The following is a 142,713-nucleotide window of genomic DNA, read 5'->3' as shown; positions in this document are numbered from 1 at the left end:
TCACCATATCACACACAACATCCCCCCTCAGTCCTGCATCCTGTGTGTGTGTGTGTGTGTGTGGGTGTTTGTGTTCGAGCGCACGTGTGTGTGTGTGTGTGTGTGTGTGTGTGTGTGTGTGTGTGTGTGTGTGTGTGTGTGTGTGTTGAGTTTATGAGGAGGCGTTTATCGGTTGCCTTATATGTTATAGGTAGTAGCGTGCATGCGCACAGTCCATTTTGTTAGTTTTGGCCACTCTTATGGGCTGTGTGAGGGATGAGATGGAACGCCTCAAGGGATCCTGTGTGGTTTCTGTGTTTGTGTGTGTGGGCAAATGTGTGGCTGGCTGGGTGTGCACGCAAAAACACACTGTGTGGGTGTGTGTGTGTGTTATCCTTATCTCAGAGTTGGGCTCTGGCCAATTTCCGTGCTCTTGTAGCATAACATCTGGTGTCAGCTGGGGCGAGCTGAGGGAGGCACATGGGGTCACCTCTCAGTCAGAGGGAGAAGTGAATCATGTTTCTTATGTACTGTGTGTAAACTCAACTGCATTACATAATCTAATCTCCAACCTAAAAAAAAAAATGGGGATCTTGATCACAGATACTTGTGGACAAATTAGAGGATTCTTTCTGGAATAAGATAAAAAGCGAAAACTGAAAACCCATTTAAGTCTTTAAACGTTTGTACGCAAACAAGAAACACATGTTCTCAACCTTTACTGTGGGCTACCTTTAATAATAACCTCATAATCTGATTAAAATGATTGTATTCCCCAAATTAGCTTTTATCTTGTCAGCAATCCCACTAAAATGTCCTCAGAACTGGTTCAACAAGATTAGAAAATGATTTTCAATATTCCCATGGCAAGATAAAAAGACTGGAATAAACCTAAAGAAACTAGCTGTTCCAAGGAACAAAGGTTGGTTAGGGATACCAGATGTGTATTTATATTACTTGGCTTACAATGGTGTATATCCAATATCCTGGGACTACAAGACAAATCCTGAGGGGGCATGTAGCTGGAGATGGCTGGAGCAGAAGATTGTTTCTGAAAATAACATGTTTCCCTAGCTTCCTTCTTTTATCACCGTAAATATGATAAGCGCATCGAAAGCCCTCTAATTTGGTTTTCGTGCAAAGTGGTTAAAGAATAACATAAACGTCTTAAAATCAGTGGTTCATCTATACCCTCTTGTCCCATATGGAATAACCTATTATACACAGCTGGTGGTAAACCTCTTTTTATTAACATATCGTAAATATTGTTGAGCTGGGTCAGGTACTAAATGATGGAGATTCAATACATTTTGGTTTAAATAATTCAAACTTCTTCCAATATTTACAGCTGAAATCTATTATGCGGAATTACACACTTAAAACATACTCTTGGTAATATTGAAACTATTGATATTCAATTAAGAGATGCTGCCAATGGCAGAAGAACTGTCTCCAAAATGTATAGATTGTTATGCCATACCTTCTTTGACTGTAGTGCATCTATAAAAGCACAACCATACAGATGGTACAGTTTTCCTTTTGCTGTACAGTTTCTAAAGACAGTTGTGTTATGGGCTTCCAACACCTCTAAAGCTTATTAATTAACACGTTATATCTGGTTTGTTTTATCCATATGAAAACTAAAGTATAAAAACAATAAAATAGTAATAAAATGATAAAATAGTTGTGGAGGTCCTGGAGTTTGGTCGTCACTGCCGTGAAGATTTTCAGGCAAGCAGTGGAGACCTTAGGTAATTACTGTGCCTGGCCAAGACTGTTTCCTGTCTTAATGCTAAACTACGCTAAGCTAACCGGTTACTGGCTCTAGCCAGTGGGCAACTCCGGTGTCTGAAAAGTGAAGCCAATGCTGAAGTGCCTTAAACTTGCATTCTTTCTAATAGCCAGCAGGGGGCGACTCCTCTGGTTGCAAAAAGAAGTCTGATTGTATAGAAGTCTATGAGAAAATGAGCCTACTTCTCACTTGATTTATTACCTCAGTAAACATTGTAAACATGAGTTTATGGTCTTAATCGCTAGTTTCAAGTCTTCTTCAATACAGCATGATGTTCATTTAGCTTTATTATCATAAAGCGTGGCAGGATTTAGGGCGTGGCTACCTTGTGATTGACAGGTCGCTACTACAGCGTTCTTCGGTCTGGGAGTTTAACCCAACTTTAACCCTTTCACAGTGTGTTTTCAGTTCATGAAAATTAATTATAACTTTTTGGTCGCCTAAAATGGTCTTATTCAGTGTTCGGTTGTACTTAACTCCACTATCTCGTGTCACTTCTGGTTGCAAAAGACCAAGATGGCGATGGCCAAAATCCAGAACTCGAGGCTTCAAAACGGCAGTCCACAAACCAAATGGTGACGTCACGGTGACTATGTCCACTTCTTACAGTCTATGACTCTAGTTTCATGTTTATACAGTCATGAGAGTAGTATCTAACTCTGGACAAGAAAGCGTATAGGCATATATTCCAAAGTGTCCAACTATTCCCCAAAGCGACCCACACAATTCAAAGTGTACTGCAACATCTTATACCAGACTCATTCCTGTCTGTGTTATTCTAGACTCTTTAAGACTTCTGTACATAGTTTGCACCACCAAATGTCTTTTTTAAGGGAAATAACTTTTATAATATGAAATAAATCCTTATATAGAAGCCTCTTGTGGTTTGGGGAGTTGAAACAGTCTAAAAATATTATATGGATCAAAACCAAAATTCAATATGTTGGTCCCAGGTTGCTCTTGCCTTGATTGGAATTAAAAACAAGTCAAGCCATGTTTATTTGTGTAGCACTTAATCACTGTTATGTATAATCTCAGCGGGCCTGTCAGCACCCACATTATGAAAACAGTGATTGAAAAATGACTCCTCCAAACTAAGACCCTCGCTGAGAACAAGAAAAGAACTCCCACAAGGAGATCAGAAGGGAAAAATACACAAAACCCTGGGAGGTGCTGCTAGCTGTCTCACGGGTGCAGAAAGGGACAAAGTCTCTGGAGACGTGTGCAATGTTTATCTAAATGTTTACAACCAGGTGAGTTTACTGTTTGTTGTCCACTACATTCCAGGTCAATTAATGTATCACAGTTCTGAGGAACTTTTTTGTCCTGGTTGGGTTTTCTTCTGAAACGTAGCTTTATGTACAGTAGGCCAAAGACAAATTACGAAATAAATGAGATCATGTCCTCATGGGCTGGAGACCATCTGTGTCAGATGGGTGTTTTCACTAAAAAGCAACCTCATGATTCATGCACACGGTTGACTGAAATCCCCTCTACAATCTTACAAGAAACTCTACCGCTTTGTCTTTTTCATGTTTTTTATTTGTAGTATCAATGCAACCAATTTGCAGTTATATTGTAATTACTATGGTGAATGAGTAAGACATGTAATGACGGTGTGTTTACAGCTTCTCATGAGAACTTCAAACCAAGATTAAGCTACTTTTTGGTATCTAGCTGAGTAAGATTGAGAACAGAGTCTGTGATACTGAATATTTACTTAAAACAAAGAGGGCCTGCAAGACTTCCAGTAACACTGAAGCTTAAAATAAGCACATGATCTAGTGTGATCACTGATTCAAATCCCATTAATCTTTGAGAGCTTTCTTTTTAACTTTATCTAAATCTTAAAGTGTCTGCACTTGTTCTTTGTGGGAGTTTTTTATGCATTGTGAGTCATAAACTGTATGTAGAAATACTACTCCACCCACTCCCCCCTTTAAATCCCACTGCTTGCTGAAACAGGTTGAGTAAAAGCTGAAGATGAGATTCTCTCCATAAATAGACTTCAACCTTTTGCAAAGGAGACGGTGCAGTCTGTTGCCCGACACGTTTTGCATTGATTTTTCCTTTTATGGTGCAGCTTTGTTGTGGGATGTGTATCATGTCATTATGTTGTATATTAATTGCAGTGCACTCAGCTGTAATTAACAAGTTATGTAGCAAATTTAAAAAAGACAGAGAAAATGTCTAACTTTGAAAAACACTGATTACATATTTGGTACCGAATCCCCGGTTATTGTGGCACTGTAAAGTAGACTCACAATGAACTGTAACAGGGAGGTTACATCCGGAAATTACACTTAAATACTTCATCCATGATGTTCTGTTTTGAGTTTCCTTCTTTCAATAGTAGAGAATAGAGGGATGGTACCTATTCAATGCAAAAACAAAGAGAGTCTAGACTGAAGACATGAAGGGAAGTCCGCTTTTTGTTTTTTTAATTTAAGCTTATCTCAAAACAGTATCAAAATAGTCCAGGTGCAGTTGCAGCATAGCAACTACGAGGAGTGCATGTGTCAACTACTCATGCTTGAATTTCATCTATTGTGTTGATGTCTGGATGGTTTGGATTCCTGCACCTGAGCGCAGGGGAGCACAGTGTCCCTGCCATCAGTTTCGTCATGCAATGGGAATGAGAGTCGGTTGGCGTTCCCATGTCATTCACAAACTGGTCACTTCCGTTATGTCTTGTCAACATGGCACATCAGTGCACCTTTGTTCTTTGTTTTAGCATATTGAGGTTTGGAGCTCCTGCTTGCACATGTGGAGCTCCAACTCCCATCAACAATGAGCAGCTGTCGATGCCACATGTTGAATCGTCACCTAAAGGACACATTCTTATCAATAGAATATAATGTGAGTTATGCCTGTGCAACGCTTTTTTTTTATCTTCAGGTGATTATTACAACATAATGTGGACAAATAGCGCTGTTCATTGGAGGAAACAAGTTTGCTGCTCCTGCACTGAATGTGAGTCGGGTGCTCCACCTCCGAAAAGAACTACAGTGTGTTTGCTTTCCCCTAAACAAACTCAGGGGAAAACACAGCACTCAAGCAGTAGTAATAAAAAAAGGTTTAACAGTGAGCCCATGTCGTCACCATTTTGGTGATTTTAAATTTTCATCTAGCACCATCATCAAGATCAGAATTTGGACAATATGTTTTGGTTTATGACATAATACCTGCTGATGGAAATCCCATCAGTCTTAGCTACTTTGTGTTAAAGGCAGGGTTGGTAAAGATTTTAGAAACTTTTTTTGTTAAATTAGTTGAAATTTTCTTGACATCCCATCAGCAATCGATAAATCAAACGCTCTTACAAAAAAAGCAAAAAACAATCCGGTATCTATGGCTGTCACAGAACTGTAATAAACCCGTCCAACATTTAATTTGGCCTTTATGTAATGGTTGGACGGACTACCTGTCCGTGCACTCATTGCATGTCTTCCACAAGCTGCTAGTTTTACAGCTGTGAGTAGGCCTACTAACAATAGTCATGTTTGCCATTCACGTTCATTATCATAATGATAATTGTGGGGGAGTGGCTTTGGAGGGAGGCCTGAAGCAATGAACTGTCAATGTTGCCGACTTCGTGACTTTCTCGCTAGATTTATGGACTTTTGGAGCTAGTGCTGCTGGCTACTTTCATTGGAAAAGAGTTGACAACACTGGGCTGGGTTTTTTGGTTGGATCATTTTTTTAAATCTAGTGTACTCCTGCTAGTGTCTGAAGATCACCCACCCTGCCTTTAAGTACTAATTAGCACATTTTAGCATGCTAACACATAAAACTGAAAATTATGAATACGGTAAACAGCACGTTAGCATTGTTGTTGTAGGTATGTTAGCATGCTGACATTAGCATTTAGCTCAGAGCACCGCTGTGCCTAATTACAAAATATAATGATAAAATCAAAAAATAATATACAAGTAAAGAAATAAGTAAAGAAATCAATGAATAGATTATTTTCAATTTCCCCGTGGAGAGCCATGTTTTTCCTTGAATGACAAACAGCACTGTATTTGTGCAGTAACCACTGAGCTGCCCATTCAATTCAATTCAATTCAATTTATTTTTATATAGCGTCAAATCATAACAGAAGTTATCTCGAAGTTATCTCCCCATCGCACCACATTCTGGGAAAACTGGCACGGCAGTTAACTAGGACTGACCTCTGTGACCTTGTGTGTTTGCCTAGGCCAATAAGGGTTTGTCTGTCGGTGTGCTCTGTGAATCAGTTCCAAAGTTATACGACTTTTAGCAAGAAGCCATTTCCACCCTGTGTGAAATATTAATCAGTCCTTTCTTGCTCAAGCACCAACCATTCTACAAAGTTAGTAAGAAAATCTATCCTGAATCTTTTGAAATGTCCTGCTCCTCACAGAGACACAAACAGATATAGTGGTGCCCAAACAGCAGCCCTGTGCAGAGTTAGCAACTATGAATCACAGATGTGAGCCTGTAATGGAGCAACACGGTCCTTGAAGCCTCCTCTCGATGTACCACACCCCTCCACACCGCATTATCAAATCCTGCTCAACCATTCAGCAGGCACTGTGCAATCACATCCCAGCATGCAACATTTCTCACAAAGGTCCTGGACTGAATCATTGACTGAACATTCACAGTGTGAATGTGCTGAGAGGTCAAATTATATCTGTATGTGTGTGTGTGTGTGTGTGTGTGTGTGTGTGTGTGTGTGTGTGTGTGTGTGACCTGTTACAGTGAAAGTTGGTGTGTTGGTCCTATCTATGTAGGAACAGTTTCTGCAGGCAAAGTTAAACATTCACCTGCACATTGTACATTGAATTATCAGCTGTGCATATAGACTCTTTCATTCATCCACTGTAGTTTGGGTAAACACAAGTCTGTTGAGTCAACAGACCTACCTTTGCTCATTCCAAGAGTACATATAATAGTAAAGATGTTTAAGAAGGAAGCTTGTCTTGTCTACTTAGGATGATGATGATGAAAGGTATCCATAGCATGGTGTAAGAAACTGCAAGATATGATAAAAATGAAACCCACACAAAGTTCAGACTAGAGAAAAAGGTGATGTAATAATGTCTTCAGGGGTTGAGACATCTCTCAGTTGACTGTCTGCAACGGATTATCACACAGCCACACCCTTCCTGTAGAACAGCTGTGGAGGTGAGAATCACAGCTAAAGTGCACCATCTAGTGATAGTCACTGCAAAAAAAAAAAAAAAAAATGCTTACCGTGGACATCAAGCACGTATTCTGTGCAGGAGTCACCAGTAAATCACCACGCCGCCACGCCCAACGGAGTTGTTGAAGAGTTGAAACTGCTGGCGTATCAAACTTTCTTTCCCTGAAAGAGAGAGACAGAGAATTTGTTGTCATCAGATCCTCAAAGTAAAGAGAAATATGAGACTCAAACCGCAAAAGTGTTGTGTATAATGACTACTATATGACTTATTGATGCAATAACATTGAAAGAATGTGTTTAATTGTCAGTAAGACGTTTATGTTCCCACACGAAGTATGTGGCAACCACACCTGCATGCACACACATGACAGGTAAACAGCTGCAGGATGTGTCTGTGTGAGTGGCTGAAGGAATCTGGACTGATGGAGCGAGCAGAAAAAGACAGAGACAAAGCATTCTTGGTAGCTCATCATCTCGTGTCCATGTTGATCTCTCTGCCCACCGTTCACGGTTGAAAAGTGAAAGACAGTAGGCGTGGGGAGCTGACGGGAGGTGGTGAGTTGTCGCTTCAGGATTGGTCCGTGTTTTGTTGGATATTTTTTAGCTCACTTGCATCTCTAAACACTGGACGGTCATTTTAACCACTGAAGGATAAATTGAAGCCAATTTGTGAGATAAATATGGCAGCGACACACTTATGACCCCTCTCTGACAACACAACCTGCAGTGTTTTGATTTCATAATAGAACTAAACACAAATGTATCACTCAGAGACTGTGTATCAGGACTACTACTTTATTTCATTGGATGTCTCTGTCCTGGGATTTATCTGTGATTATTTTAAATCAGAACTGATTACAGTGTGAATAAGACCGAGGCTGGACCGAGTGCTGGGAGGAGGGGTTAAAGGAAACGCTACTGCGCCTGCTCTATGGGCCCAATGGATGCGGAAGATCGCCGGAAGATCCGAGTACTTTATCTCTCGGCATTCGAGCCATTCTGGCTTCATGCGCCACTGAGCAACTCTCATAAGAATGAACGGTAGCTGCCTCCAGCGCTGTATCCAGTTCTCTTTGTACATCCATACTTTACCCACTGAGCTATAGTCGCCATCATTAATTTTATGCATCACATTATTTTCACTTTAGAATAAATCTCATTCTACACTGGACCAGTGCATCAGTGAGTAAACAGAGGCAATCACACAGAGGGTCCATGCGCCTCTTATAGTGCTATACTATATAGTACTTATTCACTGTCTATATATATTATATAGTCCTTTGTCTTGCATAGACAGTGAAAACTTATGTGATTAATTATTTATTTTTCACATATTATCCATTTAGGTCCAAAAATTGTTTTCAGATTGAAATTAAAGCATACATTTTCATGTTTATCAGTGTAAAAACTGTTTGTATCCACTATAGTTCAATGTTAAAAACTAACAACACCAAGAGCAGAGTGAATACTTCTTGTAGGCTAATTATTGAGTGTAACGCCCTCATTTAATGTACTAGTACTGCAACTATGTCACTTAGTGTTTCCGTCCTGATTTATAGGATCTGTCATCTGTGATTTAATGATCCAATCAGCCACTTAAAACTGTCAACAAATAATGCTGTCACATAAAAACACTGCTTGCACAAGCATGCATACATAAAGGAATGTTGCTGTACCTGAAATGCCTCTTACCAATGTAAACGCACCATCAACGTTGATTATCTTCAAGAAAGGATCTGTAGTAAGAGTAGTGTTGGCACAGACAAGGCCTGCAGAGCAGCATTTTTGTCTCCCGTGTCTGAGAGAACAAAGGATATTTTCTACAGAGAGCAGACGGAAATGTTTAAAAGGATTAAGGTGGTATTGAGAGAGTTGTTTTACAAGCCAACCGTGCAGTGCTGGAGGGCTGTTAATCCTGCAAGGCTTCGCATGTTGAAGCTGTAAATCATCTTATAAGTCAAAAGAATTAACATGAAGAATAGATCCTATAGTAAAAACTAGGGCTGTCAAAGTTAACGCGATAATAACGACACCACTAATTACCTCCGCCAAGGTCGAAGGACTAGGAAGGAGGTCATGTTTTCACCGGCGTTGGTTTGTTGGTTTGGTTTGTTTGTTAGCAGGATTACTCCAAAAGTCTGCAATGGATTTGAATGAAAGTTTTTTGTGGGGTGGGGTGTGGCACAATCTGTGATCCGCAGAACTGTAGATTCTGCGTTTTTTCACATTAAATTCTGTGAAAAGACAGTTGAGTTCGCCCAAGCACACTTGATGATTGTTGGAAAGAGTAACGATGACGGTTTAGGTGAGTTTTATTTTGTTTCTGTCCAGTTTGAATGAAGTGTTTTACGATGCTCCGCTACATAGAGCTGATCTCAACATAAACACAAATACACATGGATGATGGTGCAAGCTGAACGAAGAGGGGGTGCCATCCTAGTTTCTTTAATGCATTCACGCAATCAATCTTTCGGAGGTTGTAGCAGGCTCGGTTTTAAAGCTAGAAAACCTAACGAATCCGTTGGTACCAACCATGACACACTGACTTGTCATGAAGGAGGCTAAATAACGCTCCAGACTTTCCATGGGTACCCACGAGTCTCCCCTTTACAGACATGCCCACTTTATGATAATCACATGCAGTTTGGGGCAAGTCATAGTCAAGTCAGCACACTGACACACTGACAGCTGTTGTTGCCTGTTGGGCTGCAGTTTGCCATGTTATGATTTGAGCATATTTTCTATACTAAATGCAGTACCTGTGAGGGTTTCTGGACAATATTTGTCATTGTTTTGTGTTGTTAATTGATTTCCAGTAATAAATATATACAAACATTTGCATAAAGCAGCATATTTGTCCACTCCCATGTTGATAAGAATATTAAATACTTGACAAATCTCAATTTAAGGTACATTTTGAACACACATTGCTTAAATGTGCAATAGTTTTAAAAATGAAACCTGATTTAGTCTTGGGGGATCTAAACTTTCTAAAAGAAGGAAAGAACTTGTGTTGACGTGAGCCAATGCATAGTATTACAACACAAGATTATTGTGATCAATAGTGCATAGTTTGACATGTCATAGCAGGAAAAGCAGAGGCATAACTAATAACAGTATTCCCTGGTATTATGCACACTGTCTCACCTGGACACTTAAATGGAACGGAGCCATCGTTGATTAATTACACCCGTCTTTCATCTTCTGTGACAGGTCAAAATGTCTGCAGGCTGATATATGTACCAAATACCTGGAACAAACTCCCAGAAAACTGCAGGTCAGCTGCAACACTTCTTTTAAATCAAAGCTGAAGACTTTGCTGTTTGCTGCTGCTTTTAGATAGATGGGTGGATGGATAGACTTTATTGTCCACCTCAGTGGAACTTTGTCTTAGGCTTCTCCAAATAAAACAAAGTTTCATAACACACATAACACAACCCACCATTAAAAGACAAGAATATACAACGTACAACATACAATAGTGTAATGGGCAGGTAGCAGCAGGTTATATAAATATTAAAAGAGAGCACATCTTGTGAAATAACAAATGTTCCCTCGTGCAGTCATGCTGAGTTCAATTCCTGTATGTCGGCTCCAGCCCTTTTGGTGCCCTAGACGAAATTTGGATTTGGTTTTGTTTGTATTATAAGTTATTTTGTTTTGGCCACATTTTATTATTTTATTAAATCAAATAATTATTAATTTCTTACGCAGCACTGTAACTTTTATTTTTGTATTTTGTACCTGTCTTATTCTATTATAGCTTGTTTTTATTTAATGATGAGCAGTGAGAACCCACAGTTTGCTGTTTAGGTCACTACTTTTATCTTTTATAATGTGTTCCTCGATGCCTTTAATGTTTTATGTAAAGCGCTTTGAATTTCCTTGTTGCTGGAATGTGCTATATAAATAAACCTGCCTCACTTTGCTGTGAGAAAGATCTATTAGATGAGATGCCATCTTGTTACCATTATCATGTTACTGAGTATCTGACTGTCAGATTTGACTCTTTTCAGCTAATCAAAAGAATTGATATATAAATAATGATAATAATTATTAAATTTTTTTGTCTTTGCTATAATGATTTGAGAGTAAAGGCTAACCCAAAGGCTTCAAAGCTTTGACCGTTGCCATGGTAATTGACCTCCAAATCACTATTTGAATGCTTCAGGGTTTGTTTTTGTGGGGTTTTTTTTGGGGGGGGGCAGTTATATTTTTATATATAAGTATGTAATAATAATGCATAAATCCCCAAATAGTCCATGAAATAAGGAATAATCCCACAACATTATTCATTATTCATATTCAGCATTAATTATTATTACTTATTCTCAGATGGATATCGCTGTTTGTTGTGTGTAGAGGTGCGTTTGTTTACTGTAGTGCGGCAGCGGCACTGAAACAGGGGAGACAGACAGAAGAACGTGTCAGCCTGCTGCACCGCGCTGCTCTGCGAAGCTTCGAATACCTTCGAATATTTCTCATCGAATCTTCAAAGCCCAAAAAATGGTATTCGGGTCAGCCCTATTTATGATCACCACACAGTATTTAAATCTTTTATCTTAAGATACAACACAGTCTAAAATGAAAAACCTACAACTTCAAGTCAAGAACTTCAAACAGGCATCATCCCACATTAATCATTTTATTAGCTGATAGCTGTCGCTGGAGTAAAATGTGCCTCTAATACTATTTCCCACATCGTACGATGTTTAAAGAAACAGACCGACATTCTTCAGATGCAGTCAAACCATCAGTCATCCCCTTTTTCGGCCTCACCCTGCTTATCAGTGTGACTGCTGACTGAAGCGGTGTGCGGTGACAATAGATGGAGGCAGTCAGGCAGAGATAACCGGAAAGAACAACAGCAAGGTGCTAATTTTCTACTGGCATGGGGGTGTGCTTCTGTTATGTGTAGGCTGCGATGATAATTACAAAACCAGTCAAACTAGCTGGTACTTTTCTTGAAGTTAGACTTTTAGAAGTTGGTCGTGAGTTTGCTACCAGCATTTCCAAATTTTACAACAGAGTTAATGAAGGCCTGCGACTGGTGAGTGCAGTTTCACTAGTGAAACAAGTTTAGTTTATCAGTAACTTGTCAGGCTCGTTCTACAATATTCAGAGGGGAAACAATCTAAACAAAACTATATTGTCTGTGTATTTATTCAACCTCAGTGTTTCAACCGCTATGATTCAATCCTATAGAATCAGATAATCAGATAACTGCAGGGGTGCAAGAAGTACTCAGATCTTTTACTGAAGTTAAAGTAGCAATACTACAGAGTAAAAACACTCTGTTGCAAGTAAAATTCATCAAAACATACTTAGAGTACAAAAAGTAAATGTACTTATTATGCATATGCCCATATCAGAATCATACATATTATATTACTGGATTATAATTATTGATGCATTAATGTTTACATCGGTTTAATGTTTCAGCTGGTAAAGGTGGAGCTAATTCAAACAACGTTATATACTGCTGGGTATCTTTATCTATAATAATACATCATCATTTATTAGTTGATTTATATTTTGTATTATTAATCTGAATCTGCAAAGTAATTTACATTATTATGTTAGGGATAATGTACTGCAAGCCGGTCGTTGTGAAATAAACCCAATAGGGTGATGAGGCACTGCCCTGAAGGGGTTTATTTCACAACAATGACCTGCTAGCTGTACATTATCACGCTTTTTACACAGCTACTTACTTAAGAAATCAATAATTGATACAGAAACGTCTGCCAGAGAGAAATAACAGACCGAATCATGTGCCTCGGTGTCCTCCGGTGTCCACCGCTGCTCCTAATGGGATCTACAAGATTTCACAGACCGGAGGAAAACGACCAATCAGAGCCGAGCTGGAGCCTTGCCATCTCTGAGCAGCTGTCAATCACTCATGAACTCCGAGACTTTGGCCAATCACATGTCATTTCAGAGAGAGAGCGTTCCTGCTTGGTAATTCCTCAACTGATCTCAACATGGCTGAGGGTCACAAACTTTCTCATTTTACAGCTAAACAGTACACTACAAGATGTTTCTGAAAACATTTGAGGTGAGAAATAAGAATTACAGTAACAGAATATTGATTCATATTTGATTGAGTGATGCAATATATGGTACGGTATATATATATATAATCTAAGTTTATATTGGATATGTTTCAACACAGATGGAGTACCATGTGTCCGGCTTACTTTCCTTTTTCTTTTCTCTTGCCTAACGTAAGTGGCTTCTTGTAAGTCCATGCAGGCTTTATAACACTCATAACAGGTATAACACCTGAATAAAAATATATATATTCCTTCATTAATACATTTATATTGTATACAATTATCACAGTCTTGAAAACCTTAACTAGACGCTTATGAAGACACACAAATAGCGTTGGCTATCTTATAACTGCCTTGCCCTCAACCTTTGGCCCCAAGTTTCACTGAGGTGGAATTGTCGCTGGTATGTGCCATTTCTGTCACTGCTATGAGTTTCTTCCTTAAGAAGGCCTTATTTGAAAGTATATGTGTCTGTGCCTCTAAACCTGCTTTCAAGCAAACAAACAAGGAAGGCTGCAATTACAAACTGCCAAAGAATTGAACCGAGGAGAATTCAAGGCATGCCCTCTCATTAAGAAACGATAAAATGTGGTTCGACCTGAAAAAGGCGGATGAACCCCTACCCACCAGTCACCACACCTGCGCTGATGAAGAGATTGCATAGAGGAGTAGGGGGGTAGCATTCTTCCCTTTCAACTACCCCTCCTAGCCCTTCCCACTTTGCTCTGTGAGCCAGCTATATAACCAAGGAGACCAAAGTTATGCTTTCAACTGCAGATCAACTCCAGTGATTCTACCTGATTCAGATCCATATCCAAACCTCCCAGCATGTCTTTGAGCAGCAGATCCTACGGTCAGAGGACCATGAGTGTCTACGGTGGAGCAGGCGGCCGTGGCACCCGCATCTCCTCAGCCCAGCAGAGCTACGGAGCATCCTCCGGAGGCTTCAACCTGGCCGATGGCCTTGACCTCCACGTCGGGGCCAACGAGAAGGCCACCATGCAGAACCTGAACGACCGTCTGTCCACCTACCTGGAGAAGGTGCATGCCCTGGAGCAGGAGAACAGCCGCCTGGACAAGCAGATCAGAGATTGGTACCAGACCAGAACTGTCATCTGCCACGACCACACCAGCTACTACGCCATCATCGACGACCTGAAGGACAAGGTAAGAGGAAGTAAACAGATGTGTGTGTGTGCGTTTCTGTGTTTTCTGTTCTCTTCTCATCTTTCACTGCGAGTGTGTGGAGAGAGGTAGGCGTAGAAGGAGGCCATCTTATCAGGAAGCACAGAAAGCAGCACTGTGGTGATTGTCATACCAGATTCCTTCCAACAGTGCATCACATCCTGCCTACAGTGTTCAGTGTCACAGTGATAATTACAGAGGGATGCAGTGTAGGTTGACTGCAGAGCTCAACTGATGTATCAGAAAGTTGATATTACAAGCCAATATTTTACAGTACATCAATTTTGCATAGACTGCAAACATATTTTTCTTAATTTAAGCTTATTTAAATAATTATACATATATATGATTTTGTTTATATACATGTTTCACATGTGCTGTTGCTCTTTAAGAGACACATTTTGAAGGGATCCTCTCCATAAAAAGTGTAGAAATAGAATATCAACCAACGGATAAATCATCATTGTGTAAAAGTACAACTGTATGAAACATGAGCTTGCTTGTACTTTTTCTGACGTGTTTTTGTTCTCCTCCTCAGATTCGCATCGCCTCTAGGCTTAATGCCAAGACAATCCTGGACATTGACAACGCAAAGCTGGCTGCTGATGACTTCAAAATGAAGTGAGTGGACTCGCCTGCCTCTCCCTGTGATGCCACATAAGTGAAACATCACATGAGCATCGAAGCGTGAACTCATGTCTCACTGACAACTTCTTCGTCTTAATGACCCACTAAAACCTCTCTGACCTTTCCTCCGCTCAGGTATGAGAACGAGCTGGCCATGAGGATGGCTGTGGAGGCGGACATCGCTGGACTGAAGAGGGTGCTGGATGAGATGAACCTGGCCAGAATGGACCTGGAGAGTCAGTATGAGGCCCTGAAGGACGAGCTCATCATGCTCAAGAGGAATCACGAAGAGGTGAGAGAGTCTATAGATGAGGGAGTTGTGGTGCGTTCATTTTTAAGCAATCCAAGGGCTTGTTGATGGAAGTCAAAAAAGCAACGAAACTGATAGCTTGCATCTGTCGACACCCTTGATGCATTCCTGCACACAGGCCAACACCCACGCTGTGTTTGCATGCATGCACGTAACCTGAAAGTGTGTTACTACACACTTGGAACTAAACACACAGCAGCTATTCACTGTAAGACTTACTTGTCACCATTTATCACAGCCATCTATTGTGGTCTAAGCTGGCCAGAGTTTGCACACGTGACCTCTGCCTTACCTCTGATAACACTGAAGAAACTCCTTGTTAGCTTATTGTTTTTATAAACAGGTCTGCCGCCTTCTCCCTTTTCCCAGCGCTGCCCCTCTTCCTTCTGCACACTTCCTTGTATTCTTCTCTCCCTCCATTAGGTCATGTTTGTCTCTCACACAAACACACACACACAGATCAAAGAACCAAAAGCATACATGCAATGCAGTACAAAAAGAGAATCCATCGGATGCTCTAATAAAAAGATAATGAATTATTTTAAGTTATTTCAACAGCTCACTGAGGAATTGTCCTTTGACCCCTACAGGAGCTGATTCTGATGAGGAGTCAGATGGGCGGCCAGGTCAATGTGGCCGTGGATGCTTCTCCCTCTACAGACCTGAACCAGACTATGTCAGAGATCAGGGAACACTATGAGACCGTGATCGGCAAGAACCGCAAGGACCTCGAGGCGTGGTACCAGAACAAGGTATGAAGTTACTACTGCTCAGAATACAGCCACTTCCATAGTTCAGTTGAGCTTATTTATCTCGATAGTATGCCAGTACTCTACTATACTTGTTGGGTAAAACGACGAATGTTGTTTTCTCTGATCTGGTCAGATCGCGGCGGTGGAGCAGGAAGTGATCACACACACAGAGATTCTGGTGACGACCCGATCAGAGATTAAGGACCTGAAGAGCACCGTCCAGAGGCTTCAGATTGAACTGCAGTCCAACCTGAGCATGGTATGTCAACATGTATTAACAATAAAGATCATCCATTGGATGTGACGCTGTGATGCTCCTACACATAATTCAATTCAATTGATTTTAGCGTCAAATCATAACAAGTTATCTCGAGACGCTTTTCATATAGAGCAGGTCTAGACAATACTAATAGAAACCCAACAAGAGATCCCCCCCCCATGAGCATGCATTGTTATGCGACAATGGCAAGGAAAAGCTCCCCGTTTAGCGGGTAGAAACCTTGGGCAGAATCCGGCTTTTGGTGGGCGGCCATCTGCCTCGACCGATAATAACAACACTGTAGATGTTTAAAGAAATTCGCCTTCTTGCAGAGAGTTCGATGAGAAGACTGATATGTTGAATGTGAAGATACAGCCAGCAGCCTGTAATCTAACTCTCAGCAAGAAAGCGAATAAGGGTCATTTTGAAGTACGAAGATAAACAAGATGATTACCTATACTCACCTAACAACTTCTTCCTCCGACCACAACAGAAAATGGCTCTGGAGGGCACCCTGGCCGAGACCCGGTCACGTTACGCTACACAGCTAGCAAGCCTCCAGACCATGGTCACAAACCTGGAGGCTCAGCTGTCCCAGCTCTGCGCCAACATCGCCACCACCAAGCAGGAGTACGACATGCTGCTGGACCTCAAGACGCGGCTGGAGTTGGAGATCGCGGAGTACAGGAGACTGCTGGATGGGGAGGATGAAAGGTGAGACGGAGAGAAACACTGATAGGATGGGGGGATTACAGCGAAAAATAAATATCCACTCCAGTTTGATTTCATGTCAGTATGTTCTAGACTAATGCTTTCTTCTTTCTTCTTCTCTCCATTACCAGCACAAGACAAGGTAAGCATGCATATAATTCATATTTTATCATTGAAATACTACTTGATTTTTAACTGGGTTTGAGAAATGTGATGTGATTCGCTCATGATTGTTGTATCTTTTCTTTTCCTCAGTGGTCACAAAGGTCATCACAGTGGTGGAGACAGTTGTGGATGGAAGGGTGGTCGGGAGCAGCAAGACCGTTGATGTGGATGTGGATGAGATCGAGTGATAAATTGGAAGCACTGGCAAAAAAAAATCAATAAAGATCATGCAGTTGAATTAAACGTTCTTGTGTGTGTTTTGTATTTTATAATGAATCAGAATCCAGTTTATTGCCAAGTAGGTTTTTACGTTTAAGGAATTTGCTTTGGCGTGATTGGTGCATAAAATAAGCATAAGTAAAAGAAAAGTAAATTCAAAATAAAAGTAAGTACAGAAATCAGGAAACAAATGAACAAATACGGAAGAAAAATACAAAAAAATAGTTATAAGAATTCTGTACAATATATCTGAGTTAAAATGAAAGCTGTATAGAAGAGAATTACGATGAATATATGAAAAAAATACTATGAAATATGTACAATATACTGTATATAATATACAATAATATATATACTGTGTATTATATATATATATATATATATATATATAAACTTATATATAATATATAAGTTTGCCATGTTATGATTTGAGCATATTTTTTATGCTAAATGCAGTACCTGTGAGGGTTTCTGGTCAATATTTGTCATTGTTTTGTGTTGTTAATTGATTTCCAATAATAAATACTGTATATACATATGTTTGCATAAAGCAAGCATATTTGCCCACTCCCATGTTGATAAGAATATTAAATACTTGAAAAATCTCCCTTTAAGGTACATTTTGATAAAAAAAAAAAGTGTGATTAATTTGTGATTAATTGCGATTTAATATTTGGATCGATTGACAGCCCTCTTGCTAACACATGGTGCTACCTGCTGTATTAGGACTATGTGTGCTAATTTTAAACTTCCTCTGCCTCATGGAACTGCAATATTAAGAGAGCTTACAGATTTTCTCAATCGCTTTGGCCCATTTGGCTCACAACAGTCTTAACTTTCTCTAAACTGTGAGTGCAGGTGTCACAACTGTTTCACGGGACACCACAACTCTATGTTTGCAAAAAGTAGTAACGCACCCAAAACATTTCATTAAAAAAAAAGTCAATACTTTAGGCTACAATACTGAAGTACACAGAAACAGGATGCACATTTGTGTTTACAGTAAATGCATTTGTGTAGCAATGTGTTACATGTACTGTAAACAGAATAAAAATCACCTTTGAGCTTTCAAGTCAAATACAGTGAACAGAATATTTGCCACAACATGGCATCCATGTCATTAAAATACATTTTTTAAACCCTGCAACAATGAAAAAAAGCTGCTGTAGTTCAGTAAAAAAACAACTAATTGTACCTCCTCACAGTACGTAACACCATGTCAGATATTTATGGAATATACATTGTCAGATTTTGATATTTGAATGGGTCATTTTGCATGTGATGACTGAAACAATGAAAGAATGTTTAGACGTTGTGAAGAGGATGACAGTTTCACTGAGAGTCAACTCATCAGTTTTGACCAGCAAGATATGTGCAAGTGGTTATTGTGCAAATTGTAGACAATTGTACTGACTCTTTGCACAGGTGCAATTTGCTTGAATGAATGAGAAATTCTAATCTGTTGTGAAAAACAAACTAATGGTTCAGAGATTTGAACACATTGTTTTGAAAAAAATAATTCTCATTCGAGAAGTGAGCCAAAGCGAATGAGAAAGACTGTAACAAGGTGTGGCAAGTCAGCCTTCCTGCCTTTTTGTCTCAGTGGCCAAACTAACAACCTAGTAGGGCACCTAAAAATCCCCTGTGACTCACAAAGCATTTTCCCCATAGACTACCATTATAAAAGAGACGTCAGTGGAACTCTTGAGAGGACTCATCAAAGTGCAAACAAGGTCAATTATTATTTTGGAATTTCTAAACCATCAATGTTTAATATTTTTTTTTAGAAAAGCAAAACTTTCATTGGAATAAATGTGCACCATTGGTTGTCAATTCTGTAAACTGCATACAAGCTCTGCCCCCTAGTGGCCAAACATTGGTTGAAGCAGCTTTAATCAGTGTAATGAGGGGCTGGGACCGATCCCAGCATGCATTGGGTGAAAATTAATTGTTTAATTAATGAGCTGTATGCCTCACTGTGTGGAAGTGACTGGGATCATTCTTTTATGTGTAAGGCAACATCAGGCTTGACTTAAACATTGCTCTCCTAACAAATAAATACAAAGATATACTGTAAATTCACTGAATTGTTATTTATCATTAAAATAATAAATCGTACACCAGCAACTTGGGAAAAAATCTTCAAAATTAACAGTATGTATATATATATATATATATATATTTAAATGCCGATGGGCGCCCTTCCTCATTTTCTGCACTGAGGTAACAAATAAACAAAAAAGGAAATGAAGAAAGAAATACACTTTTCACCCCTTTAACTGTCTTTCTAACACTTTATCATCTGCCCTCATAAGCCAACAATATCAGGGACCAATTGGTTATTTATATTATAATAACTACAGTTATTTATGAGAATAAAAATCTTAATTTTTGTCTTAAAACCATTGCGGTGTCTGATGTGTACTGCGGTTTATGGGGCTAGGGTTAGGGTTCTGGGGGGTTGAAACCTAACCCAGGCGGCGGGGCTCCAAATCCAAATTTTGCCTAGGTCTAGAAAAAGGGCTAGAGCCGGCCCTGGACACTGACACAGCCTCAAGCTTTTTAGGTTTCACAAATCTGTCAAAAATAATCATATAACGGACCTACCAAATATCCAAAGTAACTCTTGTCAGGACGACCTTTAGTTCATCTCAAAACCATGCCACTATCAAAACATCATTTGGAATTAAGACACAAATAAGTCAGACAAGACAACGTGGTAGTCAGCAAACTGGCATCATTTTATTGCATTCACATGTGTATGTGAAGGAAGAATTGGATTCATATGTTGCTTGTGGTTTTCAGGTGTGCCACCTGGTGTTGCGTTTGCTGCACGAGACACATTAGATGTAGATGATTATGATGATGTTCTCTGGGTGGAGGAGGAGGAGGACATCACTTTGCCATCCCTCAATTCCTCTGTGACTATTACCACCTTGGTAGATGAGGAGGAACTTGAACTTGAACCAATAACACCAGCACTGAGGAGGGGGAGAATCACAGTGCTTGCATTAAGTATCGGTATAATACCTCACTTTACAGAGATAGTAATTAGTTTAAAATGAAAGGACAGAATAATTCTTTGCAGACAAATTACCTGCCCTCTCCGTCCATGAGCCTCCTGTATTCTGCGATCTCCATCTCCAGACGGGTCTTGATGTCGAGCAGCATTTTGTATTCTTGGCCCTGGCGTTCCATGTCAACACGCATACACGTCAGCTGTTCTTCCAGGCTCGTCACCTGAAACTGGAGGCCCTGGAGCTGCATGGAATACCGTCCCTCTGTCTCTGCTAAGGTGCCTTCCAGGGACGATTTCTGGAGGAGGAAGGTGAAGAGAAGGAGTGATTAAACTGAAAAATACAGAAGGTGCATCAAATTGTATGTAAATGCCGTAGGTCGTTATCATTTACCATGCTGAGTTGGGACTGTAGCTCGATCTCCAGGCCTTGCAGTGTGCGACGGATCTCAGAGATCTCTGACCTGGACGTATTGAGACTCTCTGTGCTGGCTGCCACCTCCTTATTCAGCACCTCTGACTGCAGTAGACATGGGAGAACATCAGTGTCATGTATAACTACATATGTTACATACGTACCAATCTAAATAGGCAATGAGAAGTTACTTAGTCAATTAATATCATCACCAGGGTTTTGGCCCAGTCTTACCTTTGATTGGAACCAGCAATCAAGGTCTCTCTTGTTCTTGGCGGCCGTGCCCTCATACTGCTCACGAATTTCAGTCATAATGAGGCTCAGGTCTGGCTGTTGTTTTGCGTCCACCTCCACATTGATCTGTCCGCCCATCTGGGTTCTCATTGATAGCAATTCCTGTTGAATAAGAGGAGTTTGGTAAAAGGTGGATGATTGCGGAACTGTTTGAGTAGATTTTATTCGACATTCGGAGACAGCAGATTAAATGCAAACCCAATCAGATGACTGCTGTCAAGCGTTTGCTACCCACCTCCTCGTGGTTCTTCTTGAGGAAGATCAGCTCCTCCTTGAGGCCTTCTATCTGCATCTCCAGGTCTGATCTGGACAGTGTCAGCTCATCCAACAGTCTCTTTAGACCGGCGATATCTGCCTCCACTGATTGACGCATGGCTAGCTCATTTTCGAACCTGTGAGGCAGCAAGAGATCGGACATTTGCAACTTAACATCAATGTATACATCTTCCATGTTTTGCTTCCAAGTTATTTCAGAGCTTTTTTTCCCTATTTTACTCTGTTTCAGACACTCTCTGTCTCTCATCCCGATACTTACTTGGTTCTGAAGTCGTCCGCTGCCAGTTTTGCATTGTCAATGGACAGATAGATGCCTCCATTGGTACAGGTGGCCAGCTGGATCTGTGTGATGAAGCAAGGTTTCATTTGACATAATTAGTGCAATTCTTTCATCAAACTGACTCCAAAGAGACTCTGTAAATGAAATATGCAGACGACAACACCTTATAAAAGCACTGAATGGAACACGAGGATAGTAATGGTCTCCGCAAAATCATGCTTTGCCACTCGGGGTAAGATAAAGTTCAAAGGCACCACATATTAATCTGATAGCTGCATTGTATTACAGTGTGACATGCTTTGGTATCTCATTCAGGAATCAGAAAGTCATGTGACATACCTTGTTTTGCAGGTCAGCAATGGTGGCCATGTACGCGGAGTAGTCACGGGAAGAGGGGGAGGTCTTACTCTCCAAGAACTGGCGGATCTTGAGCTCCAGTTCAGCGTTGGCCTTCTCCAGGCTGCGCACCTTGTCCAGGTAGGAGGCCAGACGGTCGTTCAGGTTCTGCATGGTGGCCTTCTCATTGGCCCCGACATGGAGGTCCATGTCGGCGGAGCCTCCGCCGAAGCCTCCGCCGAAGCCTCCGCCATAGCCTCCGGATGATCCCCCTCCAAAGCCTCCGGATGATCCCCCTCCAAAATAACCACCTCCACCGCCGAATTTGCCGGAGGAAACTGAGATTTTTGACCCAGAGCCACCTGCACCACCATACACGCTGGTCGCCCTTTGCGATGAGACTACTCCACCACCACCACCACTACCAGAGAGTCTTCCATAGCCAATCATGCCTGAACGCTGGGAAAACATCGACATTGTGAAGAGTGCTCAGGAGGTCTACCTGCCTTGGAGAGAATGAGATGGACTGAGATGCAGAGCTTTGCCTCTGCCCCCTTTTTATCCTGCACAAGGCTGCTGCTGCCTCCGGCTGTGGGTGGGGGCGTGCAGGACTGCAAGGGAGGAGCATTACCTAAATGGTTGCTCTGCCCCGCCCATCACACACACCCTTCAGGCTCATTTTGTGTCACGACCAGAAGGAGGAAGAGGGATTAAACTTAATCCCATTTTGTTAGTCAAGTTACTGAATTCATCCAAACCTCACAACTACCTGCAAACCTCATACAATGGCTTCATTATTCCATGCATCCTTTAAACCCATGCGCCATACTAATGTGCATGAAGACAGGGCATCCTTGTGAACCTTTATATTTCATTTCTACAAAGTATACTGTAAATTGTGAAACAGACACGCCCGTTACTGTCAGCCTCAGGTTAGTTATTCAGTCAAATCTGGCTGGGTTTTTTCCATCTTCAGGTGAGGTGTCTTAACTGAATTTTGTGACCTGATTCTTGAACAAGACTGATACACTGTGCTGGCCAAACCTGTTATGTTACCAAGGCAGCAAGCATTGCAAACACTGTCAAATAGATCATTATGATAGTTGTGTTTTTCACTTGACTCTCAGCCAGCAAACTTCTTCTCACACACCTCTTTGTCTTTTCTCTCTATTGGTTCTTTTGTCATAGTTTCGGTTATTTATCGCATCTTAAATTTCAATTTTGATACTCTCTTTTTTGATTTGCTCAACAATAGCCTGTAGGGTTTTCAGTTATAAGCAGTTTTTATAGACTTCAATGATGTCAGTCGATACCTGGCCTTATTCAAGACTGGGCACAGCACTGCTGGAAAACCACAGATGTGCCTGTTCTGTATTTTTCTTTGCATTGTACTTTGGCATGTCCATCATTCCCAAACAAGAACAAGCGCTTGCTTGTTTGCTCCTTTCCATTTTGCCACAGTATTTAGTTCAAGTCTTTACAGGCATTTTGCTTCAAGAGTTGTTTTACTTCTAACTAACAAATTACTATTGCAGACTGCACATCTACAGCCTGGAGTTATACAAGCCAGATGTTCCTTTTTACTGCTGATATTCATTTCGAGGTTGCAAACTCATCACATGCATGTGCTAAACGGCTATAAATAATGCCCAAGATAGTTTGAAACCCCAGTAATATATGAGTGAAGATATTTTTCTCTCACTGGAGATAGCATTTTCACACCAACACACCAACTTCTTATGTGTACACACAGCTTAGTTGCACTTCATTAAGGGTTTCACTGCCTCATTCGCAGATGCCGCACTCAAGTTCACCTGCAAGTATGTAAGTAAGTAAATTTAGTGGTGAACGTCATTGTCTCTTGACATTTGTACCATTTAAAAAATGTTGCTTCCAATCTCACTTCTTAAAGATGTATCGTTTGCACTGACAGCAGAACCAAGTGATGGTGTAAATGTGCGTTCACATAATACAACGCAACAATGTGCACATTGTTATATTTGTTCAATCAGACATCCCTGTGATAGAATAACATAAGGGTGTGGCACTGGAGAGGTTTAAACAGCATATTCCAACAACGTACTGGTTGAGCAAGTTTATGTAAAGTTACCTGTAAGTTAGTGTCAGAATTAAAAGAACAATTGTCAAAGACATGTTAATGTGTGAGACACCGAACCACTGTGAGAAACATACATCTCTGCGATAAACGATTGCACAAGTCAGTTTTCTGTAGAATGAATAGCTCACATTTCATGAAATGCTGAACACATTGATGCACATTGAACAACTTGCAAATAACTGAATCACTTCAGTGATAAAAACTAAATAGAATCTATGCAAACATATAGAACATTTTTCTTGTTTTTTTAAATACATTTTAATAGTAACTGACTGTTGTAAGGCAGGCATTTTTCCTCAGGCAGAGAGCATTCCTGCTTGGTAATTCCTCAACTGATCTCAACATGGCTGCCGGGTCATAAACGTTCTCATTTAACAGCTAAACAGTACACTACAAGATGTTTCTGAAAACATATGAGGTGAGATATAGACATTACAGTAACAGAATATTGATTCATATTTGATCAGCGCTGCCTAGTTTGACCGTTTGATAAAGTTTGCAAGTGATTGACAGCTGCCTCCGTTGAATGAACAGCCAATAGGAACGCTCTCTCTCTGAAATGACCTGTGATTGGCCAAAGTCTCCCGTCACAGGCTAGATTTTTTAAAGCCTGAAAACAGAGGAGGTGCAGAAGTTTAGTTTTCTCTCAGAACACTTGATTTACAATATGCTGAAAGGTTATTATGGAATTGTTGCCCAATGATGCCAAAATATTCTGCCTACTGAAGCTTTAATATGTTAATATGTAGTACAGTTTAGTCAAGCTAGCAGAATGGCTCTAGGAGTGGCAAAGTCAGTCAGCCGATCCAGACTGAAATATCTCAACAACCACTGGATGAGTTACCATGAAATTTGGTTCAAACATTCAATGTCTCCCTCAGTATCACTTTGGTGATCCCTTCACTTTTCATCTAGCGGCATCAAGTCAAAAAAGTTATTTGTCCAAACCTTTGGTTTAAGGAACAGCGTGTAGCATTTAGGGGGATCTATTGATAGAAATGGAATACAATATTAGTAAGTATGTTTTCATTAGTGTATAATCACCTGAAAATAAGAATCGTGGCTCTGGAGGGCACCCTGGCCGAGACCCAGTCGCGTTACACTACACAGCTAGCAAGCCTCCAGACCATGGTCACAAACCTGGAGGCTCAGCTGTCCCAGCTCTGCGCCAACATCGCCACCACCAAGCAGGAGTACGACATGCTGCTGGACCTCAAGACGCGGCTGGAGTTGGAGATCGCGGAGTACAGGAGACTGCTGGATGGGGAGGATGAAAGGTGAGACGGAGAGAAACACTGATACAGTGAAAAATAAATATCCACTCCAGTTTGATTTCATGTCAGTATGTTCTAGACTAATGCTTTCTTCTTTCTTCTTCTCTCCATTACCAGCACAAGACAAGGTAAGCATGCATATAATTCATATTTTATCATTGAAATACTACTTGATTTTTAACTGGGTTTGAGAAATGTGATGTGATTCGCTCATGATTGTTGTATCTTTTCTTTTCCTCAGTGGTCACAAAGGTCATCACAGTGGTGGAGACAGTTGTGGATGGAAGGGTGGTCGGGAGCAGCAAGACCGTTGATGTGGATGTGGATGAGATCGAGTGATAAATTGGAAGCACTGGCAAAAAAAATATAATATTTGCCACAAAATGGCATCAATGTCATTAAAATAAATTTAAAAACCCTGCAACAATTAAAAAAAGCTGCTGTAGTTCAGTAAAAAAACAACTAATTGTACCTCCTCACAGTACGTAACACCATGTCAGATATTTATGGAATATACATTGTCAGATTTTGATATTTGAATGGGTCATTTTGCATGTGATGACTGAAACAATGAAAGAATGTTTAGACGTTGTGAAGAGGATGACAGTTTCACTGAGAGTCAACTCATCAGTTTTGACCAGCAAGATATGTGCAAGTGGTTATTGTGCAAATTGTAGACAATTGTACTGACTCTTTGCACAGGTGCAATTTGCTTGAATGAATGAGAAATTCTAATCTGTTGTGAAAAAACAAACTAATGGTTCAGAGATTTGAACACATTGTTTTGAAAAAAGTAATTCTCATTCGAGAATTGAGCCAAAGCGAATGAGAAAGACTGTAACAAGGTGTGGCAAGTCAGCCTTCCTGCCTTTTTGTCTCAGTGGCCAAACTAACAACCTAGTAGGGCACCTAAAAATCCCCTGTGACTCACAAAGCATTTTCCCCATAGACTACCATTATAAAAGAGACGTCAGTGGAACTCTTGAGAGGACTCATCAAAGTGCAAACAAGGTCAATTATTATTTTGGAATTTCTAAACCATCAATGTTTAATATTTTTTTGTTTTTTTAGAGCCTAGAAAAGCAAAACTTTCATTGGAATAAATGTGCACCATTGGTTGTCAATTCTGTAAACTGCATACAAGCTCTGCCCCCTAGTGGCCAAACATTGGTTGAAGCAGCTTTAATCAGTGTAATGAGGGGCTGGGACCGATCCCAGCATGCATTGGGTGAAAATTAAGCAAACTCCCTTGACAAGTTGCCAGTCCAGTCTAATTCATGCTCACATCCAAATGTGCATGAGGACTTCTGGAGAAAGCAGATTCAAATGCAGGACTCTGCATAACTGGGCTTTGGTTCCAATACCAGTGTTTAATTAATGAGCTGTATGCCTCACTGTGTGGAAGTGACTGGAATCATTCTTTTATGTGTAAGGCAACATCAGGCTTGACTTAAACATTGCTTTCCTAACAAATAAATACAAACATATACTGTAAATTTATTGAATTGTTATTTATCATTAAAATAATAAATCGTACACCAGCAACTAGGTAAAAAATCTTCAAAATTAACAGTAAGTATATATATTTATATATATATATATATATATATATATATATACAGTATATATCTATATATTTAAATGCCGATGGGTGCCCCTTCCTCATTTTCTGCATTGAGGTAACAAATAAACAAAAAAAGAAATGAAGAAAGAAATACACTTTTCACCCCTCTAACTGTCTTTCTAATACTTTATCATCTGCCCTCATAATAAAATTGTAGTGAAATGTAGTGAAACTTATTAAACACTTTTAAGCCAACAATATCAGGGACCAATTGGTTATTTATATTATAATAACTACAGTTATTTCTGAGAATAAAAATCTTAATTCTTTGTCTTAAAACCATTGCGGTGTCTGATGTGTACTGCGGTTTATGGGGCTAGGGTTAGGGTTCTGGGGGGTTGAAACCTAACCCAGAAGGTGGGGCTCCAAATCCAAATTTTGCCTAGGGCTAGAAAAAGGGCTAGAGCCGGCCCTGGACACTGACACAGCCTCAAGCTTTTTAGGTTTCACAAATCTGTCAAAAATAATCATAACAAGGACCTACCAAATATCCAAAGTAACTCTTGTCAGGACGACCTTTAGTTCATCTCAAAACCATGCCACTATCAAAACATCATTTGGAATTAAGACACAAATAAGTCAGACAAGACAACGTGGTAGTCAGCAAACTGGCATCATTTTATTGCATTCACATGTGTATGTGAAGGAAGAATTGGATTCATATGTTGCTTGTGGTTTTCAGGTGTGGCACCTGGTGTTGCGTTTGCTGCACGAGACACATTAGATGTAGATGATTATGATGATGTTCTCTGGGTGGAGGAGGAGGAGGACATCACTTTGCCATCCCTCAATTCCTCTGTGACTATTACCACCTTGGTAGATGAGGAGGAACTTGAACTTGAACCAATAACACCAGCACTGAGGAGGGGGAGAATCACAGTGCTTGCATTAAGTATCGGTATAATACCTCACTTTACAGAGATAGTAATTAGTTTAAAATGAAAGGACAGAATAATTCTTTGCAGACAAATTACCTGCCCTCTCCGTCCATGAGCCTCCTGTATTCTGCGATCTCCATCTCCAGACGGGTCTTGATGTCGAGCAGCATTTTGTATTCTTGGCCCTGGCGTTCCATGTCAACACGCATACACGTCAGCTGTTCTTCCAGGCTCGTCACCTGAAACTGGAGGCCCTGGAGCTGCATGGAATACCGTCCCTCTGTCTCTGCTAAGGTGCCTTCCAGGGACGATTTCTGGAGGAGGAAGGTGAAGAGAAGGAGTGATTAAACTGAAAAATACAGAAGGTGCATCAAATTGTATGTAAATGCCGTAGGTCGTTATCATTTACCATGCTGAGTTGGGACTGTAGCTCGATCTCCAGGCCTTGCAGTGTGCGACGGATCTCAGAGATCTCTGACCTGGACGTATTGAGACTCTCTGTGCTGGCTGCCACCTCCTTATTCAGCACCTCTGACTGCAGTAGACATGGGAGAACATCAGTGTCATGTATAACTACATATGTTACATACGTACCAATCTAAATAGGCAATGAGAAGTTACTTAGTCAATTAATATCATCACCAGGGTTTTGGCCCAGTCTTACCTTTGATTGGAACCAGCAATCAAGGTCTCTCTTGTTCTTGGCGGCCGTGCCCTCATACTGCTCACGAATTTCAGTCATAATGAGGCTCAGGTCTGGCTGTTGTTTTGCGTCCACCTCCACATTGATCTGTCCGCCCATCTGGGTTCTCATTGATAGCAATTCCTGTTGAATAAGAGGAGTTTGGTAAAAGGTGGATGATTGCGGAACTGTTTGAGTAGATTTTATTCGACATTCGGAGACAGCAGATTAAATGCAAACCCAATCAGATGACTGCTGTCAAGTGTTTGCTACCCACCTCCTCGTGGTTCTTCTTGAGGAAGATCAGCTCCTCCTTGAGGCCTTCTATCTGCATCTCCAGGTCTGATCTGGACAGTGTCAGCTCATCCAACAGTCTCTTTAGACCGGCGATATCTGCCTCCACTGATTGACGCATGGCTAGCTCATTTTCGAACCTGTGAGGCAGCAAGAGATCGGACATTTGCAACTTAACATCAATGTATACATCTTCCATGTTTTGCTTCCAAGTTATTTCAGAGCTTTTTTTCCCTATTTTACTCTGTTTCAGACACTCTCTGTATCTCATCCCGATACTTACTTGGTTCTGAAGTCGTCCGCTGCCAGTTTTGCATTGTCAATGGACAGATAGATGCCTCCATTGGTACAGGTGGCCAGCTGGATCTGTGTGATGAAGCAAGGTTTCATTTGACATAATTAGTGCAATTCTTTCATCAAACTGACTCCAAAGAGACTCTGTAAATGAAATATGCAGACGACAACACCTTATAAAAGCACTGAATGGAACACGAGGATAGTAATGGTCTCCGCAAAATCATGCTTTGCCACTCGGGGTAAGATAAAGTTCAAAGGCACCACATATTAATCTGATAGCTGCATTGTATTACAGTGTGACATGCTTTGGTATCTCATTCAGGAATCAGAAAGTCATGTGACATACCTTGTTTTGCAGGTCAGCAATGGTGGCCATGTACGCGGAGTAGTCACGGGAAGAGGGGGAGGTCTTACTCTCCAAGAACTGGCGGATCTTGAGCTCCAGTTCAGCGTTGGCCTTCTCCAGGCTGCGCACCTTGTCCAGGTAGGAGGCCAGACGGTCGTTCAGGTTCTGCATGGTGGCCTTCTCATTGGCCCCGACATGGAGGTCCATGTCGGCGGAGCCTCCGCCGAAGCCTCCGCCGAAGCCTCCGCCATAGCCTCCGGATGATCCCCCTCCAAAGCCTCCGGATGATCCCCCTCCAAAATAACCACCTCCACCGCCGAATTTGCCGGAGGAAACTGAGATTTTTGACCCAGAGCCACCTGCACCACCATACACGCTGGTCGCCCTTTGCGATGAGACTACTCCACCACCACCACCACTACCAGAGAGTCTTCCATAGCCAATCATGCCTGAACGCTGGGAAAACATCGACATTGTGAAGAGTGCTCAGGAGGTCTACCTGCCTTGGAGAGAATGAGATGGACTGAGATGCAGAGCTTTGCCTCTGCCCCCTTTTTATCCTGCACAAGGCTGCTGCTGCCTCCGGCTGTGGGTGGGGGCGTGCAGGACTGCAAGGGAGGAGCATTACCTAAATGGTTGCTCTGCCCCGCCCATCACACACACCCTTCAGGCTCATTTTGTGTCACGACCAGAAGGAGGAAGAGGGATTAAACTTAATCCCATTTTGTTAGTCAAGTTACTGAATTCATCCAAACCTCACAACTACCTGCAAACCTCATACAATGGCTTCATTATTCCATGCATCCTTTAAACCCATGCGCCATACTAATGTGCATGAAGACAGGGCATCCTTGTGAACCTTTATATTTCATTTCTACAAAGTATACTGTAAATTGTGAAACAGACACGCCCGTTACTGTCAGCCTCAGGTTAGTTATTCAGTCAAATCTGGCTGGGTTTTTTCCATCTTCAGGTGAGGTGTCTTAACTGAATTTTGTGACCTGATTCTTGAACAAGACTGATACACTGTGCTGGCCAAACCTGTTATGTTACCAAGGCAGCAAGCATTGCAAACACTGTCAAATAGATCATTATGATAGTTGTGTTTTTCACTTGACTCTCAGCCAGCAAACTTCTTCTCACACACCTCTTTGTCTTTTCTCTCTATTGGTTCTTTTGTCATAGTTTCGGTTATTTATCGCATCTTAAATTTCAATTTTGATACTCTCTTTTTTGATTTGCTCAACAATAGCCTGTAGGGTTTTCAGTTATAAGCAGTTTTTATAGACTTCAATGATGTCAGTCGATACCTGGCCTTATTCAAGACTGGGCACAGCACTGCTGGAAAACCACAGATGTGCCTGTTCTGTATTTTTCTTTGCATTGTACTTTGGCATGTCCATCATTCCCAAACAAGAACAAGCGCTTGCTTGTTTGCTCCTTTCCATTTTGCCACAGTATTTAGTTCAAGTCTTTACAGGCATTTTGCTTCAAGAGTTGTTTTACTTCTAACTAACAAATTACTATTGCAGACTGCACATCTACAGCCTGGAGTTATACAAGCCAGATGTTCCTTTTTACTGCTGATATTCATTTCGAGGTTGCAAACTCATCACATGCATGTGCTAAACGGCTATAAATAATGCCCAAGATAGTTTGAAACCCCAGTAATATATGAGTGAAGATATTTTTCTCTCACTGGAGATAGCATTTTCACACCAACACACCAACTTCTTATGTGTACACACAGCTTAGTTGCACTTCATTAAGGGTTTCACTGCCTCATTCGCAGATGCCGCACTCAAGTTCACCTGCAAGTATGTAAGTAAGTAAATTTAGTGGTGAACGTCATTGTCTCTTGACATTTGTACCATTTAAAAAATGTTGCTTCCAATCTCACTTCTTAAAGATGTATCGTTTGCACTGACAGCAGAACCAAGTGATGGTGTAAATGTGCGTTCACATAATACAACGCAACAATGTGCACATTGTTATATTTGTTCAATCAGACATCCCTGTGATAGAATAACATAAGGGTGTGGCACTGGAGAGGTTTAAACAGCATATTCCAACAACGTACTGGTTGAGCAAGTTTATGTAAAGTTACCTGTAAGTTAGTGTCAGAATTAAAAGAACAATTGTCAAAGACATGTTAATGTGTGAGACACCGAACCACTGTGAGAAACATACATCTCTGCGATAAACGATTGCACAAGTCAGTTTTCTGTAGAATGAATAGCTCACATTTCATGAAATGCTGAACACATTGATGCACATTGAACAACTTGCAAATAACTGAATCACTTCAGTGATAAAAACTAAATAGAATCTATGCAAACATATAGAACATTTTTCTTGTTTTTTTAAATACATTTTAATAGTAACTGACTGTTGTAAGGCAGGCATTTTTCCTCAGGCAGAGAGCATTCCTGCTTGGTAATTCCTCAACTGATCTCAACATGGCTGCCGGGTCATAAACGTTCTCATTTAACAGCTAAACAGTACACTACAAGATGTTTCTGAAAACATATGAGGTGAGATATAGACATTACAGTAACAGAATATTGATTCATATTTGATCAGCGCTGCCTAGTTTGACCGTTTGATAAAGTTTGCAAGTGATTGACAGCTGCCTCCGTTGAATGAACAGCCAATAGGAACGCTCTCTCTCTGAAATGACCTGTGATTGGCCAAAGTCTCCCGTCACAGGCTAGATTTTTTAAAGCCTGAAAACAGAGGAGGTGCAGAAGTTTAGTTTTCTCTCAGAACACTTGATTTACAATATGCTGAAAGGTTATTATGGAATTGTTGCCCAATGATGCCAAAATATTCTGCCTACTGAAGCTTTAATATGTTAATATGTAGTACAGTTTAGTCAAGCTAGCAGAATGGCTCTAGGAGTGGCAAAGTCAGTCAGCCGATCCAGACTGAAATATCTCAACAACCACTGGATGAGTTACCATGAAATTTGGTTCAAACATTCAATGTCTCCCTCAGTATCACTTTGGTGATCCCTTCACTTTTCATCTAGCGGCATCAAGTCAAAAAAGTTATTTGTCCAAACCTTTGGTTTAAGGAACAGCGTGTAGCATTTAGGGGGATCTATTGATAGAAATGGAATACAATATTAGTAAGTATGTTTTCATTAGTGTATAATCACCTGAAAATAAGAATCGTGGCTCTGGAGGGCACCCTGGCCGAGACCCAGTCGCGTTACACTACACAGCTAGCAAGCCTCCAGACCATGGTCACAAACCTGGAGGCTCAGCTGTCCCAGCTCTGCGCCAACATCGCCACCACCAAGCAGGAGTACGACATGCTGCTGGACCTCAAGACGCGGCTGGAGTTGGAGATCGCGGAGTACAGGAGACTGCTGGATGGGGAGGATGAAAGGTGAGACGGAGAGAAACACTGATACAGTGAAAAATAAATATCCACTCCAGTTTGATTTCATGTCAGTATGTTCTAGACTAATGCTTTCTTCTTTCTTCTTCTCTCCATTACCAGCACAAGACAAGGTAAGCATGCATATAATTCATATTTTATCATTGAAATACTACTTGATTTTTAACTGGGTTTGAGAAATGTGATGTGATTCGCTCATGATTGTTGTATCTTTTCTTTTCCTCAGTGGTCACAAAGGTCATCACAGTGGTGGAGACAGTTGTGGATGGAAGGGTGGTCGGGAGCAGCAAGACCGTTGATGTGGATGTGGATGAGATCGAGTGATAAATTGGAAGCACTGGCAAAAAAAATATAATATTTGCCACAAAATGGCATCAATGTCATTAAAATAAATTTAAAAACCCTGCAACAATTAAAAAAAGCTGCTGTAGTTCAGTAAAAAAACAACTAATTGTACCTCCTCACAGTACGTAACACCATGTCAGATATTTATGGAATATACATTGTCAGATTTTGATATTTGAATGGGTCATTTTGCATGTGATGACTGAAACAATGAAAGAATGTTTAGACGTTGTGAAGAGGATGACAGTTTCACTGAGAGTCAACTCATCAGTTTTGACCAGCAAGATATGTGCAAGTGGTTATTGTGCAAATTGTAGACAATTGTACTGACTCTTTGCACAGGTGCAATTTGCTTGAATGAATGAGAAATTCTAATCTGTTGTGAAAAAACAAACTAATGGTTCAGAGATTTGAACACATTGTTTTGAAAAAAGTAATTCTCATTCGAGAATTGAGCCAAAGCGAATGAGAAAGACTGTAACAAGGTGTGGCAAGTCAGCCTTCCTGCCTTTTTGTCTCAGTGGCCAAACTAACAACCTAGTAGGGCACCTAAAAATCCCCTGTGACTCACAAAGCATTTTCCCCATAGACTACCATTATAAAAGAGACGTCAGTGGAACTCTTGAGAGGACTCATCAAAGTGCAAACAAGGTCAATTATTATTTTGGAATTTCTAAACCATCAATGTTTAATATTTTTTTGTTTTTTTAGAGCCTAGAAAAGCAAAACTTTCATTGGAATAAATGTGCACCATTGGTTGTCAATTCTGTAAACTGCATACAAGCTCTGCCCCCTAGTGGCCAAACATTGGTTGAAGCAGCTTTAATCAGTGTAATGAGGGGCTGGGACCGATCCCAGCATGCATTGGGTGAAAATTAAGCAAACTCCCTTGACAAGTTGCCAGTCCAGTCTAATTCATGCTCACATCCAAATGTGCATGAGGACTTCTGGAGAAAGCAGATTCAAATGCAGGACTCTGCATAACTGGGCTTTGGTTCCAATACCAGTGTTTAATTAATGAGCTGTATGCCTCACTGTGTGGAAGTGACTGGAATCATTCTTTTATGTGTAAGGCAACATCAGGCTTGACTTAAACATTGCTTTCCTAACAAATAAATACAAACATATACTGTAAATTTATTGAATTGTTATTTATCATTAAAATAATAAATCGTACACCAGCAACTAGGTAAAAAATCTTCAAAATTAACAGTAAGTATATATATTTATATATATATATATATATATATATATATATACAGTATATATCTATATATTTAAATGCCGATGGGTGCCCCTTCCTCATTTTCTGCATTGAGGTAACAAATAAACAAAAAAAGAAATGAAGAAAGAAATACACTTTTCACCCCTCTAACTGTCTTTCTAATACTTTATCATCTGCCCTCATAATAAAATTGTAGTGAAATGTAGTGAAACTTATTAAACACTTTTAAGCCAACAATATCAGGGACCAATTGGTTATTTATATTATAATAACTACAGTTATTTCTGAGAATAAAAATCTTAATTCTTTGTCTTAAAACCATTGCGGTGTCTGATGTGTACTGCGGTTTATGGGGCTAGGGTTAGGGTTCTGGGGGGTTGAAACCTAACCCAGAAGGTGGGGCTCCAAATCCAAATTTTGCCTAGGGCTAGAAAAAGGGCTAGAGCCGGCCCTGGACACTGACACAGCCTCAAGCTTTTTAGGTTTCACAAATCTGTCAAAAATAATCATAACAAGGACCTACCAAATATCCAAAGTAACTCTTGTCAGGACGACCTTTAGTTCATCTCAAAACCATGCCACTATCAAAACATCATTTGGAATTAAGACACAAATAAGTCAGACAAGACAACGTGGTAGTCAGCAAACTGGCATCATTTTATTGCATTCACATGTGTATGTGAAGGAAGAATTGGATTCATATGTTGCTTGTGGTTTTCAGGTGTGGCACCTGGTGTTGCGTTTGCTGCACGAGACACATTAGATGTAGATGATTATGATGATGTTCTCTGGGTGGAGGAGGAGGAGGACATCACTTTGCCATCCCTCAATTCCTCTGTGACTATTACCACCTTGGTAGATGAGGAGGAACTTGAACTTGAACCAATAACACCAGCACTGAGGAGGGGGAGAATCACAGTGCTTGCATTAAGTATCGGTATAATACCTCACTTTACAGAGATAGTAATTAGTTTAAAATGAAAGGACAGAATAATTCTTTGCAGACAAATTACCTGCCCTCTCCGTCCATGAGCCTCCTGTATTCTGCGATCTCCATCTCCAGACGGGTCTTGATGTCGAGCAGCATTTTGTATTCTTGGCCCTGGCGTTCCATGTCAACACGCATACACGTCAGCTGTTCTTCCAGGCTCGTCACCTGAAACTGGAGGCCCTGGAGCTGCATGGAATACCGTCCCTCTGTCTCTGCTAAGGTGCCTTCCAGGGACGATTTCTGGAGGAGGAAGGTGAAGAGAAGGAGTGATTAAACTGAAAAATACAGAAGGTGCATCAAATTGTATGTAAATGCCGTAGGTCGTTATCATTTACCATGCTGAGTTGGGACTGTAGCTCGATCTCCAGGCCTTGCAGTGTGCGACGGATCTCAGAGATCTCTGACCTGGACGTATTGAGACTCTCTGTGCTGGCTGCCACCTCCTTATTCAGCACCTCTGACTGCAGTAGACATGGGAGAACATCAGTGTCATGTATAACTACATATGTTACATACGTACCAATCTAAATAGGCAATGAGAAGTTACTTAGTCAATTAATATCATCACCAGGGTTTTGGCCCAGTCTTACCTTTGATTGGAACCAGCAATCAAGGTCTCTCTTGTTCTTGGCGGCCGTGCCCTCATACTGCTCACGAATTTCAGTCATAATGAGGCTCAGGTCTGGCTGTTGTTTTGCGTCCACCTCCACATTGATCTGTCCGCCCATCTGGGTTCTCATTGATAGCAATTCCTGTTGAATAAGAGGAGTTTGGTAAAAGGTGGATGATTGCGGAACTGTTTGAGTAGATTTTATTCGACATTCGGAGACAGCAGATTAAATGCAAACCCAATCAGATGACTGCTGTCAAGCGTTTGCTACCCACCTCCTCGTGGTTCTTCTTGAGGAAGATCAGCTCCTCCTTGAGGCCTTCTATCTGCATCTCCAGGTCTGATCTGGACAGTGTCAGCTCATCCAACAGTCTCTTTAGACCGGCGATATCTGCCTCCACTGATTGACGCATGGCTAGCTCATTTTCGAACCTGTGAGGCAGCAAGAGATCGGACATTTGCAACTTAACATCAATGTATACATCTTCCATGTTTTGCTTCCAAGTTATTTCAGAGCTTTTTTTCCCTATTTTACTCTGTTTCAGACACTCTCTGTCTCTCATCCCGATACTTACTTGGTTCTGAAGTCGTCCGCTGCCAGTTTTGCATTGTCAATGGACAGATAGATGCCTCCATTGGTACAGGTGGCCAGCTGGATCTGTGTGATGAAGCAAGGTTTCATTTGACATAATTAGTGCAATTCTTTCATCAAACTGACTCCAAAGAGACTCTGTAAATGAAATATGCAGACGACAACACCTTATAAAAGCACTGAATGGAACACGAGGATAGTAATGGTCTCCGCAAAATCATGCTTTGCCACTCGGGGTAAGATAAAGTTCAAAGGCACCACATATTAATCTGATAGCTGCATTGTATTACAGTGTGACATGCTTTGGTATCTCATTCAGGAATCAGAAAGTCATGTGACATACCTTGTTTTGCAGGTCAGCAATGGTGGCCATGTACGCGGAGTAGTCACGGGAAGAGGGGGAGGTCTTACTCTCCAAGAACTGGCGGATCTTGAGCTCCAGTTCAGCGTTGGCCTTCTCCAGGCTGCGCACCTTGTCCAGGTAGGAGGCCAGACGGTCGTTCAGGTTCTGCATGGTGGCCTTCTCATTGGCCCCGACATGGAGGTCCATGTCGGCGGAGCCTCCGCCGAAGCCTCCGCCGAAGCCTCCGCCATAGCCTCCGGATGATCCCCCTCCAAAGCCTCCGGATGATCCCCCTCCAAAATAACCACCTCCACCGCCGAATTTGCCGGAGGAAACTGAGATTTTTGACCCAGAGCCACCTGCACCACCATACACGCTGGTCGCCCTTTGCGATGAGACTACTCCACCACCACCACCACTACCAGAGAGTCTTCCATAGCCAATCATGCCTGAACGCTGGGAAAACATCGACATTGTGAAGAGTGCTCAGGAGGTCTACCTGCCTTGGAGAGAATGAGATGGACTGAGATGCAGAGCTTTGCCTCTGCCCCCTTTTTATCCTGCACAAGGCTGCTGCTGCCTCCGGCTGTGGGTGGGGGCGTGCAGGACTGCAAGGGAGGAGCATTACCTAAATGGTTGCTCTGCCCCGCCCATCACACACACCCTTCAGGCTCATTTTGTGTCACGACCAGAAGGAGGAAGAGGGATTAAACTTAATCCCATTTTGTTAGTCAAGTTACTGAATTCATCCAAACCTCACAACTACCTGCAAACCTCATACAATGGCTTCATTATTCCATGCATCCTTTAAACCCATGCGCCATACTAATGTGCATGAAGACAGGGCATCCTTGTGAACCTTTATATTTCATTTCTACAAAGTATACTGTAAATTGTGAAACAGACACGCCCGTTACTGTCAGCCTCAGGTTAGTTATTCAGTCAAATCTGGCTGGGTTTTTTCCATCTTCAGGTGAGGTGTCTTAACTGAATTTTGTGACCTGATTCTTGAACAAGACTGATACACTGTGCTGGCCAAACCTGTTATGTTACCAAGGCAGCAAGCATTGCAAACACTGTCAAATAGATCATTATGATAGTTGTGTTTTTCACTTGACTCTCAGCCAGCAAACTTCTTCTCACACACCTCTTTGTCTTTTCTCTCTATTGGTTCTTTTGTCATAGTTTCGGTTATTTATCGCATCTTAAATTTCAATTTTGATACTCTCTTTTTTGATTTGCTCAACAATAGCCTGTAGGGTTTTCAGTTATAAGCAGTTTTTATAGACTTCAATGATGTCAGTCGATACCTGGCCTTATTCAAGACTGGGCACAGCACTGCTGGAAAACCACAGATGTGCCTGTTCTGTATTTTTCTTTGCATTGTACTTTGGCATGTCCATCATTCCCAAACAAGAACAAGCGCTTGCTTGTTTGCTCCTTTCCATTTTGCCACAGTATTTAGTTCAAGTCTTTACAGGCATTTTGCTTCAAGAGTTGTTTTACTTCTAACTAACAAATTACTATTGCAGACTGCACATCTACAGCCTGGAGTTATACAAGCCAGATGTTCCTTTTTACTGCTGATATTCATTTCGAGGTTGCAAACTCATCACATGCATGTGCTAAACGGCTATAAATAATGCCCAAGATAGTTTGAAACCCCAGTAATATATGAGTGAAGATATTTTTCTCTCACTGGAGATAGCATTTTCACACCAACACACCAACTTCTTATGTGTACACACAGCTTAGTTGCACTTCATTAAGGGTTTCACTGCCTCATTCGCAGATGCCGCACTCAAGTTCACCTGCAAGTATGTAAGTAAGTAAATTTAGTGGTGAACGTCATTGTCTCTTGACATTTGTACCATTTAAAAAATGTTGCTTCCAATCTCACTTCTTAAAGATGTATCGTTTGCACTGACAGCAGAACCAAGTGATGGTGTAAATGTGCGTTCACATAATACAACGCAACAATGTGCACATTGTTATATTTGTTCAATCAGACATCCCTGTGATAGAATAACATAAGGGTGTGGCACTGGAGAGGTTTAAACAGCATATTCCAACAACGTACTGGTTGAGCAAGTTTATGTAAAGTTACCTGTAAGTTAGTGTCAGAATTAAAAGAACAATTGTCAAAGACATGTTAATGTGTGAGACACCGAACCACTGTGAGAAACATACATCTCTGCGATAAACGATTGCACAAGTCAGTTTTCTGTAGAATGAATAGCTCACATTTCATGAAATGCTGAACACATTGATGCACATTGAACAACTTGCAAATAACTGAATCACTTCAGTGATAAAAACTAAATAGAATCTATGCAAACATATAGAACATTTTTCTTGTTTTTTTAAATACATTTTAATAGTAACTGACTGTTGTAAGGCAGGCATTTTTCCTCAGGCAGAGAGCATTCCTGCTTGGTAATTCCTCAACTGATCTCAACATGGCTGCCGGGTCATAAACGTTCTCATTTAACAGCTAAACAGTACACTACAAGATGTTTCTGAAAACATATGAGGTGAGATATAGACATTACAGTAACAGAATATTGATTCATATTTGATCAGCGCTGCCTAGTTTGACCGTTTGATAAAGTTTGCAAGTGATTGACAGCTGCCTCCGTTGAATGAACAGCCAATAGGAACGCTCTCTCTCTGAAATGACCTGTGATTGGCCAAAGTCTCCCGTCACAGGCTAGATTTTTTAAAGCCTGAAAACAGAGGAGGTGCAGAAGTTTAGTTTTCTCTCAGAACACTTGATTTACAATATGCTGAAAGGTTATTATGGAATTGTTGCCCAATGATGCCAAAATATTCTGCCTACTGAAGCTTTAATATGTTAATATGTAGTACAGTTTAGTCAAGCTAGCAGAATGGCTCTAGGAGTGGCAAAGTCAGTCAGCCGATCCAGACTGAAATATCTCAACAACCACTGGATGAGTTACCATGAAATTTGGTTCAAACATTCAATGTCTCCCTCAGTATCACTTTGGTGATCCCTTCACTTTTCATCTAGCGGCATCAAGTCAAAAAAGTTATTTGTCCAAACCTTTGGTTTAAGGAACAGCGTGTAGCATTTAGGGGGATCTATTGATAGAAATGGAATACAATATTAGTAAGTATGTTTTCATTAGTGTATAATCACCTGAAAATAAGAATCGTGGCTCTGGAGGGCACCCTGGCCGAGACCCAGTCGCGTTACACTACACAGCTAGCAAGCCTCCAGACCATGGTCACAAACCTGGAGGCTCAGCTGTCCCAGCTCTGCGCCAACATCGCCACCACCAAGCAGGAGTACGACATGCTGCTGGACCTCAAGACGCGGCTGGAGTTGGAGATCGCGGAGTACAGGAGACTGCTGGATGGGGAGGATGAAAGGTGAGACGGAGAGAAACACTGATACAGTGAAAAATAAATATCCACTCCAGTTTGATTTCATGTCAGTATGTTCTAGACTAATGCTTTCTTCTTTCTTCTTCTCTCCATTACCAGCACAAGACAAGGTAAGCATGCATATAATTCATATTTTATCATTGAAATACTACTTGATTTTTAACTGGGTTTGAGAAATGTGATGTGATTCGCTCATGATTGTTGTATCTTTTCTTTTCCTCAGTGGTCACAAAGGTCATCACAGTGGTGGAGACAGTTGTGGATGGAAGGGTGGTCGGGAGCAGCAAGACCGTTGATGTGGATGTGGATGAGATCGAGTGATAAATTGGAAGCACTGGCAAAAAAAATATAATATTTGCCACAAAATGGCATCAATGTCATTAAAATAAATTTAAAAACCCTGCAACAATTAAAAAAAGCTGCTGTAGTTCAGTAAAAAAACAACTAATTGTACCTCCTCACAGTACGTAACACCATGTCAGATATTTATGGAATATACATTGTCAGATTTTGATATTTGAATGGGTCATTTTGCATGTGATGACTGAAACAATGAAAGAATGTTTAGACGTTGTGAAGAGGATGACAGTTTCACTGAGAGTCAACTCATCAGTTTTGACCAGCAAGATATGTGCAAGTGGTTATTGTGCAAATTGTAGACAATTGTACTGACTCTTTGCACAGGTGCAATTTGCTTGAATGAATGAGAAATTCTAATCTGTTGTGAAAAAACAAACTAATGGTTCAGAGATTTGAACACATTGTTTTGAAAAAAATAATTCTCATTCGAGAATTGAGCCAAAGCGAATGAGAAAGACTGTAACAAGGTGTGGCAAGTCAGCCTTCCTGCCTTTTTGTCTCAGTGGCCAAACTAACAACCTAGTAGGGCACCTAAAAATCCCCTGTGACTCACAAAGCATTTCCCCCATAGACTACCATTATAAAAGAGACGTCAGTGGAACTCTTGAGAGGACTCATCAAAGTGCAAACAAGGTCAATTATTATTTTGGAATTTCTAAACCATCAATGTTTAATATTTTTTTGTTTTTTTAGAGCCTAGAAAAGCAAAACTTTCATAGGAATAAATGTGCACCATTGGTTGTCAATTCTGTAAACTGCATACAAGCTCTGCCCCCTAGTGGCCAAACATTGGTTGAAGCAGCTTTAATCAGTGTAATGAGGGGCTGGGACCGATCCCAGCATGCATTGGGTGAAAATTAAGCAAACTCCCTTGACAAGTTGCCAGTCCAGTCTAATTCATGCTCACATCCAAATGTGCATGAGGACTTCTGGAGAAAGCAGATTCAAATGCAGGACTCTGCATAACTGGGCTTTGGTTCCAATACCAGTGTTTAATTAATGAGCTGTATGCCTCACTGTGTGGAAGTGACTGGAATCATTCTTTTATGTGTAAGGCAACATCAGGCTTGACTTAAACATTGCTTTCCTAACAAATAAATACAAACATATACTGTAAATTTATTGAATTGTTATTTATCATTAAAATAATAAATCGTACACCAGCAACTAGGTAAAAAATCTTCAAAATTAACAGTAAGTATATATATTTATATATATATATATATATATATATATATACAGTATATATCTATATATTTAAATGCCGATGGGTGCCCCTTCCTCATTTTCTGCATTGAGGTAACAAATAAACAAAAAAAGAAATGAAGAAAGAAATACACTTTTCACCCCTCTAACTGTCTTTCTAATACTTTATCATCTGCCCTCATAATAAAATTGTAGTGAAATGTAGTGAAACTTATTAAACACTTTTAAGCCAACAATATCAGGGACCAATTGGTTATTTATATTATAATAACTACAGTTATTTCTGAGAATAAAAATCTTAATTCTTTGTCTTAAAACCATTGCGGTGTCTGATGTGTACTGCGGTTTATGGGGCTAGGGTTAGGGTTCTGGGGGGTTGAAACCTAACCCAGAAGGTGGGGCTCCAAATCCAAATTTTGCCTAGGGCTAGAAAAAGGGCTAGAGCCGGCCCTGGACACTGACACAGCCTCAAGCTTTTTAGGTTTCACAAATCTGTCAAAAATAATCATAACAAGGACCTACCAAATATCCAAAGTAACTCTTGTCAGGACGACCTTTAGTTCATCTCAAAACCATGCCACTATCAAAACATCATTTGGAATTAAGACACAAATAAGTCAGACAAGACAACGTGGTAGTCAGCAAACTGGCATCATTTTATTGCATTCACATGTGTATGTGAAGGAAGAATTGGATTCATATGTTGCTTGTGGTTTTCAGGTGTGGCACCTGGTGTTGCGTTTGCTGCACGAGACACATTAGATGTAGATGATTATGATGATGTTCTCTGGGTGGAGGAGGAGGAGGACACCACTTTGCCATCCCTCAATTCCTCTGTGCGTATTACCACCTTGGTAGATGAGGAGGAACTTGAACTTGAACTTGAACCAATAACACCAGCACTGAGGAGGGGGAGAATCACAGTGCTTGCATTAAGTATCGGTATAATACCTCACTTTACAGAGATAGTAATTAGTTTAAAATGAAAGGACAGAATAATTCTTTGCAGACAAATTACCTGCCCTCTCCGTCCATGAGCCTCCTGTATTCTGCGATCTCCATCTCCAGACGGGTCTTGATGTCGAGCAGCATTTTGTATTCTTGGCCCTGGCGTTCCATGTCAACACGCATACACGTCAGCTGTTCTTCCAGGCTCGTCACCTGAAACTGGAGGCCCTGGAGCTGCATGGAATACCGTCCCTCTGTCTCTGCTAAGGTGCCTTCCAGGGACGATTTCTGGAGGAGGAAGGTGAAGAGAAGGAGTGATTAAACTGAAAAATACAGTAGGTGCATCAAATTGTATGTAAATGCCGTAGGTCGTTATCATTTACCATGCTGAGTTGGGACTGTAGCTCGATCTCCAGGCCTTGCAGTGTGCGACGGATCTCAGAGATCTCTGACCTGGACGTATTGAGACTCTCTGTGCTGGCTGCCACCTCCTTATTCAGCACCTCTGACTGCAGTAGACATGGGAGAACATCAGTGTCATGTATAACTACATATGTTACATACGTACCAGTCTAAATAGGCAATGAGAAGTTACTTAGTCAATTAATATCATCACCAGGGTTTTGGCCCAGTCTTACCTTTGATTGGAACCAGCAATCAAGGTCTCTCTTGTTCTTGGCGGCCGTGCCCTCATACTGCTCACGAATTTCAGCCATAATGAGGCTCAGGTCTGGCTGTTGTTTTGCTTCCACCTCCACATTGATCTGTCCGCCCATCTGGGTTCTCATTGATAGCAATTCCTGTTGAATAAGAGGAGTTTGGTAAAAGGTGGATGATTGCGAAACTGTTTGAGTAGATTTTATTCGACATTCGGAGACAGCAGATTAAATGCAAACCCAATCAGATGACTGCTGTCAAGCGTTTGCTACCCACCTCCTCGTGGTTCTTCTTGAGGAAGATCAGCTCCTCCTTGAGGCCTTCTATCTGCATCTCCAGGTCTGATCTGGACAGTGTCAGCTCATCCAACAGTCTCTTTAGACCGGCGATATCTGCCTCCACTGATTGACGCATGGCTAGCTCATTTTCGAACCTGTGAGGCAGCAAGAGATCGGACATTTGCAACTTAACATCAATGTATACATCTTCCATGTTTTGCTTCCAAGTTATTTCAGAGCTTTTTTTCCCTATTTTACTCTGTTTCAGACACTCTCTGTCTCTCATCCCGATACTTACTTGGTTCTGAAGTCGTCCGCTGCCAGTTTTGCATTGTCAATGGACAGATAGATGCCTCCATTGGTACAGGTGGCCAGCTGGATCTGTGTGATGAAGCAAGGTTTCATTTGACATAATTAGTGCAATTCTTTCATCAAACTGACTCCAAAGAGACTCTGTAAATGAAATATGCAGACAACAACACCTTATAAAAGCACTGAATGGAACACGAGGATAGTAATGGTCTCCGCAAAATCATGCTTTGCCACTCGGGGTAAGATAAAGTTCAAAGGCACCACATATTAATCTGATAGCTGCATTGTATTACAGTGTGACATGCTTTGGTATCTCATTCAGGAATCAGAAAGTCATGTGACATACCTTGTTTTGCAGGTCAGCAATGGTGGCCATGTACGCGGAGTAGTCACGGGAAGAGGGGGAGGTCTTACTCTCCAAGAACTGGCGGATCTTGAGCTCCAGTTCAGCGTTGGCATTCTCCAGGCTGCGCACCTTGTCCAGGTAGGAGGCCAGACGGTCGTTCAGGTTCTGCATGGTGGCCTTCTCATTGGCCCCGACATGGAGGTCCATGTCGGCGGAGCATCCGCCGAAGCCTCCGCCGGAGCCTCCGCCGGAGCCTCCGCCGAAGCCTCCGCTGAAGCCTCCGCCATAGCCTCCGGATGCTCCCCCTCCAAACGAACTGCCGGAGGAAACTGACATTCTTGACCCAGAGCCACCTGCACCACCATACACGCTGGTCGCCCTTCGCGATGAGACTACACCACCACCACCACCACTACCAGAGAGTCTTCCATAGCCAATCATGCCTGAACGCTGGGAAAACATCGACATTGTGAAGAGTGCTCAGGAGGTCTACCTGCCTTGGAGAGAATGAGATGGACTGAGATGCAGAGCTTTGCCTCTGCCCCCTTTTTATCCTGCACAAGGCTGCTGCTGCCTCCGGCTGTGGGTGGGGGCGTGCAGGACTGCAAGGGAGGAGCATTACCTAAAATGGTTGCTCTGCCCCGCCCATCACACACACCCTTCAGGCTCATTTTGTGTCACGATCAGAAGGAGGAAGAGGGATTAAACTTAATCCCATTTTGTTAGTCAAGTTACTGAATTCATCCAAACCTCACAACTACCTGCAAACCTCATACAATGGCTTCATTATTCCATGCATCCTTTAAACCCATGCGCCATACTAATGTGCATGAAGACAGGGCATCCTTGTGAACCTTTATATTTCATTTCTACAAAGTATACTGTAAATTGTGAAACAGACACGCCCGTTACTGTCAGCCTCAGGTTAGTTTAACCTGTTATGTTACCAAGGCAGCAAGCATTGCAAACACTGTAAAATAGATCATTATGATAGTTGTGTTTTTCACTTGACTCTCAGCCAGCAAACTTCTTCTCACACACCTCTTTGTCTTTTCTCTCTATTGGTTCTTTTGTCATAGTTTCGGTTATTTATCGCATCTTAAATTTCAATTTTGATACTCTCTTTTTTGATTTGCTCAACAATAGCCTGCAGGGTTTTCAGTTATAAGCAGTTTTTATAGACTTCAATGACGTCAGTCGATACCTGGCCTTATTCAAGACTGGGCACAGCACTGCTGGAAAAACACAGATGTGCCTGCATGTTCTGTATTTTTCTTGGCATTGTACTTTGGCATGTGCATCATTCCCAAACAAGAACAAGCGCTTGCTTGTTTGCTCCTTTCCATTTTGCCACAGTATTTAGTTCAAGTCTTTACAGGCATTTTGCTTCAAGAGTTGTTTTACTTCTAACTAACAAATTACTATTGCAGACTGCACATCTACAGCCTGGAGTTATACAAGCCAGATGTTCCTTTTTACTGCTGATATTCATTTCGAGGTTGCAAACTCATCACATGCATGTGCTAAACGGCTATAAATAATGCCCAAGATAGTTTGAAACCCCAGTAATATATGAGTGAAAATAATTTTCTCTCACTGGAGATAGCATTTTCACACCAACACACCAACTTCTTATGTGTACACACAGCTTAGTTGCACTTCATTAAGGGTTTCACTGCCTCATTCGCAGATGCGAATGATACTTGCAGGCAAATTCAAGTTTGCCTGCAAGTATGTAAGTAAGTAAATTTAGTGGTGAACGTCATTGTCTCTTGACATTTGTACCATTTAAAACATTTAGCTTCCAATCTCACTTCTTAAAGATGTATCGTTTGCACTGACAGCAGAACCAAGTGATGGTGTAAATGTGCGTTCACATAATACAGCGCAACAATGTGCACATTGTTATATTTGTTCAATCAGACATCCCTGCGATAGAATAACATAAGGGTGTGGCACTGGAGAGGTTTAAACAGCATATTCCAACAACGTACTGGTTGAGCAAGTTTATGTAAAGTTACCTGTAAGTTAGTGTCAGAATTAAAAGAACAATTGTCAAAGACATGTTAATGTGTGAGACACCGAACCACTGTGAGAAACATACATCTCTGCGATAAACGATTGCACAAGTCAGTTTTCTGTAGAATGAATAGCTCACATTTCATGAAATGCTGAACACATTGATGCACATTGAACAACTTGCAAATAACTGAATCACTTCAGTGATAAAAACTAAATAGAATCTATGCAAACATATAGAACATTTTTCTTGTTTTTTTAAATACATTTTAATAGTAACTGACTGTTGTAAGGCAGGCATTTTTCCTCAGGCAGTAGGCAACAATTGTATCAGCCCAAATATCACTCACTGTCTCACAAGGCTCTGCAGGTCACTTGAAGAATGTAACTTGGGGTGTGGTTGAGTTGCGCAATTTGTTTTTGTAATTCTTCACAAAAAAAAACGACATTTTCTGAAATGAAAATTCATGCTGTTGTGAAATACAGCTGTAAAAAATTAACCACTTTTAATTGGATTAAATCATCTGATCAGCATGTTATCATTACAGGTCCTGAAATACACACGTCTTTTTTACAAAACATGAAATCAAACTTGCTTTTAGCATTATCAATATCAAATTGCAACATATTTAGTAAATTATACCCTCTTTCAACAGACCGGCAAAATGCATCCGCTTGTGCAATGTAACAGTATTAAACATTTGGTATTTTAGCATTACAATCTGAGGTGTACAGTTTGCTTTTAACATGCTATGGTTCAGCATGTGATGTATTAACAAAAAGTTATTTTTATAAAACGTTTAATGTGTCCTGACAGTAGTGCTTAGGACAGGTAATCTGCAGGTAATCATAACACGTTTTCATAAACATCTTGTAGTGTACTGTTTAGCTGTGAAATGAGAAAGTTTGTGACCCGGCCGCCATGTTGAGATCAGTTGAGGAAATACCAAGCACCGCCCACCAGCCGGAGCAAACTTTCTCATTTCACAGCTAAACAGTACACTACAAGATGTTTCTGAAAACATTTGAGGAGAGAAATAGGCATTACAGTAACAGAATATTGATTCATATTTGATCATCGCTGCCTAGTTTGACCGTTTGATCAGAGTTCGCAAGTGATTGACAGCTGCCTCCGATGAATGAACAGCCAATAGGAACGCTCTCTCTCTGAAATGACCTGTGATTGGCCAAAGTCTCCCGTCACAGGCTAGATTTTTTAAAGCCTGAAAACAGAGGAGGTGCAGAAGTCTAGTTTTCTCTCAGAACACTTGATTTACAATATGCTGAAAGGTTATTATGGAATTGTTGCCCAATAATGCCAAAATATTCTGCCTACTGAAGCTTTAATATGTTAATATGTAGTACAGTTTTAACCAAGCTAGCAGAATGGCTCTATGAGTGGCAAAGTCAGTCAGCCGATCCAGACTGAAATATCTCAACAACCATTGGATGAGTTACCATGAAATTTGGTTCAAACATTCAATGTCTCCCTCAGTATCACTTTGGTGATCCCTTCACTTTTCATCTAGCGGCATCAAGTCAAAAAATGTATTTGTCCAAACCTTTGGTTTAAGGAACAGCGTGTAGCATTTAGGGGGATCTATTGATAGAAATGGAATACAATATTAGTAAGTATGTTTTCATTAGTGTATAATCACCTGAAAATAAGAATCGTTGTGTTTTCGTTACCTTAGAATGAGCTGTTTATATCTACACAGGGAGCGGGTCCTCTTCACGGAGTCCGCTATGTTTCTACCGTAGCCCAGAACGGACAAACCAAACACTGGCTCTAGAGAGGAAAAATTTAAAATGAATCCTTGTCCACTTGGCACTCATATTTTGGGATGCCATTTTCACTGTTGGAATACGTAGCTAGTTAGCAATAAAAGCGAAGAAACCAAAGAAGTTCTGTTTTTGAGCGCCATCTACAGGATGCCTCCTGGCTACCCAGAGAAATCCAACCTGAAATAGCCTGTAGTTTGTTCTTGTCTCCAACTACGTCACTGTCACGTCAAGTGACGGCGCTGGATGCAGGAAGAACAACAGATTTTCCATCCAATCAGTAACCGCTTAGCCCAGTCGGGGTCGCGGGGGTGCTGGAGCCGATCCCAGCTGACATTGGGCGAAGGCGGGGTACACCCTGGACAGGTCTCCAGACTATCACAGGGCTGACACAGAGAGACAGACAACCATTCACTCTCACATTCACACCTACGGGACATTTAGAGTCAACAATTAACCTAACCTGCATGTCTTTGGACTGTGGGAGGAAGCCGGAGAACCCGGAGAAAACTCCCGCTGACGCGGGGTGAACATGCAAACTCCACACAGAAGGGACCCAAGCCAGATTTGAATCTGCGACCCTCTAGCTTTGAGGCGACAGTGCTGCTAACCACTGCACCCCCGTGCAGCCCCACAACAGATTTTGCAGCTACGAACTCTGCTTTCTGGGTCAGTACAGTGTACTACCTGAGGGTCTGAGAAGTGGAGCCAATGCAGAAGTGCCTTAAAATTTCTATTATTCTATTCTCTCTAACAGCCAGCAGGGGGCGACTCCTCTGGTTGCAAAAAGAAGTGTGATTGTATAGAAGTCTATGAGAAAATGACTCTACTTCTCACTTGATTTATTACCTCAGTAAACATTGTAAACATGAGTTTATGGTCTAAGTCGCTAGTTTCAAGTCTTCTTCAATACAGCATGATGTTCATTTAGTAAATTATGGTCCCATTTGGAGTCAAATAAACCATAGGGTATGCTTTAGGGCGTGGCTACCTTGTGATTGACAGGTCGCTACCACGGCGTTGTCCAGTCTTGGAGTTGTCCGTGTTTTCATCTTAGAACTTTAACCCTTTCACAGTGTGTTTTCAGTTAATTATAAGTTAATTAATTAAGTTAATTATAACCTTTTTAAATAATGGTCCCATTTAGAGTCAAATAGACCATAAAGCAGGGGATGCTTTAGGGCGTGGCTACCTTGTGATTGATTCAGGTCTGTCAGGGAGTTGACTGTGTTTTTGTCTTATAACTTTAACCCTTTCAAACTGTGTTTTTAGTTCATGCAAGTTAATTGTAATAATTTGGTCACCTTAAAATGTCTTATTCAGCGTTCTGTTGTACTTAACTTCACCCTCTCGTGTCACTTCTGGTTGCAAAAACCAAGATGGCGACGGCCAAAGTTCTGAACTTGAGGCTTCAAAACAGCAGTCCATAAACCAATGGGTGACGTCACGGTGACTACGTCACTGACGTGGGTCAATATAGCAGGCACTGAGGAATGTATTGCTCCAATTGACTATTTACCATCAACACTAATTGGACATCCACATAATAGGTGAAAATTGTCCCTTGAAGTACAGCCTCACAGAACCACCATAGACTTCTTTTATGTTATGTAACGTTAGCGTGTATTAGTTTTAGCGGTGTCATGTCATGATCTGTAATGTTACACAAGTGAGAATTTTGACCTGTTAGTAGCACCCGCTTTGTTGAAAGTTCACATCTCAACTTCTGACATATAAAATAAACATTTTCAGTGCCTGCAGGATTCCTAATAATTCCTATACGCTTCAGATACGAACTGAATCAGTATAGAATCTAAACTTTCATGCTTTACTAATTTCTCAAGTCTTTAGTCTTTAAATGCTGCATACTTTAGTTATGTTAAGAAGCTTTGTACTTAATGTAGGTGAATTCATTATTGCACTTACTTGACATTAATTCCTTTGAAAAACCACACAGAAAAATCACATAAAAGTCCCTTTTCGGCAGCAGTGGTCTAAAGCAGTGATTCTCAAAGCGTGGTCGATGGCACTCTGTCAGGGGTCAGCGAAATAATTTGCTATGCATTATAAAATAGTGCTGTATCATTAAAAAGTGCATATCTACAGGTGGGGACAATTTACGGCAATGAAACAAGCATATTGTGTCCATTACTCCCACCCAGGTTAGCTTTGGGCCAATAGAAACTCTGATATGATTGCGACACACAGCAGTGAGTGCATTATTATTAAGCTGAAGCAGTTTTAGACTGGTAAGTTTAAAGATTTATTAGAACTATGTCTTGCTACTGTTCATTTTTCTGAAAGCTTTTAAAATCAATTATTTGAAATGTAAGCTATGAATGCTGTTGAGTCCAAATGCAATCTGAATAAAATCCCCCTCAGTTTAAAGGTATATAAGAGGTGTTAACATTCAATAACATTGCTAATTTCCCCGCTCTGGGACTAATAAAGGATTATCTCATCTTATCTTAACATGACTCAAATTGAAATGTGTTTCTGTTTATCACTATCAAACAGGTCTGAAGTATTTAGGTTGAAAGGTTTTAGAATCAAAATAGTTCCAATGGCATCTAAGAGTACAAATGGTAGTAAGAGTATCGGTGTTACAATTAAGAGGGAGTCCCTGGCCCCAAAAAGTTTGAGAATCTCTGGTCTAGAGGTTGAGAAGTGGGCTTGTGACCAGAGTATTACCCACTTGACCCCCTGCTGCTCTAAGGAGCTGCTCAGTAGACTCCAGGTGAGACTGTGGTTCTACAGTACGGAGTGTGAAGCAGAGCATTGTTGCTGAAACATTTTCATTCAGTCTGCATTTATATTCAGATTATCTTGTTTTAGGATTTTTTTAAGTAAAACACAGAGCCTTCATATATTGTTTTAACACGATTATCTCTGTCCACATTCCCTTACACGTTGCATCTTGTATCCAAATATGCTTCTTTGGTGTTATCAAAATACCTGATTGTATTCATTTGAAAACAAAATTAAGATATTTAATTGTAACACAATGTTCTGCAACAAACAGACACTATGTACACTCTTCTGCTCCGGCAAAGAAAGGGTGGATTATGTGAGCTGAGTGATTAATGGTGATGGTATGTGTGGCGGTAGGGCGCGGTCTGGCTGTGGTTCTCGTGTGAAGCAAAGTACGAATGAGGTGTGCATGCTTTTAATTGAGATGCTCCTGCAAGCTAGTGCATTCTGCATTCACTGAAAATACCTTTTCACCTTTTCAGAAGATAAGGTTAAAGTATATTCAAACCTCACTGCAGACTAATTGATGTATTCCCTGTATCTAGTGGGTGACAATCTGCTATGCAATGCACATGGTAAGTGTGAGAGTTGTACGTGCACTCCAACTGGCAGGGCTTTTGCCAAAAAAAACATACCAGTCGGTCTTTTTTGACACATTTACTGTGTCACACACCCTGTCCACTTTTCATGTGAACGGGAATGTGACTCCTCAGAATGCAGAAGGCTCATTCAAGTCTGAGTACGAAGTGCCTCGCTTGAGGTGAAAGCAGGAACAGTATGCTCGAAATGCGTCGTGACATGCCATGACATGAGAAACAGCCCGGAGCGCTTCTACCTGGGTGTGTGACTGTAAGGTATGAGCCAACATAAAACAATATCTCCCTTTCTATCTCATAGGAGAGGGAGTGAGAGCTGCCATGACTCACCGTATGACAATGTCTCTCTGCCCTTGTGTTTATTCAATTTCAGGGTGTGATGCCCTGCAGGTATTAACCGCACCCTTCACAGTGGTAATTCTTGCATCACCTGGAAATTTACAACAAAACTGAGCAGAGTCACTTTTTTTTTTTTTTTACCAAAACCTTCCTTGTCTCTTTGATACTGTGAGTGAACTCAACTGAGCTGAATCAGGAGCCCATATGTGCACAAAATGAGGCACTTAATTGCTTGTGTTTGGGTAATAATAAGAATAATTGCAGTCAGTTGAGGGAAATCATTTCCTCATGTGGTGCACACAACCATGAAGCAACACAGCCTACTGTGTTTTCTATTTCTGTGAATCAAATATAATCAGAGTTAGCAGCAAAAAGCATGTGCAGGGAATTTGCTCACCCTCCAGGAGAACTTTTTGCTTTTTACAATTAGGCATGAAGTTTGACACCAGGTGGGCGAATTTAACGTCAGGATTTCAATTTAAAACGTGACTCTCTGTACGTTAGGTGCGAGGGTCTAACAATGATGCACAATGGAGGTTTTTTTGTCATTGATTTTGTCTTGTTTAGTCATGTAGAATCATTTTAATTGTGGAGTCTAGACAGTGAAGGGAATGAATCCGGTCTTCTCTGCCTCAACTTGATATTGCTCTGCTGCACAGAGCTGCTGAAACAACGTGATTATAAATCAGGGCCGCTAATTATATTTAATAATACCGTTGATGGATGGCAATTATGTGCTCATAGAGTGCTGCACAAAAGCAGTGAAAGGGAGAGAGTCTTTCACGCCGAGTCATTCGGACCAACAGTTTAACTCATTTGACAGGTGGATCACTGAGGTTTGGAAGTCTCTGCTTGATTCCACTCCACCCAAATGAAGAAGTCTTTGGCGACACCAAATCTACACTTAAAAAAAGTACAAAAGCTTTTCTTCTCTGCATGTTTCTGTAAAAGTCATATTCATTATTATCATTCATTATTTTTCCTACAATGTACAACATTGCATCAGTATTGTGCCTTGATTTTGTGCTGTTTATTGTCCTGTAATAATCGTGTCTCTAAATGTATCTTGTGCAGCAACAATCTGTTTCCACTTAAACAAAACACGATTATGCAATCCACTAAGGTTGTTCAACGACTTCACTTTCAGAGAGAAAGACAAAGGTGACACCTGGTGGTCATTAGTGAAATTACACCCGAAACATTTTCAATTAAAGTCAGAATAAGATTTTGCTTTATTTTGCTGTGATTTAATACAGGAGACACCGACTTGAGCTCAGACAACAAAAACATTATCGAGTTTTTATAATTTCCTTTGTATGGCCTAAAACTGGCTTGACCCTGTTACAACTCCTGTGTTATTTGTATGCCCAAAAAGTAGAATTTTGCCAGTGAAAAATCCATGTACAAACTATAATCCACCTTTCTGTAAATCCATGTTTGTGATCAAGAATACACATCCTCATCTTTGCTTTTTGGCTTTTTAATCATATTTTGCTCTCATATTTATCTCATACATCACTTTCTGCATCCTTGCTATTTAATTGCAATCAAAAGAAAAGAAAGAAAAGGCCAAGGAAACCCTCTTAAATTGCAAAAGTGCTTTTTGAAAATATTTTTGATTAGTTTGGGAACTATCATATACCTGGTATACGGTCAACTTGCAATTACAAGTTAAAGGTAGGGTCGGTAATGATGAGAAACCAGCAAGAGTACACTAGATATTAAAAATGATCCAACCGAAAAAACCCAACACAGTGTTGCCAACTCTTTTCCAATGAAAGTCGCCAGCAGCACTAGCTCCAAAAGTCCCTAAATCTAGCGAGAAAGTTGCCAAGTCTGCAACACTGACAGTCCGTCGCTTCAGGCCTCCCTCCAAAGCCACTCCCCAACAATTATCATAATGAACGTGAACAACGACTATGGCTATTATTAGTACTCACAGCTGTCAAGTTAGCAGCTAGTGGGAGTGTGCGCTGGCAGGCAGGCAGGTAGCCCATCAAATCATTACATTTGGGCCGAATTAAATTATTGGATGGGTTTATTACAATCCTGCAACAGCCACAGATACCAGTTTTTTTTCTCTCTTTTTTTGTCAGAGCATTTGATTTATTGATTGCTGTCGGGATGTAAAGAGAAATTCAACAAATATTACAAAAAAAATATTAAGAAAAGCACTACCTACCCTACCTTTAACTGTTGACTATTCATTAAGCAGGTATCAAAGGAGTCCATTAATAACATTTAGGGGCCAAATCAATGTAAAAATGTAAGTTCAGCAGAGGTTTTACACAATGTCCTCCACTGTGGTGCCAACACTGGAGGACACCACCCTCCCATCAACAATCTCCTCCACAATGGTCTTCACTCTCCTCTCGAGGTGGGGTTTATGCTCTGCAGAGGTGGAGAACAGACATAATGCATCATGTGACTAATGTGCCTTTCACACAGAATGCGGCAACGGCACCATGTGCTCTGAAACCCATTATTTTCCAATGGCTTGTGCGGTGCAACAACGACTTTTCGCTGCGGCAAGCAAAGCGCGAGCGCAGCAAAGTGCACATCTCGCGGTGCGCTGCGCCCCAAAGTTCAAGTTTCATGATATTGTCACAAGATCAGAAAGTTGGTTTAGTGAATGATTGGGATTCTTACCTTCCACTTCCACAACCTTGCTGATGATCACAGCCGCCCTATGGAGAGAAGGAAACAGCATTTTAAAACATATTTTATCGCTTTAGCTGTCGGCCTGCTACTATCACTTTAAAGAAATTAAACACTCACTTTTTTATTTCATACAGCCCCCTCTCCTGCAGCTCTCCGTCCAGCAGCCTCCTGTACTCAGCGATCTCCAGTTCCAGCCTCATCTTGATGTCCAGCAGGACGTTGTAGTCGGTTTGCTGCTGCTCGAGGGAGACTCTCAGCTGCTGCAGCTCTGTCTCCAGCATGTTGATGGTCATCTGCAGCTGGCTGAGCTGAACGCTGTAACGACTATTCACTTCTTCACTATTCTGCTGCAGGCACTGAATCTGCAGGACGGACGGGAATTATGTTAGGAAGGCTTTGAGTGTAAGCGGAGAAAAGAACTACCCCAACGGAAAATGCTAAAGTTATAGTTTCATATATCTGCACTCATTTTAAAGCACTGCCCAATCAAATACATGCAAGCGCACATTTCTGGTATATTACATTGAAACATGAACGCAGTATTTCTACTGTTTACCTCACGACCTTTGTGTCGAAAGATAAAATAGTTAGCACGGGATAACTTCCCTGAGTTGTAAAATCCTGTCAGTAAGTATTACAATCCGTCGCTGGAGTCTGATAAGCCTTTAAAGACGTAATCTATTACTACAACTGGACTTCCTGGATCATATTTCATTGTCAGTACCTTTTAAACAGCGTGCCCCCATCAACAGCCCCCTGCAGTTGTAACTCAGTCTGAGTCCCCACTGACCAACACCACTGAAGCCTTTTATTTACTTCAGATAAACTTTGGTATATAGTTTCACACAGAACCGCATCGCTTACATTGGAAGCGCATTAGGAAAGGATGGCCCTGTTGAGACCTGGCATTAACAGGCGTCTTGAGTGATCCGATCACAACTGGACCGCTTTAAATACGTCTGTTCACACCTGGCATTAGAATGCGTCTCCACATGAGTCTCCAGTGGCCACTTGTGATCCCATCTCACTTTCACACATGGCTAATACAGCAGACGTTGTGACGTAATATTACAAGAATTTCAGTAGTAATATCCTACATATTCGTGGATTCAGGTACATTTTATTAACATCAAAATATAAGATTATTGTACCAGTGGACCTCCGTGCTGCCGATATCGCTGCTTTTGCCAGGTAACAGCAGGGTACAGAGCTTCAGAGAGCCGGGGAGGGGAGGAAGAGCGGGCAGATGTCGGCTCCGTTCAAAGCAGCGGAACAAAAACACAGACACACCCCCATCCGTGATAATAATGCACTTTGCGTGCCTACTCTGATAGTCTGTAGATTATGTAGCCTATAGATAAGATATATTTTAATAAAATACAGTTGTACTGACAGAATACAGTAGAGCACAGAAGCTGTTTCCTTGCTGTGAGGCAAACAAGCTCTTGTGTCTGCCTGTCTATTCACATGAGGAGTGCAGTGAGGCTCTGTGGATCCCAGCGGGACGTCAGTTGAGTAGGAGGTCCTTAATGTGGCCAAGGACACATTCGCGTACACACTGCTAAAAGAATGTGGCCATATGTGGCCCAGACCACCTCTGAATGTGGTTTGAGCGATCGGATCTCAATGCGTCCTCAGTGCGTCTTGAGTGCGTTCACACCTGTACTTAGAGCTGTCCACTTGTGATGCGATCACTCAGGACGCATGTTAATACCAGGTCTGAACAGGGCCGATCGTGTAATGCCCATAATGAACAGGAGGATTAACTACAGCAAGTAAAAACAGTTTTAATTTACATATGGGCATGTGAGTGTTGTTTTAAGACACATTTGAAAAAAATGTGAGCCTACCCTTTAATCTAAGTATGATCAGCTAACCCTGCACAGTGAGTGTGATTTTGCAAACAGTCAGTTCCAATATGGCCTACCTCCGTGTGGACGCTCTGCCGACTTATCTCCAAACTCTGGTAGGTCCTCTTCAGCTCTGACAGCTCTGTGTAAAATGTCTTCACCTCTGTTGAACATGTTATGATTGTCGTCTGGAGAATATCCACCTGTTTTTGCACACGCACACACGCATGACATCATGATCTGAAAATGTTTTCATCATCATCGTTTTCACATTTACAGCCACGTTGCTCTCCCGTCTCACCTTAGCTTGGAACCATTTCTCGAGCTCCTGCTTGTTCTTCAGCACCACAGCTTCATACTGCTCCCTCATGTCCTCCAAGACCAGCGTCAGATCAACAGACTCGGGGCTGTCCACCTCTACATTAAACGCGCCGGTCTGCTGGATCCTCAGCTGATGCAACTCCTGCAACATGGACACATTTTGAACTCTTGCCCTTCTACAGGTGTGTGAGCCATGGCTGCCACCACCAACAGATGGCACCATTGTACTTGAAAACAGAGCAAGCCATCCTGCTTTTTTGTTTTTTTGTTTCTAGAGTCTAGAAAAAAAAGTTTCTCTGAATGGCTCTCACCTCCTGATGGTTGCTCTTCATGTACACCAGCTCCTCTTTCAGACCTTCTATCTGCAGCTCCAGGTCACTGATGGTAAGAGTCAGGCTGTCCCGAACCCCTCGGAGACGCAGCACGTCGCCCTCCACCATCGCACGCATGTTCATCTCCGTCTCATACCTACAGAGGGAAGCCATGTGTAGTTGTAATTACATTAAATGAGAGGAAGAAAAAACCTTTACCTACATCTTCAGATCTTCAGTCTCAGTGCTGTGCTAGTAGGTGTTACTCCAACCACATCAAATAAACCTTTTTTTTACCTTTTGTTTTTATATTACAGACTAAAATGACACATTTGAAGCAACAGAGGAGGGTAAACCTACTTTATTTTAAAGTCGTCTGCAGCCAGTTGAGCATTCTCAATCTGCAGGATGATACCTTGATTCCCTGAATATTTCCTCATGATCTAAAAGGGGAGAAAATGAAAATGTGTCTCTATTTCATTCATACGTTGGCTTGTACACCAAAACATGACAGCGTATATTTAAGAAACTCAATTTTCTTCCATGGGTTTTGATTGAAAGCCACTATAAAAGAGTAAGTTACAGGTGTTTATGTGTCTTTAAAGCATGCACATACATGTTTGGTTGCCTGCTTTGGTGATCCATCCTTGTTTGGACACCACATATATGCTTTTGCTGTGTTTCTTGTTCATTGTATTATAGAATAGTTGTGTTAGTTACATCATTTTTTGCCATGATGTGTAAAATGTGAGCGGTACCTGGGCTCGGAGGTCAGTGATGGTGGCGAAGTAGCTGGTGAAGTCTTTGCAAACAGTGGGAGATCTCTTGTCATAGAACTCTCTGATCTGCAACTCCAGCTTCCTGTTGGCAGCCTCCAGAGAGCGCACCTGCACACACAACCAGACGGTGACGCATCAAGCATTCACAGATGACAGACACTGGAAAACGCTTTTAGTTCATGCTCGTAACTCCTGGGTGGCACTTGGAAGCTAATTTCTTTTTTCCTGGGGTTCAGGTCAAATTCATTTCCACCCAAACTAAAATATTGTGCCACTTACATGTTTTTTTTCACCATGAACTATCTGATGAAAGAAGTTTTCTAATCTTATACTCATGTTAAAGGAAGTGTAATCAACAGAATCTACTTAAAAGTAATCAGAAGTAAAAGTACTTGTCATGCAGCATAAGGCTCCCTGTCAGTAGTGTATTATTACAAACTGATGTATTCATATGTAAGAAGCATTTTAATGTTGTAGCTGGTCAAGATGGAGCTTATTGTAAGTAAAGGTAGGCTATGTATTATTGGGTACTTTATTTTGCAATGATTTGTACTAGGGATTAAAATAGTTAATCACAATTAATTGCAAATTAATCACACATTTTTAATCTGTTCAAAATGTACCTTAAAGGGAAAATTGTCAAGTATTTAATAGACTTATCAACATGGGAGTGGACAAATATGCTTGTTTTATGTAAATGCATGTATATATTTATTACTGAAATCAATTAGCAACACAAAACAATTACAATTATTGTCCAGAAACCCTCACAGGTACTGCATTTAGCATAAAAGATATGCTCAAATCATAACATGGCAAACTGCAGCCCAACAGGCAACAACAGCTGTCAGTGTGTCAGTGTGCTGACTTGACTATGAATTGCCACAAACTGCATGTGGTTATTATTATTATCATAAAGTGGGCATGTCTGTAAAGGAGAGACTCGTGCATTCATCAGGCTGTGGTATTATGAGGAGCAAATTGAGCCATTGTCCATTAAAACCCATTAAAATGTATTTGCACTTAACTGATTTTGATGCAGGTAAAAAAGAAAACTAAATAATATATATATATTCTATAATCACAGTCTAAGAAAGTTTCAGAGGATTGTGCATCGATATAGGTATACCTTAATCATCATCATCATCATCATCATCATGGCTTACCTTCTCCAGGTAGGTGGCCAGGCGGTCGTTGAGGTTCTGCATGGTCCCCTTCTCGTTGCTGAACACGGCAGTCTCTCCTTGCGGCATCATCGTACAGGAGAAGACTGACTGGGAGATGCGGGTCCCGTAACCTCCTGCGCCCCCGTACACGCTGGGTGCTCGGCTCTGGAAGGGCCCGGACATGGAGATGCTGGACTGGCCGCCTCTGACCTGCTGCATCCCTCTGCTCTGGCTGCTGCCGGAGATGCTGCCGGAGACGCTGCGGGAGACGCTGCGGGAGCTGCTGCCGGAGACGCTGCGGGAGCTGTAGCTTCTGCTGCTGCTGTTTTGGCGGGCGAGGCTGACAGACATGATGAGAGGTGGAGAGGTGAGCTGACCTGGAGAGTTGATGAGCAGAGCTGGAGAGTCTCCGAGGAGTGCCTCTGTCTGAGACAAGTGGGCATTTTATAGGACTCTGAGAGAAGGAGACAGACTGGTCCCATACCACAACTATGTGTGGTATGCAGATAATGTTTTTTTTTTTTAAATCTAATAGGTGTGTTCAGTAGCATTACTGACGCTCTGTGGAAGACAGGGAGGTTGAACATCTAGTTAGGCAGCTTGATGGCTGGGTAACTGATAACCACACTGATATCCTGCCAGGCATGAAGATAATTGTTTTTCTTTTCACAGCCAGTTACACTTTACGGCTGTATTCAAGAGAGTTGCTTTAAGGTGAGACTGTCACTTTTGATAGAAGGCATAACACAATCTACCTCTTACAAATGAACAGTTGAATTTATAAGCAATAAAACAAAACCTCACTTTATTCACTACAATTAGTTTTTTTTTTGCATTTACGGCCTTACTTTGTCTGGTATGATCTGATAGCTTAGATAGATATTTCTGTGTAACTGACATTACTGAGTCTGACTTTACTACTCTTCTGGGGGGTTTTCTACTCGCAGTTAAAGCTGCAGTAGGCGAGATTGGACCAAGTATGACTAAAAAAAAAATTTTTTTTATATAAAGGTCACTATATCCTGACAGTAGTGCTTGAAGTCAGGTCATTTGAAAAAGATCATTGTATCTGGCCCAGTTTTAAAGCTGGAGTGAAAATACTGCTATTATGCTAAATTTTGGCGAGGAAAAACTCCCTTGACCTCTGACCTCAAGATATGTGAATGTAAATGGGTTCTATGGGTACCCATGAGTCTCCCCTTTACAGACATGCCCACTTTATGATAATCACATGCAGTTTGGGGCAAGTCATAGTCAAGTCAGCACATTGACAAACTGACAGCTGTTGTTGCCTGTTGGGCTGCAGTTTGCCATGTTATGATTTGAGCATATTTTTTATGCTAAATGCAGTACCTGTGAGGGTTTCTGGACAATATTTGTCATTGTTTTGTGTTGTTAATTAATTTCCAATAATAAATATATACATACATTTGCATAAAGCAGAATATTTGCCCACTCCCATGTTGATAAGAGTATTAAATATTTTTGAACAGATAAAAGATGTGTGATTCATTTTTGATTAATCACAGTTAACTATGGACAATCGTGCAATTCATCACGATTACATATTTTAATCGATTGACAACCCTAGTTTTTAACCATCGCAAACTGGTTCTTCTTAATGCCTTTGTTTGATTTAGAAAATGAACAGTATTACTTTCGTTTCCAAAGAAGCAAAGGGAGTATAGACAAACGTTAACAGTTAAATCCTTTAATGGTAACATATCTCCAAACATGAATGTGACAACAACTCAACGTCCAAAACACACACCCACACGGCGTCACGCCTTTTTCATAGGAAGCTTATCTAACAAGCGGTCAGAATGTAATCCTTGAAGTGATTGACACAATAATTTAAAAGCTAATTCACTTTGCACGCCACTATTTTGTGGCCATCACTCACATCCAAATGTAAAACCATTACTTTGAAAAGGCACTCCAATACAGATACCAGCAGTAGTTAAAATGTGTATTTCGTATCATAATCCAAGGCTGTTTTAATGTGAAGCTTAGATAAATTCAATAGAATTCAGCAACTTGTTATTAATCAGGTTATTATCAGTATTTCATCTGTTTTGAGTGCTTCATTGTGTATTTTCCAAGTCAGGATTAAAATATTGCTGTTATTGTGTACTTTTTGGGAATTGATCAGGACCAAAACAATGAAAGTTAGACCAGAGAGATGAGCAGCTGCAGCAGCAATGATTATCAAGAAATTGTGTTCTTTTTACTAACACCATTACACAACCATGAATGTATTCAGTGAATGTCTCCTCATGACCCATGTCCATAACCGTAACCCTGTCATAACCTTTCAGCAGCCTTACGAGTCCTGCAGCTTCAAATACTATGAATTGCTTAAGAGCAACAACTGTGAAAATAAACAAAAAGCAGCGATGAGCATCTGCCGCAGGCCGGCCTAATAACGTGGAATTTAACCTGGGCAACAGGTCGAAGGAACAAGCTGTCTACAGTTTTTGGTGTCTGGGACAGTTATCAGATTTCAGTAATGGGTGTGTTCGCGTCAGTGTATTGAGAGCATAAATGTCAAATATAAGACCTGTGATTGTCTTTCCACCTCACTGTCAACAACATTCAATCATTCCAACAATGGGAAGGACCATGTCTCAGGTGCAGGGTTTGATTAACTGTAAGGCTGCTCAGGTTTACTCATCGGTCAGAACATCCTGAGGTATTGTCTGCAGATGAACTTATTCATGCTCATTCTGGGCTTTCCATTGTGCTGCTGTCACTTCTACTCATGAATCAAAGTGTAGCACAGAATCACTCAAGTCGTTGCTACCGGATTAAATCCATCGGACAGGGGACGCTTTCACTGCCCGTAGGAAATCATGTGGTTCCCGCTTTTCTAGACATGTTCTGTTGTCAGTGGCAACTGGATACACAACAACTGGGCCACTAGAAAATCTATACAGTATGTAAACAGCGCTAAGGTCAACCACTCTCTGTAGTATTTTTACTAAAAGGGTATATTGTACGTCATCTGGAAAGTCCAGGCGACAACGTGACATGTTGACGGTAATAATCCCCTCCAACCAATCATTAAAGCTGCATTCGGTAACTTTGAGCAAATATGATAAAAAGTTATTTTTACAAAACTGTCACTATATCCTGACAGTAGTGCATGAGACAGGTAATCTGTAATCTGGGGGAAAGAAAACCGAAGATTCCATAGACCCCACATGTCTAATAATTATTTTGTGACCTTGCCTGACACAGAGCCTTCGCGATACCTTAATAAATGAAGGTTGATCGACATCATGTCCCTTCAGTGTTCCCCCGACCAACACAGTGGCCGGATATTGCTTATCCAGACTTCTATACAGATTTGATTGAATCATCATAAATATCCAGCGTGTTAATAGCCAACTGTTTGATCTATGGGATGAGATTTAGTTGGAGACGACAGTCTGATGCTGCTACAACGTTAATGTATGACTATTACTGCAGCAGCCTCACACTCAAGCTAACGTTAGCTAGCCATGCTAGTCACTGTCACCGGCATCATTTAGCCATTTAGCACACTGACGGTGAATATTCACGTATCGCATGTGCCTCAAATGTCAGTGCGAAAGCCTCGGTTAACTCGCTACACAACGGCTTTTCATAATTTTCTCTCCTGTGACAGCGAGTTTCTTTCCCCCAAAAGGGAGCGCAGCCTCGGCGATGACGCGATGCCGGTCTGGTCTATAGTTTGGAGCAATAAAGCCCCATTATTATACCTTTTTTTTAGGACATGGCAGACGAACAAATCAGAGATCAGCGTTTCTGGATTTATTGTTGGTGCAACCAACTACACAGCAACTCTTGGGCTTAGCGTTATTATTACTATAACCGGTTTGTTTAAAGTAGAAGTGTGGAGACATGTTTCAACTTATTCTGTTTACTCTGTTACCGTCTACGAGGGACACGGGATTGTTTTCCCGCCAAAAGGGGGCTTGGTCATGCGAGCCTACTCTGGATGACGTATTGACAGTCTGATGTAGGCATTACAGTAACAGAATATTGATTCATACTTGATCAGCACTGCCGAATTTGACAGTTTGATCGGAGTTCACTAGTTTCGCGAACAGTGATTGACAGCTGCTTTAGCGGCTCTGATTGGTTGTTTTTTTGGGGGGTGTGGTGAAATCTTGCAAATGTTATTAGGAGCACGACGAACATGATTTTTCCACAGATTTCCTGTCTCATGCACTACTGTGAGGATATGAGTTTTATAAAATGCACTTTTTTTTATCAAATTTGCTCAAAATTACCAACTGCAGCTTTAAATTATACACACTTTGCTTTTTTTTTGTCAAACGAGATTAATCATCATCCAATGTCCATCAACTGTTGTCTATATAATTATAAAACTTTCCTGTTTGCTGCTGCCTTTTATTAAACCAGATAATGATCTTATACTGCACTAGAGCTTTTACTCTTGTGTGTTATATTCTATTTTAGCTTCTATCCTAGCTTTTTTTAGCTTGTTTTTATTTTCTAATCTTTAATGTTTTTATAACTGTTTTAATAAAGTCTTAATGTTCTTCTGCACTTTGTCGCAATGTTCTTAAATGTTTATGTAAAGCACTTTGAATTGCCCTGTTGCTGAAATGTGCTATACAAATAAAGCTGCCTTGCCTTGTCAATAGCTCATGCAGGGTTAAATTAAGGCACATACTGTAGATGCTACATGGACATGGGAAATAATGCATTTGTCTGTGTCTTGTTCCAACATGTGTGAATAGCAAGAATTATAGTAACTGCTAAGGCTTAGAGTGGAGATATCGGATTAGAGGAAGCAAGCTGAGAACACCAGAAAACCCTGTTTTTAGCGGCTACTCAGTTACATCAGATCCTCTGTATGGGTATAAAAAAAAAAGACTCTAAAAGGAGTATTGGATTTCTTCTGTAAACCCATTGACTCGTTTTATTGTTATTGCGGTGCAAAAAAGGCCTTTCCAGGTAAGTGAAAAGCATCATAATGGATTTGTGGAAGTAGTGGTGCGTTGCTTCCTTTACGCACATCCTCCCAGTGCATCCGTCTACCAATCAATCAGTGAACACTGTTATCTGTCTTTGATTTTAGGCCATATCGCTGACATCAAACTTGCGGTATAAAAAGGGCCGATCTGCTCTCTGTGCACTAGAAGCATCACACTTGTTTGGATTTTGTTGTGCACATACTTCACACAGTCTTCACAGGTAACAGGTAATGGTTTTCATTCATTTTTAGGTTATTATTTTGTCACTTTAAGTAACTTTTCCTCTCTTCTTGTACACAGACATGTCAGGGAAAGTTATTGTGGTGTTCGCACTGTTGGCTGCGCTGCTAGTGTGCTCTGCAGCCAGAGAGGCTAAAGAGGCTCATCTACTAAAGCAGCTTCTAGCCAAGAGGGAGGGAGTGCGAGGCTTGGCAGGCAGACAGGAGTCGGCGCCTCAGGCTCCCTCTGCACGGATGGAGAGACGGGCACACCTTTCTGAGGATGAACGGGAGATTATGACCAAGCAAATAATGCAAGCGATTTCAGGTATGCTGTGCGTCTGGGTGTGAAAGTACTCCTCCGTTTGCTGTTTTGTTCCGCTCCTGTCAATCATGAATGAGTGAGTGGGCAGAGATCCAAGGAGATGATCAGATCTGTTTACTGAACCCGTGTGTGTGGTTCATGTAGGAATGGTTTGTTCACAGAGATGACGAACTCCGAGTGCATGTCGGATCGGGACTACCAGGGCTGGGTGGACTTCGGACGCCGGGACGCAGAATGAGACGACGACCCGAGGGCTCAGACTCGCCGCTTTTTGTTCACATTTTATATGAAGTCAACTTTCACTGCAAATTTATAAATAAAAATATTTTGCAGAATTATCACAGTAGTCACATCTGTCTTCGTCGCTGCCATGAGGTGAAAGAGAGAACTGTGCTGGATGGAGATGCAAAGTTTTATTCACAGGTGGTACACACACTGACATATACAGCTGTGATGCTAACACAGAAGAGAACAAACAGTAGTGCAGAGAAACAGTAGTTTGGTTGATTTGAATCAGAACACAAATTATTATAACCTGTGTTTCTGATTTCTTCCCTTTTTAATCCACAGTATCCTATGCCTTTTTGCTACAGTTGATTGTTCAGAAACATGCTGCTTAAATATTTAGGACCTCTCTCCTGCTCGTCTTTAAATAAGGATTCCCCTCAACGTCACGGAGGATTCACTTTGAATGCCCCAAATTGTTTTAATTTCATTTACATCCTAGCGATTTCAAAATTCCTGATGACATGAAATGCAGCAGATTTGTACAAGCAAGATTTTTTCAGTGCAGTAAATATACATATTGCTTATAAAAATCCCATTCTCCGTCTTTGATTCAGCATGGCAAACCTGATTTCTTTTTAGTGAGGTTTTGCTCAGGATAAAGTCCAGAAGTTTCAGCAGCTCTCACAGGTGACACTTCAACATGTGCTACGTGAGAGCAGGTGGTGAACTATAGGGGCAGACAGCTGCAGGATGTCTTCATCATCAACATTTCTCAGTTCAGTCAGTGCACCGTGTGTTATCGCAGTGTTTCTTGATCAGTTTATCAAGTGTTCAACTCCATATATTTGACAATCTTATATACACAACATGCTTTTCTCAATGGAGCAGCTAATAAGCAGGAAGACCGGAGTGTATTTTAGTGCATTTGAAAATTCTTCAGTGTGACAGCATTGGTTCGGTTTGTGGTTTCAACTAACAATAATTTACTGCACGTAGTCTTTATTTTAACTTTCCCAAATGACAACTTTGAAATATACACATAAGTGATGTTCCACTTTGGAAACGGCAAAAATTATAAGGTTTTTTTAAAACCAGCGGCGGGAAAAACGTGTAAAATGACAACCACGAAACACAGTATAAAAAAAAAATCTTCATGATGTTGCTTTTTTTTGTGTAAAAAGAAGCTTTTTATGCAGGTTGCAGTCAAACAGACTGGTGATCAGGTAATCAGGTGATTTTCCTGAGATGAAGAGGTCTCACACACACAACTACTGTACACACATTCATAGAAAAGAATAACTGTACACTACCGACAACTGAGCTGTGGGCCCTGAACTGCACAGTGGGGATCACATGGTAAAGTCACCACGGTGAATGAGAGAGGAGGAAGTGGTGAACAGTCCTCATCAAAGTGTCTGCTTCTCCTCCCCACTGTGGCCCGTTATCCCCCAGGCTGCCACTCGGTGCAACCCCAGACCTTGAAGCTTCTCCACCAAGTTCAAACTGAAAGTGTTCCTTCTTACCTCTTTGTCCGATGGTGAGTCTCCACATTCGTCTTTTGCTGTGGAGGGTGGAGGTTTTGTACTTAAGTGCAGGTAGTTGTGGGGATAAGGAGAGGCTGAGATGCCACGCTCTTGCAGCAGCTGAACGAGTCCCGGTAATGAAGTGGCTACATTTGTGGTGGTGGTGGTGTTGGTAGTGGTGGTGGTGGTGGTCTGGCATCCCGGGCCAAAGTGCTGCCGGTGTGATGGAGATGAAGTGCTCACGAGCTCACAGGTCCGACAAGATGGCAGGCCGAAAGAGTGAAGGCTGCCAACAGGAAAAAATAATAATTAAAAACAAACTCAAAATAGAAAAGAAAACATTCTTTTTACTATAGGGCTGTCAAACGATTAAAAGATTTAATCATGATTAATCGCATGAGTGTCCAGAGTTAATCGTGATTAATCGCAAATTAATCGCACATTTATTACCTGTTCAAAATGTACCTTAAAGGGAGATTTGTCAAGTATTTAATACTCTTATCAACATGGGAGTGGGCAAATATCCTGCTTTATGCAAATGTCTATATATGTTTATTATTGGAAATCAATTAACAACACAAAACAATGACAAATATTGTCCAGAAACCCTCACAGGTACTGTGACTCTTGACGAGAATATTTTAATCCTGACTTGGAAAATCCACAATGAAGCACTCAAAACAGATGGAACTTTACAGAATTTTTTTTTTTACTGCAGTAAAACAGAAGTGTTTCACACGCCATTCAGTGAGAAAATATTGTTTCTCATACAAAATGAAATACTGATAATAACCTGATTAATAACAAGTTGCTGAATTCTATTGAATTTATCTAAGCTTCACATTAAAACAGCCTTGGATTATGATACCAAATACACATTTGAACTACTGCTGGTATCTGTAATGGAGTGCTTTTTCAAAGTAATGGTTTTACATTTGGATGTGAGTGAAAGCCACAAAATAGTGGCGTGCAAAGCGCTAAATGCCAATTTCTCCTGTCAGGTGTGGTCCGCATCGAATTAACTTTTAGATTATTGTGTCAATCACTTTCGAGGATTCCATTCTGACTGCGTTAGATAAGCTTCCTATGAAAAAGGCGTGACTGACGTGTGTGTGTGTGTGTTTTGGACGTTGAGTTGTTGTCACATTCATGTTTGGAGATATGTTCCTTAGAAATGATTTAACTGTTAACGTTTGTCTATACTCCCTTTGCTTCTTTGGATTCGAAAGTAATAGTGTTAATTTTCTAAATAAAACAAAGGCATTAAGAAAAAACGGTTTGCGCTAGTTAAAAACTAGGGCTGCCAATCGATTAAAATATTTAATCGTGATGAATTGCACGATTGTCCATTGTTAAACGTGATTAATCAAAAATTAATCACACATCTTTTATCTGTTCAAAAGTATTTAATACTCTTATTAACATGGGAGTGGGCAAATATGCTGCTTTATGCAAATGTATGTATATATTTATTATTGGAAATTAATTAACACAAAACAATGACAAATATTGTCCAGAAACCCTCACAGGTACTGAATTTAGCATAAAAAATATGCTCAAATCATAACATGGCAAACTGCAGCCCAACAGGCAACAACAGCTGTCAGTGTGTCAGTTTGTTGACTTGACTATGACTTGCCCCAAACTGCATGTGATTATCATAAAGTGGGCATGTCTGTAAAGGGGAGACTTGTGGGTACTCATAGAACCCATTTACATTCACATATCTTGAGGTCAGAGGTCAAGGGACCCCTTTGAAAATGGCCGTGCCAGTCTTTCCTTGCCAAAATTTAGCGCAAGTTTGGAGCGTTATTTACCTTTCTTTTATTTACCTCCTTTGCGACATGCTAGTATGACATGGTTTTCTTGTTTCATATGATAGTATAAGATAATACTATCATGAGCTTAAAACTACTATAACTCAGCCCGCTACAACCTGAAAGTCGCAAGTTGCGTTAATGCATTAAAGAAATGAGTGGCGTAAAACAAATTTGCGTTAACACGTTATTATTGCGTTAACTTTGACAGCCCTACAGTAGTTTTTACACAAACATGCAAGCTAATATGCAAATAATATTAAAAAAAAACAGGTTTGAACAGTTTCACTTAGTTCATTTGTTGTTAGTGCCTGTCACTCATTGCTGTAAGATGGATAAACAAGATGTTAGTGTGGCAGCGGTGATGAAACAGGATCTGGTGGTTTGTGGAGATGAAAACCTAGAAAGGTCAAGAGACATTGAAACGTTTTGTGTAACAAGCCAAGGAGTACAAACAAGTTAGAGCAGTGTTAGTAGGAGGCGACAGAAGCACAGCGCATGATTTTCCCATAATGTAGCTATGATCATTTTAATATGGTCACAGCCAGTGCATGAAATGTGCTGGGACTCACCAGTACGGAGTACCGGCACTTCTGATTTTTGTCCACATGAGTACCCTTACTTCTTATCTGTGTCTCTGTGTAAACACAGCTTAATGCTGAGAAAACAGCACTGAAAATGCCTTTGATATTCCTTCTCATTATCCAATTTAATCTGAAGGCCGACAGATATGATATTTTAAGTTGGTTTTATTGTAGCGTATATGTAATGTTATATTTGTGTACAATTTGATTTGTATTAGTAGCTACATAAAAAGTTTTTTATTCAACAAATATACATTTATGTACAATCTGTGGAAATGTACAGTATGTAGGCCTAATGTATGCCATGAAATGCATTCAAAAATATATTTAAATTGGGATATATTACCAAGATATACTGTACGTATAAATATAAATATATCATGTGATGATGATCATGTCATGCAACTGCTGAATTAGGGTACTGGAACCTTTTTTGGTCCAATTCAGGCACTGGTCACAGCAAATGTTCAACATTTCAGTCTCTGACCAAAGACCTCTTAAATTTTAAAACTCTGTGTTATTTAGTTAAACGAACATGGTGCTGTGCCTTCGTCATTAATATTGAAATGCAGCATTCATGGTGCATCCATAACCCTCAACTCTTACTTTGCCCTGAAGGCGCCTTTTAGACTTGGAGAAAGAGCCTCGACAGACGCTTTCTGCCACTGTGGGGTGTGGAGAGGGGGGGGTGTGGGGGGGGGGGGGGGGGTAAAGAGCATAAGTTAAAGAGGGAGAAAAAGCAGCGTGGAAGACAGGACATCTGGAACATCCACACTTATTAAATGAAAGTGACACTGCAGAAAGAGAGTGGATTAATGAACACAGAATACTCTTTTTCAGGAGTTCCTTCATGTTTGTGGTAAGTCGGGTACATCACAACGGCACAAAATCAAGATCAGGCTCAAATTCGACTTCCGGACTGTGAAAAATGACACAAAGACAACACAGCATGCTAAAAATGTATGTTCTTACCTAGTGGAGAAGGAGGGGATGAGGAGGGAGGGTTGGAGGACTTGGCAGGTGGTAATGGTATGTGTGGGAGAGGTCGGAGGGAGGTTGGGACCGGATGGAGAGACTGCGATAGGTCATGGAGGGAGAAAGGTGCATTAAACTACACATGACGTTTAATGAGAAACTACAAGAGCCAATGACGCTGGAAACTGAAGTAATACTATACAATTAATGGCACATGAACAATGTAAAGGAGGAGAGAAAGCAGGAAACATGGATTTTAGAGGAGATTTAATGAAGTGAATAGGACTGATATAGCTAGTGGAACTGTGTAGCAGGTGTGTTTGAGCGTGTCCTACCCATGCCATGCACTCCAGAGAGCTGCGACAAGTCCGGTTCATCCTCCTCCAGGTCGTTCAGGCTGTAGACGTGCTGTATGTCGATCTCGAGCTCCCTGAAGTCTTTAGTCAGGACGCCCGGACGTGGATGCAGGATGCCTCCCAGGTTTGGTTTGGCCAACTGCTGCCACTGATGCAGAGTCACTGAGCCTGATGACGAGAGAGTCAAAGGGAACGGAGGTTGAAGAACGTTGCAACACGATGCAGTTACGTGTTATTTATACGGTTAGATACAGTATAACTATGATTTATTTCAGATTGTTAGTCTCTTGAACCCCAAAAAGTTTGGGATTTCCTTTTTTATTCGATTTTAATTTCCATGCCATGTTTTAAATGTCATTTGTGTGGCATTGGGGTTGAAATGGTCTCATCCTTGGTTTTTCTGAGAAGGTACAAAAACTAAAAATGAATTGCCGAGAAAATACTTTGGAGACAAGGTAATTTTTTGCCTAAACAATTAATATGTATTGTAGAATGAAATACAGGGTTTTACAGGGTTCACAAAGCAGAAATCAAAACTTAACACATTTTTAATACCACACAGAATGCAATATAATACCTGCTTCACAATCATACTGGCCAAAGTATGAAAGTATAATGGAAGGAAAATCAGAAGGGACCATATGGTCTTATCACATTTCTCCACAAGATACAAAAATATTTTACAACTAACATAGATATGTAAGACTTAAATTAAATTCAAGACTTTTTAATACCTTCAGAGGCCTTTTTTGATGATACTGAATTCACTGCTTTTCAAGACTTTACAAGACCTGCAAATACCCTGTTATAAACGGTAGATTCCCCCAAAAGACAATAGTGTTGTTGGTTGCAAATTAAACTACAGACATGATAAAAAATGAAAATTGTTGTCTTAAGCACAGTTTCAAGTGATCCAAATTGTCTCATTATCCCTTCGAAGTCAAGAAAAATGTGAAACAAAATCACAAACTACAATGGTTGTAACTTTAGTAGGCATATGTTGATATGAAAATGTAATCTTGGTAGGTAACGTTATGTGGGGTCAGTGTTTAAAGGTGCAGCGTGGATTTTTTTTGTAAACAAACAAGTTATGTTTACATTAAAAGGTGCTATTGATAACATTTAGCCAATATATGTTGCATTCTCCCTCCCCTGTTCCATTGCATTTACTTCACAACAAGTCGTTGCCAGGCACTTACCGTCAATCTCAGCCATTTATTCATTTTGTTCCACACTAACTGACAACCCAGAGATACCACGTGATACCAATGTTGTTTTACCGTCAGATATCTTCCATAGATATCAACAAAACATTCATTTTCGACCCGCCAAATTTTTAAAATGATTAATTCACAATCATAATATTTATTTTTTCATGAAAAGCTATGCTTTTACTTAGGCTCTGTGGATGTATTTAAAAAAAAATAAATATTAATTTACATAATAATTTTATCAATAAGACCTTTAATCTTTTACATCCATATTCGCTTGCTAGCAGTCTTCTTCTTCTCTGCCTTTTGTGTTGCATTGCTACATTTCCTCTAGCAATACTGCCACCAACTGCTGATCAGTTACCATTGGCTGCTAAATCAAATGTAGATACATATCATATGCTTCAATAGAAAGTAAATAAACTGTTGCCTTGCTTCCCTATTTTAAAGAGTACTTTGTACTTGTAAGAGCAGAGCAGATTTATTATTTAATAAGTATCACACACTAACGTCATTAATGATCAGAACTCTTTGTCTTGTTTGGATTTTTACAAACATATTTTTATGCTCCATCGTGACTCCACATAAGTTGGGATAAGTTCCAAGAAATTGATAAGACACAGTTTCAAGCATGAAGATTTTACCTTCCAGAGGTTTGACGATCTGCAGGCGGTCGGGCAGGTAGGACCTGGATCCTCCTGAGGAGCCACAGGAGTGCCGTGAGCTGCCGTTGGAGTAGTTGGTGCCCGTGGACGCTGGTGGGCTGGAGACCAGGCTATCGTTTGGTGTCAGGAAGCCACTGGAGCTCTCGCCCTCCTCGCAGTCTGCTGTCAAGGCATGGAGTTTACGCTCACGCTCAACATCAAAGAAAGGCCTTTCAGAAGAGTGGTTCTGCTGTCGGGCTGACAGGTTGCGCAAGGCGGCTTCCAGGTCCTGGCCTCCTGGTGTGCCCGGCTGGCCCAGACGCTTCGGCCCACTAACAATGCAGTGAATAGATGTGACATGTTTTAGCTGCTGTGGAATTTTCCATTTGATATAATAGTGCACGTACAGTATGTGCATGATCGCACACTCACCTGTTGTCTTCTTTCTGAGCATTGTTGGAGCTAAGCTTGTCCTCCAGAGTAAGGCTGGCATTGTCTGAGCAATAGTAGCTGGTTCGGGGGGTGCTGGTACAACTGGAGCGAGTGGACACGGGGCTGGAGCCTGGAAGCCCCGGGGAGTGGCAGCGAGACCGCAGCCTCACGTTCTTGTTGACCACCTTCACTGTTTCAAACACACGCCACGGGTGGTTCCTGCCAGGCGACACAGGGGCCATAAAAAGATTACTCACAATCTACATTATTCATCTCGGTTGCAAACATATGTATATATATATGTTTATTAGTAAGCAGGGCAGCATGTCAGAAGCTCAGAAACACGTCTTCTCATTAAAAAGTAAAATGCACAGGATCTCATCTAACCAATGAGAAGACTGAGGCAGAAAGCACAAATCTTTTACTTGCACAAATCTCAACGAAAGTTACCTAGACAACTGAAGCTACTGTATAGGAGGGGTGGGGTTGACTCACTTGTACTCTGAGGGAGCCGGGGTGTCCAGGCCTTTGCGGAAGGTGCCCTCTATCTCGGCTGCCAGTGAGTCCATGGGGAGCACAGAGGCCAGTGCAGTGTACCGCTGCACCGTGCTGTTGGGTAGGCTCTTATTCCGCAAGTTCTTTATGTCTTCTCGGGCCTCGCGGAGCATGTCCTCATACTGGGAGTACTTGTCCTGCAGGTCCTTGAGCTGCAGACAGGGGGAGACATATCTGTCAAACTGTAGTAGAAGAAGAATGCATGATACCATTCACAACGTCAGAGCTGAATATTATTGACATATTAATGCTCAAGTATGCATCTGCAAAGACACACATGAACAGGTCTGTGTGGGATCATAGCGAAGGGGTTTCTGGGTAAACATGGCGAATGAATGAAGGCTATAGCTGATGCATATGGTGATGGTACATATTAACAAAATCTCAACTACACATTGACTGTATGTGCAGCATGGGCCAAGGGTGCCAAGGGGCAATTGCCCTGTCCGACTTTCTTTTTAAGGTCACAAATCACTGTATCTCCGCAAATGCCCCTATATTGCAACACGGTAAAAAAAGACATTTCAATCATTCCCGACCACCCCGTGCATGTCAAGACTGGAGGATGTCAGAAGTGTTTTGTACTCTACAGATGCGCTCTCATTTTAATCTGTAAAGAGCTGTTTACATGGCTCCATCTCAGCTGTGTCTCACGTAAGCTCAACCTGAACTGAAGCCTTTATTTACGCTTCAAGTCTATTTTTTTTTTCAACAATACAGGTGTAAACATGAAGTTGATGCCCAATAAAAAAGCCCTGAATAATATATTTATCCACATTTTGCAACCGGCGGAGCAGAGTGTGCTGTGGGTCTTTATCCAATCAAAATACAATAATCAACCATTGTGTAGCCTAATTCAAATGAAATCAAAGTGATCTGACATCCAGCCCGCTACCGTTTCATAATGAACCCAAAATATTTTCACACTTCTCATCCTCCAGTGCGCCGCCACCGAGGTCTGCTTGGAAAGGCCCAATCGTGAGTTTTACATCACCCTACGCCCGGACCTCCTGCTGCCCAGGGCCGTGGAGTTCTCGCTGCACAGTGCGCCCTCTCTCCCTGTGGGAAGGGAAGGGTCTGTGGCGATGTCGGCACCCCGTCTCGTTTACTATATTTATGCTGTGTGACTTTTTTCCATCAGCATTCATAACCATACAACCTTTATGATTTAATTGTTTACTAGAGAACCAAGTCCTTCATAGATCTAGCCTCATAAATTTGCTCTGAAAGTGCTCTAGATTGATGAATTTTACTTTAAATCATTTTCATTCCGGCGCCACTGATGTGCAGTGCTGTGTGACACACAGACCTTCCCATCAAACTCACAGCGGTCTGGAGTAAACAATAAACGATTACCATTGTATGATCTTAGAAAATGAGGCAGCAGATTGACAAGAGCTATGCAGGTCTGGCAACAGACTGACTGACTGAGTGTGGAATGTCAGCCAGTAGCATTTAGGTTTGGCTCACATCCAACACGGAAAAGCACTCAGATTGTTTGTTGTTTCTTTACGGTGTGGTATTGTAAATGCCCACAATTACATTCAATGAAAGAAGGTTGGCTTTGCAAATGTTTACATAAAACACCTGTGCATGTTTGAAGACTTGAAAACACAAAAGCTTGTTTTTTAGTTGTCCACATTCTAATTGTAGCCTTTTGGAAACAGATCTCAGGTAAGAATGAGCCGGATGAAGAAGGCCACAAGTCTCCAGTCTCCAAAAGTTGTTCTCCATACTACAAGTGCTGTTGGAGTTTTGCCCTCCTCAGGTAAGAATGTGAAAGGATCCTAATCCAATTCTAAGTGAGTATATTTTGTCAAAGTGATTGTAAGTGTCTTGCCTCTGATTGAAGATGTAGCTGGCTCTCACGGGAGGCACTCAGGTGTTGGTTCAGCTCCTCATTCTCATGGGTGATCTAGAAGGACAGAGAAGAAAGTTAGCAGAGTTTTACTGTGATTTGACACCATTCGTACAGAACATGGAAACGGTCTCTTACCCCTTTACAACGGGCCTGCAGGTCAACAATCTGAGCGAGCAGTGAACTAATCTCCTCCTGTTGTCGGAGAGTGTCCTCAATTTTCCGTGCAAGCTCCTCCGACAGGTCGACTACCTGCTTATTGACGGATGCTGAAACACACAAGTCCCATAAATACACCTGGAACTCATCGTCTATGCATTATTTTCCTATACTGGAACAAGATTGTAACACTTACAGAGTTCCTCCACGCACACCATCATCAGCTCCTGTTCTTGCTCCTCGTAGTTGGTCGTTTCTGTTGTGAGGTCATTGGCCTGCAAAAATAATGGCAATGAGAAATTGTCATACGTTTAACAAGAGAGTCAATTAATAAATTACATATTTTCATTTCAAGGTACTGAAATCATTTATTGTATTTGTTAAAGGGTAACTTCAGTATTTTTTAACCTGGACCCTAATTCCCTATGTTTACATGTCTAATTGACTAATGGGGACAACATTTTTTACAATTGGTCCAGTATTGAGGGAGAACGCTGTAACCAGCAGTCGTGAGCTGCGAGGGCAAGTGAGCAGCGTCAATGTAACATAACGTCCACTAAAAGTGTTTGTTTTTGCCGCCGTTATTATAAGTGTCTGACAACATTATGGAAAGGACCCTACAGAGAAATAAAACGCTTTTCTTACATTTCGCTTGATCCGGTCTGCTTGTTATTGTGTCCAAGTCCTGCTCAAAGAAAAGTCTTGTTGTGAAATCTGAATATCCGTATAATCTGGCTCAAATAAATACGGGCTGCCATCAAATTCAAAATCCTCGTCCACAATGAAATCATCTAAATATTCAGCCAAGACATTAAAAATCTTTTAGGTAACACTAAACTACGCTTTCTGTACTCCAACACAACAAACTCTGCCCAGCCGGCACTCGTTTTCACCAAGGATGTATTCCACTATTCCTCCGTTGGCTTCCGGCAACACGTCACCTCGCCAGATTTCAGAACGAGACTTCTCCTTGAGCGAGACTCTTTCCATAATGTCAGACACTTATAATAACAACCAGAGCCTGTCATGGCAAAACAAGTACTTTTAGAGGACATAAATGACGGTGCCAGCTTGCCCCTATAGCACCATATTGCAACCCGTGAGCAGCTGCCGCCTACAGCACTCTCCCTCAATACTGGACACATTTCAGAAATTGTTGTCCCTTAGTCAGTTAGACACAAAAACATGGAAAGATAGGGTCCAGGTTGAAAAATACCAAAGTTCTCATTTAAATTCAAACAACAGCACACCCGATGTAATCCTAATGCGAAAACATAAAAAAGACATAATAAACAATAGGTGTTACTACCCAAAATATTGACTGAACTCCTCCTCAGCAACCCATTAATGACTTATTTATAGTTAGAAATGTGTTCATTTTGCGTTATGCAGTGTATAATGAGATTGCATACTGCACTTTTGGTATTTTCAAGCAGTTTCTGCAAATGAATGTTGCAGTATGAATGAAAATATTTGTATAGGATTAAAACTAAATGTCGTCAGTAGTTCATAAAACAATACCTTAAGCTAGATTTTATACAGACATGACCATAAAGTGTCTTATTTAATCTTATATCAATGAGCAACTTTCCTTTCATGCCGTTCTGTGTGAGAAATTTGCAGTGTTGCATACCTCTATTCGCAGTTTGCGGTTCTCGTGCTCTAAGCCCTTCAGTTTCTGCTGCAGGAAGTCATAGTGGACGAAGTTGCTGAGGGAACTGCATGATTCGTTCCTTTTTATTCTACGACAAGAGAAGAAACATTTGTCTGCATTAGACATCTTTCGCCTGGAGAACCAGTGGACAATTATCAACTGTAGATAGCTAAACAAATGTATATTTTCTAACAAAATGAGTGGTAATATGTACTTAAAAATGGTTAAATAAGCTGCTTCAGTGAATAGAAATGAAAAGAGAAGAGTAATGAATAGTGATGATGATTAACTGCTGATGGGAAAGAGTTTAGCAGACAGCTTTACTGGAAACTTTGAGAGGATCAGTGGAGATGCTCTGACGTATGTTTACATACACAGACTCAGTGAGCTGAGGACCATAAACATTTAGGGATCTTGTTTAAAAAACCCGAAAAACTATAGCAGGAAGGTTGTATTTAAATTATTTAATGTAAATTAGATAATGTAGTAGACTACACCTTTTCTGTTGTTTGAAATAGTTTTAACAAGAAAATACTGACAAGTTTTTGTCAAAGGCTCAAGTAGCACTCAACATTTCAAAAAGTTAGTACTCTGTTTATTGAAACGAAAGAGTTTGCTCTGTATGTATTTAAAGGGAAATAGAATTTGTGTTTTCTGTTCAATCGAACAGAAATTAGTAGCATGAATTACAGTAATTCTCATTTAATTTGAAGGTTATCTTTATGGACTAAGTCACAAACCTACACTTTGTTTTGAAGCAAACTAATACTACATGTTTTTGTGAAGGTCATTCCTCATAATCTGTGTAGTGTGTGTGTGTGTGTTTGGTGTGTGTGTAAACTCACGGTGAGTGCAATTCAGCGTTCTCGATCTCCTCGGAGCTCGCATAGAACTGAAGGAGGTCGTCTCGCATCGAGAGCTCATGGCGAAGTTGAGCAATCTAGAACATAAAGGAAGCTAATATCACTTGACTGTATGAGCACCACATTGATAACATAACACAGATTGTGTATTTCAGTGTGACGTGAGGTTTGTTTATACCTCTTCCTTTGCAATTTCAAGCTGTTCATCCAGCATTTCATTGCGTTCGGTGATTTCTTGGTTCTGCTTCAGGAGGGACTGACCGATCCGCGCTGCTAACTCGAGATCCCGCTCTTTCTGCAGAGCGATGCATAAATACCACCATTTATTTTATGGAACAATGCATAATGACATAGCACAGTTACAGTATATATCGTCAAAATGTGGTAGATGTACAATCACAATTTAATTGACTTCCTTCTGATCGCACTGACAGAAACAACAGTACTGAATAGGGTTACACACAGTGACGGTCAGTGAGGCAGATAACTTTAATCCGCTATAATCCCGTTCATCTGCTGTGTGTCTCTCTCTTACCTCCTCCAGCAGGTGGGTGACTGCCTTGATGTCATGATACGTCTTGGTGACCTGGCCCACTCTGTCTGAGCACAACACTGAGGGAGGAAGGAGACAGAGATTAAATGAATGGAGGAAGAGACAGAGCTGTTGGTGGCACACAAAGGATACTGTAAAAGCAAAGCCTGGCAGAGTGTTTATGATGGGAGCTTTGTTTTTATTTTGTTTGGTTGTTTATTTCTTGATTTACAAATATAAAATTAAAAAGATACAATATATAATTTGCAAGGGGGCGTGGAGGAGAATTGCCTAAAAAGTGGCATTCTCCAAGCAGAATATTACATGAAATAATTACAATTATGTAATATACATAATGTGTATGTATCTATCAATAATTTTAGACATAGTAAAAAAAACAGACATAGTTTAGCAAAGTATTTGACAACAATGCATCCCATAAACACCCACCGATTATGCAAATATCAAGAAGACTCATTCATAATTCAGTGTCATTAACAAACTAAGAGCATACGCTCATGTGATATGGCATAGAGTTTTCATAAGACAAGAAAGATAAACAAAAAATATAGAGAACACAAATTATTAAATAAAAAAAGACAGAAAATCAAGTGATAATCATAATAGGCCTTTAGACTTGTATGACTGTATTATATAGGCAATCCATATGGAAAATATTGGTTGGACTGAGCTTATATAGGCAGTCCATATGGAAAATATTGGTTGGACTGAGCTTATATAGGCAGTCCATATGGAAAATATTGGTTGGTTAGAAGAAGTGATTTCAGGGCTCTTTGTTTGTTATACTTTTATGAAGTTAGGTGATGTTGCGTTTCCTGAGCCGTTCGCCAAGAATTAACTTTGCAATCAAATCACATGTCCAGACCAGTACTGTTGATCCCTTTGACTTTTTGACTTTCTATTAAAAGCTTCTGGTTTTCTGCTGCATTTTTGGATTCACTACTGATGAAATGGATTACAAGCTTTTAAAAATGGATTATTATTCGTAGATTACATAATCATGTAAACATGATGAAGACAGAGAGGCTGCCCTCATGCAAACATGCCCTTGTCACATTTTTATTATTTCATATTAACCTGTAAAAACACCAATCACCCAGACTGAAAAAAGCATTCTTTGTATGAATGAGAGCCTCGAGTATATTTCTCCTTGAAGTTTCTACAGCTACAGACCACAACATCTCCATGTGGTCAGCCAGATACTGATCCTCTTAGCTTGATCCCTTTTAGCCCAGATAAGACGGCAATAAAGGCCTCGTTCTCCTGGATACAAATATAGCTCATCGGGAGAGACTGCCAGGGCTGAACTGACGAAGTGTTCACACTAGCAGGACGTGTACAGCATGGAAGGGATAACAACAACTGACTATTGACCTCTAACTTTGTTTACAGCCTGGAGATTGGTTTGTTTATGTCCCCTTCAAAGTCAGTAAGGGTGATGTGGTGTGGAAGGTCAATGGGTCAATTCCTCAGTTCAGATGGATATAGTATTTTCTTAATTGAAGTCATTCATGTACTGTACATGAGCCAAACACTGACAAGTTAACATTGTTTGTAATTTGTTAATTTCACAAAAGACATAGATGATAAAATATAACCATTAAGTACAATAATACAATACAATAATGTTGTGCAACTTTTGTAATACTACCTGCAATTGTAGGTTTTGTGCTTTTGGTGCAGAACTCGTAGACTTAAGATTCACACCATCTTTTAACATCTGATTCGTCTCTGTTTAAGGATGTACAAAATGTGTCTGGACTAGCCTGCACGCCTCTAAACCAAAATCGGTTGTGTAACTTTACTTTGGTAGAAGCATAGCTTGACTAAAGAGATGGGAAGTTGGCATAAAGCAAAATAATTAGATTGAAGTCCTTGAATTTGGCCTGGAAACACAGTGATTGGATAGCTGTATCAGTGTCTAATCAGCCTAATGGAGAGAACCTAACCTTGGGCTGAACTACTGATACTAATCATGCCTTTAGCAGTCGGAGGTGATTTACAGTAAGGTAGAGGTCATGTTTCCATCTTCACTTAGTAGATTAAAGAGTAATGCAAAAACAAAAATGTTTCAGAAAGCATTTTAACTCATCACAAATAATCACAAAGCTCTGCCAGACAAATGTCAGGAGGGAAGTCACTCCTGCAAAAGTAGAATCTGGGACACCAAGATGACAAAACTGACAAATGATGTTGGAAACTCTCTTAATTTAACTTAATGCACTTGAACACTGAATCTCTAATAGAAAGGATAAATCTTGCACCACTGATCAACCCTGCCTCCAAAATGCAGGTAATGGATACTGTCATTCTAATTTATTAAATTCTGCTCATAAAATGATGGCGACTTGATAGCCGAGTGGTTAGGAGTTATATCACATGGCCGCAAATGACTTGAGCAGCGAGTCCCCGGTTTGATTCCTGGCTGGCCGGATCGTTTGCTGCATGTCATTCCCCTACTCCCTTCCCCACATTTCCTGTCTCTCTCTATTCTCACTGTCAAATAAAGGCAGAAAATGCCCAAGAAAGAAATATCTCGCCAAATGTGATAGTCACATCAACTCTCAAATTCAAAATTTTAATATTTAAGCCAATATGGACGAGAAGTCCTTAAAGTGCTCAGAATTTGAACATTTACAATTCCATAATAAATGGGCAAACTCCATCTGCTGACAAAGATCCTGTTGATTTTCTTGATAACTGTTCAAGCGATCGACTTCACGCTTGGTGGGTGTATTGATGAGGACCCAAGGAAGTGCAGTCCAGTGTGGAGTGTAAGCTCTTGAGATCTACAGGGCATATTTTTAGCAGTGTGTTATGTACATGCTGTGTATTGAATTGAGCGGGGACCCCTAATAACTGTTACACTGCCGAACGGCATTTTGGATATCGCTCATTCTCCGTCGCAACCGGAGATCTACGGGACATATTCATAAGTAATTTTCTCGACAACCGTTCATCCGATCGGCTTCACACTTGGTGGATGTATTGCTCAGGACCAGGGTCCGAAATCAACAGGCGTTCCGCCATATTGTTGGGTAAATGTTTGTACCAAAAGAGTCATGTAATAAAAAGCTATGCTGAGAGTCTAAATTTGATCCTTAAGTACATTTAATGGCAAATTAATTTAATAGCATTTTGAGATCAAGACTTCTTGAGTTGTATTCAGGCTTGAACTGATTAACTAGCCACATAGGAGGCCAAGCAATCGGCCCGTTCCGAACAGGCACATTTTGAACAGGTTCTGCACTAGTAAAAAACTCCACAACAGCTACCAAATGCACCTTAAGGTGAAATGTTTTGCGGTTTCGTCAAGAGGTCAAGAATGAACTTCTAAGCTTGACTCTAAATTTATTCAAATGTATTCAATAAAACCTATATAAAAGGTAAAATAGAAGTACAGTACTCGCATCATTCACTAACACTAACACTACAAACAACAGTGAAACAGCTGTCGGGGCTAACAGTTTTAACCTGAGGGGGAACCGGAGGGTGGGGTGCTATGTTTCCGCAATGACGCCAACGGTCAGGACGGCGTTATCAGCTGTAAGTGCCGTATGAGAGAAGTGCAGAGCAACAGCCGTGAGCTAGCCAGCTGGGCGCACTCACATGCACGAACTTGCACTAAAAGCACGCATTGTCAACAAAGCACGGAGAAGCTCCGATTACAACACACACAGAGGGAGTGACTTCATTCTCTGCTCAGGTAGACTTTACTCCTCTATATTTTTACGTAGACAATAGTTGTTTGATGCTATATTAATGCTCCCGATATCAAATTTAGCACCTTTAATAAACAGTAAACTACTGCCTAAATTACATACAATTACATTAAATGTGTAATTACCAAAATGCATTCTATAAATTAACAAAGTTTAATCAGATAATAGTTCACCTTCCTGAAATCCTATTTTACTTAAAGTGGATTGCAGCACTTGCTGTGCTAAAAGCAAAGTCAGCAGCAGGACTGTCGGCGGCTTTCAGATACTGTCCTGTACACACACACATACACTCACACACATACAAAATAAGATCCAGTTCACAACAAAGTCCTTAAAATGCCGTGCAGCAAGTGAAGTCATTTCTATTAGCAGTACATTACTTTTCATTATTTCATGTCAGTCTACCTCCAGAATATTAAAGTGAAGTTTATTGAATGGCTTATTTGCACTTGAATGAATGCATTCTTCAGCAAGCTGAAGACAAAGTCTCACTGGCAGAAATACCAGATCTATTTCCTCTTGACCTGACTGCCACAGCGTAAAGCAGATCAAGGATGTTAGGGGTTTTAGGGTTTGGGTTGAGCTAAATCCAGGCAGCTAACCTGAACTGCTAGCCTAATACTGTACCTAATGGATGAACTTTGCTGACTTAGGTACACTTATGACGTCTGTGACGTTGTGGGGATCAGACAGGCGTGGATGAGCTCTAAGAACAAGAATCACATTGATCCCCTTTTGAGTTCTATTGTTCTGAAGGCGCAGACTTGACAAGATTGGCAGGAGCTGAAATTTGTCTCAGAGAGCTTCCTACTGTTAATCTGTCTGGACTTTTTTTTAGCATAGTTAATGAGTGAACAGTATTAAGTTTATACATATTTTACAAAGACCTAAAGAATTAGGAGGACTTATAAATAATATTCTCAGATCCATCACTAATAGGTTAAAAATTACAGTTGGATTTTGGCCTAAAGATCCTGGCAATATGGACATGTCGTCAACTGAAAATCTATCCAATTTATTTATTCTATTGCAGAACCGAGAGACCAGAAACGTGTTTGTTTGAGTGTCCTGCTTTCCTGGAGGGGTGCCCGTGTCGCAGTATTCGTGCGGGTGCCAGCCACATGCCCATTTAGACAAAGAAAGCCCAAAACAGATGAGGAATAGAGGAGACTCCCCGCTCACATTAACTGCTCTGTTAAGGCAGAAAATCCGTGACAGGCAGCACCTTTTTTAATCTTAGTTGTACAACCATGTCCATCCTTATAAACACATACATCAATTTGAAAAATACTGTAACAAGATTAAATTGTGCCAATACAAACTGCTCTTCACAATAAGCCAGGAAACACCCTCAAATTATCTTATTTTTGACGCCTATTCATTGACAAGTTTCAAAACGTCGCATTACAGGAAAAGCAGAGACAACTGACGATATTGGACTGAAACTATGGGCAGCAGCACAGTGAATGCACCTGCACTCTTTGTTCTTCTGAACGACAGACCTCAAAGTAGAGGATTTTGGAACATTCAAAAGCAGTCGTTTGTTAGGATGAGCATTCGGGTCGTTCCTTCAATCTCGTTTCACCAATTTGGTTTCCAAAAGCACAATTCCCCTCTGAGTTTCAAACCATGTCAGAGAAGAAGAAATCCAAAAAACTGGAAACTGTAGCATTAAAATACTATTTCCTAATTCTATGGCTCCGACCTCCATATAATAACAACAGCAGTACAAGAGAAAACCCAAATTCAAAATGACAACTGCTGACATGTACACAGGGCTTGATTGCGCAGCTGCAGCGTGCACACACACACACACACACACACACAGGCTCAGTGACCTTCACCACAATAAGAGGAGACTGAATATATTTACAAAACTTTATATCTCGTGACACTTTCAGGTTGTCCTATGACAAGAGCTGCAAAAGCAAGCAGCATTTTGTTGAACAGTAATCATCATTTGCGTGATGCACCTTCAATGACATCACTGCACCCTGCAGTACATGCAGTGCACTATAAAGTATTAAAGCACTTAGATAACAGAGACCTTGATGACGCAATGTACAACAAAACACACCAGATAGCAATATCTGACTTGCAGGGCAGAATAATCATTAACAATGACGACACGTTCTAATTTTTCTAAACTCTCTCTTCTAAGCAGAATGGATCGCTGACCGATCTCTTATACATACCACCTGCCTTTTCCTATTCCCTGCCTCTTCTCACCTTGTGTCACCTCCCGGCAAAGGCTTTCCTTCTTGTTGTTGTTGTTGTTGTTGTTGTTGTTACTATTATTGTTATTGCTGTTGAGGCATTTCTTCTCCACCTTCTCCACTACTTCACCCACAAGACTGGAAGTGCTCTTCTCTTCTTCCTCCTCCTCAGATGCAGTGGAGCTCCACACCTCCATGGTGACCGGAGAAAAACTGCCCTCAGCCTCTCCGTCCATCTGTTAAATTCCTTCTTCTTCTTCTTCTTCCTCTGATCCTACTGTATGTACGCTGTGCTGTCACACACCAGTTGTGTGTCTGGAGTCATTCTGCAGGCATGTGTGTTTGGGGAAAACAGTCTCCACTGGGCAACAGGAGTGGGTGTGTGTATACACCTGCCTGTGTTTCTGTGTGCAAGAGAATCTGAGCTGCTCGGCGTTAATATATAATCCCTCAGACTGTAAGAGCCATCTGTCGTCACGCGTGCCTCCGTTCACCTGGCCACGTTGGACTACCGGGTAAGAAGAGAGGGGAGGTAGAGGAGGAGGGATGAAGGAGGAAGAAAAATCCACACCATGAGCCACAAAAAATGACATTGATCACAATGACCTTGTCCAAGCACAAAAAGATGAGTATTGTTGGCTATAATTGAAAAAATATTCCAGGATGGGAATGCTGATGGAGTTTAAAAGGATGCTGCATTAAGCCCACCCACCCTTTGGATTTGAGGGAGATGGTAGCTTCCGCCCCCGCCAATGGCTGTTCTTGTTCTGGGCACATAGCAGATAGAGAGAGGGCTGTGCGTAATACTGGTGCAGACAGAGACACACCCACTTTACAGGGGTCTGATGGGAGCAATAGAGTGAATACAGTCTGAGATTTTATGGGTTTTGACTGGGATTATTGAGAGAAAAAAAACATGTAATTTGTATTATATCATTTCTCCCTATACTAAAATAATGGTTCCTTTTGTGTTATATTTAATTATATTTATATATATATATATTTTATGTTTAAATATGTTCTATTTAATTTAAGTTGATACTTATATGAATAATCAATAACAATAATAAAGTCTAATTAATATGTTCTGAGGATTAGAGGATTGCCTTCTGTGAGCAGATAGTAAGTAAATGCTCTGTTCTCCTAGATTATTAGGGCAACCATGTGTGTTTCAGTTTATTTTCATTCCAATCAAGATTCAAAAAATGAATTTCCAATGAATTGTCCAGTCAACTTCATTGTGCTGCGATGACCCGCAGTCATTCTACACCCGGTCATCACCGTCTTGTCTCTGTCCATCCCGTGCCCTTGCAGTTGCTACCCTAGACACAGCAGTTTTCTTCCAATGAAATATTAACTCCTCATTCATTTTTCATGCACAAACTGACTCTTTCCAGGTCAAATGCAGCACGCAAGAGACAGTGGAGACAAAACTTTCACCATCTGTGGTTTCCCATCTTTGCAAGCATTTATTGTTTGCAGAATTAAATCTTCGAGGGCAGCAAATCTAAATGAAATGTGTACGGATTAAGTGGAAAATCATATCATCCTCTACAGGAATGGTTCAACCATTTGAAGTTAACAGGCCAGAGCTATAACAACAACACAACTAGAAATGATGCAAGGGAAAACAGGTTATAAGGAAGTAAAGTCTCAAGTACTTTGCCCACAATAACAAGCAAAGACGTGACAAGGTCTTTGAGTCACCTCCCAGTAAAATCAACACTCTGCTTTGATTCAACCTTTACTAGACATCATATCACCTGGATCATAGAGATAAACCTTACATTAACGAGATTAACCCTCTGAGACCAACAATGGACCTGTTTTTGTCTTTTTTAGGGGGGTACAGGGGGTCTTTAGGGGGAGAGGGCAGGTCAGCAGTAGATGTCACATAGAAGTAGTGTACATCATCTGAAAGCTGGGAACATGAAGATTAATTTGAGATGCAGCTCTGCACTGTGTTTCAAGTTGTTCTAGTCATAAATCTGAAATAAACATGAATTAATTAGAATCAATTGTAAAAGTGTTTAATGGCTAAGAACATTATGATAGAAGTATGTGATGGCTGTTCCCATGCTCTATTATGTCTCATAAATTGTTGCAGCAATTTTTGGGTTGATACCATTTGATACACAGATTTGGTGCTAAATTAAACAATTTTTTTACCACTCAAGAGTTGATAAAAAAAAAGATCAATAATCCCTCTAAAATACCACATTAAGACACCAAGACCTCGAGGAACACCACAGAAAAAGCCATGCTATGATTTGGTATCAAAAATGTTTGACATTTGGAGACTTCTGCAAGAATTGCTTTTTTGGCAATTGAATGGCGAGCACTTCTGTACTGGAAACAGCTCAGAAACCCCCTTATTGTCAATATACATAGGAAAGCCATCCATCCTCTGAATGCTCTAGGTCTCTAGTTTGTGGCTGTGATTATCCTAGAGGTCACCACAGGTCATTTTATACAGTGACATCAAATTTTAAAAAATGGTCTCACTACAATGAAATGGCTACTATGGGGACTTACATCATCACACATGAATACAGTTGGGCTCATTGACTCCACAAGAGTCTCAACAGTCATACTCAATTTATGCAATTCCAAAACTGTTTAGCAACCCCGGTATGCATAAATATTCAAACACATCATTTTAGAATAGGCACAATGACAAATATTGTCCAGAAACCCTCACAGGTACTGCATTTAGCATGAAAAATATGCTCAAATCATAACATGGCAAACTCAAGCCCGACAGGCAACAACAGCTGTCAGTGTGTCAGTGTGCTGACTTGACTATGACTTGCCCCAAACTGCATGTGATTATCATAAAGTGGGCATATCTGTAAAGGGGAGACTCGTGGGTACCCATAGAACCCATTTTAATTCACATATCTTGAGGTCAGAGGTCGAGGGACCCCTTTGAAAATGGCCATGCCAGTTTTACCTCGCCAAAATTTTGCGCAAGTTTGGAGTGTTACTGAGCCTCCTACCCGACACGATTCATAAGATATATATACCTTCACTGTAGCTCTAACACTGAACTTGCTACAGCCTCTGAAAGACAGTAAAGTTAATCGGGATCGGCTTGTTACAAAACAAAGGCAATAAAGTACAGCTCAAATAAAATCTTGATAAAATCAGCTCAGCCCTCTTCTGTAACTCAATGTGAGAATATAATAAGCACCATGTCAACAAAACAAGTCTCTGCAAACTGAGAGCTGATATCGCTGGTCAATAATTGACCAAGGAAACACCCTTAAAGGTCATTTGCCACATTGTTTTGACCCACAGCAAAATACAGTACTGCACGACAGTCACGTAGTGCTCGTATTTCAGATCTAATGTATAAACAATCATTATTTATTAAAGATCAGATACGCTCTACCCGCAGGCTGCCAACTCCCCAATACAAGAGCAACACATGCTGCAGACAATGTTTAGAGTTTAACCGGACAAGTGAACTTCTTCTGCGGCACATCACGTCTGGGTTGATTTATGAGTATTTTCCATGTAATCCTTGTTATGAATCAGTGGTTTTGCATGTCATTAATGTTATTCTAGGTGTGACTACAACATTAGCTCAAATGCTTCCTGGTAATCCTGTTTGTGTCATCCAAAGAAATGTGATTTGAGGTTTATTCACTTCATAACTACAATCATGAGGTTTTAAAACTGTGTTGCCCATTCTACGTGAGACAAAATGTGTTTAATAACTAAATAACATTATTCAATCTCTATCCAGTCAATCATTTCAATAAACAAATCTGCCTGTGTGCGACTACTGAAATTGAGAAGTTTTGAAGAAATTGTGAAGACAAAGTGACAGCAAAGCCTTAAAAAATCTAATTCTGCAGGAGATGATGTACCTTCAACCTGCATTAATAGAATTCTTGGCCATTTTGGGGCAACGCAACAAGCTGCAAACTAGGGCTGTCAATCGATTCAAATATTTAATCGCGATTAATCGCATGATTGTCCATAGTTAATCGTGATTAATTGCACATTTCTATCTGTTCAAAATGTACCTTAAAGGGAGATTTGTCAAGTATTTAATACTCTTATCATCATGGGAGTGGGAAAATATGCTTGCTTTATAAATGTATGTATATATTTATTATTGGAAATCAATTAACAATAAAAAACAATGACAAATATTGTCCAGAAACCCTCACAGGTACTGCATTTAGCATAAAGAATACGCTCAGATCATAAAATGGCAAACTCTAGTCCAACAGGCAACAACAGCTGTCAGTGTGTCAGTGTACTAACTTGACTATGACTTGCCACAAACTGCATGTGAGTATCGTAAAGTGGGCATGTCTGTAAAGTGGAGACTCGTGGGTACCCATAGAACCCCTTTTCATTCACATATCTTGTGGTCAGAGGTCAAGGGACCACTTTGAAAATGGCCATGCCAGTTTTTCCTCACCAAAATTTAGCTTAAGTTCGAAGCGTTATTTAACCTCCTTTGCGACAAGCTAGTATGACATGGTTGGTACCAATGGATATCTTAGGTTTTTCTAGTTTCATATGATGCTAGTATTTTCACCTTTCAAATGAATGAGGTAAAAAAAAATGTGCATTAACGCATTATTATCGCGTTAACTTTGACAGCCCTACTGCAAACACAACATATTGTCATCTTATAATGTTGATATGACAGATTATTTAGCAAACAGTTGCCTATTTACACATCCAGCAGACACAGGGCAACATTAGCATTTATCTGGAGTCGTCTCCACCAGCTTCTGAGGGAAATATCCGGCTCTTCAGCTGCTAAAGGCTCCACTGTGTTCACCAGCTGGTTGCTAACAACTGCCGTTTGGTACTGAACAAGTAGCGCACAGTGGGTTTATCAGAGGGTTTTCACAAAAACAAGGTTGAATAGTGAGACTCAGGGGTAGGACGCAAACGCAGTGTAAGACGGGAATTAAAAACCCAAACAGATGGTGCAGAGAAGGAAGCAGTGAGCTAGAGTGAAGAACACTAAAAAACAAATAGCACCATATGCCACCTGCCAAAAGAGTCAAACACTGCAACATGACACACCATGGCACAATCTGCATGGAGCAGGTAAGTCTCTCCTGGTCCTGATAGCAGCATGTGGCTTGGCACCAGCTGGGTACAGCCTATCTAGCATCAAGAGGACGCAATCTCATGAAATCCTATCACTATAAAGGTAAGGTCATCAAGCGTAAGGGATACCTTGAAATAAAGTTCAGTTCAGCAGATGTTTCCTGAGAAACTGTTAAAATACACCTGCACAGTGGCCTGTATTATTTCCTGAAAAAACAAGAATGTAAATGGCAATGCAGTAGTGGAAATATAGTAAACAAAATGGGCTGTATAGATTATGGGTGAGATTAACATGGGCAAGGACAGGTTTCTGTTACAAAGCAGCTTTACCGCAGAGCAAAGTTTCTTTACCTTTTCAGATATCATTGCAAAGTAAATATGGCGGATATTTACACATTCATACACGTGTGTTGAATGTTGCGTCGCTGACCGAACAACTAAATTACTGGCTTTGCATCGTGCATCAAATTGTTATGAAGTGAGGCTCTCTCTATATATAATGCATTTCTAAAAAGGATCCTTAAAAGGGGAGTTTAAACATGTAATACACTTCAAAAGACTACAGAGCAGAACGTCTAAGACTCGCTGATCAACCCTCCATTTTAAAGCTGAGAGCAGATCAGTGTTTTAAAGTAGTCACTATAAAAACAATGAAAAAAGATTCCTTGTGCACATAGCAAAGCAAACCTTACAGTTGTTAAGGCATGGATAAACACAATCTCCCATCACCCCACATGTCCAGACAACTTATGCATCTAATAATAAACCCTGGCCTGTCTGGGTTGCTGCAGCAACTGACTTGCCAACAATGTCATCATTATGTCAGAGTGGCCACTGGGATATGGCGTCTGCGGCAATCCAGTGGAAACTGCTTAGAGAAGCCAAGTCAAGGCAGGTTAATTGGCTTGGTGACATTTGACATCTGTGACTCACAAATGAGGCAGTGTATGTGGAGGAGAGGGCAGGGGAGATTAGGCATCACACACTCAGGTCACTACAAACACACTCACACACCCTTAAGGGACTGTTTGTAACTTCTTACACGTATAAGTCAATCCAGGTCGGTGTCCCATGCGCGCTCGCGTGTGGCTACGCTGTTCAGACAAGACTCCAACACAAACTACACGGAAGCACTAAAGTTATATCTAGTGAAGCCCGTCTTGCAAAACAGTGTTGGCTGCGGTCGGAGGTCGCAGGGGAGACCGTAGCTTTGGTCTCCAGGGCCGAAGTCTCTGCTGTACTCTGCTCCTCTGCTCCTCTGCTCCTCTGCCTGCCTGCCTGCTTGCCTTCACTCAGCTCGCTCCACCACACGTGCATGCACGCACACTACACACTGCAGAAGAGTTAGTAGCTCTGAGAATATCTAGTGAATTTACAGTGGACGTTTGTGCAGAAATAACTGCTGCAGCTCCTCCAGACCAACAGAGGTTTCCCGTGTCTTGTGAAGTGACGGGGCTCTGAAGCGAGTTACGTTAATGTCTCCGACTGGGTGCTGGTACGTTCCCTGTTCCCTCCGACCGCGGTCGGGAGGCTGAATCAGGAAAAACCAACACTAGGATCAGCAGTGATTCGTGGAGAAACCTTCGTCTGGTCAGCTAACATTACTGCCAAGCAGGTGAAATATAGAGTGATATTGTGGTTTAAGCTGACGTGTGTCTCCTCACTGTTTTGAGCGATGCTCGTTCATGTCTATGTACAGCGAGCGCAAGCGCGAACCCGATGCTGACATTCGTTGACTTAACGGCCACAGGTGTCGCTGTTAAGCATTTGTGATTCTTACAAACAGTCCCTTTAAGTTCATTCTAATTTCTGGGCAAAATATTATTATCCTACTGATCAAGCAAACAAGTTCAGAAATGTAGTCACTACACAATGTGATGAAAAAGGAGGACATCCATCCATCCATTATCTGTAACCAATTATCCTATTCAGGGACGTGGGGGGGCTGAAGCCGATTCCAGCTGACATTGGGCGAAGGTGGGGTACACCCTGGACAGGTCACCAGACTATCACAGAGACAAACCAACCATTCACGCTCACATTCACACCTACGGGCAATTTAGAGCCAACAATTAACCTGCATGTCTTTAGACTGTGTGAGGAAACCAGAGAACCTGGAGAAAAATTCCACAAAGAAGGGCCCCAAGCTGGATTTGAACCTGTAACTCTCTTGCTATGAGGCGACAGTGCTATGATGAGGACATGATTTTCCTTTTTAAATTTATATAAAGTCATCCTCATAAAGATCTCAAACAAGGAGATGTACACCTTTAAAGCTCTGAAACAATCTAGAACAGTTCTGCAACTCACTATTAGCAAAGATCCCCATTTTTTACATTCAGTGCATACTACATACTGTATGTACTCTTTCTATCCCTTTCAAGGATAAAACAAGACTGGGTTTCTGAGTTTCAGAAACAGCTGATATTTTCACCAAACTGGGCGAAAACAATCTCTAAAATAGGTAAGCCTTCACATTTACGTTTATGCCTTCCTTTTAATTTGCAAAATACAAATAAAAAAGTGACACACTAACTTTGTCACATTAAAAAAATATAATGCCGGGTGGCGCCCTTCCTCATTTTCTGCATTGAGGTTACAAATGAAATGAAAGAAAGAAAGAAATACACTTTTCACCCCGTAACTCTCTTTCTCACACTTTTTCCTCTGCCCGGCTGCAGTTGAACGTAACACTGTGGCTGTGCGCACTGGGGACCCAGGGTGGGGGGGATTAGGGTGCGCACCGTGCCATGCGCATCACAACTTGGAGAGACTTGGAAGATTTTAGTTCTACATGCTAGTCTTCTATGTTTTCATTTTTGCACATTTGCTTCTATAAGGCTCATAGTTTTACAGTGAATTAAATACTTAAACAGTATTAACAAAGAATATTGAACATAGCACCTTTTCAATACATCTTATTGAAACAAAAAAAATATTTGCTATCACTAGGACTGTCTGTCTTTGTTAATAATTATCTTAAACCTGCAGTATAACTTGCAAAAATGTTCTCTGCAAACTGGAAATATTTTTATTTATTTATATTATATTTTGTCTACGTAAAAGGTTACAGTCTCATTTCAAGAGCATAAATGTGAACGACACTGAATGAAAAACTGCACAAAGTTGTCTTGTTTGAAGGAGGGGGGCTCCAAATCCGAATTTCGCCCATGGCACCAAAAGGGCTAGAGCCGTCCCTGCCCAGTATGAACGGCAAAAAGAAACCAATGTATGTATGAAAGCACTGCAAGAAAATGCCCTAAAATGAGGTCTAATCATTTTCTGTTACTCCTCTCCAGACTTTAACACAACACACCACCCACCCCAAAATATTTCATATCAAAGGTCAAAGGGTCATTTGGGGAACATGAAGTGGGGCTTGATTTCAATTAAGCCCACATAGCCTATCACTGGTAACTCCATCACTACACACTATACTGTATGTGAAGTGTACATAAAACAGTACTCACAGAAGTACTTGAGCGTCTCTTCAATCTGCTCGTGTGTGAGTCCCAGAGCGACTGTTGGCGGCAGCAGAGGGGTGTGCAGCCAGTCGTCATTGTCGTATCCAAACACACTGTCTGCTCGAAGAGTGTAGTTGGGCTGACCCTCTGATAGGAGGCTAACTATCTCCAACTCTGGCAGGTCTGAACAAAGGTCTGAGTGTGGGGAGGGTTTGTTTGTACATGTATGCATTTGTATAAAGATTAATAAGTGTATGGGTTTATGTATGAGGAAAGAGAAGAAAAAAACAGAAAGAGAAAGGAAGCAGCACGTTAACAACCACAATGAAGCTGACATGTCACCTACAACAGCACACTGCCCTCTACTGACAGATCTACAAACCTACATTGTTTTCTTACTCATAAGTGTACACTGTTCAAAATATAATTGAATTAACCTTTGGTGCTTTGTATTATCAACATATAGGTAATTTGTAGATTGATGAGTGAGTGAAGTTTTCATTCATACATCTAGGTAATGCACTCATTTTATCTTTTTAAAAGATATATGTAAAAGATATGACTCACCTGTTAAAGTTGACACATCGTGGCAGGGTGGTTGCCCCAAGTCCCCGAGGTTCACAGGTGAATCGAGATAAAGAGGCTGGGGGTCCACATCCAGGGCCCCCGGCGCCTCCCACCGCCCCTCATGGAGGGAGAAAGCTGACTGGGAGTCCAGGTGGGCCTGTGGGGGCCAGGAGGGAGAAGAAAGAGGAGCAGGAGGAGGAGAAGAGGAGGGAGAGGAGGCAGGGTGGGACAGCTTGACTGGGGCTGGAGGGTTCAGGGTGAAGGCAAACCCACAGCTGGGTGTCCCGCTGCGGGACTGAGGCCCCCTGGTGGCTCAGGGAAACGACGCAGGCTTCCAGGGCATCAGGCTCTGATTGGCTGAGAATGGTAATGACTGGAGAGAGAAAAACACAAAGAGGAAGAGAGGGGAGAAAAAAGGGAGTAGAAACATTAGAATTTTACAGGGACTATGTGCAGAAATGTTATCAGGAGGGTAGAGCAGTACTTTTTTATTGTTTTTATTGTAGTATATGTCACATAGAAGTGGTGTACATCATCTGAAAGCTGGGAACCGGAAGATTATTTTAAGATGCAGCGCAGCACTGTGTGTCAAGTTGTTCTAGTCATAAATTAGAAATAAACATGAATAAATAAATTAATTAATCAAAATAAATTGTGAAAGTGTATAAGGGCTTTGAACATTATGATGGAAGTATATGATGGCCATTCCCATGCTCACTTATGTCTCATAAGTTTTTGGGTTGATACCATTTGTTACACAGATTTGGCGCTAAATTTAACCATTTTTTACCACTCAAAAATGTATAAGAAATTATCAATAATCCCTCCAAAATACCACATTAAGACACCAAGACCTTGAGGAATACCATAGAAAAAGCCATGCCGTGATTTGGTATCAAAAACTTAGGACATTTGGAGATTTCTGCAAGAACTGCATTTTTCAGCGATTGGATGATGAGCAATTCTGTTCTGGAAACTGCTCGGAAACCCCCTTATTGTCAATCTACTTAGGAAGGTCATCCATCCTCTGAATGCTCTAGGTCTCTAGTTTGTGGTTGTAAAGTTTCATGAGGCTGTGATTATCCTAGAGGTCACCGCAGGTCATTTTATACAGTGAGGTCAAGTTTCAAAAAATGGTCTCATTATATGAAATGGCTTCAATGGTGACTAAGATGATCGCCACACATGAATACAACTGGGCTCATTGACTCCACAAGAGTCTCAGCTTTACAGTGATACCCAATTTATGTAATTCCAAAACTGTTTAGGGACCCCAGTATGCAGAAATATTCAATTGCGCCATTTCTAGAATGGGTGAAAATAACATTTGTACTGCATGCAAATAACTGCATGGTTTTTGCCCCAAACTGTATGTGATTATCATAAAGTGGGCATGTCTGTAAAGGGGAGACTCGTGGGTACCCATAGAACCCATTTTCATTCACATGTCTTGAGGTCAAAGGTCAAGGGACTTCTTTGACAATGACCATGCCAGTTTTTCCTCTACAATTTTGCCTAAATTTGGAGCGTTATTAGGCCTCCTTGCTGGCATGGCATGACTGGTGCTAATGGATTTCTTAAGTTTATAGTTTCCAATAAAGCGCTGCACGACACTAATATTACAATTATTTTGCCGGACATTGCAATCATCTACAGCACTGTATGCCTGGACTGCAATATGGCGTGACGACGTGAGTTTGTTTTCAATCTTTCAGATTTTCCTGCAACAAATCAAGTGAAGAACTTTGACATTGCTTAACATTTACTCTGTAAATGTAATGAAAGTTTTTGTTTTACCATGGAAATTTTATAGAACCATTATTGGACCAAAAAACAAGTATATAACATCTCTCAAACTAGTTACTGCAGCCTCATCTGATTTGGAAATTGGAGCGGGTCATACTGTATTTTTCAAACCTTTTTTTTATTTATTTGTGCAGCCCTACTCTAACATACTATCGATCTGTGATAAAACAGTAACTGGCAAAGAAAGCATCTTAAAGGCTAGATCTAATCATGTCAGTAGTAACTGAGACTCATTCATTTTTCAAAAGACCTGAACTCTCCCAGCATCAAACCTTTTGTTTGATTAAATAGCTTTTCACTAGAAGCAAAACAGGGCCTGGCCTCTTGTCTGTGTTGTGGGTCACACATATAGAGTTACCCCTGCCTGAAGCTACACACAGATCAGGTTGCTCATAACTGTAACACCCCTTTTAAAAAGACACACAGTATGAGGCAGTACATACTATATGGATCACACACAGAAACGCCAGTAGCTACAGCTAGAAGACTGTGTCTTATTGCATACAGTATGTACTGATCTGTGACTGATTCAGTGTGGTCTCTGACATAAAGCAGATGCCATACAATGTATGTGCCACCTAATTAAAGTATTGCACAATAACATACACATCTGGAAAAGAAGAGTCTTATGTTGAAAGGTACACCTATATGTACTGTAGCTAAATCTAATGCAGTCTAATACGACAAATTTATATCAATGAGGGTAGGCTAAATAACAGAAACACCTCTCTCTAATGTAATACAGTTCCACAACAAACAACATCCTTCAAAAATGACCATAAGCTGCATGAAGGGGGGGATTTATTGCACGACTGTTTTATTAGATTGCATTAGGTTTAACTAGGTGTGCCTAATAAACTGGCAACTGAGTGTATAATGTATGCAGTTTTGTCTTTAACCTTTTTCACTCCCCCCCTCTTTTTCATAGACCCGTTTTTGTCTTTTTTAGGGGGGTACAGGGCGTCTTTAGGGGGAGATAGCAGGTCAGCAGTATACTGTATGTCACATAGAAGTTGTGTACATCATCTGAAAGCTGGGAACCTTAAGATTAATTTGAGATGCAGCTCAGCACTGTGTTTCAAGTTGTTCTAGTCATAGCTAAGAAATTAAAAAAATATATTGATTAATTAATTAAAGAAAATGTTTTAGGGCTACGAACATTATAGAATAGAAGTATGGGGTCAATGTATGCGGTGAACCCACAAGAGTCTCAGCTTTACATTGATACCCAAATTATGCAATTCCAAGACTGTTTAGGGACCCCAGCGTGCAGAAACATCCAAGCACACCATTTTTAGAATAAAATAACACATTTGTACTGCATGCATAAAACTGCATGGTTTTTACCCCAAACTGCATGTGATTATCATAAGACACATACATATGTAACATATCAACATATCTTGAGGTCAGAGGTCAAGGGACCCCTTTCAAAATCGCCATGCCATTTTTTCCTCTGCAAAATGTAGCGTAACTTTGTAACATTCTTCCCAACATGCTAGCATGATATAGATTCCTTAGGTTTTATAGTTTCATATGATACAAGCACCTTCACTAGCTCTAGAACTGAGCCTGCTTCAACCTCCGAAAAAAGTAAAGTCGGCCAAGGGCGCCGGCGCCCTCAAGGAGTGGAAGAGGTTAAAGAAAATGGAAACTTTGGATGGATTTAGCTCTGGTTTATATAATAATATCTGACGGCACAGCACCATATTTCCATACTATAAAGGCAACCATGAAAGTGGTAATATACACACTACAAGCATAAAAACATAATGCTGTGTGTATGGAAGTGATCATAAGAAAGTCAAAATACACAGAAATATTTTCATGACAAAGATGTTAAACTGCATGTCTTGCAGCATGTAATGACTCTGACAGATTTTATATCAAAAATACTCTCATACAGTTCAAAAAGCTGCGTATTAATGTTAGAATAATGCTCATCTCATAAATTCAAGTCACACAGTGGTTTCATTTACCCAGGCTGGTAACAATAGGACACTTGATACCTCGACCCAGTTATTGCAGTCAATAAAACATGTTGGCTAGAGGGCAAAGGGTTAGGCCCAATTAAAGCAACAGCTACTAGCCTATCGTGTTAAGTACAGGGCGAGTCATACGCACATGACACACACAGCTGAAGACTGCAGCTGCGTACACACATGATAACACACCCATCTGGTTACACTTGAATTGAGCTGACCCCCCCAGCACTAGTATCACTATCACCACCAGAAGCCCTTTATTTCCCTTCATCCTTGTTGGTCTATTCCCAATTCTCCATCCAATCAGCTGAGTGTTTTGGCTTGTGGCCAACACTTCCCCATCAATCCTCTCTCTCTTATAGATGTAAGAGGAGTCACGCCACCTGCACACACTTCAGCTTTTATATTCACCCCCATCACACCGACCATTTTTGATAGTAAATCTACACAGTATGTGTGGTGTGAGGAGAGTAAAGGTTCTCATTTACCCACGACAGAATAACATTCATTTACTCTGTTGGTATAAAAATATCTTAATTTCACATGCAAACAAAACAAAAGCTACAGTATGTATTCATGTCGAGAGAAAGAAAACGGGCATGTCCAAGCTTTTCACATGAACGCTGTGTCAGTTCCAATTTAGCAGTGAGTGAAACACACTGTTGGTTTGTTAAACGTGCAGTCGAGCGAGACCCTGTCAGCCACTTAGGGGTGACACTAGGGGACATGGTTATTGGCCATCTCTCCCTCCTCTGTATTCTCATCTTTTTACTGTGCTGGGCAGGATGCCAGAGAGAAGCTGAGTAATCAGCTAGGGCTTCATTCATACGGAACATAATGGAGCTGCAGAGAAGATTAGTGCACCGACCTCTGTGTTCAGAAAACAGCAACAGAATAACTGGCCAATACAAACTTAAAATGCCATCAGGGGATTCTGAAAGTGAACTGTAAGCAGAGTTAATGTGGCATTAATAATAAAATAATAACTAAATTAACTACAGTAAGAAAGGCTGGTGTTTTATGGTACTGGTTTTAAGTCACGTGTGAACTGAAACTGTATCCTGCCTTTGACCTTGGAGCCTGGACTGGACTTGAGCTGAACTCAACGGAGGTAAAGGGTGTTTGAAAAGCTCTATGTTGGTACTCTGTGCAAACAATGCCCTTCCAGGAGGTTGTGTACGTGAGCAGAGGCACACAGGAGTGAAAGAGAGATGGAAGGAGGGGGGGGGACGGAGAGAGGACACCTACACTGAAGGGGCTGAAGGAAGGGTGCATTTGAGACATGGGTACTCCCTACAGCACACTAGCAGGTTGAGTAAGTCATGTTCTGCACGCTAGCCAGAAGGCTATTTTCTTTTGACTTCTTCTGTAACCAGCCGAGGGGATCTACAACTCTGAACTTAACGCTGCTCAGAAAACAGGAAAAACTGTCGTAGTAGTAGTAGCTCATTGAAATCAGAATTATCTACTGTGATTGGGATGTTGTAGCAGTGTTGGTCATCTTAAACATATAGAAATCAGAAAAAAATGAACTACAACAGTATATCTTAAAACTTCAAATGAAATGAAGTGGAAACAAATAAACAGTGTACAATTTGGCACTCCTCCTAAACTGCCATGGAACGAAAAGTTATGCAGATAGGGAGAAAAACTTTTTTCAGAAGTACTTACTGTAGCTTTGGTACAAAACAGGCAATTTTAGTGAACTTTTCATTAATTAAATGAATATCTGGCGGGCAGCATGCACTTGGTCCTTGCTTATTCGTGTGACCAAACTTCAAATGACCTTTCATGAGTCATTGAACCAAATTATGACAAAAGAGCCTCTGTGTGATGCAAAACAACAGATGTGGGTTGAAGGGAATAAGAAGGAAAGTAATTATAGGTGCTGCTTAGCTGTGAGTCGGGGCCGGCCATGTTGAGGAAGAAGAAGAAGAAGAAGAAGAAGAAGAAGAAGAAGAAGAAGAAGAAGAAGAAGAAGAAGAAGAAGAAGAAGAAGAAGAAGAAGAAGAAGAAGAAGAAGAAGAAGAAGAAGAAGAAGAAGAAGAAGAAGAAGAAGAAGAAGAAGAAGAAGAAGAAGAAGAAGAAGAAGAAGAAGAAGAAGAAGAAGAAGAAGAAGAAGAAGAAGAAGAAGGAAGCCAAATGAGAAATACAGGAGGGTCCATTATCATTAAACATTTAAGGCATTACAGCATATTTGTTTGGCCTCAACGGTGTTTCAAACTCACAACCTAAAGGCCCAGGCACACCATACCGTCAAAGAAGTAGCGTCGACAAAGGTTGCCTGTGTCTTGGCCAAAAAGCTGCACATCGCAAAGAGTACACCCAACGACCAACTACCACGTACGTTCTGCGCTTGCGTGAGAATAAAATAACTCTCCCTATCAGCAGGTAGCTGTAGTTTGTATTCATCATTTAAAAAGTGAAAAGGGAAGACCAAGGCAGCGGATATAAAACCCATTGTTATGATATGTACATGAAATAAAGCAGCGTTTGCTGAACATTTTCATACCACTTTCCCTCACCACTTAGCTTCACTCCAGATAGCCAAAATATCCGTGTATTAGAGTGCTTTCCTCACTTCCGTTTCTCTTCTCGTGCACGGATTTGCTTAAGATGAACAGCCAATCAGTGATTTCTTTCACCGACGAGCTCCGCCGCCGACTGAACATGCTGAATCGGTCAAAAAGCCTCCAACAAGGGCAGACTAGAGCCAAAAACACCAGGCCGACGATGACCAAGAGCAAGTTGAGCTTACTGCCGAGTGAGAAACTGCTACTTCTCACTATGACTGAAGCAATCGCCAGGGTTGCATGTAAAGGCGGATTTCAAACTAGTGTCAAAAATTCAGTTATCAAGACAAAATTATGAGAATTTGCGTACGTCAGCTAGACAACAGAGATACTATCTGAGAATTTATTTTCACAAAGATTGATTGCTCCATAACTGATATTCAAAGATACTCCATTTCCACTGACTGCAATGGTTTATATGAGGATAGAATTCAAAATGCTGTCAAAAATGCATTTTTTGAGATAAAATTCTGAAATCTATCATACTGCATCTACCATGACCTCACAATTTTGTAATTTATTTTCATGAACATTGGAGTTATATTTAGTGAGACTTTGCAGTAGCTGTGTACAGTACGGTTTACACTAAAACGTTTTGATGCACCATCAAGACTATTAGCCCACAAAGCCAGTTGACAAAGTTCGGCATAGGACTGGACCTATGTGCGAAGTTTGGTTTATTTTCATGTATGGGAAGGCAGATTTCCTAGAAAGAAAAAGAATATTGACAAAAACAAGAGGGACCGGCAGCGAGCTGCTGACTCGCCCCTAATAAAAATAATAATATTGACAAAACCAAGAGGGACCACAGGGAGTCTACATCTGTTCTCCAAGGTTATTAATATAACAGGAGAGTTGAAAGACTAGAACATGAGACTGCCTTTGACTTTGTTTACTTCTTAAAAATCTTTAAGAACATTTGTAACAGTAACTAAAGCCTGCTTAAAGTGATTTAAATCCCTTAGAGTGCAAGTAAACTCACTTAAATCCAGCATGCACCCCACTACTACATACAGTAGGACACTAGAGAATAATGCACACATGGTGTAGATAACTGCAGTCATTTAATGATTAGATGTCAGAGAGTTTTAGAGGCTTTGCTATGAGGCTCTATGCTTTGAGATATTCTGCCTTACTGCACTGTTCAGCATAAACTACTTCTGAAAAATGTCTCATGTCATAGTATACATGGTAACCATCTTACCATACTGTGTGACAAAGCTAGCGTGATAAAAAAATCATCAAAACTTTAACCAGTCAAGCGAAGAGTATAAGATGACCCAACAGTGCGTCCGTCTGCAGTATGTTACAGTCCAGAGATAAGCGGACGTGTTTCAGTTCACGATCTGAGCACACCATTAAGACCACAAACAACTCACTATACGAGCATCCTGCTTGCACACACACACTCTTTATGGAGCAATCAAACTGCAATATGATGTTTAACAAGTAATGCATGTCTATCCGTGATGCCAACTGGTGCAATATTCTGCTGCTCATGTTACTGAACAATCTAATTGATCCTTTATTCTATTTTAATCCACACAAGGCAGGCAAACATGTAGAAAGCAAAACATACTGAATTAATAGCTCTGTACAGTATGTCATCAAACTGACTTCATACTGGGCAGCAAACTTTAGATGTTAATAAAATATTGTTATGTCGTTTTAGTAGTGATCATCACACACACATTATATGATCAAATACCACGTAGCCACAAATAGTTCAGAGATAAATAATGTAGAGCTGTCCAAGTTAATGCAATAATAACGCGTAAACGCAAATTTGTTTGAACACCACAAATTTCTTTAACGTAATCGATTGTTCGGAGGTTGTAGCGGGCTCAGTTTTAAAGCTAGATTGAAGATACTGGTATCATATGAAGCTAGAAAACCTAAGGAATCCATTGTATGCGAAGGAGGCTAAATAATGCTTCAAACTTGTACTAAATTTAGACGAGGAGAAACTGGTATGGCCATTTTCAAAAGGGGTCCCTTGACCTCTGACGTCAAGGTATGTGAATGAAAATGGGTTCTATGGGTAGCCATGAGTCTCCCCTTTACAGACATGCCCACTTTATGATAATCTCATGCAGTTTGGGGCAAGTCATAGTAAAGTCAGAACACTGACACACTGACAGCTGTTTTTTGCCTGTTGGGCTGCAGTTCGCCATGTTATGATTTAAGCATATTTTTTTATGCTAATTGCAGTACCTGAGAGGGTTTCTGGACAATATTTGTCAATTGTTTTTGTTGTTAATTGATTTCCAAATCGTAATGGATTTTTAACAGATAAAAAATGTGTGATTAATCATGATTAACTATGGACAATCATGCGATGAATCACGGTTAAATATTTTAATCGATTGACAGCCCTAAAATTATGTTGTATATAATGTATTAAATCAACCAACTGTGAATCTATTTAAAACGTTCAGCTTACGTCCAGTGAGATTTAGCCTTAACTAGAACCCGGCCGATGAATCGTCCGACGTTAGCTCATTGCAGATATATCGTATCAGCGTATATGTCAGACTATAAATTACAAGAAATTGAAGTACAGAAATGACAAAGACCGTTTCAACACTGTGTCACCACTCTATAGTTTGTCCAGCAAAGGGTAGCGACAAGTTTGTTTTTCAACTGTAACATGTCCCAGAACATTAAAAGTCCTGCATCCGTCAGTCTATAATATAGTCATAACCCCAACTTCATTTTCCATATTGACACTAATCAGCTAGACACAGCCACAACAATTATAATCCCATGAATGACATCATGTGCTCATTATTGTAAATCACTGGTTCCCATTTTTCCTATTTTCCTTGAAGCCCCCCCTACTTGTATCTAAGAAAAGCTGAGCCCCCCCACCCCCGTATAGTCATCACCTTAAAAGAAAATCACTGTTGTAAATGATCTGAAGCAGCAGACTCCTCCATAGAGTTGAATTAGGAGAATTGTTTGGTTAACCATTAAAAGACTCACATGTTCTTTGCCAAGTTTTCACAATAGGACACCTTTATTATTCATTCTCTGATATTAACCATAAAAGGTGAGTGAGGCAACAGTGGAGAAATGGAAGTTTGCCAGCTTTGTGTCATCTCATACGGATCACTTTCATACAACACAGATATGTTGTAAAATGATATCGGTTATACTATTAATAACATCTTTTGTATACATATCAGGCTGAGGTCAGCACAATGCAAACACCATTATGAGTCTACATCATGACAAAAGACAGGATATGATGCCTGCCTGATGCAAAACAAATATTGAAGTTTGCCACATTAAAGAGAGTTGGAGCAGCTTGGGAGATGGACTGATAGAGAGGAGGCGGCTCCTTCGATGAAAACCTGGAGAATGACAGGAAAGAGTAGGGCTGCGTGCAACTAGTGATTATTTTAAATACTGATGAATCTGTTTATCATGTTTTTAAATTCATCGATTAGTCATCTAATCTACAGAATCATAGAAAACAGTGAAAAACGCACAGATGTATTTAGTTTACAATAATATGAAAAGCAACAAAGCCTCACACTTGAGAAGCTGGTACCAGTGAATGTTTGGCATTTTTGTGTGATAAATGACAATCAAATTTGCGTGTGATTAATCGACTAATTACAGGACTAGGAAAGAGTATGGTGTTCAGATGAGTGGGCCGAGAACAAATGAGAAAGACAGTTTAACAGCTAGACAGTGTCAGACATAGAGATTAAATAGAGCAACAGGAGGAAAAGAGCACGGGAAACTAACAAGAGGCCGGTGTACAGAGGACCTTAACATGAGCGAGAATGTCCCCCTGACAACTGGGAGAGCTATATCTGGACAGCAACTCCACATGAAAAGAAAGTGGTTACAAAAACCCAAATACCAATTAGTCACTCTCTAAAGGGCAATCTGCTCTGTTCACTCTACATGCGGTCCCTTAAATCTGCTCCAGGAGCTGTAAGGGACACGCAAAACTTCAGACCCATATTCCGACTTACTCACCCTGTAGATCTTTGAGATTTGGGCAGGAATAACAACTTGTCAGACTCAAAGTTAAAGATTATGAGAGCCAGCCTGCTGAGTTTGCCTTCTAACTGCTGTGATCTTTATAATGGACATGTGATTAGCAGATCAAGAGACAAGGTCAAAATAATGATTCCATTCTGCAAATTTCCATTAGCACTATCAAAAGCCCTTAGGTGTCCCCAGTCGGACGGCAAAAAGGATTTTGAGTTGAAAGAGTGTTACTGTATGTTGCTATAACGACAGATTATGCCAGACAGGGGCAGTAGACTTTAGGTGGAAGAAGTACTCAGATCTTTTACTTAAGTAAAAGTAGCAATACTACAATATAAAAATACTCAGTTCCAAGTAAAAGTCCTGCATTCAAAATTGTACTCAAGTAAAAGTACAACAGTATTAACATCAAAATATACTTACAGTACCAAAAGTAAAGGTACTCATTATGCAGAAGGGCCCATTTCAGAATAATATTGGATTATAATTATTGAAGCATTAATGTGTTCAGCACTTTAATGTTGCAGCTCGTAAAGGTGGAGCTCATTTTAATTACTTTATATACTGCTATGTAGGGGTGGGGAAAAAAATCGATGACTGATATATTTGACTTCATGACATCTCAGACTACATACATACTGAAGATCAAACATTTTTACTGTATCAATTTAGATATTTTCCAAAGTAAAAGTCCAAAGAAGTGTATGATTCAACTTATTCCCATGGTAGAGTGTTAAAAAAGTTAACAAAAATCGTGATAAATCGTAATATCGAATCGCAATACTTGTAGAATCGCAATACTTAAAATCGCAATACATATCGAATCGGCACGTGACGTAGTAATGTGATAGTATCGAATCGGGAGATAGGTGTATCGTCCCAGGCTGCTATGTAGCTCAATCTACAATAATACATCATAGTTTGATAATTATTTTGTATTAATAATCTAAATCTGCAAAGTAACTTGTAACTAAAGCTGCCAAATACAAGTAGTGGAGTAAAAAGTACAATATTTACCTCTGAGATGTGGTGGAGTAGAAGTATAAAGTAGCATAAAATGAAAATACTCAAATAAAGTACCCCAAAATTATACTTAAGTACAGTTCTTGAGTAAATGTACTTGTTAAATGTACTGTACCATTCCACCAGTCTAGAGCCCTATTTAAATCCACCTCAAATAAGTTTATCATCTTAAAATACATCTGGTTGTCCTTTTAATTTTTAAGAAAACTTTGTATTCAACCTCAGCAGCAAAGTTCCCTGAGTTTGAGCACTTCTCATAAGAGATGCCACAACCCAGAGTTGAATATGTAACTGAAATCTGGGGGAAAAAGGAGGTCAATCCACACATAACATTAACTACCTCAAGGTTACACTAGATTTAACTGTTTCTGAGCTGTATTGCAGGTTACTGTTCATCCCTACGGGTCTTTGAAATGACAGAAAGCTTAACACAAGGCCTAACATTTCTGCGCTCGACTTTAAAAAGGTCAGATTTACTCATACCTACTAAATGGGAAAAATGTGTATTTACCCAGTACACATTTCATGCCACATTAATTTTTCTCTTCTTAAACTGTTAGCCTCCTCTGGTAATGGATCAAATTAAACAAACAGAAAAAACTGTCAGCTGTAATGACAGTTACAGCATGAGGTCAACATGTCCAACCATGAATGCCAGCGTCTGTTATCAGTCACAACTACTCAGATTGATTAAAGGCATTGTTATGTGTTGTGATGAGAAACAGCTAAACATAAAAGAACATCAGACATCTAAAAAAAAAGGGAAGCCTCTCTCTCTCTTTGTCACAACTGACAGTCCAGAGACAAACACATAATCAGAGCAGAAAATTAAATTACCTCGGGACATCTAATCAGCAGGGTTGGTTCAAAAGTACAAAGAGACAAGCCTGAAGCTAAATTAAAAAAATCGCGGTGACTGACTCAACTAAGGCAAAATGATCATCAGACTTAAATAGCATATGGCAGTAAATCCCTCATAAATTCTCTCTTCTTTGCGCACAAAGTGGCACAATTAGGCAGATGAAACCTCCTTTTATTTAGTTCAGTCATGAGAAAAACAAACATCTGTACTGGATCAAGGCTGATCAACACAGACTGAGTACAGCAACAGACATTAGCTCAAATGCTAATAACACTGGACAAGCCAGCAAGCCATAGAATTAAATTAAAGAAGTGAAACTGACTTACTGTGCTGCTGCAGTAGTTATCTTAGCATGCGATGTTCTGTGTATGTAGGGTATCGTCTCCTTTAGTTAGTATGTGTCCATCAAATGAAATGCTCTCTGGGCTGCTTTACCGGCCGGCTTCTGTCCTGTCCTGAGTGTGTCCTGTCAGGAGAGAGAAAGCAACAGTGAGGCGGGGTGGAGGTGGGGCCGTAAGGAGGAACAAGAGAGGAGGAGGAGGAGGGACATACAGGGAAAAGGCGTGCTGGTTTATTATAGTGTGTGCCAGGGAAACAATGAGCAGACACAAGCTTAACTTGAAAGAAGAGCAAGAGGTGTGTGAGACAGCAATTGTTCAGGTTATTGTACTAGAGCAGCTGGTCAGGATGTCCCGCTTCCTCATGAACAGTCATTTTGCATCAGCGAAACACTGTAAAGCTTCAGGCTCTGCTTTCTACTGTACTATCCAAATTAGATTTACATCGTCTATAGTTCAGCCTTTATCACAGCAACAATGCCAAGTCTGTTTCCACCAGCAGTGCACTAATGGTCACTGATTTACAGACAGTAATCAGTGATTAGTTAATAGCTATCTAAAACTGAACAAAACTGTGCTATTTTGTTACAAAGGCCTGTGGATGTCTTACCCTCTTCATAAATGTATGTTTCTTCTGTTTAACTAATTCAACATAATGTCTACCTTGACATCATTTGGTCCTGAATTTATCTTGCCCGTTTATACTTATCTGGGATTAGGCTACATCCTGAGGGAGTATTGAAAACACTGTAACTCATAGATAACGTCAGTGGTGGTGTGTACAGTTTAACATGAAGCTCACAGAGGCCGCCACTGTTTGTTAAATCTGGCTTAACATAATACTGGGGACAAAACTCACACTCTAATTCAGTTATAACAACAAAAACAAGTATACTGGAAAGACATGATCACAAAACAAAGACCAGTACTATTTATGCTACTTGACTTTCTTCTCATATGCTCTGAGCAACATCATACTGAAGTAGGGCAATTTCATTTCCAAACATTTAAAAACTGAACAACTGACATTTGAGATAGATTCTGGTCTGATTGCTTATATTTCACACTTTAGGCGAGTCTTATTTAAGGATTGCATATTTACCAAAAAAGGGCATTGTAGTTTCTTCTCGATCTTCCACTCTTCCACTTCTAAAATAGCTGCAAGAATGCCACCTCCTCTGTTATCTAACATGTAACCTGATACGGTCATGATATCATAGCAAATAGCTAAAATGTTCAATTGCGTCAGACAACACGTCCAAACAATAAGGAGCTTAAATTCCTATGCTGAACTCTTTGAGCTGAATCTGTTCCTTAAAGGAAGCACCGCTACACTTCACAAACATGTTTACTAATATAACAGAAAATTATTTCTTAATGTACAATGTGGCATCGGTCAGCATTTAAAGTAATCGGCTATTGAAATGGTTTTGCTTTTCAATCCCTAAGTAAAAGGACGGAAAAGCAAAAAAGATTACTCTATAAAAAAATAAATGAAAAAGATACTCTAGTTCACCAGATTGTTACTGTGGCTAAAATGAAACCGTTAAACTACTCCAAATACAGAGAGTAATGTTGGTAATAGTGTGTTCTCTGAGGCTCTTGATAATCAGAATTCAACTTCTCAAATAATAAAAGATCAAATAAACCCAATAATATGATCAGAGGAGTCCGGACTTTGTTCCAAATGTTGTAAGGACACACCGAAAGATTACAATCATGAACAGTGCTTGTGGAAATCCTGAGCAAAGAAGTAAACAAGTCAAGAACTGAAATGAAATTTCCATTCTGCATCGCATTGTTCGTGTTCAAGCAATATTAGAGGGTCTTAAAAACATTTTTGGATAAGTGGCTACATGATATCTGCTTTTTGGAGCCAAATTCATAATTAGTTTTTTTTTATCTATAACTTTGTATCTTGAGGAACATAGACACGTTTTTCAACAACATTTAATTTCATTTTCATTAAAAAGAGAAGCCAAACTTGTCTGAACTGAAGCAGACAAGCAATAACTTCCTTAAATATATTAGCACAAGTATGATTTAAATGCAGAAACTGCATAATAAAAGCATAAGTTGTGCTACAGACACAGTATTTGATACATACTGTTTAATACCCAGTTATATTAATAACTAAAAAAAAAGAATTCAGATCACTTTAAAAATGTTTAATGTTTTGATGCTGTTCATTTTAACAGTGCTCTTTCAAACGGATATCTTTAATATTTGTTCTATTATAAATGAAAAGTTGTGTGATGGTTATGAGACACACAACCAAAGAGAGACAGATTCCTTATTCTTTTCCCCTTGGCTGTTACATGAAGGGTAATCATGTGCTCCTTACGTCATACAATATATAATACCTAGAGCTCATTTTGTGTTAGCAATCTTTTGCATTCAGCTTCAGTGATGCCAGTTGTTTTGAATACACAGTGAATAATGGGCCGGCTTACACACAAAGGTGCCATTCATTTCCCACCGGTGTATATGTGTATAGGAGGGTGCACCTTCTGTGAGTCTCTTGCTGTGTGACTACAGTGAAACTAAAGGTAAAGAGAGGTCATTGTTACTATGCAAGGAGGGGATTACTTCTTTTAACCACCAGGTTAGTACTGGAGTGCTTTCACGCAGGAGAGGTCAAAGATGAAAAGCGATGTTTTTACTCTAACAGGTTAATCAACTGGCATCACTAAAGCTGAATGGAAAAGATTGCTAACACAAAATGAGCTCCAGGTATTAGATACTGTATGAAGTAAGGAGCACATGATTACCTTTCATGTAACAGCCTTAGGGAAAATAATAATGAATCTGTCTCTCTTTGGTTGTGTGTCTCATAACCATCACACAACTTTTCATATATAATAGAACAAATATTAAAGATATTCATTTGAAAGAGCACTGTTAAAATGAACAGCATCAAAACATTAAACATTTTTAAAGTGCACTGCATTCTTCAGTTATTAATATAACTGGGTATTAAACAGTATGTATCAAATACTGTGTCTGTAGCACAACTTGTGCTTTTATTATGCAGTTTTTACTCTAACAGGTTAATGGTTTTTACACTAACAGGTTAATGGTTTTTACTCTAACCTCTAACCGGTTAATGGTTTTTACTCCAACAGGTTAATGTTTTTTACTCTAACAGGTTAATGGTTTTTACTCTAACAGGTTAATGGTTTTTACTCTAACAGGTTAATGGTTTTTACACTAACAGGTTAATGGTTTTTACACTAACAGGTTAATGGTTTTTACTCTAACAGTTTAATGTTTTTTACTCTAACAGGTTAATGTTTTTTATTCTAACAGTTTAATGTTTTTTACTCTAACAGGTTAATAGTTTTTACTCTAACAGGTTAATGGTTGTTACACTAACAGGTTAATGGTTTTTACTCTAACAGTTTAATGTTTTTTACTCTAACAGGTTAATGTTTTTTATTCTAACAGTTTAATGTTTTTTACTCTAACAGTTTAATGTTTTTTACTCTAACAGGTTAATGTTTTTTATTCTAACAGTTTAATGTTTTTTACTCTAACAGGTTAATAGTTTTTACTCTAACAGGTTAATGGTTTTTACTCTAACATGTTAATGGTTTTAACTCTAACAGGTTAATGGTTTTTACTCTAACATGTTAATGGTTTTAACTCTAACAGGTTAATGGTTTTTACACTAACAGGTTAATGGTTTTTACTCTAACAGGTTAATGGTTTTTACTCCAACAGGTTAATGGTTTTTACTCTAACATGTTAATGGTTTTAACTCTAACAGGTTAATGGTTTTTACTCTAACATGTTAATGGTTTTAACTCTAACAGGTTAATGGTTTTTACACTAGCAGGTTAATGGTTTTTACTCTAACAGGTTAATGGTTTTTACTCTAACATGTTAATGGTTTTAACTCTAACAGGTTAATGGTTTTTACACTAGCAGGTTAATGGTTTTTACTCTAACAGGTTAATGGTTTTTACACTAACAGGTTAATGGTTTTTACTCTAACAGGTTAATGGTTTTTACTCTAACAGGTTAATGGTTTTAACTCTAACAGGTTAATGGTTTTTACACTAGCAGGTTAATGGTTTTTACTCTAACAGGTTAATGGTTTTTACTCTAACATGTTAATGGTTTTAACTCTAACAGGTTAATGGTTTTTACACTAGCAGGTTAATGGTTTTTACTCTAACAGGTTAATGGTTTTTACACTAACAGGTTAATGGTTTTTACTCTAACAGGTTAATGGTTTTTACTCTAACAGGTTAATGGTTTTTACTCTAACAGGTTAATGGTTTTTACACTAACAGGTTAATGGTTTTTACACTAACAGGTTAATGGTTTTTACACTAACAGGTTAATGGTTTTTACTCTAACCTCTAACCGGTTAATGGTTTTTACTCCAACAGGTTAATGTTTTTTACTCTAACAGGTTAATGGTTTTTACTCTAACAGGTTAATGGTTTTTACTCTAACAGGTTAATGTTTTTTACACTAACAGGTTAATGGTTTTTACACTAACAGGTTAATGGTTTTTACTCTAACAGTTTAATGTTTTTTACTCTAACAGGTTAATGTTTTTTATTCTAACAGTTTAATGTTTTTTACTCTAACAGGTTAATAGTTTTTACTCTAACAGGTTAATGGTTTTTACACTAACAGGTTAATGGTTTTTACTCTAACAGGTTAATGGTTTTTACTCTAACAGGTTAATGGTTTTTACTCTAACAGGTTAATGGTTTTTACTCTAACAGGTTAATGGTTTTTACTCTAACAGGTTAACGGTTACTGATAAAAGTGACTGTGTTTAACATTGTGCTGTAAAGTAACAGTTTAAACCTCATGACGTCACAAGGGGCTGAGCGTTGACCAGAGTTAACAGCTATCATTATGAGAGAACACAGGTTAATTAGCAAAGACATAAGTTAGCTAGCTTAGCTACAGATATACCTTATTAGCACCGCTTCTTCCCGTCTGTCCACAAAGTGTCACAAAGGTTAAATGTTAGTCAGCGTTAAGTGTTATAAAGATATTAATAACGGAACAACTTGAACCGTTAACATCAACACCTCCACCCTGCAGCGGTTATATGGTTATATCTCACCAAGTTAGGACAGTCTAAGAAACATACTCCGCCATGTCAACTGTAGAACTGACAGTAAGCGGTAAAGACAGGGGGAACAGATTGAACTTACATGTTTATATCAGTCGTGTTCAGGTCGTTAGTCGGCGCTGAAGTTTCTTCTCTCAGCAAACTTGAAGCTCAGCTGTCACAACCTCCTCAACGGCTGCTCCGCTCTGTGTTCCATTTGGTCATCTTGAAAGCGAAGCATCATGGGACATGTAGTTCTTTAACGAAATGCATTGAACCACTGAGACTATCTATTTTTAAGTCCACATAAAAATGATGGCTGTAGTAAGTAAGTAAGTAAAGTTTTATTTATATAGCACCTTTTAAAGCACACCGTTACAAAGTGCTTCACACAAGAAAAAAACATCAAACTATGAAAAAAATTACAATATGACACACAGAAACATTAAGAAACAGATAAAACACAAACAAACACACATGTGGATGAGGTCTATAGAAAGGCTTGCCTATAGAGATGGGTTTTTAGAAGCCGCTTAAAACAGTCCAGAGATTCAGCAGCTCTAATAGATTGGTGGAGGTGATTCTAGAGAGTTGGGGCTAAGACAGAAAAGGCCCGATCACCTTTTGTTTTGCAGTTTGAGCGGATGATCGATAAAAGGCCGAGATTAGAGGATCGAAGTGTTCGACAGGTCGAATGTGGAACAAGGAAATCAGCAATGTAACTGGGGGCGAGGTCATGCAGTGCCTTAAATGTAATTAGCAAGATCTTAAAGTTGATTCTGAATTTTACAGGGAGCCAATGGAGGGATGCCAGAACAGGGGTGATGTGAGACCGATGGCTAGTTCTGGTTAATAGCCTGGCCGCTGCATTTTGAACCCCCTGTAGGCGATTTAAAGCAGATTGACTGAGGCAGGTGTAGAGGGAATTACAATAGTCTAGACGGGAGAATATGAAAGTGTGAATTAAAAGTTCAAGATCCGTGGAGGACAAGATGCATCTGATTTTTGCAATGTTTCTTAACTGGAAGCAGGTCTGGACAAGTTTAGTGACATGATGGTCAAAAGTCATATTCCGATCAAAGATGATACCAAGATTCTTAGCTGTAGGACTGATATTTGATTGAGGTGGGCCAATAAACTGATGAACTGCTGCAGCAAGTGTTCAGGTTTCCAGTCAACCTGCAGGGATTTCTTGATTTTCTTTCTTATCTTTTTATATATGAGAGAATAATGGACTTATGTGGAAATTAAACAAGGCTTTAGCAACTGGTCACATGCAAAGTATTTAAAGCTGAAGTAGGCGGGATTTGAGCAAATATGATTTTAAAAAAGTTATTTTTATAAAACAGTCGCTATATCCTGACATTAGTACATGAAACCGGTGTCCTCTGGTGTTCCTAACGGCATCTGCAAGATTTCACAGACCGGAGGAAAACAAACAGTCAAAGCTGACCTGGGATCTGCTGTCCGGTCAAATTAGGCAGCGCTGATCAAATATGAATCAATATTATGTTACGTTAATGCCTATTTCTCGCCTCAAAAGTTTTCAGAATCATCTTGTAGTGTACTGTTTATCTGTAAAATGAGAAAGTTTGTGACTCGGCAGCCATGTTGAGATTTCTTCAGAGAATGCCAAGCACCGCTCACATGACCGGAGCACAGCCAATAGGAATGCTCTCTCTCTGAAATGACCTGTGATTGGTCAAAGTCTCCCGTCACAGGCTAGATTTTTTAAAGCCTGAAAACAGAGCCATGAGGAGGTGCAGAAGTCTAGTTTTCTCTCAGATCACTTGAATTACACTATGCTGAAAGGTTATTATGGAATTTTAGCCAAATTATGCCAAAAATATACTGCCTACTGCCACTTTAAGCCAGAGAAATCACATCACACCCTGTTGATATTTTTGGTTGTCCTATCTGACACAGTGTGACAGGTGATGCTAGCTGCTGGACACATACCTATGTCAACACTATAAGCATATGAAGGGTTGCACTGCTTATAAATAAACAAAGATTAGATATCATTTAGCAGATGTAATACCTGTAACAGATAGAAGTGTTGATGATGTACTCAAATAGGCCTATCTCAAAGATGGAGGACAGGACAGCTCCCCAAAAGTGAAGCCAAAACATCTCAAATCGCCCCCTGGTGGCTGGCTGCAGTATAGGTCATAAAGCCCCCCCCCCCCCACACACACACACACGTCAAATTGTCACGTTTCTGTAATATTATTATTAGTTCTTATCTCGCTGATGTATGTTCAAGTGTTCAGGATTTCTGCTAAGTTTGGTTTTAATTAGTTATTTGATGCTATAAAAAGGGGGTGAGACGTCATGATTGGCAGCTGTGATTCTCTCTTGGTGACAAGCTGCAGCCGTGCTCGGTTCGCGATTGGTTCTGGCAGGTGACCTCGATACCGCAACTCCATCGCCCGATCACTACTGCGCAGACTCTGGCTCCAAATGACGTCAAAATCTCAAGACGGCAGCTCCTGTATTCGGGATATTTTGGCTCCATTTCTGTACATTGGGAGGAAGTGGAGACGCGTCGTCCATCCTTATATACAGTTTGTGATCTCAAGCAGATCCCTTTCCAACGACCAACAACTATGACCTTTAGAAGCTTAACATCTGTCTGATTGTTATGTGTGCCATTGAAAGAACATCTGCGGTTATTTTCAGCTGCCTCTCTTACTTTATCTTCCCAAACTAGTAAGGACGACCACATGTGACTGGACCAAATTCTGAGCTATTTTAATCCTGAGAGTCAACCACCAAGCCCGCCTGAGAATGTGCACGGACTGCGCACCCTCAAACTTTCACACACACACAAAAAAACTCACACACATCTGATCTGACCCCAACAAATGCCTCCAGTCTCGCAGTGTTAACTGTCTGTGTGAGTCTCTGTCTACCTCTAGTGGTAAAAAGTCTGAATGAACAGAAAGAGTGTAGTCATTATCGTCTGGTTCTAAGATCTCTTGCTCAGTTATGTGTTAACTTTTGTGCATATCTTTATTACATCATTAATTAAAAAAATATCTAAATTTAGAAATTCACAATCAAGCTGGTCAATTTGTCTCACGGAGTAACAAAAGCTGTACATGCCACAGGATTAAATGCTTCTCTGCATTTGACAAAATGTTGCTTGTTCTGGTCGAAAGCTCCTGAACAAGCAAATAAGTGGACCTTGAGTGGGAATCGTTTTGTCTGCTGTTTACAAGCTTAACTTCTAAGCCAGCATGGACAAGAAGTCCTAGAAGTGCTCAATAATGTAAAGTTTGAACATCTGCAGTTCCATGAGAGGTGAGCTAACTCCATGAAGACTGTGTGATATGGGTCAAAAGCTCCAGAAGTAGCAAGTAAGTGAACTTTGAGTGGAGATTGTTTTGTCAACTGTTGCTTCCAAGGTCATAAATGAACTATCAAGCAATAACTTTATTTCCCTCGGGATCAATAAAGTTACTATCTATCTCTCTATCTATCTCAGATAGATCTATCTATCATGCTCAGCGTCTCTTGGACTGAATCTGGTCAAATTAACAACAACTTTTTTTCTTGTTCTATTTTTTTTGGTTTCCTGTTTACACATATCTAAGTCAGTAAATGATACAGCTACTAAAACACATCTTTATACTCAAAGTACACACAGTATCTCTCTCCTGGTGGTCAACTGCAGCTCCACTGTCCATTGTTCCAAAATATTCCTCAGTGGACAGCGAACGCTACAGTATCTGCATGTCTTCCATTTGTAAGGGGTGATTAATAATTTACCAGAGTCTCCATCAATTCAGTGAGCTATAGTGGTCTGCTGCAGGCCACTTCCTCTCCCAAGGACAATGGGGCCATTTCCTGCGGGGCGAGACGCAGAGGACCAGAGAGAGCGAAACAGGCGAGTATTGTAAAGCAGGGACATCATATCAGCGTGTCCTCTGCCCTTGGAGTGAAAGACAGATTCAAGCGTACAGTGAGATTCATGGTCTGTTTGCTGGGAGGTTACACAGGTCATGACTGGAGCCAAGTATGTCAGACATCCAGTGCAGACATCTTTTTGACCCCTGCCTACAGCACATTCAGAAAACTCTCTGACTTTGTAAGTATATCTATGATGTGACATATTATAGAGACAGACAACATAAGGAGAACATCCTAAACATGAGCTCCTCTAACTTGTTCTCAGTGAGAGAGAATGTTTTTATTAGGGCTGTCAATCGATTAAAATATTTAATCGCAAATTTTTTATTTGTTCAAAATGTAACTTAAGGGGAGATTTGATAAGTATTTACTACTCTTATCAACATGGGAGTGGGCAAATATGCTTGCTTTATGCAAATGTATATCTGTATTTATTATTGGAAATCAATTAACAACATAAAATAATGACAATTATTGTCCAGAAACCCTCACAGGTACTGCATTTAGCATAAAACATTTCTCAAATCATAAGATGGCAAACTCAAGCCCAACAGGCAACAACAGCTGTCAGTGTGTCAGTGTGCTGACTTGACTATGACTTGCCCCAAACTGCATGTGATTATCATAAAGTGGGCATGTCTGTAAAGGGGAGACTCGTGGGTACCCATAGAACCCATTTTCATTCACATATCTTGAGGTCAGAGGTCAAGGGACCTCTTTGAAAATGGTCATGTCAGTTTTTCCTTGCCTAAAATTTAGTGCAAGTTCTGTTATTTAACCTCCGTTGAGCCCTCTACGACCTAAAAATGATTAATTTAAAGAAATTAGTGCCGTTAAAAAAAAATTGCATTATTATTATCGCATAAACTTTGGCCCTAGTTTCTATATAAAAGAGATTGACATCAAAAGCTAAACATTAAATTAGTGCTGAACTAAAAAGCCAGGTGTCTCTGACAGAGTCAGAATGAGCTGAAGTCCCAAAGAATCCCACTCTTTTAATTCCTGGCTGGTTTTCAAAATAAAGAGGCTGCTGTGTTCAAAACAATGGCTCCATTCATGTCACCGCTGCCCCTGCCTGTGTCCACTATCCAGGGATATCTGAGAGAGCCAAAACAAGTCAAAGATATGCAAAATACAAGGACGAGTAACAGCTCTGAGAAGTTATGAAGCTACACTGTCCCATACAGTGAATAGTCTAATAAACATCAAGCCCCTCAAGCAATATGCATGGACACTCAAGAATGTCAATTGGGCCTGCAGCTATTTTTAAAGAGAGGGCTGTCAGTCCACACATTCACTCTGACTAATATAATGGCCTATATAACCAGCAGTGCCTTGTCCCCCTCCGTCCCTGTCTCTTTCATTCTAGGAGGCACAGATGATGACTGTCACAGTGGACACAAAGGAGAGAGCCATGGCAATGTGCCCCGAGGCAGGACATAGTATCCAGCCTGACCTATCTGAGTCTGGATGTGTCAAATACTGTAGGCAGCTAGACACATTTCACTGCACCATCAGTGACTATAGGTGGAGGGATTGCATTATTTTCCACACTTTCACAAGTCTAAAACGAGTCAGCAAAAAAAAACCAGATACATCTTTTGCTGCATGTAGTATTTTTCAATCACTCTATCATTATGAATTTCTTTAAAGGTCTTATTAATAACATTTTATGTAGACAAATATATATTTTTTTTAAATAACACATCCACAGAGCCTTTAGAAAGGTGCCGAATAAAAGTATGGCTTTTCCTAAAAAAATATTCTGATTGTGAATTAATCATTTAAAAAATGTTGGTGGGTCCAAAATGAATGTTTTGTTTATCTCCATGGAAGATATCTGACATTTAGTTCCCACTTCTAACAAGGTTTGAGAGTCAATAGCAAAACGACGTTGGTATCACGTGGGATCATCAGTTAGTGTGGAAAAAACGGATAAATGGCTGAGGTTGACCTGTGCCTGGCAACGACTTGTTGTGAAGTGAATGTAATGGAACGGGGGAGGGAGAATGCGACATTTATCTCTTGGACTGCCGATGGGACAAAACAAGAATTTTACTTTTTGTGATTTCACTGATTTTATAATCCAGTTTTACAGAAGCAACTGTAAATCGTGAGATTTATTTATAACAACTATTGTATGTACTATTTAGCACACAGGATTAAAATGCCTAAGGAGGATCTATCCAGCCTAACTACTTTTCACATGATAAACATCTCCAACAGGGAGGTGTGTGGGTCCATTTTGTTCCTGTTTTTTCTTGTACTGGTGTTTTTTTAAGTCTCTCCCTGTCTCTCTCTCTCTCTCTCTCCAAAGAAACTATTGTCAGAAAAGGAAGAAAAAAAAGATTGTGTCAAACACATGACACAAACATACACAGTCTATTATCTCTGTTTCTCAGTAAATAAATAGTGTGAGCAGTCCCTCTGACAGCGTATGGTTTCCCGGCTGCTGCTGCAGTGACTCATTCTGTTGTCTGGTTTCGTGCCGTAATCAAGGTGTGGTCAAGTCGTCATACAGGTGCACGAAAGGGGTGTTATCTAACTACAGTATCTAGCCATACCAGAAAGTGTCCTTAAACTTCTACGAAACTCTGGTACTGTTGAACTTTTTAATTCAGAAGATTATGTTGAAAGTTTTATATATACTGTATATAAATTTATATTGGAGGCACTAATATAGTGAAAGAGAAGTGCTCTAATAAACATATTTTGAACACACTCAGTTATGTTTCTGTCCCTTTATCTAGATGCTTTTGGTCTTGTTTATTTGAGGATATGCAGAGAGAGAAAGCTTGGAAAATTTGTGATAAATACTGTATCAATAACAAACGAAAGGAAGTGTCTTTCAAGATATTATATATAATTTATCCAGTAAAACTTGTGTTAGAAAGATTCAGACTGGATATTGATTATAAGTGTGATTTCTGTGGACTATAAAAAGAGAGTCTTTCTCATCTATTTTTTCACTATGTATACAACAATGTTCTGGATGCATGTAGCCAACTTTCTACAAAAGAAACTTAAGATGAATGTTGAATTAAATCTATTTGATGTAATTATATAGTTTAGTCAAGATAAAATTGAAAACAACATGTTGTATATCATACTATTATACATATAATATATATATATACAAATTTGACATTCATAAGAAAAACTGGTCAGGGACCAAGCCAACTTTCCTGCACTTAATTAATGAATTCAAACAATATAGCACCATCTTACCCAATGTTAAAAACAAAAAAGCCATTAAGATCTTTAAGTTATTAAATTAATATAATATGATGTAACATAAACTCTGGCATTATGAACATTTTTTTGTCTTCTTTTTTGTTTGTTTTTTCAATTGTCTATGTATCTGTTTGTACCTCTGTTAATGAGCATGTGTTCAATAAAGAAAGCATTATTAAAAAGAAAATGCATACTGTCATCTTCCAAAGTAAAAGCTTATCATAACACACACAAAAATCTGTCTATCTATCTATCTATCTATCTATCTATCTATCTATCTATCTATCTATCTATCTATCTATCTATTTATCTATCTATCTATCTATCTATCTATCTATCTATCTATCATCTATCTATCATCTATTTATCTATCTTTCTGTCTATCTATCTATTTTTAGAACTGCTTTTTTTTAGAACGGCTTTTAATGTGTAATTACTATTGTGTGTCTTATATTTTTATGATGTCCTTGTTTTTATGATCATTTTATCTGTGTAAAGTGTCTTTGAGTATCCAGAAAAGCGCTATATAAATTAAATGTATTATCATTATTATTTATTATGTGTATGGGTTATCTATAGGCTACATAGTTAGCAATAATGTAAACTAAATGTAGAAATGTAAAACATTTTATACATGTTTGGTAAAGTTTTAAATATTATTTTCTTTTTCTTTTTTTCTAAGACATAATTAAAACAGTTATAAAAACACAAAAACATTAAATATTAGAAAGTAAAAACAAACTAAAATAAACAAAAATTAAAGCTAGGATCGAAGCTAAAATAGAGTATAACACACAAGAGTAAAAGTTATAGGGCAGTATAAGATCATTATTATATATAAAGGCTACATAGTTTACAGTAATGTAACCTAAATGTATAAATATAAAACATTTTATACAGTAGTTTTAAATATTAATTTCACTTTTGTAGTAATATCATAAACCTGTAGCATGGTCCCATATGGTGACATGTGTTTACAGTAATGTCCTCCAGCTGTAAGGCCTGTCTGTCTCTCTCAGTGTGTGCGTAGTGGAGCTGTGGCAGCAGGGTGCAGGGTGAGCAGGGTGGGGTCGGGGTGAGGAGGAGGAGTCTGGGCTGAGGTGACGCTTCTTTTACTCATTTTTTGTTCAGAGGACTATCGGTCGGCCAACAGCAGCAGCAGCAGCAGAAGCAGAAGGGAGAGAGTGGAGAGAGAAGTGGAGAAATACAGAGAAGAGTCCGCTCCAGAAGAAAAGAACACCAACCTGGACTAATCTAAACCGCTTCCGCGTGTGTTCGACAGGTGAGATTCACTGATTGTATCTTCACTTTCTCCGACTGCTCCGTGTCTTTGTCATCGACGGGTTTGTTTTTCTCCTCAGTCTTTTTTCCTTAAAGTCTACAGTAGTTTCTATCTTCCCTTATATATAAGCGTGAATATGTATGTTAATGTGGGATCATGTTTGGTTTTCTTATATTTAGCCTATACCTGGGTGTAAATCCAGTCCTTGTGTCTGGAGTTCATTTCCGCATGCCTCAGACTGCCTGCTGCTGTTTAGGAGTTAAAGCTCGAGCTCCCCAGGCCCAGAAAGTTTCCTTTCTTTCTCTCATTAAACACGTTTTAGTTTATGTTCAACGCGTCAAAGAGCTCCTTCTGCCTCTTCATAACCATGTTTATATGACCCAGTATCGATCACTCGATACTTGACGTCACTTGTCAATAGAGTCCTACAGAGAGTGTGTCATTAGTGGTGGCCACAAGATGCGCGCGCACGTGTGTATGTGTCCGCGTGCGAGAGAGGCAGGCAGGTGAAGAGAAGGAGGTGTTCATGTTGCTGCTTCAGACAATCATTTAATGTGTTTCTGTAAAAAACAGAAAGTAAAGAGGTTACAGAGTTTGTGTCTCACACATTTTATGGTCTCTTAACACGTTGGCATGACAACAACAGCATTTATAGTCCCAGCTAGCTCCTAAATATAAACTTAAATAGACCTCAGTGCGATTAATCGATTAGTCAGTCCACATAAAGTTGATTGATTAATCATTTAAGTAATTTTTTTTAAGTAAATGTGCCAAATATGCTGGTTCTAATCTCTTCAATATAAAGCTTTCTTAATCCTCTATGATTATAATATAGGCTACTTTGGGTTTTCACTGTTTTAGGGCTGCAACTAACAATTATTTTCATTGTCAATTAATCGGTTGATTGTTTTCTCGATTAATTGATTACTTGTTTGACGTATAAAATGTCAGAAAAAGGTGAAACATGTCGATCAGTGTTTCCCAAAGCCCAAGATGACGTCCTCAAATGTCTTGTTTTGTCCACAACTGAAAGATATTCAGTTTGTCGTCATAGAGGAGTAAAGAAACAAGAAAATATTACATTTAAGAAGCCGGAAAATACTTGATGATTAATTTAATAGTTGACAACTGATCGTTTAATTGATTAATCGTTGCAGCTCTAGACTGTTTTTTTGGACAAAACAAGCAAATTGAAGAAGCCACCCGCACACTTCTGACATCTTGTAAACCAACAATTAATCAAGAAGTTAATTAGCAGATTAATTGATTATGAAAATAATTGTTAGTTGTATTTAAACACGTGAGCTCAAACAGTAAATAATACAATGATCTAATACACTGTGCATGACGGAGTAAGTTCCTGGTCACGCACATCTGTTATGTATGACAGCGAATAATGAATCATATCTCTAAAATGTGTTGCTGTGTTACTATAGCGCCCATCCACGCCCACAGTGATGTCTCCAGGTGTTGCCAAATCTTCCATGATGTCATTGCCTTAGTTTTGCGGATGAGTCCAGACTTGACAGGACAGCAGTTTGTCTTTCTTATTGACTGCAGCAGCACAAATTTTCTTTTTGAAGTGAGTGTGCAAATCTACTGAAATCGGCCCCCTTTTAAACAACTTTTATCTTATCTGCTCATCTGCGGTGTCCTCCGCCGCCAACTTTCATGTCTGTTAAAGTCAAATTGGACATGGATCACATTGGAATTAGACGCTTTTCTCTCTCTTGGACCGTTAAACACTAAATCTTGTTTGAATTATCAGCAAGTAACACCATCACAAAGAACAGCGCTGAAACAAGTTTGTGCCATCCAACTTGTTTCTGGACCAATGCGTCCAGCTGAGGCTGTTGAATGTGTGTCAGGCTGAATAGGACAGCGTGCCAATACTTTCTGCCAGTCAGGCGTCCGCAGAGCTGGCCCTGGGTCTGTGTCATCAAGTAGTACAGCAGCAGACAGCACCCTGGTTGGAAAGCTGTTCTGTCTGCCCTAAGGGAAGAGGGTGGTGCGACGGAGGGGGGGGGGGGGCGACTTACTGTAGATTTCGCGGCTACAGCTGTGGTGGCACGGTGATAATCTCCCCCCCTCCTGCTTAATTCCCTGATACTGTCCTACATTAGCAGAGCAAGAGGCCAGGAGATCCTTCAGTATATAAATAGATCTACACACTTTGCAAAGGGGATTACTGTATGGCATATATCCTAAACCTCTTTGTTTAGCGTGAAGGATTTCTTCTTTTGTGGATATCGTACTTTGTCTCTGTGTTCGGTGGTGCCTGGCTGAGTACTTTCCAGGGGCTCAGTTACAGCCACTCGGCGCACACGTTGTGTGACCTGCTCTGTGTTTGCATCGCACCATGCCTCTGTGTTTTACCGTTCCCATGGAGAAGGGGACGCCGAGAGATAGAGTTTCCCATCAGCTACAATAGGGGTCTTTTGTGGTTCAAGTCCAATGTGGTGGTGTGACGGCATCAAAATCGCCACGGGATTAAAGAGGACCTATTATGCTCAATCGGGTGCATATATTACATTCTGGGTTTCTACTGGAACATATTTATATACTTTAATGTTCCAAAAAAATATTATTTTTTTTCATACCGGCTGTGTTGCAGCGCCTCTTGAAAAGCCCAGTCTACTCTGATTGGTCAGCTGGCCTACTCTATTGTGATTGGTCAACTGAGCCAAACTCTTCGGACTCCGCTATAACTAGCTTTGTTTGAGGGTGTGGAAAAAGCACAAAAGCATAATACGTCCCCGTTAAAGAGGACCTATTATGCAAATTTTTCAGGTTGTATTTTGGCTTTCTTTTAGGAAATGATTTGTCAATCGAAAACAAACTCTTCGGACCACGCTAAAGCTCCGCTCTAGCTAGCTTTGTTTCAAGGCGTTGCCAAACTACCCGCTAGGCAGGTTTTATGCAGATGTATTACTTGGTGACATCACCACGTTACGGAAGAACAGACGGGACTTCAAGCTAGGCGTTTCAGGCTGCAAGCAAGACAGTTCAGGGGCAGTGTTTCTGTCGGGGAGTATCTCCCTTTGGCGTGGACTTTGGGCTTTGTAACTATGCAGAACTTTTACATGCACAAAAAACTATATAAAACATCAAAAGGAAAGGAAAATGCATAATAGGTCCTCTTTAACTTCCACAGGCTTTAGAGGAAATCTTCATCAGACAATGCTGTCCTCAAACCCTGCAGCCTCCTAGACACCCAGTGCTCCAATATTATTATTACTATCTCTGACCAAAGACATGGCTTCACTTTAACCTATAATGGTAAACCAGGCAGGTGCAACTAAACACTAGATTTCCAGAGAAGAGGTTAAATCAATCAAGCCAAAAAGTCTCTTTGTATAGGATGAATACAGTAATTGAATAATTAGCAGGATCATCTGAAAACATCCATTCATGTAAAAGATTTCTGCTGTCACTGACGAAAAGTAAAACCAGAAGCTTCTAGTGGAGCACAGTGGTATAATGCTGAGCAAGTAAAGCTGGCACTGCCCAGCTGAACCCTACCCACGACAGTCACTGAAATGAATTATTTACTTTCAACGGTTCCCTGGGTTGGATAAAACGAGGACAAGAAAATGTCCCGTACTTAAAATGTCACAGGCCTAATGGCTGTTTCTTCCCATCACTTTCACTTAAAAGCTGTATGAATGTGTCTGCCAGGTTTCAAGTCAACTCCTGTCAAAGCTCTGTCCAAAACACCCAACCCAGCCAACAGCATGCTGGAAATAGCTGAACCCTACTGTTTTCTTCATGAATACATTATTACCGTTGATAATTTTTTCATTGCTGACTGCGTATCCAAGCAGGGAGGGAGAGAGGGAGGGAAGTAGATTCCAGCACTGACTCAAAAGCTAAAGTTTTCACAGTTGGATGATTTGGCTGCGTTGTACTTCTCAGCATAGCGACTCTGATGAGTCCTGTGGTGTCTGTTTTTCTCCTCCTCCTCCTCCCCGTCCGTTAATTACACTTCTATGAGAGATTGAGGAAAGTGAGGACAGCGAGGGTGTGGCTGAAACAGAACGCAAACCACTAGGGAAGCTTGACTTGTTAGATGTGCAACATGGAGAACATCAACATCTCACATGGAGGTTCATTTAGCATATCGTCACTGTTGAGTGAAAATTTCATCACTCCGTTTTTGATTGTTTTCTTTTGAGGGATTTCGTGCTCTCTCGGGTTGAGAAAGTTGTGCAACCCTGGGGCCTGTGCATTCTTTGTAAAACACTGGATAAACTGAAATATGCATGGGTGTTTTGAGACAATCAGGGCTGCTATGCCTCCTCTTTTAGTTTCTTCCTTAAAAGTTGACATTTTGGAGGTTTTTAATCAACAGTATGAACGCTAGTCAACGGCAAGAGACAAATATTTTTGTGATCCCGTTTGAATTGCGCCATGAATCACACATATGATGTTTGTCAATTTAAAAAATAATTTTGAAAGTCTGTTTGTTGTAACTGTTGAAGTATAAGACTGTGAAAATACGTAATTAGAAAGACTACACACCCAAAAGCCACATAGTGACGTCTTTCTCTCTGAAGCTACAATGCCTGTGTGTTTCATACTGGGATGTACTCAAGCCGGCAACGGGTCTCGCTCGTTCTTTCGCTTCCCGGCTGATAACAAGACCAGGAGTCGCCGGATAAAACACAGATAACGTTACATTTGTGCGTGGAACATAGCTAAGTTAGCCAGCTAGTGTTGGTGACGTATATCGTGCGAGACGAGAGATGTAGTTCACTGAGCGTTTTCACACAAACTAAATGATACTACGACAAACCTACGACTTTCTCGACTTGCAAATTATCTTTTAAATTGACAAATATCATACAGTAAATATGGTCCCATGGGGTCCACCGGAAGGGGCGGGGCTTCGTCTCTACAAAACAAAATGACATGATGACTGTTGTCAGAATAAGTCACTCAATTTTTTATAATGCTACCTTTCACTCTTCAAATATTTAGATTTCGTGTTTCTTTTTTCTTTTCTTTTGGTTTTCATAAAGAAGCTCAAACGGTGAAGTTGAACTGGTTCTAGCGGAGCGTTGTATTCTTTAAGATCCCTTTAGACTTGGTTAGAAGCACCACCCCTCCCGCTCCCTCGTGCCTCTAATCTCCCTGAAAATTTAATCATCTGTCACATCGCCTCAGTGCTCAGCCGCACACCGATGCGTGGCGGTTCAAGAAAAAAGACAAGAAAAAAACTCCCGTCCCGGTAAGGCCTTTTTAAACAGAGCTTTGGATGCAGACACCAAACTTGGCCAGTGAACACACGGAGCCATCTTGATGTGCTTCGGCCCTTTTTGGTCGCATCCAGCGGGTACACTTGAGACCCGGTTTCCTTTTCACTGGGACAGCAGTCAATGGGACAATGCGGCTACTCTTTTCCTCTCTACCCCAAACAAAAGTGACACACAGAGGCTCTCTGTGCTCTGTCAGAGTCTTAGTTCATCCTCTTCCTTCCTACCGTCAACCAGACAACACGAAGAGGGCCTCATCCTGCTCACTGTAGGTCCAAAGACAAAATCATTGGCCTTAAAAACACTTTCTTCAAGTAATTTCACATGCTCACATACTGGATTAGGCTTTGTAGAAAGTGAAACCATATCTTTATGATGATATGGAAGACAATCTCTGGCCATACATCTGTCTGTATCTCAAAATCCTGGACTCCGTTTGGTGAACTTTGTTGTGCGCCTTGCAAATGAGGCTTTGTCGCACAGGGGTACACACCCCTTTCCACTCATTCCCTCCTCCTTTATCAGCTTTGTGTAATCTGATCCCGCTCTGCTCTCAGGCACCTCCTCCTCCGAGACAGCTCGCATTTCCTTTGATTCACAGCGAGATCCCACAGGGACTGGAGTAAACAACTACACGCCAGTTTCGCAGCCACCATACTGCATCCACCGGCTTAATTCGACTCATTAAAGTAGCAGCAGTGAATCAACTGACAGATCTGGGGCCATTATCCATTCTGCCGCTTATTTTATTCATTGGCATGCCGACTGTGGTCGACTGTGTGTTGTTGGGAATGTTTCCAGAGCGCGCTGTGCTCTGTATCTGCCACATATATTAGACTGATTCAGTTTGTGTGTTGCTCAAGTGCAGCAGTATCTCATTGTCTGTTCTTTCTCTGTGGGCTCTTGGCATGCTGGCGTTGCTATGGTCTGGATTTTATCAACCGCCTGTTACAGCCAATAGACAAACGCTCTCGTTCAAAATGTGGGCTTGAAGCAGCTGTGTTCTTCCTGAACTTGGCGAATGACGTGATACAGCCTGCGGGGGTTTGTCACCGTAGTTTTACGTCCACAGTAGGAACGGTTGTGAACGTACGGCCTCTCCTAACAAACTTCCCCTCTCTGATCAGACAGGCCAGCGAGTCAGATAATGTTGACCACCACTTCCTGTCACCCACCACAATAAATCCATTAGCTCTGCACCGCTTCACATCCTCTCTTATTGATTTATAACAAGCAACTATCCAGTTAGCCCCTGCTGCCTCCATTACAGCGCCATAACAGCTATCGTTGGACGAGTGGGAGGGTAAGGGACGTGTGGTTTGGGGACTAGGAAGGAGGTTGGTGGGGGGGTGTTAAGCTGTGTCCCATCGGGACAGCTGAACCCCGTCTCTGTGGATGCAGAGAGCACAATGTCAACTGCAGCCTGTCTGGAGGCTCAGCTGGCTGCACTGGCCATTTACTGTGTCAGGAGGGTCGGGCTGTGTGAGTGCAGGGTGTTGTGTTAAAGTCATCTGGGAAACAGTTTATTTCAAGAGGAGTGTATGTGGGTTTGTGTGTGTGTTGCATGTCAGGGGACATATTATGTGAAAGGGCGTGTGCGTGTGGGTGCAGCCTATATGTCAAATAGTTGATCTGTGCAGATGGTGCAGGAAGCTTTACAGATGTGTGGTAACATAATCTGCTTTATTTGCATGTCAGTCTAAACATGACATTAAGCAAGCCTGTTAGAAATCACAGAGCACCAGATGAGGTTGACAAATCCGCAATGTTCTGACAACCGTGTGACTTTGCAATTAACATAAATGTGTTGTGTTTTTCCAGAAGGACGTTAAAGGAATAGAGAGCTACAGGAATGAGTTCCTAAATCCCCGGAAATGAGTTAGCATTTTAGCACTTCTGGTTACCTAATCTGGAAGACAATGGGGTTTTACTTAGATGCCTGAAATAAGGTCTGTGGTTAACACAAGCTGAAGAGATTTAACGTTTTGTTCTACGACATAAAATACATCAATAAATAGTTTTTTTTTTGTAGTTTATTTATAGCCTAATGTTAGTTTTTTTTTACTTCTGGCGATTGCATTCACGCTTCAAAAATCAAAAGTGTGTTCATTTGTTGAGATTATTTTACGGAACAAACCGTGTTAGTATCATAAACATTTGTTTATAACCAAGCTTATTTTTCTGCAATAATCCAAAACCCAATGGAGAAATCCCATTGGCTTTTTGTCGAGGGAACCCAGGGCGATGCTAACTTCCTGGTTGGACTACAAAAATACGTCATCATCCCTGGAGCACTTTGTAGATAAACATTTTTCTTGCCAAGAGTTAGATGAGAAGAATGATACCACTCATGTCTGGACGATAAATATGAAGCTACCGCCAGGAGTTAGCTGAGCTTAGCGTTTTCAAGTGAGCTTTAGAGGTGCTGGTAGATGTATTTTGATATCACTAGACAGACCTGTTTCCAGTCTTTATGCTAAGCTCAGCTAACTGGCTGCTGGCTCTAGCTTCATATTTAACCAACAGACACCAGAGTGGTATCAATATTCTCATCTAACTCTTGGCAATAAGGCGAATGAGCGTATTCCCCAAATAATGTCAAACACTTAACACTATTTTTCTTTTTTTAAATGTTGCGGGCTTCATCTTCTCAAGCAGGCATGTAAAAGCCCAGCAGAGTGCACAGTAAAAGCCTGGTGACATGTTATTTACACCCCCGCCTGCCAAACAGGCATGGGGCGGAATAACGAATCACTGCAAACTCTGCAATGTATGTTAGGAGCCGCTCTGGAATACGACCAGAGTACATCTCCAGCCCCCTGGGCCTCTTCCCTGACCTGATTCATTCCTGCTGTGATACAAGCAGAGGAGCTTTTAGGGCCAAGTCAAAAAATCTGGAGCGCTGGAATGTTTTTCAGTTCGATACGGAGGTTGTGACATAACTTGTTAATTTGTCGGGATGATTCATTGAGGAGAATTTCAGTGTCAGAATCTACAGTTTAGCCCCTTTAGCAATTAGGTGTATCCAGCCTCACCCTGTTCACTCACATACACCCACACACTCTGCTGCCACACCCTGGTTGAGAGGCTGGGGAGACACTCCCTGTCTGATGTGCCTGCAGGGGGGGATGAGTTACTCATCCATTGTCACAGTATCCATATCCTCATAGTATCTGTTAGTTTCAGCCATGAGTGAGTGAGTCAGTGAGAAGTTTAGTGGTCGAAAGAGTGAAAAAGTGATTTACGCGGAGACACAGGACAGATTGAATACACTACGCTAGTGAGGAATGTCACACCAGCGTTTCACCATCGGGTGCTGAACGGTATCTGCTATTCTGTTGCAACTCGTTCACTGACACGCATTCCTGGTGTTACTGTGCAGGGGTTTTTTTAACCCCCTAGACTAAGTCATCCACAGAGGCTGATAGGGGAAGTGGTGGGAGTGACTGAGACGTGGTTTTCCTGAGAAAAACAAGTGTTGCTTCCATGTTCCTGCGCATTTGCGGGGGTGGATATATGATGGTAAAGACGATGACGGAGCAAAGGTACAGTGAGAGTGAAAGGATGCATCACTCATTAACTGGAAGAGAGCAAAGTCCAGTCAGAAGTACACAATACAACCAACAGCTTTCGGTCAGCGCTGAACAATGGGGGAGGGATCAGCAGATAAGCCTCGACACTCAGTTTTACTATCACCGTCATATACAAGAAGAAAAGTTTTTGTTCGGCTTTAGTTTTCACTTTGCTCCATGTTATTTTTCAAATCAAAACTATGAAGGTTTTTTTTTTATTTTCTTGGTTTGGGCCACAGTCGGGCATCGTGGGGGAGGGAGGAAGAAAACAAAATTATGAGAAAACCCAAGAGGCAGTTATCAGCAAACAAGCGAGCATAGCTTCAAACATCAGATGGGTCAGCGGATAAAACCCCCACCCCACAGCGCAGTGCCAGAGCAGAGTTTCGGTTACCTAGGCGATACACGGGGCGTGTCGCAGCGTTGCAACAGTTGGCTGAACCTGCCGCCTCGCCCAGGAAAACAAAGACTACACAAACACTGTCCTGATTTACAGAGAACAAGAACGTTCTGCATGGACACGGTGTGCGAACTGTAGTTAAGCTTGAAACAAAAACAAAGTCACGTGGGCTTTATTTCAGATCAGTTTTATCTAAAGTTTGATTTAAATGTTTTTAGATTTTTTTGATGAATGGACAGATAGTCGGGAGTTGCTCATCATCTTGACGGAGAAGCCCCCCTGCTTGTGTTTGAAAAAAGGCCACACCTTTAGTTGGAACGGTAGGAACACACAGTGATCGTAAGTGTAGCTTCTGTCTTATGAGTCAGTGCAGTAAGGTAGCATGTAGCTGCAAGCACAGACAGTCCTCTGGGGCCTGGTCCTGCAGGATCTTGTGCCAGACTGTCTACAGCTGAAACTCGCTGTTAAGGTGAGAGTGAGGCAGAGGGACATGTTGGGACCTTTTTACAAGAACATCAGGTTATTGTGAACACATGCATATCGACGGTAATTAACACACGCAGGCCCAAATAAAAAAACATGTGGGGACTTGCATGTGGGTTACTAGCCCATTAAAGTGCCACAGAGAGAAAACTGAGGACAAACTTAATGAGAAACATGACGTACACACACTGTTTTCTTCATCGTACAAACTGTGATGGGGAAAAAAAAGCTCCCAGCAGAAGCTACGATGACACACACAACAACACACCAGTAAACACACACACACAGTATGATGCCTGGGGGAGAAAAAGCGGGCTGGGTCGGCCGAGGCACTGAAACATAACACGACACATCCTTATGCAAAGCCTGAGGGCAAAAAAGATGAGGGAGTGGTGCTTTCACATCACCAACAGTTCCAGTTTAAAAGGCAGGGAGACAAAGCAGCTCGGCTTTGTACAAATTCCTTTCCTCCGAACCCATCAATCAACTCGGCAGCACTCACTCACTACATCGTTAAGCTGTGCTAGTATGAATCCGTGAATTTGAATGTAAGCAGAGGTGAAGGTGGTAATTTAGATCGTTATCGCTCATGTTGTGCGGACACGGCAGCTTGACATTGTGACTTTTAACCCCGACTTGTTTTATTAGTAGTAAAGACGGAAGATAAGTGTAGATGCTTATTGCATGGGATCATGATGTGAGCTGTAACCAGCTGTCATTTCCCTCTCCCCCTGCAGAAATCAGCAACCACACTCTTACATGTGTAGTACACGCACACACACACAAAAGCACAATGCATCCCTGCAATGTGCTCTGCAAAGAATCCTGTCAGTCAAACATCTGAACACACTTGTAACCAGCAGCACAGTGGACGCATTGTACCGGTCGGTCATATGTCGCATGCAGTGGCGGCAAGGCGGCTGTTATGAATGCAGATTTTTCTGCGATGAAGAGGGTTTCTGTGGTGGGCGACATTCAGGCTGCAGAAACGCAATCATAGAAAACATCCGTGCATGGTCTGCTGGTGAGAGTCTGCAAAGTCTAGAAGGATAGTTTATATTTTAATCTTCATTTTAAGGTTGCAAATTAGAAGGTGAGATAAGGGTAATGTGTGTATTTAGTTACGGGCGGCAACATTTCATGAATGTTAGATTTAATATTTGAGAGCTATTGTTTTGACAGGAAGTAACATGTTTTTGTGTTATCTTCATAAATTATTTTTAAAAGTCTGGAATTCACATCTACAACCCATAAAAGACTAAACTTTCTTCCCAAAAGTTAAAGCAGCAGTGGATAGAAATGATTAAACTATGATTAAAAAAATAAAACGATCACTATATCCTGACAGTAGTGCATGAGACAGGTAATCTGAAAAAAAATCATGTGCCCCTGTGTCCTCCGGTGCTCCTAATTGCATCTGCAAGATTTCACAGACCAGAGGAAAACAACCAATCAGAGCCGAGCTGGAGCCTTGCCGTCTCTGAGCAGCTGTCAATTACTCTCAAACTCTAATCAAACGGTCAAATTAGGCAAGGCTGATCAAATATGAATCAATATTCTGTTACTGTAGTGCCTATTTCTCTCCTCAAATGTTTTCAGAATCATCTTGTAGTGCACTGTTTAGCTGTAAAATGAGAAAGTTTGTGACCCGGCAGCCATGTTGAGATCAGTTGAGGAAATACCAAGCACCGCCCAACAGCCGGAGCAAACTTTCTCATTTTACAGCTAAACAGTACACTACGAGATGTTTCTAAAAACATCTGAGGTGAGAAATAGGCGTTACAGTAACAGAATATTGAATGAACAGCCAATAGGAACATTCTCTCTCTGAAATGACCTGTGATTGGTAGATTGTAGATTTTTTAAAGCCTGAAAACAGAGCCATGAGGAGGTGCAGAAGTCTAGTTTTCTCTCAGAGCACATGAATTACAAAATGCTGAAAGGTTGTTATTGAATTTTTGCCCAATGATGTCAAAAACATTCTGCCTACTGCAGCTTTAAGCACAGTGTCAAAATTATTGTTGTACTATGTAAGATGACTACGTGAGGATTGAATACCTCAGTAAATGGAACGAGAGGAATGATTTTTTTCATGTAGGAGGTGCAGAACAAACTTGCACCAACAAGTATCTTTCATGGCAGTTGCGCAATCTGGAGCGCTGTTACAATAAAGCTGCACGAGCTGCCTCAGGATGTTGGATGACTAGAAAACCTATTTAATGAGACCCAGAAGGCTTATAGATGGTCGTATTTGTAGACAAACAAAAGTAAAAGTCAATTCTCAGGCGTTTTCGAAGAGGTTTAGTGTGTTGCAAGGAGCACGCTCGCTGTCTGCGCACACACACACACATTCCCCCAACGGAGTGGAAACCTGACGAGCAGGTTCCTGATTGCCATGCGTCAGCAGCAGGCTGCTCCCACGGCTGTATGGGCGGAGGCCCGGGGTGAAAGGTCACTTGGGCTGGCTCGCATTCCTGACTTACAGCTGTCTCTTTTGCCCACTTTGCCCTCCCTTTCCCATGAGCCTCTGCTGCTGCTCCGTGTTGTCATTTTGCAGGCCAGGGTGCACGGCTGGGAGGGGGTCATCTTGTGAACTGTCATACTCATACTGCATATAAAAACTGAATTGACAGTCTTGTGTGAGGGAGCAGACACCTCGCTGGAATATGAATTAATTCATGCAGAGGCAGGAAGTTTATCATCATCATCATTATAGCAGAAGACATGTTGTAAATCTTTGGCTTTCTTTGTGTTTTTCAGGTTTGCTCCATCGTGGTTTTGATAACAGGAGGCAAGGATGGAAATGCAAAGTAAGTAATTGACAAACATTTTTACGTGTCATATTTCCTCTTCCTACATTCCTGCAAACTATTAAAAATATAGTGATTTGATGTTGACTTCAGTTTGAGCATTTCAATTTCTCTTTTGTATTCATCGCCTCAGTCCACAGGACTTTCTAAAGGAGACCATTTCTTTGATCATGACCTTTTCTACTTCCAACTATTGTTTTCATGTGTTTATATTGAGGTCACTTCCTTAATACGTTCAACAAACTGAAGGCTACTTCCGTAAAAGGGTTCCTTTTATGTGGCGTAGCAGTGAAACTGTGGTCCTGTGGCGATTTTAGTTTTCCTCAAAAGCCTCAGTTCATGTTTATCAAACTTGTTAATAAATGACTTCTGACGTCCCACAATTCCTCTCTCCGTGCAGGGGGTGAAGCCGAGTCCATGATGAAGGTGGGACAGTGGCAGAACACGATGTATAGCACTGACTCGGGCATCCAGTCTGGAGCCACCACGGTCAGAGATGACGACGACTACACCACCTCCAAGCAGTACACCGTGACCACCACCACCGTCACATCAGAGCCTGGTAAGACAATACGCAAGGGCCAAACCAGCCAATACGAATATGCTGTAGACTTAAATACATGTGGCCTGTGACATCATCGTCATCTCACCTCTCGACAGACATTGATGCCCACTACACCAGAGCCCAGCGAGTGCGGGCTGCGATGTTCCCAGAGACGCTGGAGGGAAGCACCACCATCCTGTCGACTCAGACGGACCCGTCCCAGATGACCAACGTCCAGCGGCTGGCCGAGCCCTCCCAGATGCTCAAGATGGCGATCATCCATCTGATCAACTACCAGGACGACGCCGAGCTGGCCACACGCGCCGTGCCTGAGCTCACCAAGCTGCTCAACGATGAAGACCAGGTGATGAACGCAGAATCATAACCGCGCACACACACCGCAGTATAGAGTACAACAGGAATGAGTCTTAAAACCCAGAAATGAGTTAGCATTTTAGCACTTCCGGTTCCCTCATCTGAAAGTCAATGTGTTTTTTTAATAGGTTTTTAGGTAGATGCCTGAAATAATGCTTGATTTCTGCAATAATCCAAAACCCAATAGAAAATCCTATTGGCTTTTTGTTGAGGAACCCATGGCGATGCTAACTTCCTGGTTGACCTACAAAAATACGTTAACCCTGGAGCACTCTACTTTGGTCAAATTAAAGGTCTAATGAGATAATTATATTGACTTATTACTGTTGCACATAATATAATATGCCTAACTATTCCTTCAAATCTGATAATCCATGAAAAGTCATGTTTAATGTCATTGTAAATGGAATATGTGAGGGTTTTGAACAGTTGGTCGGACAAATTTGAAGCCGCCATGTTGAGCTTGAAGTTTTAAACATCTTAAATACCACCCTCTAATAAAGAAGTAGCATTAGAATCAGGCAGAGTCACTTTCAAGTGTATATATTACCTCCCACCTATAAAAATGAACTCTTCTTCTCTCATCAGGTGGTCGTCAGCAAGGCAGCGCAGATCGTCAACCAGCTTACGCGCAAGGAGGCGTCGCGCCGCGCGATGATGTCGTCCCCTCAGATGGTGGCGGCGGTGGTTCGGGCGATGCAGAACACGAGCGACATGGAGACGGCGCGGGCCACGGCCAGCATCCTCCACAACCTGTCCCACCAGAGAGAGGGCCTGCTCTCCATCTTCAAGTCCGGAGGCATCCCTGCTTTGGTCCGCATGCTCAGGTACGTCCGGACAAAGAGAAAAGAGAGACAAAGTTAGAGTTTGTATATGTTGGGGAAATGTACTCTCTTTTAGTGCAGGTGTGAAAGTAAGTAAGTAAGTAAGTAAGGGTAAATAGCCAGGAAAGACCTTTTTGTCAATGTCAGTTGCATTTCAAGGCCCATTTGGTTGTTTTGTGAGGTTGCTCATTGAATCCTTTTTGAAATATACCAACTTTGTACTGATGTTTAGTAGTAGTTTAGTTTCTCTACCAGAAAACCATATTGTTCCTGCCACTAGCAGTTCTAGTTTAAGCACATTCTCTGGAGCGCGTTGAATGGCATTATGGGCAATGTAGGAGATCGCAGACTCAAGTGGAAATATATGAGGCAGGTTGAAGAAATCCGGTCCAACAAAAAAGTAAACAGAAAAAATACTTACAAACACTCATTTCAAGTGATATTTCATTTGATCTTTATCTAACTTGGACATGCCCATTTGTGTTGTGACACACACTTAACCCCCCCCCCCCGTTTCTGTCCCTCAGCTCTCCCATGGAGTCTGTGCTCTTCTACGCCATCACCACGCTCCACAACCTGCTGCTGCACCAGGAAGGAGCTAAGATGGCCGTCCGTCTGGCCGACGGCCTGCAGAAGATGGTTCCCCTGCTGAAGAAGAGCAACCCCAAGTTCCTGGCCATCACCACAGACTGTCTGCAGCTGCTGTCTTACGGCAACCAGGAGAGCAAGGTGTGTGCGTGTAATTGTCAACACATGTAATAAAAGGGCTTCATACCAGCCGAGTATTGTAATTGGAGACTGTTGAGGTTGCTGTGCTTGTGCGTGCATGTGTTTTTGTTTTGGGTGTGGCATGTGAACGGAGTTGTTGTTTGGCACAGTGAGGGTATGGGTGTGGTTATTTGTTGAGAGCGAGAACTAACTGGTGTTTACCTGCCTGGACAGGTCACGGCTCTGTAAGATTTGTGCATTGTAAACAGTTTTCTTTTCAAAAGTGTGTTAAAAAAATCTTTTTCCACGCCATCTATACTTTGTATACTCACACAGTCCCTCTCTCTCTCACAGCTGATCATCCTGTCCAACAGCGGTCCCGAGGGTCTCGTTCACATCATGAGAAACTACAACTACGAGAAGCTGCTGTGGACCACAAGCCGTGTGCTCAAAGTGCTCTCTGTGTGCCCCAGCAACAAACCCGCCATTGTAGAGGCTGGTATGTTATCTATGTTTTCTCTGTGTGTGTGTACAAGGTAGTCCTACAGGTGTGTCGACTTTTTTTTGTTACCTGAACTGCGGCTTCTTGTCAAGCACAGCGCTAATTAATGAGACGTTGCTGAGAGCTGAGTGAGTAACTTCTCTGTTCCCTGCAGGTGGGATGCAGGCTCTGGGTAAACACCTCACAGGCACCAGCCCGCGTCTGATGCAGAACTGTCTGTGGACGCTCAGGAACCTGTCTGATGCCGCCACCAAACAGGTCTGTGTGTCCAAACTCACTTTCTCTTTTTTTCTAGGGCTGTCAAAGTTAATGCGATAATAACGCGTTCATGCAAATTTGTTATAACGCCACTAATTTTTTTAATGCAACTTGCAATTTTTAGGTTGTAGCAGGCTCAGAAAACCTAAGGAATCCGTTTGTACCAACCATGTCCTGTACTTAGCTTGTCGCAAAGGAGATTAAATAACGCTCCAAACTTACGCTACATTTTGGCGAGGAAAAACTGGCATGTCCATTTTCAAAGGGGTCCCTTGACCTCTGACCTCAAGATATGTGAATGAAAATGGGTTCTATGGGTACCCACGAGTCTCCCCTTTACAGACATGCCCACTTTATGATAATCACATGCAGTTTGGGGCAAGTCATAGTCAAGTCAGCACACTGACACACTGACAGCTGTTGTTGCCTGTTGGGCTGCAGAAACCTGTGTTTCTGGACAATATTTGTCATTGTTTTGTGTTGTTAATTGATTTCCAATAATAAATATAAACATACATTTGCATAAAGCAATTGTATTTGCCTGCTTCCATGTTGATAAGGATATTAAATACATGACAAATCTCCCTTTACGGTATTTATAACACATGAAAAAATGTGCGATTAATCACGATTAACTATGGACCATCATGCGATTAACAGCGAGTGACGGCCCTACTTTTTTCTTCTTGTTCTTCATGTTCATAATTCGACACACGAGGAACTTTCTGACATCTTTCTCTTCCCGTCTCCAGGAGGGTATGGAGGGCCTTCTGCAGGTGCTGGTGGGCCTGCTCAGCTCAGACGACCTCAACATGCTCACTTGCGCCACAGGCATCCTGTCCAACCTCACGTGCAACAATGCCAACAATAAAACTCATGTCACCCAGGGCAACGGCGTCGAGGCGCTGATCCACGCCATATTGCGTGCCGGCGAGAAGGAGGATGTGACCGAACCTGCCGTCTGCGCCCTGCGCCACCTGACATCGCGCCACCAACAGGCCGAAGTGGCGCAGAATGCTGTGAGGAGACACTACGGCATCCCCGCCATCGTCAAGCTGCTCAACCAGCCCTACTACTGGCCCGTCATCAAGGTAGAGAGGAGGGAGGGATGGAGGTGTAGTACGGGCTCAAATAAGGGTCAACAAGATTTTAAGCTTGTGATATAATGTTTGGAAATCATTCAACTTAATTTTTCAGAAGAGTCACATGCAACCACAGTCTTTGAAATTATATTTGAACACCATTTTTCATAAGCTCAACATCTTACTGACACTTCTCTGAGCCCATAGGTTAGTCTAGATAGGGGAAATGAGTGGTTTACGAAAGATGGAGGAAAGGACTCCAGAAAGGAAAGCAGGGGTCGACTGAAAGCAGGTGGTTGGAGGGAGCATAAGTTAAGAACTGTGAAACCAACACATTGAGGAGTTAAGAGAGAGTCTGGGGGGAAATGGTGAGACAGATGGACGAGGGGACGGCAGGTCCGGCAGAAAGCCAGAGTCTCAATCAGCCTGAAAGAGCATGAAATGACATGACAGCAGGAACAGTATGTTTAACAAGACCGGGCTTTAGGAGGGGGGGATTATCTATTATTTTCTCTTTTTTTCAATTCACATTTCTAGTGGAGAAGCTTGAAGTTGTTTGTCACAGCCTCGTTTTACTTGCTGACCAATAACGGTGAACAATATCATGACCGTATCTTTTCCTCTCTTCCCTGATTGAAGGCTGTGGTCGGCCTGATCCGCAACCTGGCCCTGTGCCCAGAGAACCAGGCCCCTCTGAGGGACGCTGGAGCGATCCCCCGTCTGGTCAACCTGCTGCTCAAAGCCCACCAGGACGCCCAGAAACATGGTTCATCCACCCAGCAGACATACCAGGTGCGCGAGGGGCTAGTTTGATAGGATGGTTTCTGATTAACTACATGTGGGTTTCAGGGATTGTGGGAATTAGTAGTCGTGTGAATTATTTATGAATTTTTCGGTACCCTTGAGTAACATTTCTTCTTTCTGTCCTGCTTCCCAGGATGGAGTGAGGATGGAGGAGATCGTGGAGGGCTCAACAGGAGCTCTGCACATCCTGGCAAGAGATCCCATCAACAGAGCAGACATCGCCAACCTGCAGACCATTCCTCTGTTTGTTCAGGTAACGGAGGAAACCGAAGCGCTCACACTTCCTCGTCTTGGTGATTAACTTCCTTACGTTTTGTTTTTGTTTTTCCAACTCATTTCCTTCCTCTCCCTCTCCAGCTCCTCTACTCTCCAGTGGATAACGTGAAGCGCGTGGCAGCTGGCGTCCTGTGCGAGCTGGCCCTGGACAAACCGTCAGCTGAGCTCATTGACAGCGAGGGGGCGTCGGCTCCGCTGATGGACCTGCTGCACTCCAACAACGAGGGCATCGGTAGGACACCCAGATAATGCACTGCGATTAGCTTACTGTAATGTAGCATTTAGTCAACATAGGTGGAAAAGGAACAAAGTCAATTTACTCAAGTGCTTACTACTTACTGTAAGTGCAGTTTCCAGGTACTTCACTTTACATGACCATGTCCATTTTGTGAGACAGTATACTTTTACTCCACTGCATTTCAGAATGACATATAGTAGACTATATTAAAGGGGAACTACATCCATTTTCAAAATTCATACATATTATTCCTATGGTCTAAGACAGTCCAAAGATATTGGCAAACATGAGCAACTCTCTCCCAAATCCATAAGCTAGAGTGCTAAAACTCAAACTTATGATGTCATAGGGTATAAAGTGTTCAACGGCTCCATAGACAATGAATGGGAGAGATGCTATAGATGACACTGAGAGCAGCCAGGGGAATGATCTGAGTATATGGGAACATTTTCTGTTTCACAACTGAGAACACAACAATAGAATAAAACTCATTTGTGTATAAAAAGAAAACAAACATTATATGGGTCCACAAAATCCAAAGTCTCCCATTCATTGTCTACGGACAGCTCCAGACTTTATAATATAAATAATAATAACATAATAATTTGACACAAAACAGTCCGCCAGAGTCCGAGATCAGAACTGCGCCCATAGCAACGGTCTGCTTTACATAGCAACGATCTGTTATAAAGAAATAACAGACCGTAGAATTACCGTGATTGACCAATCAGAATCGAGTATTCAACAAAGCCGTGTAATATCTGTGGTTAATAATGTGGAATAATGCCTCAGGGAGTTCTATAAAAAAACAAATACTACATACAACTCACTCATGCAGTCATTTGCATGAGCACTAAAACTAATATGTTTTCACTGTTACTTTATCTTTGAAACTTCTGTTGCATTCCAGACTAAAACGGGGAGTTGGATCTGTGCTCAATACACCCACACACTATAATACATTATTATTAATAAAAGGAGTGGAAGTTCACTGATCGTGTCCTTATTCTTCCCCCCCCCTCAGCTACTTACGCTGCAGCTGTGCTCTTCCGCATCTCCGAGGATAAGAACTCCGACTACAAGAAGCGAGTGTCCGTGGAGCTCACGCACTCTCTGTTCAAACACGACCCCGCTGCCTGGGAGATTGTGAGTGTCTGGCGCCCCCCACTGCTAGGACATGACAACTGAACATTAAAGTCACATTTTGTTAAGGTTTCAAAGGCTAATAAATAAGCTGTCTATATGAAAGTGTTGACTTAATTTGACCTTTGCCCTCTTTGTGACCTCTCTGCAGGCCCACAACAGTGTCCCTATGGAAGCACCCTATCAAGATGGTGAGTAACTGTCTGTGCACATACAGCACATTCCTCAGCACTGGGTCACTCCACCACGGGGAGCGACCGCAGTGTTAAAATGCTGTAATCTGCTAACAGGTTGCCTCCCTGCTGCAGCCTACAGATGCAATTTACCATCATCATTTGGTAGCAAAATAAATAGTTTAGCCATTGTACCATTCTTATCTCATTCACTTCTGCCTTCTGTGTCTTCTTAAATACATCACTACCTATTCCTCATTGCCAAGTCTAAAAGGTTTTCTCCCCATCGATCTCATCCCTGGCGTTTCCTTATCTGTGTTTGCATCTTCCTCTTAATTCCCGTCCTTTTCCTTCTCTTGACTTTTCTCCTTGTATGGCCTTGGTATTTTCCATCTCCTCTCAGAGCAGAGACTCTCCTCTCTCTATGATCTCTGTGCTCCAAAAATGTGCCTAATATGTGGAAAATGTTAAATGATTTCCACTAGCTTGTGCAGTTCTCTGTGCTGCTGTTGCCGCCGTCATGACAGCAGCAGTAACTAAACGCTAAGTAACATATAGTCTGTTGGTCCAGTGTGTAACAAGTAAAAGACACTAGTGTTGTGATCTCTTGCAGAGCTGGATGCTGGTTTCCAAAATTACGGAGGGTATGACATGGCCATGGACAACATGGACGCAGGTATGATGCAGGACGAGTACCAAAGCAGCATGGCCTACGACAACAGACAATAGTACCCTGAATTTTAAAGGTCAGTACATGCAAATGTTACCTCAGCCAATCGGGAGCGTTTGTCTAAAATTTAAATCATAAATTTTTCTCGATGACATTAAATATTGATGACTAATGTCAAGTAGGAGACAATTTAAAATACCAACAAAAATCCTTCTTTTATTCTTTATAAAGAGTTTATAAAGGGTACACAACAAATACAAGATGCACAAGTACTGATAACATTCAAACAATATAAAAGTTTTGTATGATAAAATATAATAATTAATTTAATTTAATGAGATGAAAGGCATGAATATTAATGAGTTAATATATATTTATAATGTTTTAAGAACCTGTTGCTTTTGTTATTATTTGTAAGAGCGTTAACGAAGGAGCTCCACTCAATTAAGAAAAGAAGAACTGGAAAAATTCTGTTAGTGAATTAAGATGGCAAACTGCAGCCCAACGGGCAACAACAGCTGTCAGTGTGTCAGTGTGCTGACTTGACTATGACTTGCCCCAAACAGAAAATGTAGGAGCCCATTGCTCATAGTGAGAAGGTTGAGTAAGAAAGTAGGTTGTCAGGGCCTTTTTAAAGTCTGGTGTTTCTTTTTCTACAACATACAAACTTTCAAACAACATATATATGGAAGAGCGGTGCCTGAGAAGCAAGTCGATATTGTGGAATCAGCTCTGTGGATTTTTTCCTCATCATGTCTTTTTCCTCTTCTTCTTATAGACGCTGAGGAGACAGAATGGTGGCGAAGGAAGCTGAGGAGTTGAAACGGGACGTGGTGGGACAAAGGAAAGGATCTAGTCATCAGTAGAGATTATTCCCTCTGCTCTCAGCCTGATGTAATATATGCAATTATCACTGAGTACGGGACTCATAATCTTAACAGGGCTCAACTTTTGTTTTATAGCATAATTTTGCTGATTATAACGATGACGATGCTTGTAGGTTTCTGTTAGAGAACCTTTTAAGAGTGTGTGTGTGTGCGCATGTGAGTGTGTCTGTGAGTGCGTCTGTGAGTGTTTACGCTTTTGGGTGGGTATTTTATGCCAAAGAGATTTTATTTTGTGACGATAATCGTGTAGCTTCCTTCTTTTCTTTTTTTTTTTCTTTTTTTTCTAAAGAAAAAGGGACAAAAAGAGAATAATAGTTGAAAACACTGCCAGAGGTGGCTCAACGTGCACGGTGCACCTGCTCACCGCTCTCTTTCTTTCTTAACGCCTTTGTAACGGACACTGCTGTCTACGCTGTAGTTTTGACACTATATACCGTCAACTTTCTCCCGCTGTGACCCAACTGTTAAGAGTCGGTGAAGAGTTAGTTAACACGGGCTCGTTCTGTCTCGCGGCACTAATTCAGTAGGGGTGAACAAACGAGGAGATGTGGAGGTCTTTGACAGACCTCTGAGAGAGCAGTGTAGGGCTGCTCCCCCAACCCCAAAATGGTCGTTTGTTTTTTAGGAATTGTTTCACATCTTTTATAAGTTATTCACTGGGAAAGATTCACATTATCCGGCATTACCAGAATATTAACAAAGATGTCTTTCGTTATGAACTGAATTTAGAGTCTAGATGGTTATCATTTGCAGGAGAACAACAATGTGGATACAGTGGTTTTGCAGATGTTTTCGACAGATTGACTGATTGATTCGTCAACACGTGTGGTGATATATAGTCGGGGACAGCCCTACAGCTGGAGCAAACTACTGACAGGGAAATTTTGTCTTTCTACTTAATAAGAGTTTTTACTGAAATTTTGTTTAATAAAAATAAAGGATATATTAAACATAATATGGTGTCCATGTTTGAAACGATTTAGCTGTTTTCAATCCATCACAATAATTCTAGAAGCAGTAATTACACCCATAATGAAAATGCACATTTTGATATGTTTGGTGTTTGGGATCTATCCCATAATAAGAACCTGCTGTCCTTTAAGACTCGTTCGGTCTGTTTACCATCCAGGATTATTTATCATTCATCAGTTTCATTCTGTAGCTAAGGACTGGGTCTTGACTTGACAAAATAAAAAAAAAAAGGACTTGCAACTCGACTTGGACTTTTAACACCAATGACTCATGACTTAAAGCAGAAGTAGGTAGAATTGGAGCAAATATGATTTAAAAAAATATATTTTTAGAAAACGATCTCTGTATTCTGACAGTAGTACGTGAGACAGGTAATCTGAAAAAAATCATGTGCGTCTGTGTCCTCCGGTGCTCCCAACGGCATCTGCAAGATTTCACAGACCGGAGGAAAACAACCAATCAGAGCCGAGCCGGACCCTTGCCGTCTCTGAGCAGCTGTCAATCACTATTCTGTTTTGCCCAATAATGGCAAAAATATTCAACACTACTGTCGGTTTCATTTTGACCTGAAAAAACGTGATACTTTCCCCCACGCCCCCATATTATTTAAAGCTTGTGCCACAATCAATTCATTTCCTAAATCAAGTAACGTTAACGCTATTCTTTCTCAGCAAGTTGACACTTAATTCCCGATTTATAATTTTTTTTATGATTAGGTTGAGTTGCACTTGTTTTAACAAATAAAATATAACTTCTATGAAGCATTCATGATTCTTTTTTAATTGAATATATTATTACTCTGCTGTTAAGATGGCATTACAATGGTGAAGGTGCATTATGACTGGTTTAGGACTCAAAACTCAAATTTTAGGACTTTGGACCTGAGTACAAAGACTTGAGACTTACTTGTGACTTGCAAGATAATGACTTGGTCCCACCTATGATGGCTCGTACATCCCATCGATGTGATGCGGTCTGGTTCACATTTAGTCCGTCTCTGAAGCAGCCGGAACAGGTTCCTTTGACTTTTATGACCTAATAAATCAAACAGAACAGATTCACTTAAAACAAATTTGGTCTTCTTTGTCCTGTGTTGTTATATTTTTGAAGGTGAGTGGAATAATTCTTAAATATTCAAAATCAGAAGCTATGAGGGAGTTCAGCTCACCTACGGCCGGTGCTCTTTCAGACCTTTTTCTCTCCATTCTTGCCACAGTGGGCAGATTTTAGAGACTGCTGGATTTTGTTGAGGATCAATCAATTTCTGTTATTAGTTTTCCACTTTTCAGATCTCTCTATCTCTCACTCAGTAAATCTTTTTCTGAGTTGGTCAGAGTATATTTTCTTTTAAAAAAAACTTAAACTTTATTACAATCGTCATATACATACAGGTACATACATGAAATGTGACCTCTGCTTTTAACCCATCCTAAGCATTTAGAAGCAGTGAGCTGCTGTAAAGCAACCGGGGAGACACTTGGGGTTCAGAGTCTCGCTCAAGGACACTTCGATAAGCAGGGATTGATCCGCCAACCTCGTGGTTAAAGGACGACCAACTTTACCCACTTTTCTAACCATTCTGATTTGTTTAAAAGACAAATTAGAATTTCTTTCTTCTCTAAAAGTAGCCCCAAAAAAATGAAGGATTTGATAAGAGAGAAATACTTGTCTTTC

At 40.7% G+C, this 142,713-nt stretch overlaps 9 protein-coding genes and 2 long non-coding RNA genes across 18 annotated transcripts in view; 4 read left to right on the top strand and 7 right to left on the bottom strand.

Annotated features, from left to right (window-relative positions):
* Positions 1-646, top strand: part of LOC141764095 (uncharacterized) — a 95,195-nt gene extending 94,549 nt beyond the window's left edge. Inside the window, exons 2-3 of the long non-coding RNA XR_012593218.1 lie at positions 1-132; positions 198-646. The exon at positions 1-132 is cut by the window's left edge and continues 1,395 nt beyond it. This is a non-coding gene — a long non-coding RNA (uncharacterized LOC141764095). The remainder of the gene's footprint in view (positions 133-197) is intronic.
* LOC141764096 (uncharacterized) overlaps positions 1-14,951 on the bottom strand; it is a 15,544-nt gene extending 593 nt beyond the window's left edge. Inside the window, exons 1-4 of the long non-coding RNA XR_012593219.1 lie at positions 14,549-14,951; positions 13,798-14,155; positions 8,637-8,764; positions 6,995-7,106 (exon numbers count right to left, since the gene is read on the bottom strand). This is a non-coding gene — a long non-coding RNA (uncharacterized LOC141764096). The remainder of the gene's footprint in view (positions 1-6,994; positions 7,107-8,636; positions 8,765-13,797; positions 14,156-14,548) is intronic.
* Positions 13,146-17,246, top strand: krt98 (keratin 98). The gene is made up of 7 exons (XM_074629032.1): positions 13,146-14,167; positions 14,724-14,806; positions 14,948-15,104; positions 15,713-15,874; positions 16,008-16,133; positions 16,627-16,847; positions 17,100-17,246. The coding sequence occupies exons 1-7, from the start codon at positions 13,829-13,831 to the stop codon at positions 17,170-17,172; spliced, it is 1,161 nt and encodes a 386-aa protein (XP_074485133.1). The 5' UTR covers positions 13,146-13,828; the 3' UTR covers positions 17,173-17,246.
* A 2,702-nt stretch (positions 17,247-19,948) lies between these two features.
* Positions 19,949-22,373, bottom strand: LOC141764091 (keratin, type I cytoskeletal 13-like). Its single transcript, XM_074629030.1, has 7 exons — positions 21,849-22,373; positions 21,489-21,571; positions 21,189-21,345; positions 20,894-21,055; positions 20,639-20,764; positions 20,326-20,543; positions 19,949-20,209 (listed from the first exon to the last, which is right to left on the bottom strand). Exons 1-7 carry the CDS (start codon positions 22,320-22,322, stop codon positions 20,086-20,088), a joined length of 1,344 nt encoding a protein of 447 aa, XP_074485131.1. The 5' UTR covers positions 22,323-22,373; the 3' UTR covers positions 19,949-20,085.
* A 5,086-nt stretch (positions 22,374-27,459) lies between these two features.
* Positions 27,460-29,886, bottom strand: LOC141764080 (keratin, type I cytoskeletal 13-like). The gene is made up of 7 exons (XM_074629012.1): positions 29,360-29,886; positions 29,000-29,082; positions 28,700-28,856; positions 28,405-28,566; positions 28,150-28,275; positions 27,837-28,054; positions 27,460-27,720 (listed from the first exon to the last, which is right to left on the bottom strand). Exons 1-7 carry the CDS (start codon positions 29,831-29,833, stop codon positions 27,597-27,599), a joined length of 1,344 nt encoding a protein of 447 aa, XP_074485113.1. The 5' UTR covers positions 29,834-29,886; the 3' UTR covers positions 27,460-27,596.
* Positions 29,887-34,970: 5,084 nt separating this feature from the next.
* On the bottom strand, positions 34,971-37,397 carry LOC141764087 (keratin, type I cytoskeletal 13-like). Its single transcript, XM_074629026.1, has 7 exons — positions 36,871-37,397; positions 36,511-36,593; positions 36,211-36,367; positions 35,916-36,077; positions 35,661-35,786; positions 35,348-35,565; positions 34,971-35,231 (listed from the first exon to the last, which is right to left on the bottom strand). Exons 1-7 carry the CDS (start codon positions 37,342-37,344, stop codon positions 35,108-35,110), a joined length of 1,344 nt encoding a protein of 447 aa, XP_074485127.1. The 5' UTR covers positions 37,345-37,397; the 3' UTR covers positions 34,971-35,107.
* A 5,082-nt stretch (positions 37,398-42,479) lies between these two features.
* On the bottom strand, positions 42,480-44,936 carry LOC141764086 (keratin, type I cytoskeletal 13-like). The gene is made up of 7 exons (XM_074629025.1): positions 44,386-44,936; positions 44,026-44,108; positions 43,726-43,882; positions 43,431-43,592; positions 43,176-43,301; positions 42,863-43,080; positions 42,480-42,746 (listed from the first exon to the last, which is right to left on the bottom strand). The coding sequence occupies exons 1-7, from the start codon at positions 44,851-44,853 to the stop codon at positions 42,617-42,619; spliced, it is 1,344 nt and encodes a 447-aa protein (XP_074485126.1). The 5' UTR covers positions 44,854-44,936; the 3' UTR covers positions 42,480-42,616.
* An 8,144-nt stretch (positions 44,937-53,080) lies between these two features.
* LOC141764084 (keratin, type I cytoskeletal 19-like) lies at positions 53,081-59,411 on the bottom strand. The gene is made up of 10 exons (XM_074629022.1): positions 58,961-59,411; positions 57,774-57,902; positions 57,376-57,458; positions 57,016-57,172; positions 56,685-56,846; positions 56,461-56,586; positions 54,651-54,895; positions 54,522-54,559; positions 53,240-54,263; positions 53,081-53,193 (listed from the first exon to the last, which is right to left on the bottom strand). The coding sequence occupies exons 1-9, from the start codon at positions 59,309-59,311 to the stop codon at positions 54,157-54,159; spliced, it is 1,398 nt and encodes a 465-aa protein (XP_074485123.1). The 5' UTR covers positions 59,312-59,411; the 3' UTR covers positions 53,081-53,193; positions 53,240-54,156.
* Positions 59,412-64,050: 4,639 nt separating this feature from the next.
* On the top strand, positions 64,051-64,841 carry LOC141764085 (uncharacterized). 2 transcript variants are annotated; one of them, XM_074629023.1, is made up of 3 exons: positions 64,051-64,175; positions 64,249-64,494; positions 64,653-64,841. In XM_074629023.1, exons 2-3 carry the CDS (start codon positions 64,251-64,253, stop codon positions 64,727-64,729), a joined length of 321 nt encoding a protein of 106 aa, XP_074485124.1. In that variant the 5' UTR covers positions 64,051-64,175; positions 64,249-64,250; the 3' UTR covers positions 64,730-64,841. The 2 variants fall into 2 exon arrangements, with proteins under 2 accessions (XP_074485124.1, XP_074485125.1); XM_074629024.1 differs by lacking the exon at positions 64,051-64,175 and having other exon boundaries at positions 64,190-64,494.
* A 45-nt stretch (positions 64,842-64,886) lies between these two features.
* Positions 64,887-110,868, bottom strand: hap1 (huntingtin associated protein 1). Of its 7 annotated transcripts, XM_074629017.1 has the most exons (18): positions 110,736-110,842; positions 106,655-106,710; positions 105,541-105,680; positions 92,958-93,330; positions 92,397-92,585; positions 77,886-77,962; positions 77,529-77,645; positions 77,333-77,427; positions 76,467-76,575; positions 75,030-75,108; positions 74,813-74,943; positions 74,657-74,731; positions 72,757-72,968; positions 72,262-72,480; positions 71,830-72,161; positions 69,954-70,142; positions 69,616-69,718; positions 64,887-66,528 (listed from the first exon to the last, which is right to left on the bottom strand). In XM_074629017.1, exons 7-18 carry the CDS (start codon positions 77,562-77,564, stop codon positions 66,126-66,128), a joined length of 1,983 nt encoding a protein of 660 aa, XP_074485118.1. In that variant the 5' UTR covers positions 77,565-77,645; positions 77,886-77,962; positions 92,397-92,585; positions 92,958-93,330; positions 105,541-105,680; positions 106,655-106,710; positions 110,736-110,842; the 3' UTR covers positions 64,887-66,125. The 7 variants fall into 7 exon arrangements, with proteins under 7 accessions (XP_074485118.1, XP_074485117.1, XP_074485115.1 ...); XM_074629016.1 differs by lacking the exon at positions 106,655-106,710 and having other exon boundaries at positions 110,736-110,868; XM_074629015.1 differs by lacking the exons at positions 92,397-92,585; positions 92,958-93,330; positions 105,541-105,680; positions 106,655-106,710; positions 110,736-110,842 and adding exons at positions 69,250-69,308; positions 83,855-84,349 and having other exon boundaries at positions 66,394-66,528.
* Positions 110,869-118,891: 8,023 nt separating this feature from the next.
* On the top strand, positions 118,892-141,022 carry jupa (junction plakoglobin a). Its single transcript, XM_074629011.1, has 16 exons — positions 118,892-119,063; positions 131,534-131,583; positions 131,984-132,145; positions 132,244-132,491; positions 133,091-133,329; positions 133,854-134,055; positions 134,389-134,533; positions 134,691-134,794; positions 135,547-135,885; positions 136,516-136,668; positions 136,814-136,933; positions 137,038-137,188; positions 138,219-138,340; positions 138,489-138,528; positions 139,124-139,256; positions 139,959-141,022. The coding sequence occupies exons 2-15, from the start codon at positions 131,571-131,573 to the stop codon at positions 139,237-139,239; spliced, it is 2,154 nt and encodes a 717-aa protein (XP_074485112.1). The 5' UTR covers positions 118,892-119,063; positions 131,534-131,570; the 3' UTR covers positions 139,240-139,256; positions 139,959-141,022.
* The last annotated feature ends 1,691 nt before the right edge of the window (positions 141,023-142,713 follow it).

The sequence above is a fragment of the Sebastes fasciatus genome, chromosome 3 (genome assembly GCF_043250625.1).
Source record: "Sebastes fasciatus isolate fSebFas1 chromosome 3, fSebFas1.pri, whole genome shotgun sequence".
Lineage (NCBI taxonomy): Eukaryota > Metazoa > Chordata > Actinopteri > Perciformes > Sebastidae > Sebastes > Sebastes fasciatus.
The sequence above is the reverse complement of the archived record's forward strand: the minus strand, read 5'-3'. Positions and strand labels throughout refer to the sequence as shown.

Coding starts and splice junctions, on each gene's coding strand:
- krt98 (XM_074629032.1), top strand. CDS start 13,829: ATGTCTTTGAGCAGCAGATCCTACGGTCAGAGGACCATGAGTGTCTAC. Junction 14,168..14,723: donor TCGACGACCTGAAGGACAAG/GTAAGAGGAAGT, acceptor TCTCCTCCTCAG/ATTCGCATCGCCTCTAGGCT. Junction 16,134..16,626: donor TGCAGTCCAACCTGAGCATG/GTATGTCAACAT, acceptor CGACCACAACAG/AAAATGGCTCTGGAGGGCAC.
- LOC141764091 (XM_074629030.1), bottom strand. CDS start 22,322: ATGTCGATGTTTTCCCAGCGTTCAGGCATGATTGGCTATGGAAGACTC. Junction 21,346..21,488: donor GCGGACGACTTCAGAACCAA/GTAAGTATCGGG, acceptor GCTGCCTCACAG/GTTCGAAAATGAGCTAGCCA. Junction 21,056..21,188: donor TCAAGAAGAACCACGAGGAG/GTGGGTAGCAAA, acceptor CTTATTCAACAG/GAATTGCTATCAATGAGAAC.
- LOC141764080 (XM_074629012.1), bottom strand. CDS start 29,833: ATGTCGATGTTTTCCCAGCGTTCAGGCATGATTGGCTATGGAAGACTC. Junction 28,567..28,699: donor TCAAGAAGAACCACGAGGAG/GTGGGTAGCAAA, acceptor CTTATTCAACAG/GAATTGCTATCAATGAGAAC. Junction 28,055..28,149: donor TACAGTCCCAACTCAGCATG/GTAAATGATAAC, acceptor TTCCTCCTCCAG/AAATCGTCCCTGGAAGGCAC.
- LOC141764087 (XM_074629026.1), bottom strand. CDS start 37,344: ATGTCGATGTTTTCCCAGCGTTCAGGCATGATTGGCTATGGAAGACTC. Junction 36,368..36,510: donor GCGGACGACTTCAGAACCAA/GTAAGTATCGGG, acceptor GCTGCCTCACAG/GTTCGAAAATGAGCTAGCCA. Junction 35,566..35,660: donor TACAGTCCCAACTCAGCATG/GTAAATGATAAC, acceptor TTCCTCCTCCAG/AAATCGTCCCTGGAAGGCAC.
- LOC141764086 (XM_074629025.1), bottom strand. CDS start 44,853: ATGTCGATGTTTTCCCAGCGTTCAGGCATGATTGGCTATGGAAGACTC. Junction 43,593..43,725: donor TCAAGAAGAACCACGAGGAG/GTGGGTAGCAAA, acceptor CTTATTCAACAG/GAATTGCTATCAATGAGAAC. Junction 43,302..43,430: donor ATTGCTGGTTCCAATCAAAG/GTAAGACTGGGC, acceptor TGTCTACTGCAG/TCAGAGGTGCTGAATAAGGA.
- LOC141764084 (XM_074629022.1), bottom strand. CDS start 59,311: ATGTCTGTCAGCCTCGCCCGCCAAAACAGCAGCAGCAGAAGCTACAGC. Junction 56,847..57,015: donor TGAAGAGCAACCATCAGGAG/GTGAGAGCCATT, acceptor TCCATGTTGCAG/GAGTTGCATCAGCTGAGGAT. Junction 54,264..54,521: donor CAAGGTTGTGGAAGTGGAAG/GTAAGAATCCCA, acceptor CCACCTCTGCAG/AGCATAAACCCCACCTCGAG.
- LOC141764085 (XM_074629023.1), top strand. CDS start 64,251: ATGTCAGGGAAAGTTATTGTGGTGTTCGCACTGTTGGCTGCGCTGCTA. Junction 64,495..64,652: donor AATAATGCAAGCGATTTCAG/GTATGCTGTGCG, acceptor GTTTGTTCACAG/AGATGACGAACTCCGAGTGC.
- hap1 (XM_074629014.1), bottom strand. CDS start 84,077: ATGGACGGAGAGGCTGAGGGCAGTTTTTCTCCGGTCACCATGGAGGTG. Junction 72,162..72,261: donor GCTCAGAAAGAAGACAACAG/GTGAGTGTGCGA, acceptor CTGCATTGTTAG/TGGGCCGAAGCGTCTGGGCC. Junction 66,529..69,615: donor ATCCCCTCCTTCTCCACTAG/GTAAGAACATAC, acceptor TCCTGTTGGCAG/CCTTCACTCTTTCGGCCTGC.
- jupa (XM_074629011.1), top strand. Junction 133,330..133,853: donor GCTTTGGTCCGCATGCTCAG/GTACGTCCGGAC, acceptor TCTGTCCCTCAG/CTCTCCCATGGAGTCTGTGC. Junction 136,934..137,037: donor CCATTCCTCTGTTTGTTCAG/GTAACGGAGGAA, acceptor CTCCCTCTCCAG/CTCCTCTACTCTCCAGTGGA.